This window comes from Nicotiana sylvestris, chromosome 1 (genome assembly GCF_000393655.2).
Source record: "Nicotiana sylvestris chromosome 1, ASM39365v2, whole genome shotgun sequence".
Lineage (NCBI taxonomy): Eukaryota > Viridiplantae > Streptophyta > Magnoliopsida > Solanales > Solanaceae > Nicotiana > Nicotiana sylvestris.
The window spans coordinates 139,541,858-139,686,036 of record NC_091057.1 but is presented as its reverse complement, the minus strand read 5'-3'; the positions used below and the strand labels follow the sequence as shown (position 1 = coordinate 139,686,036).

General features: G+C 38.1%; 10 protein-coding genes and 1 pseudogene across 10 annotated transcripts; 5 read left to right on the top strand and 6 right to left on the bottom strand.

Annotated features, from left to right (window-relative positions):
- Nucleotides 1-49,167: 49,167 nt before the first annotated feature.
- LOC104220248 (NADPH-dependent aldehyde reductase 1, chloroplastic) lies at nt 49,168-51,003 on the top strand. The gene is made up of 4 exons (XM_009771079.2): nt 49,168-49,465; nt 49,824-50,200; nt 50,375-50,733; nt 50,831-51,003. Exons 1-4 carry the CDS (start codon nt 49,343-49,345, stop codon nt 50,851-50,853), a joined length of 882 nt encoding a protein of 293 aa, XP_009769381.1. The 5' UTR covers nt 49,168-49,342; the 3' UTR covers nt 50,854-51,003.
- A 464-nt stretch (nt 51,004-51,467) lies between these two features.
- Nucleotides 51,468-56,324, bottom strand: LOC104220250 (mevalonate kinase-like). The gene is made up of 5 exons (NM_001302575.1): nt 56,192-56,324; nt 55,074-55,311; nt 54,727-54,980; nt 52,429-52,842; nt 51,468-51,586 (listed from the first exon to the last, which is right to left on the bottom strand). The coding sequence occupies exons 1-5, from the start codon at nt 56,322-56,324 to the stop codon at nt 51,468-51,470; spliced, it is 1,158 nt and encodes a 385-aa protein (NP_001289504.1).
- A 1,394-nt stretch (nt 56,325-57,718) lies between these two features.
- LOC104220251 (uncharacterized) lies at nt 57,719-61,445 on the bottom strand. The gene is made up of 7 exons (XM_009771081.2): nt 61,257-61,445; nt 60,869-60,963; nt 59,777-59,856; nt 59,624-59,679; nt 59,407-59,519; nt 58,375-58,433; nt 57,719-58,147 (listed from the first exon to the last, which is right to left on the bottom strand). Exons 1-7 carry the CDS (start codon nt 61,363-61,365, stop codon nt 57,850-57,852), a joined length of 810 nt encoding a protein of 269 aa, XP_009769383.1. The 5' UTR covers nt 61,366-61,445; the 3' UTR covers nt 57,719-57,849.
- Nucleotides 61,446-62,032: 587 nt separating this feature from the next.
- LOC104220252 (root phototropism protein 3-like) lies at nt 62,033-64,939 on the bottom strand. Its single transcript, XM_009771082.2, has 4 exons — nt 64,472-64,939; nt 64,308-64,377; nt 62,612-63,715; nt 62,033-62,526 (listed from the first exon to the last, which is right to left on the bottom strand). The coding sequence occupies exons 1-4, from the start codon at nt 64,591-64,593 to the stop codon at nt 62,152-62,154; spliced, it is 1,671 nt and encodes a 556-aa protein (XP_009769384.1). The 5' UTR covers nt 64,594-64,939; the 3' UTR covers nt 62,033-62,151.
- Nucleotides 64,940-66,941: 2,002 nt separating this feature from the next.
- Nucleotides 66,942-70,761, bottom strand: LOC104220253 (alpha-crystallin domain-containing protein 22.3-like). The gene is made up of 4 exons (XM_009771084.2): nt 70,570-70,761; nt 69,076-69,506; nt 67,653-67,942; nt 66,942-67,338 (listed from the first exon to the last, which is right to left on the bottom strand). Exons 1-3 carry the CDS (start codon nt 70,584-70,586, stop codon nt 67,692-67,694), a joined length of 699 nt encoding a protein of 232 aa, XP_009769386.1. The 5' UTR covers nt 70,587-70,761; the 3' UTR covers nt 66,942-67,338; nt 67,653-67,691.
- A 6,342-nt stretch (nt 70,762-77,103) lies between these two features.
- Nucleotides 77,104-83,268, top strand: LOC104220255 (cation/calcium exchanger 5). The gene is made up of 2 exons (XM_009771087.2): nt 77,104-78,054; nt 82,012-83,268. Exons 1-2 carry the CDS (start codon nt 77,194-77,196, stop codon nt 82,774-82,776), a joined length of 1,626 nt encoding a protein of 541 aa, XP_009769389.1. The 5' UTR covers nt 77,104-77,193; the 3' UTR covers nt 82,777-83,268.
- A 132-nt stretch (nt 83,269-83,400) lies between these two features.
- Nucleotides 83,401-85,306, bottom strand: LOC104220254 (increased DNA methylation 2-like). Its single transcript, XM_009771085.2, has 2 exons — nt 84,072-85,306; nt 83,401-83,823 (listed from the first exon to the last, which is right to left on the bottom strand). The coding sequence occupies exons 1-2, from the start codon at nt 85,294-85,296 to the stop codon at nt 83,579-83,581; spliced, it is 1,470 nt and encodes a 489-aa protein (XP_009769387.1). The 5' UTR covers nt 85,297-85,306; the 3' UTR covers nt 83,401-83,578.
- A 4,704-nt stretch (nt 85,307-90,010) lies between these two features.
- LOC104220257 (signal peptidase complex subunit 3B) lies at nt 90,011-93,358 on the top strand. The gene is made up of 6 exons (XM_009771088.2): nt 90,011-90,251; nt 90,395-90,442; nt 91,392-91,454; nt 92,195-92,248; nt 92,898-92,984; nt 93,066-93,358. The coding sequence occupies exons 1-6, from the start codon at nt 90,126-90,128 to the stop codon at nt 93,189-93,191; spliced, it is 504 nt and encodes a 167-aa protein (XP_009769390.1). The 5' UTR covers nt 90,011-90,125; the 3' UTR covers nt 93,192-93,358.
- Nucleotides 93,359-94,680: 1,322 nt separating this feature from the next.
- Nucleotides 94,681-96,213, top strand: LOC104220258 (gamma conglutin 1-like). Its single transcript, XM_009771089.2, has one exon. It carries the CDS (start codon nt 94,704-94,706, stop codon nt 96,021-96,023), a length of 1,320 nt encoding a protein of 439 aa, XP_009769391.1. The 5' UTR covers nt 94,681-94,703; the 3' UTR covers nt 96,024-96,213.
- A 14,748-nt stretch (nt 96,214-110,961) lies between these two features.
- LOC138875150 (uncharacterized) lies at nt 110,962-111,485 on the top strand (annotated as a pseudogene).
- Nucleotides 111,486-133,363: 21,878 nt separating this feature from the next.
- On the bottom strand, nt 133,364-136,014 carry LOC104220259 (heavy metal-associated isoprenylated plant protein 34). Its single transcript, XM_009771090.2, has 3 exons — nt 135,523-136,014; nt 134,863-134,938; nt 133,364-134,678 (listed from the first exon to the last, which is right to left on the bottom strand). Exons 1-3 carry the CDS (start codon nt 135,550-135,552, stop codon nt 133,438-133,440), a joined length of 1,347 nt encoding a protein of 448 aa, XP_009769392.1. The 5' UTR covers nt 135,553-136,014; the 3' UTR covers nt 133,364-133,437.
- Between the last annotated feature and the right edge of the window lie 8,165 nt (nt 136,015-144,179).

The following is a 144,179-nucleotide window of genomic DNA, read 5'->3' as shown; positions in this document are numbered from 1 at the left end:
GCACACCCGGTATAGCCAACGTGACTATCTTAGCATGACAGTCCAGAATAGCACGACATAGAGATAGCTAATCCATGACCAAAATGACATCAAAATCCACCATACACAATAATAAAAGATCCACACGAGTCTCTAGACCCCTAATAGTCACTACACATGACCGGTACACACGATCCACAATAACAGTATCGCCCACTAGGGTAGATACATGAATAGGTGAAGCAAGAAACTCATGGGGCGTACCCAAATAACGAGCAAAGTATGATGACACATAAGAAAAGGTGGAACCAGGATCAAATAATACAGAGGCATCTCGGTGGCATACTGAAACAATACCTGTAATAACAGTATCTGAAGCAATAGCATCGGGTCTGCTTGGAAGTGCATAAAAACGGGCCTGATCGCCACCAGATCGACCTTCCCATCTGGGGTGACCCCTAGCTGACTAACCTCCACCCCTAGCTGGGTAGGTGGTGGTGAAGTAACTGGTGCTGAAACCGATGACTGACCCCTCTGTTGAGATAAACTCGCAAGACGACAAGGGCACTGCCTCCACATATGACCCATCTCACCACACTCATAACAACTCTCAGGTGTTGGAGAAGGGGACTGAAGGGAACCCCTCACACCAGAGTGACTAGCAGATACACTCGGCATAGAAGAGCCCTGAGCTGATGGAGCATGAGACGAACTTTGAGCTGGAAGGGCACTAAGTGATGACTGGCCTTGATGAGAACTGTGAGAACCATGACGCGATGACGCCCCACGATAACCGGGGCGAGCTGGCTGAGCATACCTGAATGGGCGGCCTCTGCCGTACTAAAACTGACCTCTCAAAGGAGTACCACGATAACTACTAGATCCTCGAGGACTCTTGGCCTCCCTCTCCTATCGCTCCTGGTGACGAACAGACTCAATATCACAGGCAATATCCACAACCTCCTCGAAAGTAGCACCAATCACCCTCTCTCTGGTCATAAGAATACGAAGCTGATAAGTGGGGCCATCAACAAACCTCCTAATCCTCTCTCTATCTGTAGGAACCATCCAAATAGCATGACAAGTTAACTTGGAGAACCTCATCTCGTACTGCGTCACAATCATCTCTCCTTGATGCAAGCACTCAAACTCCCTACGCAGCTCCTCTCTGTGGGACTGCGGCACATACTTCTCCAGAAAGAGAACGGAGAACTGCTGCCAGGTAAGGGGTGCTGCACCAACAGGCCTACGCCTCTCAAAAGCCTCCTACCAAGTGAAGGCAGCTCTAGAAAACTGATAAGTAGTGAAAGTAACCCTGCTGGTCTCCAGAATACCCGCTGTACGAAGTATCCTCTAACACTTATCTAAGAAACCCTGGGCATCCTCGCCTTTTGCACCATTGAAGGTCAGAGGCTACAGTCTATAAACCTCTCCAACTTACACTGCTCATCCTCCGACATAGTAGGAACTACATAGTCTTGAGCAGCGGCAACCGGCTGAGCTGGATGTGCCCCCGGCATCTGAAGTCCCTACCCAACCTTCTCAGGTGTGCGAGCGGCGTGAGTCTGATTGCCTCCCCCGGCCTGAGAAGTAGCTACAGCTGTAGTGGCTAAAACCGCCTGAGCTAGGCTAGTGCAAACTGATAAGATCTGAGCCAAGGCCTCCTGAAGGCCCGGAATCACAATGGGCATAGCTGGTGCTGCTGGATCGACCATAACTAGGACCTGATCCTAAGCTAGGGCAGCTGGTATATCTGTAGGTGCTGCCCCTACCACGACCATGTCATCGGCCTCTAGTGGCCACGGTTGGTGGTACTGGTGGTCGTCCATCCTAATCGATAGCACGTGTCCTCACTATCTGTGAGAGAATAGAATAATAGAAGTTTAGTACTCGGGTCAACAAATTCGCACGACAAGAATTTCAAGAATATGAAGGTTTTCCTAAAGGTTCTGCAGCCTCTCAAGGATAAATACAAACGTCTCCGTACCGATCTGTGAGACTCTACTAAACCTGCTCATGACTCGTGAGACCTATGTAACCTAGGCTTTGATACCAACTTGTCACGACCCTAAACCCCAAACCCGATCGTGATGGCGCCTCTCGTAAAGACAAGGCTAGCTGACACTTCCCATTTTTCAATTATCAACAGTTAAGAATTTAGAAACAATCTGAACATGGATAAATAAATCAAACTTTAAGCAAACGATAGCATAATTCGCGAAAAATAAACAACACAACCCGAAATCGGGGTGTCACTAATCATGGGCATATATAAAACCTAATACACATCTAAAAAGTCTACAAACTATTACAAATGTCTGATATGAGATAGAAATGATAAAGAGGGAGAGACACGGGACTACGGACGTCAAGCGGCCACCTCGTGGACTCCAATATCTGCCGGGAGCTCTCAACTCGCACTGGCAAGATCCGCAACGCCTGAATCTACACACAGGGGTGCAGGGAGTAAAGTGAGTACTCCAACTCAGTGAGTAACAAATGTAAATAAAAACTGAAAGCAAGAAATCACGTAAGGCACAAAGCATTCTATAATGAAGCAGTAAAACCATTTTTAAATCAGTAAATCAGTAAGAGGTAGGTAAAATCCTTTAACTCAACGTAGTTTCATGAAAAGCCCTTTTCAATAATTAAGCAGGTAATTGACAGATAATTATGAAAAGTAAACACATAAAGGCTCGCCCCTCGAGCACAGTATCAACATCTCAGAACAGTACCAGCCCCTTGGGCAATCACAAAGAACAATACCAGCCCCTCGGGCTCAATCTCACATCACAATGGGTACCCGCGAACACTAGGGATGTACAGACTCCTAGAGGGGCCCCTTACAGCCCAAGAGCAATAACAAGACACCTCGTAGCATCATCACTAGGCCCTCGGCCTCATATTAATCAAGCCACCTCGTGGCATACATATCTCAGGCCCTCAACCTCATAATAAGTATCAAATGTTTCCTCAGAACATAGGCCATCGACCTTACTCAGTCAAAAATCTCACAAGCCCCTCGGGCAATAGTAAAATAGTGTTTCTCAGCCCAACCATCATTTAAAATGTCATTTAAGTCTTAAAACTGAGAAACATGGCTGAGTATGAAAATAGTGGAAAATACCATAACTGAGTTCAAGTATAAAGTCAAAATAGTGAGGAAATATTAATAAAAAGCCCCGAAGGGTTCAAATAGTTGGCACTAGGCCCATATATGGCATTCAACCCAAATAATGATGATAACAAATAGATTTCAGTCAAATACATGATAAAATCATCAGTCGAGATGGACCAAGTCATAATCCCCAATAGCGCACGACCACACGCTCGTCATCAAACGTGTGCCTCACCTCAATATAGCACTGTGATGTGCAAATCCGGGGTTTCAAACCCTCAGAACATCATTTACAATCATTACTCGCCTTGAACCGGTCAAATCTCTAGCTCGCGACACCTTTGCCCCTCGAATCGGCCTCTATTCGCATCGAATCTATCCAAAATCAGAACGAGGACGTCAAAATATGCCAAGGGAATGAAGCCCAAGCAAAAACAATCAATAAATGGCATAAATCCCGAAATTACCAAACCTGACCCCCCCCCCCCCCGCCCACATCTTGGAATTTGATAATTTCCACATCAACGGAATCCTTATCCTCCCACGAGTCTATACATATCAAGAACACTGAAATTGGAGTCCAAATGACCCCTCAAATCCCCATTTAGAGACCTCTTAATCTCAAGCCCTATCCCCAATTTTTCTTCTTTAATCTCTAAAACCATGATTAAATAATGGATAAATGATCTTAAACCCAAGTAATTAAGCTTAGGGAACTTACCCAACTGATATCCTTTGATTCCTCTTGAAATCCTATACTTTAGCCTCTTTCCCGTCTTCAAAAAATGATAAACTTAGCAAAATTTCGCGAAGAAGACAATTTATACCTTCTTCCCAGACCTTTTCGCATATGCGGTCCCATACCTGCTTCTGCGGTACCACAATTGCGGTTCAACGTCCGCTTCTGCGGAATCACTTAAGTTCCCAGCCATACGCATCTGCGGTTCCTCGCCCGCATCTGCGAGCCGCTTCTACGGTCCCAGTCAAACATACCTCTGGTCGCTTCTGCAGCCACTCTCTCGCATATGCGGTGTCGCACCTGCGGTCCCTAGTCCGCAGGTGCAAAAATACCAGAAGCAGCAATTCAGCAGCTGCAACAACAATCCAAACTTCCCGTTACCCTTCCGAAATCACCCCGAGGCCCCCAGGACCTTAACCAAAAGCACAAACATATCCTAATACCTTATTCAAACTTGTTCCAATCATCAAAACGCCTCAAACAACATCAAATCACCCAAAACACATCGGATTCAAGCCAAACTTTCAAAAATCTTCCGAATTTTGCTTTTGATAAAAAAACTCAACCAAACCACGTCCGAATGACCTAAAATTTTGCACACACATCTAAAATGACACAACAAAACTATTGTAACTTTCAAAATTCCATTCTGACCCCTATATCAAAATCTCGCCTATCAACCGAAAATCGCCAAATCTTAACTTCGCCAATTCAAGCCTAAATCAACTCCGAACCTCCAAAAATTATTCCGATCACACTCCTAAGTCATAAATCACCTCCCGAAGCTAACCGAACCATCAGAACTCACATCCGAGCCCTCTAACACATAAGTCAACATCCGGTTGATTTTTTAAACTTAAACTTCCTTAAAAGAGACTAAGTGTCTCAAACCTTACCAAAATCATTCCGGATTCGATCTGACTAATCTGATACCACAAAACACGGATAACGAAGCATAAAGAAACAAAAATAGGGAAAACAGAGCGGTAACTCATGAGACGACTGGCCGGGTCGTCACAATTATGTACATATATGTATATATGTATGTATGTATGTATATGTATATATGTATATATATATATATATATATATATAAATATATATGTGTGTGTGTATGTGTGAAAATATATATTAACTAACCGGGATTCAATATATCTTACATTGATTAAGTAATTGGTATAAGTTATAAGCTATATTAAATGCTATGTACATATATGTATGTATGTGTGTGTGTGTGTATATATATATATATATATACATATATATGTATATATATATATATATATATATATATATATATATATATATATATATATGTATGTGTATATATATATGTGTGTGTGTGTGTGTGAGAGAGAGAGAGAGAGAGATGACCCAAAATAGTCATCACTTGTTTTAGAAATAAATTCTGTGTTTCGAAGCCTTAAAAACCTCTTTCTGCCTCATCTCAATTTGCGTGTGCAGTCCGGACGCGTATCCGGAAAGCCATTATGTGAAAATCTGTGAAAAATAATAAATTTTGCCTTTAAAATAAATTTAAGTTGACTTTGGTCAATATTTTGGGTAAACGGACCCAAATCCGTGATTTGACGGTCCCAGAGGGTCCGTAGGAAAATATGGGACTTGAGCGTATGCCCGGAATCGAATTCCGACGTCTCAAGCCCGAGAAATGCATTTTTTAAAGAAAATTATTTTCTGGAATATATATGAGTTTTTAGAAATAGAATATGTTTGGAATTTGATAATATCGAGCTCGTATTTTGGTTCTGGAGCCCGGTACATGTCTTATATGTGATTTAAGTCGAGCCTGTAAAATTTGGTAAAAACGGAGGTCATATGACGTGATTCGGAACTTTCGTTGTAAAATTTGAAACTTTGAAAGTTCTTGAGATTTTTTTTGATTTTGATGCTAAATTCATAGTTGTTGATGTTATTTTGTTGATTTGATTGCACGAGCAAGTCCGTATGATATTTTTGGGTTAGTGTGCATATTTGGTTTGGAACCCCGAGGGCTCGGGTGAGTTTTGGATATGCCACGGAGTGAAATTTGGACTAAGAATTGTTGGTATGTTGCAGGTCTGCAGGCTTCGCAAATGCGAATAAAAGCATCACAAATGCGAAAGAAGGCATGGGCAGGCCTGATCGCAAATGCGATCATTTGGTCGCAAATGTGGAAGACCCAAGTCACAAATGCAACGTCTGCCTCGCAAATGCTAACCCCCTCAGAAATAGGGGTGGTTGCAATTGCGACATCTGCGACCTGCAAATTCATGACTTAGCCGAAAATCTTTCATTTTTCAAACTCTTCCAAACCATAAACTCTCTTGGGTGATTTTCCAAAGTAAAGTTCTTCTCCAAATTGATTGTAAGTCATTTCTAACTCGTTTTCTTCAATCTTTAACATATTTTCACATGATTTCAACTCAAAATCAAGGGTTTTCATGGGGGAAATTGGCTATTTTGGGTAGAACCTAGGTTTTTCAAATTTTGGGGATTTGGACCTCGATTTGAGGCCTGATTTCAAAATAAATTATATATTTGGATTCATGGCGGAATGGGTAATTAGGTTTTGGTTCGAACCTCGGGTTTTGAACATGTGGGCCCGGGGTTGATTTTTGACTTTTTGGGAAAAAATTTAGAAAATCTATTTTCATGTATTGGAATGGATTCATTTAGTATTTATTGATATAGTTAAGTAACTTGTGGCTAGATACAAGCGAATTGGTGGTGGAATCAAGAGGTAAAGCGATAGTTGAGGCTTGAATTGTGTTCGTAGCATCGAGGTAAATATTTGGTCTAACCTTAGCTTGAGGATTAGGAGTTGTGTCCTATTTTCTATGTGCTAGTTGTTGAGTACGACGTATAGGCATGGTTACGAGTATCTATATGTTGGTGTCAAGCATGCTCGTGAGTCTTATATTATGATTAATGTGACTCCGTTTGTATTGTTCATGCTTTATGTGATGATTTCTATAGTTGTGCAAGGCTTGTGGAAGTGATATTTGTATTTGAACATTGAAGAGCTTTGGCTCAAGTTGTAAAGTGATTTGTGGAAGTACAATTGGCAATTGAATCTTATAGAGCATTGGGTCAAATTGTGAATTGAGTTGTGAAGTAAAGGTGAAAAAGAAAAGAGGATTATGATATTGATCGAAATCCTATCAATATCATAAGAAACTCAAACTATATGATTTGTGGAAGTACAACAGCATTGGGATGTTGTTGTTTAATGTTGTCTCTCTTACCGGGATGTTATTGTTGATATTGTTCTCTTGCTGGGATATGACTGTTGTACTATTGTACCATTGTCGGGATTTAATTATAAATTTGTTGATTTCTTTGCCCTTATTGCTTTGTTATTATTGTTTGGGTGAGGAAGAGTGTTAAAGCACGAAGGGTGATGCCGTGCATTGTTTTCGTGAGAGAGTGTTAAAGCACGAAGGGTGATGTCGTGTATGATTTTGTGAGGAAGAGTGTAAAAGCACGAAGGGTGATGTCATGCCGCATGATGTACAATTCCATGCTGATTATATTGATTTTTATGGTGAGGATGAGAGTAAAAGCACGAAGGGTGATGCCGTGCAGATTATATTGATTCTTATGGTGAGAACGAGAGTAAAAGCTGTAACGACCCGATCGGTCATTTTGAGCTCTACCGCGTCATTCAGCAGTTTGAGGCCATGAGCAGCTTCATTTCAGGTAGTATGACTTGTGCGTACGGTCGGAATTGATCTGGTATCTATAATGATGCTCCGTCGAGAGGTTAGTTTCAGCACGACAGATGTTGTTCCGAGAAGTTCGGAGTTGATTTGGAAAGAGAATTCTAATTTCGGAAGCTTTAAGTTGAAGGAATTGACTAAGGTTGGATTTTTGAGTAAACGACCTCGAAATCGAGATTCAAAGGTTCTATCTGGTTCGTATGATGATTTCGGACTTGGGCGTATGTTCAGACTGGGTTTTGGAAGACCGGGGAACGTTCGGCACTTATTGTGCAAGTTAGCATTTTGGAAGAGTCTCATAAGTTTGGGTTGAAGTGCATGTTAGTGTTATCAATGTCCGTTTGGTATTTCAAGTCTGGGAATAGCTCCGTATGGTGATTCTATTATTGGGAGCGCGATCAGAAGTGAATTCGGAGGTCCATAGGTCATTTTGGAATCATTTGGCTAAAGATAGAAATTTGAAGGTTTTTGGGAAGTTTGACCGACAGTTGACTTTTTGATATCGGAGTCGGATTCCAATTTTGGAAGTTGGAATAGGTCCGTAATGTCGAATATGACTTGTGTGCAAAATTTTAAGTCAATCGGACGTGATTTGATATGTTTAAACATCGAAAATAGAAGTTGAAAATTTAAAGTTCATTAAGCTTGACTTGGAGTGCGATTCATGATTTTGATGTTGTTAGATGTGATTTAATGCTTTGATCAAGTCCGTATTATGTTTTTCGACTTGTGCGGGTGTTTGGTTTAGAGCCCCGGGGGCTCGGGTGAGATTCTGGATGGCTTCAGAGTGATTTGCTAAGAAATGGGACTGCTGGTACTGGTATGACCGCATTTGCGGTGTTTTGGTCGCAAATACGATCATCGCATTTACGAGAAGAAGCTCGCAATTGCGAACCTGGGCTACTGAGGGGAGATCACATTTGCAAGGGGGTCATCGCTTTTGCGATGCTGTCTTCTTCGTATTTGCGAGGTTTTTGTCACAAATGTAACCATGGCAGGGGGAAGCCGGGCTTCGCATTTGCGATGCCTTTGTTGTAAATGTGACCATCACAATTGCGAGCCAGAGGTCGCAAATGCGACTTCTACGTCTGTTGCAATGGCTTTTTATTCCGAGACTTAACCCATTTCCCCCATTTCCCTCATTTCCCACTTGGTCTTAGGCAATTTTTGAGAGCATTTGAGGAGGGGTTCCATTATCATCAAAGAGGTAAGTAATTTCTACACAACATGAGTTAAATACATAGATTATGGGTAGATTAACATGAGAAAATTACGGAAAATCAAGGGTTAGATGAAAAACCTAGGGTTTTGATAAAAACAAGATTTAACCACAAAAATTGTTAAAGAATTTAGTAAAAATCATATATTCTTGATCCTTAGGTTATGGGTAACAACTTTCTTCAAGAATTTCCGGAGTCTGGGCACGTGGGTCTGGGGGTGAATTTTAGGAATCCTTGCATTTAGGGTTAGGAAATTGGTTTAATAATTAAATTATGAACTTTTGACCATATATTGACTAGTTCTTACCCTATTTGAATAGTTTTGGATCGTTCGGCTCCGAATTGGAGGTTTGAGCGCGTTCTTGAATCGTAATATAGACTTCAGAGCGAGGTGAGTCTTCTTTATAACCTTGTAAGAGGGAATTGTCCCCATAGGTGAATTAATTGAATATGTGCTCCTATTTGTGGGGGCTATGTACGCACAAGGTGACTAGAGTCCATGCGTAGCTACTATTATGCATAAGTCCGGGTAGTCTAGGACCCAAAAGCATGCTCTACTTGTAATATTTGGGATCTTGTTGTCGATTTAAACATGCTTAAATCATATCGAATTGGTAAATAAATTTCTAAAGGGATTAAACATCATTTTCTTGACCGTTAAAGAGAATTTCTATTTCTTTGGGTAATTATTTTTCCCTGATGAAGTCTTGATTGACTGTTTGAAAGCGTGCTTCTATGTGTACCTGCGTCACATGTATGATTCGCGTGCGGGGTAATAGATGCATCTATGGTTTGTGTCATTCGACCCTCTGGCAGTGCACAGTTTAAATACATGTTGGATTGAGTCGTACAACCTCGGCATGATTCACGCATGCTTGTATTGCTTGTCTTGAGATCTATAGATGTTGATATTTGTTCTCCTTGGCTTGAGATAAACTGATAAGTAATAGATTATGAATTTGGAGATTTATTAATATAAAAAGGAATGTTTACTTGTTTCTTGACTTACTTGAATTTGCTGTCATTTTCAATAAATCCATGATTTTTCGCATTATTAATATATTACTATTGGACCACTAGTAAGTGTCGAAGTCGACCTCTCGTCTCTACTTTTTCGAGATTAGATGGGATACTCACTGGGTACACGTTGTTTTCGTACTTATACTACACTTGCTGTGCATTTTTGTTGTACAAGTCCATGTGTGGCTTAGTGGCATAGTGACATGGTTGATACCGAGACTTAGGTGAACTGTATTTATCGAGACGCCCCGCAGCCTGTAGTCTCTTTCAGAATATTATATTGTATTATTTCGTTTCTGTCCACTTTGCATTCCCGACAATTACTATATTTTTTTGTCATTCCCTAGTAAATGCTCAGCACTTGTGATACCGGGTTTTGGGATGATTATGTGGTATTTGTATTAATTCCAAACATTTTTATTTAATTTGAAACGATTATCTTTTACTAGTACAATTGAAGGGAAAATTATAGTTTTCAACATTATTAAAACAAGACCTAGATTAAGTATTTATGATTGGCTTGCCTGACAGCGGTGTCCGCCGCCATCACGACCCTTAGTGGGTTTTGTGTTGTGACAACATGGTTTCAGAGCACTAGGTTCTCTTAGGTCTCACGAGTCATGAGCAAGTCTAGTAAAGTCTTGCAGATCGGTACGGAGACGTCTGTACTTATCTTTGAGAGGCTACAGGGCTGTTAGGAGCACTTCCCTTCTTGATTCCTCATCGTGCGATTTAATTCATTTGAGGCTTATGCCCATGTTTCCTTCCTACTCAATCTTATGCGACGCGAAGCGCTTATTATAAATCAGGAATTGAGGAATTTTTATGGTACTACAAATGTGGTGCGGGATGTTTCTCCTTGCGTGGTTGTTTGTGCTACTGTCATCGCTTTGCAGAAGGATATTCTGTCATTTTAGCTCAGAAGTTGTACTTCTAAGAGCTCTAAAGCTAGGCACAAGTTGCCATGATGCTTATGAACAGTTGTAGCATGGTATTGATGTGATGGTAGGATGTTTGCCTATGTGTTGGGGCAGTGAATGACTCAAAGGGAGGTTTACTTAGAGCATGATTTAGAGATTTGGTATTTTATTCCCAGTGGGGGAAGGCAATCGAGCTTAGAATGTCCAGATTTGGGTTGATGGAGCAACGAGACTTGGTATTGGCGAGCGTGGTAGAATTCTTATCTTTGATGAGGTGATGTTTACCTTGTTGAAATGTGCTAAGTTGCTGGTGTTATGATCTTCTACAATTCTCCCTTGGGGCAGAGTATTGTGTGATAGCAATAGAGAAGCGGCTGTCAGAGATCACGGGGTACGGTGGTTTAGGATTTAGTCAATGTTTCCAATGTTGATGGCTCGAGAAGAGATGATCTTCGAGAAGGTTTAAAGTTAGTGGCGATCTGTTGGTTCAAATGCTGCAGAAGTAGGGTCCAAATCAAGGCAACAACGGGGCAACAAGGGAAGAAGAAGGACAAGTGGGAAGTGTCATGTGATTGTTAAATTTCCAAGGAAGCCAGGTGTAAGGAGAAAAAGTCAAATAGTCGCTTAAACAAGAGGGTTCGGCCAAAGTGGGAGAGTGGCAGAGTAGTATATGGATTCAATGGCAGGATAACTGTATCCTTAAGGAAAGTTTGGAGTGATTTGGGAGTTCTAGCGGACGGTGATTGGGTCTACTAATTTAATTTGAAGTATTGGCTATTATGCGATGGGAGATTTGATATAACGGAAATGAGCTGCTTGACATGAAGAAGGATACAACATGACTTGGGATGGAAGGATATTGTCACACATTTAATGGATGTGCACAAGGAGTGAATGGACTTGTGCAGCTAGTGAGTGAGTACGAGCTCAGGATGGGTTATTGATGTCGTAGTGATTGTACCCCATGTAGCGATGTTGGAAGATGTCAGTAGGTAAACTCCACAGGTGGGTTATCCCCAGTGAGCAGTTTAGCAGTCGTGTGGTTGGCGAAGCTTTTGTGAAGGATTTTACTCGCCATCCGATACGAGGTCGAATATGTGAATATTGATGGAGATTTAGAGTGTTCATGAAGTTCTAATGGATGGATTTTGAGGAATCTGGCGGTTTGATTGCGCAAGGTCATGTAAATAAGAGATAAAGAATCTTGGTGGGTTCTAGAGTTGTGTAATAGTGGCTTCAAGCTAAGTGGGAGAGTCCCACCGCCTACGGTTGGATTGCATGGTCGTCTACTGGTGAGATTTCTTGATTTTAGCATATTGGTATGTTGTTTCAACTAAGAAAATGGAGTATAAGTGGTAATTTGAGTAAAGAAATTGTTAACAGTGTGTTGTGGTTGGCCTTATTGACCCATGTTCAGACTTGGGGGAAGGTTCAGGATTAATGCTTTGTATAAATGCGGGTTTCAAGGGAAGTGATTCGGCTGGGTGCTTCGTCGAGAGGGTATTCATGTGCTAGAAGATTCATGGAGTTCATTATATTCGGGACCAAGTCAGAGTGGGTGCCTCTCAACAACGGTCCTAGTGAATTCAAAGGATTTAAAAATGCGGTGCCTAAAGCAAGCAGTATGGTTAAGAATAGAGCTTTTGTAACAGCTTATGATAAGAGGCTCAGAGTGTTCTATGATGTTTTTGACTTGCAGTGTAGCATTGGGGGGAAAATATAAAAAGACTTTGGATTTGTAAAAGAGTTATTAGAAAGGGTGTATCAGTTGAAGATGTGAATGTGCGTGCAAGGGGTGTATGAAACGATTCATAGGTGTGGAGACAGGGTGGTCTCGTGGAATGGAGTCAATCAAGGTGAGTGCGGATTCAGGTTGGCAGGCATGGAGCTATTATTATCTCTAAGGCAAGTTAAGGATGAACTAGAAGAAGATAGATTGGTTAGCCATGGTTGAATCGGCGTAGTGATGGCGGTGTGTGCGGGGCTCGATGACCGCCATAATTGATTATATTTGGAAGTATTCAAGTATTATGGCATGTATATGTAGGTGGATCCCAGAGTGGTTATGGTGGTTCAGACCACTACTTGAGGATTTGAATGTTCTTCAGTTATGAGAAGTTTTTCGTGTGATGCTATGGTCCTCTTGGAATGAGTTAAGTAAAAGTTTCCAGGTGAGGAAGCGTTTACCATATCAGTGGTTCATGGTGTTATGATGAAGATCTTGTGCTATCGCATATTAGCATGTTGGGTGCAGTGAGTGTTATGGAATTTGAAAGTGAGGATCAAGGTTGTGGTTCGGTATTGGCAAGGATGTCGCAAGCTCGGATGAGCAGGAAAGGAGTTTGGAAGTTTAAAGTAAGTTGGTATTGTCTTCAGCGTCACCTGAGATCAGTGCCGTGTACAATAGGCTTCGTGTATTGATTTGTGGATTCTTGATTTGCTTTATAGCATGGTATGGCCGGTGATGGGGATGTGCAGACCTGTTATCCGAAGGTTGTGGGAGCGTGTCCGATGGGAAGGTTGTATAAGTGTGGCAGGTAGTCACTTGATTGATTGGAGAATTAAACCAAGTATGAAGATTTTGGTAATAACGTGAATTTGAGAATTTATGCCTGGAGGGCACTCGGTTTATTGGGTTATGGACTCTGGAGATTTTCTCTGGTTATGATGGATGTTTTTGTGTGTTATGAGAAGAAGGGGTTATTATGGACCCATGAGAGGTTGTTGGCCTAGTTCAGTGCGATCAGGATCGGCTTGAGGTCTGTGGATGGATTTAAATATGAATATGGGCTTTATACCAGGCCAGATGTGTTCATTTTAGCATAGCACTCCTCATGGAGGGGTATCTGGACGTTGGATGCTATTTCATCGATGGCTATTTCATGTAATATTATTGTGTTGTATGAGCTATAAGACGGATTGGTACATTTCTTATATATTGAGGTTCCGCGTAGAGATGATGTTATATGAGTAGGATGGCTCTTGAGATTCAGATAGTATATCGCACCTCAGTTGTGCTTGAGTTCTATAGCGTATGGCGCTATATGTCTCTCCAGGGATGGCATTATGCACTTAGCGTGCTTGTGATTGATATTCGGTATTTTGTTATAATGAGCAATTTAGCTCGGTGTGTATCTCCTTATGTAAATTTTATGTGTGGATCGGGTGGCACGCCGTCATGGGTATGTCATTTGGATCGGGTTGTACTCCTCAACAATGTGATGTTGAGTATAGTTCCTTATACCTATTTTTGTATGTTTTGTTTCCCATTTTCTGAGGAAAGTTCATATTAGTCGCGTGAGTTGAGTAGTACCTTCCAGAGTTCCTTTTCCCTATGTATCATGTTTGAGTTGGTAACCTATTGGCACATTGTGGCGTCATATGAGACTTTTGGTCATATCTGGGGTGGCTTGTTGCCTGAACAGTTCGTACTAGGTGAGATAAGGTTATTGGATCTAGGATCAGTGCAATAAGATTGTATGAAGTACATTAAAGAGCAAAGATAATTATTTGGGTTCAGAATGAGGTATTGTTCTTGTCAGGAGCGTAGCCCCAATGATTTGTTGACTTGGCCGTTGGTTATGAATTTCTACGCAACTCTTGCATCGTGGCAGTATTGTAAGAAGTTGGAATAAGTCTTATGTATATCATGGGGTCCATTGTGAGCATCAGATTCGGGGAATATCGATTATTATGATCAGGGAATGTTATTATGGTCCTGTGAATGATGTGGTGCATGGTGAGAATTCGGTGAAGGTATGCAGTCATGTTTGTAAGCACGTGATTTTTGCCCTATATGAGAATTACTCCCAAAAAATTCAAAATCAAATGATTTTCCTTGGTGTGCAATTTTGTGAGATTTTGTGATATTTTTGGATAATTATTTGTATTTGTCTGTGTTTGCTTATTTGTTAAATTAATAAAAAAATACAAAAATATGTCGCATTTTGCATGTAGGATTTAATTCTACAATTTGTTAGTAATTAAGTTTGTTTACAAAAAATGAAAATTACAAAAATAGGCATCTTTTGCATTTTTAGCATTTAATGTCCAAATATACAATTTTATGCTTAATTATTACTTAATTGTGCGTTAATTGTTATTGGTAGTTAATTTGCGCTTTTATAACTTAATTTAGTTCTTAATAATAATTTAAGTATTTTTATAATTTAGTTTTAGAAAATAAAGGAAGAAAAGAGAACAAAAATACAAAGAAAAATCGGATTGGGCCACTTCTTCAAATTTCAACCTCAGGCCCAAATAATTGCCCAATCTTCCCCATGACCCAGTCCACTTCAGACCGGGTCGACCCGGTCCGCCCCATTAACCCATTAACCCAACACCCCTCTTCATTCAAAACACAAAAGAAAAACAAAAAGAAGAAAAACCCTAAAAAACCTAAAAATGGTCCGCCCCCCCTTCCCTTTGCTTCTTCTTCTCCAAGCTTCCTCACACCCCATCCATGGCTGCCTCCCATGGCTTTTTCTGCGTCCACCACCCATCACCTTCCCCACCGCGAAACCACCAGTCCGGACTCCCTCACGTCCAAACACCACCACCCAAACACCTGTCCGACTCCCTCACGGCCACTCCCTCCATGGCTAACCTCTTCACCTCCATAACCAGTTCGTCGTTGCTACTCCGTTCCAGCTGCTCCTGTGTCCTCGTTCCAGCTGCGTCATCCATGAAGCTCGTTCCTGCTTCTGCTTGCAACGTCCATGGCTGCTCGAGTCGGAGCTCGACGAACAGCTGCCTCTGTCATCGACGAGTTGCTGCCTCACTTCGTCTTCTTCAAAGCTCGAGCATCACCATGACCAAGCCGTCTCCGAGCTGCTGCCTCACCTTCATCTTGTTCGCCACAACCAAACGCAGCTGCTTCTGTTTCGCGGCACGCTGCTACTGTCCAACTCCTCTGTCGTCACTGTAGCAGTTGCTACGTCCAACGCCTTCTTCATCTTCTTCTCGTTGCCTTCAGTCCCAAAACAAGATCCAACCATTTCGTTTGGTCGAGTTTTAGTCGAGGTCGTCGAGCGTAGTTTTGAGTTCGTCAAGTTTACAAGGAAGGTGAGTTCGTCGTTGAGTTCGTCGTTGAGTCCGGACAGATTTATTCCCATTCGAGGTTTGTCGAAATAGTCCATACAATCGAATTCGTCGTTGTTCATCTCCGGTTAGTAGTTTTTGAGTTTTATTTTGTCTGTATTTCGTTTGGATATTTTTCGAATCTAAAATCGGCGAATGTTTGTTTTGTTCATGTCTATGGTTAGATATTTGATTTTTTGTTTTGTTCATGTTCATGTGTTTTTGTTGAATTAATTTTCAGATCTCAAATGGAAGTTAATTAGTTATTTTTCATGTTTACTTCATGTTTGTATTGTTGTTTAAGTGAATATTTGTTAGTTTAATGTTTGTTAGATTCAAATTAAAATTTAATTAATTATTTATTCAATTTGTTTCATGTGTTATGCATTTTCCAGAAAATATTAATGTTGTTTGAATCGTTTGAATCCGTCATGTTTGTTGTTTAAAAGTATATTTAGTTCATGTTCATCTTGGTTTGAAGTTCATGTTAAATCCAGTGACTTAATGTGAGTTCATGTTTTGGTTGTTGATTTAATTTGAATCATGCATATTGTTGTTTGTATTGTTGTCTCTTTGTTCATCCATTGATGGTCTAAATTAACCAGGATTGGTTCCCGATATGGTTAATTTATTTCCATTAATTTTGAGTTGTGTTGTTCATCGTGTTCATATAATTGTTGTTGAAGATTGTTGAAAAATTGGTCATCTTGATTATATTTTGGTCAAGTTATGATTAATTGAGTGTTTAGAGCTGATGGGGGTAATTTGGTAAATTGCATTGCATTCGGGGGTAGATTTGTAATTGCAATAAGGTCGGAGGGGTAGTTTGGTAATTGAACATTATTTTGATTCTTTATGTTAAGCATGGGGGACAAATATAATGGGGTGGGGTTTTTGATGTACTTGTTTAATATAATGGGGGACAAGACAAAACATAATGGGGAGGAATCTTGTACTTGTTTAATGTAGGCATGGGGGACATATTGTAATGGGTTGGTAATGTGGCATTTATTTAATGTAGGCATGGGGGACAAGGTTTAAAATAAAGAATACATTTAATAGTGGGGACAAAGCATGCCTTGGGGGAATAATTTGGGGTTGGGAATTGAAGACTTGTCTTGCTATATATATAGGGTCGTTTGACACATTAAAAGGACTTGAACATTAAGGAAGACTTAGAGATTATTGGGAGAATATTTTTGAGAGTAATACATTCTGGAAAATTTCAAGAGTGTTAGAGAGTAAAAGAGAAAGACAACTTGAACTTCTACTTGAATAAATTCCGTTTGTCTTTTCTCGAGTGTTATTGAAAATCAGTAAGCTACTGCATCTTGTATCCGTCTCTCTTCTGCTTTGACTACAATTGCACTTTGGTATTGCTGAGTTTTCAATCTGTTACTGGGTTATTCTACTGGTTGTTACTGGTTTGCGGTGTTGCTGAACCTGTTGTTGCTGTAGTATTATTGCTGCTGACTCCTACTTCTTTTGTTCTTGTACTGCTGTTTCCAGGTACACATTTGTACAATCTCGGCTTGAAGCAAAAATGAAATATTAATCAGGCTTTGTTCCTGTTGAATTCCTCCTGTTTAGATTTGTGGTTGAATATAATTTTTCTTTCTTCGTATAAAGATGTAGTTGAATGATTAATGAATAATGAGGTTGCATATGTATACTTTCTTCATCTAATAATGTTAGTTTAAATTAATCGGAGAATAATTAATCTGTTTTGATATTATGGTCAATCTCATGTTCTAGTATTATTGAATAACAGAATATAAAATGAAAGCAGTTTTTCTTTGTACAAATTCGATCGCAATTTTCCATTCGCATTAGCCGTAAACTAATAACTAATAAGTTACGTTTTTCAGCATGTAAATAATTAAGAGATTTTCTTTTTATTTTAGAGACGAACTTAATAGAAAATATAGTCATTGTAGGTTTATCCTTTAAAATAAAAATGAGACGAGCCTCGCCAAATAAAACGTATAGATTGCGGGGCCCTCACAAAATGTATGGTTTAATTAGAATTCGGAAGGACCGTTTAGCGAATTTCACGGTCTTCCCCAAAATAATAACGCGATAGTCTCTTTAGGCGCGTGTTTAATATTTTACTTTCTTAAGCCTGGGTGTGCATTTCATGCGACCCGAATCCAAATCCCAAAACATCAAATAAAACGTGTTCCGGATTGTGGGTGCATTTCATGTGACGCAGTCCAAAGACGTGTTTTAAGCGATGTTCACATTTCTTTTAAAAACAATAATAATAAAGCGGTTAAAAGATAAAATTTGCACATAAGTTCATATTTGTATAAAATCAGATAATCAAGCCGAATATAACAGTTGAGAGACCGTGCTAGAACCACGGAACTCGGGAATGCCTAACACCTTCTCCCGGGTTAACAGAATTCCTTATCCGGATTTCTGGTACGCAGACTGTAATATGGAGTCATTCTTTTCCTCGATTCGGGATTAAAATTGGTGACTTGGGACACCCTAAATCTCCCAAGTGGCGACTCTGAAATAAATAAACCAATCCCGTTTCGATTGTCCTTTAATTGGAAAAAACTCCCTTGTACCCTCGCGGGTACGGAAAAAGGAGGTGTGACAGCTCTGGCGACTCCACTGGGGATAATAACCCAGAACCACTGGTTCAGGGTTAGAAATTCGAGCTTAGATAAATTGTTATATTTGGATTTATCTGATTTTTACATGTTTTGAGCCTAATGTGCTAAATGTTGCTTTTACCGCTTTGATATTATGTGAACTGTATATAAACTGTGTCGAAACCCATCTTCTCTCTAAGTCTTCTGAATCATGAAGAAGGGTGTACTTCGTACGACTTCTTTTCTGTATAGTGTCAAGTCCCAATTTAGAACGAGGTTTGGATAAGTCGCAAAGCCGATGAAGCTTCTGTATTCCCGGACTGCCGCCTCCTCCTCAGCTCGAGCTGTCCGCTCGGGTAAGCCAGGTCTAGAACAAACATTTAGGTTTTTAAACTTAGTATAACAAAGCCTCATGCCGGATCCCTAGTAGGAACGTTTGTTTGCATCACGTGCATTTGACTTTGGAGGCTCAACACAGGGGTTGGGTCTGTCTAGGACAGGTGTACCGAAAAATGAAAATGACCATCCTGATGCATCTTACTTATTACTACTTGCGCATTAATTTGATTCGGACTTGTGTGTTGACTGACTTGTGAATATCAGGAATAATATTTTGAAACTGAAAAAAAGAAATAGCGGTTAGGGAATTGATTGTTTATTTTTGAAAAAAAAACAAATGCCCAAATACTGTCAAAACTCCGCCGAAATTTTAAGAAAATGAAAAAATGTCTTATTAGTTTGTTTTATTAAAAGCGAAAAAAAAATCGTTGTTCTGTTTTGTTTTTCAAAAAAAAAATAGAAAAAATATATAGTTTGTCTTGCCATAAAAATGAAAATGAAAAAGAGTCTTATTTTTTTTTAAAATATTTCTTTTGTTATTTATTTGTTTATGAAAATGCAAAAAAATAAAAATAAAAATATAAAAAGAGTCATTCATTATTTGTCACAAATATATATATATAAGTCCAAAATTTTTTCTTTATTTCCAAAATATATATCTATATCTTTATTAGTTGCAAAAAATATTTGTCTTGCCAAAAGGCTAGAAAAGTTTCTTTATGCCCCCAATTTTCAAAAAAAAATCCAAAAATATTTTCCATTATTGACTTCTTTAGAAAGTCTTTTTAATTATTAAAAAAAACAATAAAAAGTATATATAATAAAAAAATCCGAAAATATTTTCCTTTTTCTTTTCCATTGAAAAGAAAATTCAAAATTCAAAAAATATTTTCGTAAGCATATCTTTCATTAAAAGTAAAATTCCAAAAATATTTTCTTTCTTCTTTATAAGTCTTTCTTTCAAAAAATAAAATTAAAAAAAAAAAAGAGGGGTTAGTTTATTTACTTTATTCGGGATTACCTGAACTACGCGGGTTTGATTCTCACCGGATGTGAGATACGTAGGCAACCCTCATCGGGTCCAACCCCCCTTTTGCTAAAAAAGCCAAATACAAATAAATGACTAAAAATATATGTCAAAATTTAATGTTGTCATAAAGAAGTCAGGTGATGCTGTTTTGTCATAAATAGCCGAATGTTCCCGAAAGGGACGCCGGAAGGCTGACTTTGCATAAACAGCCACCTTTGGGGTCATTTTTTTAAGATTTGGCCCAGTTGACGCACACAGCCTTAAAAATCTTCGTCCCCGAGACGTTGAAAGGTCGTGCTTGCAATATTGAGTTTTCTAATTTGAAAAATGATAAAAATAGTCATAAAGAAGTCGGGTGACGCTGTTTTATCAAGACATAGCCGAATGTTCCCGAAAGGGACGCCGGAGGGCTGACTTTGCATAAACAACCACCTTTGGGTCTTGTGTAGTATTTTTGTCCAGTTGACCCACACAACCTTAAAAATCTTCGCCCCCGAGGCGCTGAAGGGCCGTGTTTGCAACACCAGTTTTTTTGTAATTTGAAAAAAAAGAGTCAGCGGTCAGGTGTGTACCGTTTGGGTTTTTAGTCAAAATAAGCCGAGCCAGCTTCGGCCGCATTTTAAACCGTTCTTGCCGAAATAGCCTTAGAGTATCTTTCAATTGTCAAAAGGTTATTTTCGTAAAAGAATGGACAAGTTTGTAAAGTGTCATAAAATAATCCTCCCCGGCCTCAAAATTTATATGAAATTTGGAAGGGGCCACATTTGCAAAAAATAACTGTTTGGTTGCATTTGGCAAACAGGGAAAGGAACTGGCCGTTTGTTTTGAGTTTGTAATTCTTTGATTAAAGTATGCGAGTTATTTGATTTTCGAGGCCGTTTGTTGTCTTTTGTCAAAGTCTGTTAGTATGGTTAGTTTTTAAACTTTTGCAATCCAGTTTGTTTTAATTTGAAAATTGTAAATTCCAGAAAAAAAATGTGTTTATTACTTATCTTTTATTGGGTCCGAACTACGCAAGGTCTGATTCATGCGGGGTCATGATACGTAGGCAATCTCCATAAGATTCGACCACCACTAAAATAAAAAATAAAAAATATATATATAAATAAATAAAGGAAAGTGTGGGAGATTTTCAGAGGGGCACAATTGTCTAACTGCTTAGGTGCATTGTATCTCTGATATATGATTGTCTGTCAAATGCCCTAACACTAACGTGATGGTTTCCCTTTGTTGTGTTCATATATAGAAAAGTGGTTGGTTGTGGTAACTCCTCCCTGCAAAGCAAAGTCAAAGGACAATGGCTCAGAACTGCAGAACCGAGTGGGTCGGTACTGATGACCGACAACAATTGGTCGAACGGAATAACGGGTTGGTGGAAGAAGTAAAAATGCTGATACAGCATGTGGCAGACATGTATCAGGCATGGATAACTGGAAAAGCACCACCCCCTCCACCGCCAATCCTCTTGAACTCTGTCATTACCCAAGCACCCAACACCATAACGGAAGATCCTTCATACTCTCCATCCCAACCCATTTATGGCAGCTTTCCCAGCTATCCGAGTAGCTCCATCACTCCTCAATGCTTCTCCGCTCCCCAACACCACTTCTTTCCCCGTGACCTCAAAAGCCATACCTCACTTCCCAGGTACCCGGCTCCACGAAATGCTTACCCACCCATACAAGCCTTCCAAAAGCCATCTGGATCAGGTTTCCGGCCCTGTCAACATGCAAGAATGAAAAGGTTGCTGAAACGAGGAAAGGCTCTCACCCCTATCGGGGTGTCTTATGCCAGTCTGTTTGAAAGGCTAAGGCATGCTGGCTCGATTGATCCACTCCCTGCATGTACTCCAAATCCACTTGCAAGGAACTTTGATCCGGCAGCGCGATGCGCATACCACTCCAATGTCATAGGGCACAACATTGAGAGCTGTCATAGTTGGAGAAGGAAAGTAGAGAAAATGATCCAAGAAGGGCGGATTGTGATTAATAACAGTGACATGGAGCACTCGAACCCCCTCGAGAACTTGCCGACGGAGGTTGATGATGTTAAAGCTGGTAATGGTCTTGGCAGTATTGATGCGAAGCTCAGTGGCTAAGATGCTAGTTTTTGATAAAGTGGGAAGACACTTCGTTCCTTGGTTAGCAAGAGAGAAGCTTGTGGTGGCTTATTTTGTTGTCATTTCTGTTGTTCGGATTATTAGGGTTATAAGTCGGATACTGTCTTGTGTCAGACTGTCTTAACTTTCCGTTTTGTCATAGCGGTTGTTTAAATTTTGTACAGTTTGTTTTAGGATTTTGTTCTGGATTGTTTTGTTTGTTTTGTTATTCAAACCATTTCACTGGTAGTCCAATGCAAAATCCGGTCTTTTATTATTTCCAGTCATCTTTTCATTTAGTCCTTTTGTCATTTTGTTCAGCGCCGATTCTAGTGACATGACATGCGCACACAGTTCGGGCCTAATCTTAAAAGTTAATCATAAAACCCTGGAGGGGTGATCAGAACATTTAAAGAAAATAAGGACGGTTTGAGATTATTCAGAGCCCGGGTGATATGGAACTGGGGCAAGTTAAACACAAAGAAAACCGTTAAAAAGCAAAGATTCGCCAAATTGGCATGAGGGTCGTTCATAATAATGAGAATGAGAGTGTCGCCCAACGGTGCTTTAGAAGTGACAAATGAACAAACAGATGTTGAATATAATTGTCAAGTCCAACACCATCGGAAGAGACTATAAATCTATTGTTTAATTGTGTTGTTTGCACTGGGCATGTTTTGAAGACTGGAATGACGAAGGCATTTTGTTCTGCTACCTAAACACTTTATCCTTCGTTACCTTTTTTGAGCCTTATTTATTTTCTTTCATACCCCTCGTTCGGAATCAGTAGCAACGACTAGAAAATGCAAGCATGGTAGGTAAAACAAACAAAAAAAGAAAAAAAAAAGAAAAGAAAACAACAAAACGAAAAAAAACAAAAAAAAGAAAAAGAAAAATGATAACAAAAACAAAAGAAAATCAGAAGAAAAAGAGGAATTGGGAACTACGTTTGACCTGATTCCTCAAAGAGGATACGTAGGTGCTTCACGGCTCGGTCATAGTTTTGAAAAATGAAAAAAAATAAATCAATCAAGTAAAATATCCCCAAGCAAGAAACTGGGGCAAAAGTTGCGTTTGTTGTAAATAAATCTAGTTCCGAAAGTTGTAACTAATAACCCAAAATTAATGCATTTTTGAGCCTTTAATACCCTTTTCTTTCTAGCCCTATCCAAAAACCCATATTACGGTCCAGAGAAAGACCTTCTGATCAGTCTTCAAAAGATGCCAAGTCAGACAAATGAGAGTCTTACCGGCGAACATAACATTCTGTTCCACAGCAGAAAGGACTCTAATCTCCAGCAGAAAGAGTCATACCGGCGACACTCCAAATCCCTAGCTGGAAAGTGATACAAATGAGAGAGTCTTATCGGTGAAAATCTTTACGGACACCATAAGGCGATGAAAGCTGAGAGAAAAACCAAAATGAGAGAGACTTGATAGTGAAAACCTTCGGGCACTACAAGTTGAATAAGATTGAGAATCAGATGGGGAATTGCCAATTGAAGGTCTTAAAAGACGATTGACGATGGAGGGTAGGCCACATATGCATGTCATGACCACTAGAGTCGGTATCTGCGTTTAATAGGTTTTTATTTATAGTTTCTTCTGTTAAAAGGTCATCTTTTTCCTTTGTCTTTCTACTCTATTCCTTTTTATCTTTTTCCTTTCATAGAAAAATTCCCCAATAGAGTCTGTTTGGTCAGAACAAGTGAGAATTGACTTCAAAATATGCCATCAGCTTTTCAATTATACAAAATGAGATCTGACTAGTACATCCAAATGGTATAGTCAGCAAGGAACAAGCGCGAGGCCAGTGTCAAGAAAATATCCCCAGCAAAAGGGAATTGACAAAAGGATTGACGAGTGTCAAAAGGGATATCCTTACCAAAACCAAAGTTATAAACCTCAAGGCCAAAGCCCGTGGGCAAATCAAGGAGAGCAATGAGCATGATTTGGGAAATTCATACTAGGACTAAAAGGTCGGGGAAATGCCAGCTTCCGAGCTATGTCACAAAAGAAGACGGATATCCCCAGCAGGAAGGGATTATCCCCAGCACATAATATCATCCCCAACAAGCTGTGGAACGCAGAGCAAGGAAGGAGAAAGGGAAAAGCCATCCCAGTAGGGGTATCACAACCAACCACCATGTTTTAAACTAACAAATTTTGTTTGATTTGAAACAGGTAAAGGAAATGGCATTGATGCCAGAAATGCATGCCGCAAGGGATATTATCAAACTGGGGCAGAAAATTTTCCTTCCGCTTAGAAAATTTTCTGGAAGTCAGGTACCCATGCGGGAAAGAATAAAGATAACGCCAGTCTCAAGGGAAGTGGTCTTAGAACCAGTGTTGCCCCCAACATAATAAGTTCTATGGAGGAAGTTGTTCCCCAGCAAAGGGATGAAACTTGAGCTCAGTGAAGCACTAGTTCTGAAAGAATCAGAATCCCCCAACAGTGTTATCCTCGACAGCGTTATCCCCAAGCAGTGTTATCCACGACAGCGTTATCCCCAGCTGATAGCATTTTACCCCCAACAGGTAAGTAAATAATTCCCCAACAGTGTTATCCCTAACAGTTTCGAGGAGTCCAACACAAGTTTGGTGAAAATCGGTATCCTCAGCGGTTCCTTTCGGGGAAAGGCAAAACGAGTCTCAAAGGAGTTAGTCTTCAAAGGAAGAAGCTAATAATAATAAAAAAAAAAAAAAGGAAGTAGTTTGCAAGGGAATGAAACATCCTACTCAAAAGGAAGTAGTTCTAGAAGGAGTAAGATAACATATTTACTCAGCGGAGTTATCTTCAAGCAGAGTTATCCCCAGCGGATCATCGAGATGTAGAAGTATCTTCGGCAGATTTTCGACCAAGTTTCAAGAGGGTCATAATGGGGAAGGTAGAAAGGGAAAATTCATCCCAAGCAAAATAATCCCCAGCAAGTATTCAAGGTAAGACATTTTCAAGTCTTAAGGATATTTTGGGTTCATCCGCCCTCGAATAGGATATTTTGGGTTCATCCGCCCTCGAATAGGATAATTTTGGGTTCATCCGCCCTTGAATAGGATATTTTGGGTTCATCCGCCCTCGAATAGGATATTTTGGGTTCATCCGCCCTCGAATAGGATATTTTGGGTTCATCCGCCCTCGAATAGGATATTTTGGGTTCATCCGCCCTCGAATAGGATATTTTTGGGTTCATCCGCCCTCGAATAGGATATTTTGGGTTCATCCGCCCTCGAATAGGATATTTTGGGTTCATCCGCCCTCGAATAGGATATTTTGGGTTCATCCGCCCTCGAATAGGATATTTTGGGTTCATCCGCCCTCGAATAGGATATTTTGGGTTCATCCGCCCTCGAATAGGATATTTTGGGTTCATCCGCCCTCGAATAGGATATTTTGGGTTCATCCGCCCTCGAATAGGATATTTTGGGTTCATCCGCCCTCGAATAGGATATTTTGGGTTCATCCGCCCTCGAATAGGATATTTTTGGGTTCATCCGCCCTCGAATAGGATATTTTGGGTTCATCCGCCCTCGAATAGGATATTTTGGGTTCATCCGCCCTCGAATAGGATATTTTGGGTTCATCCGCCCTCGAATAGGATATTTTGGGTTCATCCGCCCTCGAATAGGATATTTTGGGTTCATCCGCCCTCGAATAGGATATTTTGGGTTCATCCGCCCTCGAATAGGATATTTTGGGTTCATCCGCCCTCGAATAGGATATTTTTGGGTTCATCCGCCCTCGAATAGGATATTTTGGGTTCATCCGCCCTCGAATAGGATATTTTGGGTTCATCCGCCCTCGAATAGGATTTTATTTTCTAAATTGTTGTTGAAGACAGGCGCCCACCTGTATAACAAGAGGAATACTTTTTTGTCTGTCCATTTCATATTTTAGGCGCCCACCTGTATAACAAGGAAATACATTCCACGCCTTTACCAATAGGAGACGCACTTCCTAGGTCTAGTTTTGCCAATAGGAGACGCACTTCCTAAGTTTTACCCATAGGAGACGCATTTCCTCCTAAGTTTACTTTTACCTATAGGAGACGCATTTCTTCCTAAGTTTATGTTTAACCATAGGAGAGGCATTTCCTCCTAAGTTTAGTTTTACCTATAGGAGACGCATTTCCTCCTAAGTTTATGTTTTTAACCATAGGAGAGACATTTCCTCCTAAGTTTAGTTTTACCAGTAGGAGACGCACTTCCTAAGTTCATTTTTACCCATAGGAGACGCATTTCCTCCTAAGTCTAGTTTTACCCATAGGAGACGCATTTCCTCCTACGTTTACTTTTACCCATAGGAGACGCATTTCCTCCTAAGTTTACTTTTACCCATAGGAGACACATTTCCTCCTAAGTTTATTTTACCCATAGGAGAGGCATTTCCTCCTTAAGTTCATTTTACCCATAGGAGACGTATTTCCTCCTAAGTTTAGTTTTTACCCATAGGAGAGGCATTTCCTCCTAAGTTGTTGTTGAAATTAGGAGCCCGCCTGAAGAGAGGAATGGCGTTTATTTTCAAAGTTGTTGTTGAAGTTGGGAGCCCGCCCATAATAACAGAGGAATACATTCAGTTTTTACATTTCAAGCGTTGAAGTTGGGAGCCTGCCCATATAACAGAGGAATACATTTCAGTCTTTACTTTCAAGTGTTGAAGTTGGGAGTCCGCCCATAATAACAGAGGAATACATTCAGTCTTTACTTTTCAAGCGTTGAAGTTGGGAGCCCACCCATAATAACAGAGGAATACATTCCAGTCTTTACTTTTTAAGTGTTGAAGTTGGGAGCCCGCCCATAATAACAGAGGAATACATTCCAGTCTTTACTTTTCAAGTGTTGAAGTTGGGAGCCCGCCCATAATAACAGAGGAATACATTCCAGTCTTTACTTTTCAAGCGTTGAAGTTGGGAGCCCGCCCATAATAACAGAGGAATACATTCAGTCTTTTCATTTCAAGCGTTGAAGTTGGGAGCCCGCCCATAATAACAGAGGAATACATTCAGTCTTTACTTTTCAAGTGTTGAAGTTGGGAGCCCGCCCATAATAACAGAGGCATACATTCAGTCTTTTCATTTCAAGCGTTGAAGTTGGGAGCCCGCCCATAATAACAGAGGAATACATTCCAGTCTTTAGTTTTCAAGTGTTGAAGTTGGGAGCCCGCCCATATAACAGAGGCATACATTCAGTCTTTTCATTACAAGTGTTGAAGTTGGGAGCCCGCCCATACAACAGAGGCATACATTCAGTCTTTTCATTTCAAGTGTTGAAGTTGGGAGCCCGCCCATATAACAGAGGCATACATTCAGTCTTTTCATTACAAGTGTTGAAGTTGGGAGCCCGCCCATATAACAGAGGCATACATTCAGTCTTTTCATTACAAGTGTTGAAGTTGGGAGCCCGCCCATATAACAGAGGCATACATTCAGTCTTTTCATTTCAAGTGTTGAAGTTGGGAGCCCGCCCATATAACAGAGGCATACATTCAATCTTTTCATTTCAAGTGTTGAAGTTGGGAGCCCGCCCATAGAACAGAGGCATACATTTCGAGATCAAGTCAGAAGACAATAAAACAGAGGATTACAACAGGAATCCCCAGCAGTAAACAATAAAACCCCAGCACCGGGAAGCAAAAGGTTGCAACAAGAGGTCCCAGCACAAACTCAAGTGCATGTGTCAAAAGGAAGAAAAGCATCGGAAGAAAAGCACCAGAGGAAGCACAAGCCGACAAGAAAGCAAGGCAACAAGAACAAATTTTAGTCTAGCCTAGTTTCTTGTTTTCTTTTAAATACGGTGTAACAAGAAGATCGGTAAGCAGTGATAACAGCATGCAACAGCAGTAACATTGCAGTCCCATGGTAGTCCAAGCTACCAAAACTTCCCGAACTACATTAACCTGATTCCCCTTTAGCCAGGGATATGTAGGAAACCTTTGAAGCAAAGGTTCGGTTAAATCTTTTTCAAAAAATGCTTCACACGGAGTACTCGGATGGGCAAAAATCGCTCGCTTTATCTTTGCACGAAAACCCTTCGTGTCTCCGGGCAAAGAGGGGCAGCTGTAAAGCACGTGATTTTTGCCCTATATGAGAATTACTCCCAAAAAATTCAAAATCAAATGATTTTCCTTGGTGTGCAATTTTGTGAGATTTTGTGATATTTTTGGATAATTATTTGTATTTGTCTGTGTTTGCTTATTTGTTAAATTAATAAAAAATACAAAAATATGTCGCATTTTTGCATGTAGGATTTAATTCTACAATTTGTTAGTAATTAAGTTTGTTTACAAAAAATGAAAATTACAAAAATAGGCATCTTTTGCATTTTTAGCATTTAATGTCCAAATATACAATTTTATGCTTAATTATTACTTAATTGTGCGTTAATTGTTATTGGTAGTTAATTTGCGCTTTTATAACTTAATTTAGTTCTTAATAATAATTTAAGTATTTTTATAATTTAGTTTTAGAAAATAAAGGAAGAAAAGAGAACAAAAATACAAAGAAAAATCGGATTGGGCCACTTCTTCAAATTTCAACCTCAGGCCCAAATAATTGCTCAATCTTCCCCATGACCCAGTCCACTTCAGACCGGGTCGACCCGTTCTGCCCCATTAACCCATTAACCCAACACCCCTCTTCATTCAAAACACAAAAGAAAAACAAAAAGAAGAAAAAACCTAAAAATGGTCCGCCCCCCTTCCCTTTGCTTCTTCTTCTCCAAGCTTCCTCACACCCCATCCATGGCTGCCTCCCATGGCTTCTTCTGCGTCCACCACCCATCACCTTCCCTACCGCGAAACCACCAGTCCGGACTCCCTCACGTCCAAACACCACCACCCAAACACCTGTCCAACTCCCTCACGGCCACTCCCTCCATGGCTAACCTCTTCACCTCCATAACCAGTTCGTCGTTGCTACTCCATTCCAGCTGCTCCTGTGTCCTCGTTCCAGCTGCGTCATCCATGAAGCTCGTTCCTGCTTCTACTTGCAACGTCCATGGATGCTCGAGTCGGAGCTCGACGAACAGCTGCCTCTGTCATCGACGAGTTGCTGCCTCACTTCGTCTTCTTCAAAGCTCGACCATCACCATGACCAAGCCGTCTCCGAGCTGCTGCCTCACCTTCATCTTGTTCGCCACAACCAACGCAGCTGCTTCTGTTTCGCGGCACGCTGCTACTGTCCAACTCCTCCGTCGTCACTGTAGCAGTTGCTACGTCCAACGCCTTCTTCATCTTCTTCTCGTTGCCTTCAGTCCCAAAACAAGATCCAACCATTTCGTTTGGTCGAGTTTTAGTCAAGGTCGTCGAGCGTAGTTTTGAGTTCGTCAAGTTTACAAGGAAGGTGAGTTCGTCGTTGAGTTCGTCGTTGAGTCCGGACAGATTTATTCCCATTCGAGGTTTGTCGAAACAGTCCATACAATCGAATTCGTCGTTGTTCATCTCCGGTTAGTAGTTTTTGAGTTTTATTTTGTCTGTATTTCGTTTGGATATTTTTCGAATCTAAAATCGGCGAATGTTTGTTTTGTTCATGTCTATGGTTAGATATTTGATTTTTGTTTTGTTCATGTTCATGTGTTTTTGTTGAATTAATTTTCAGATCTCAAATGGAAGTTAATTAGTTATTTTTCATGTTTACTTCATGTATGTATTGTTGTTTAAGTGAATATTTGTTAGTTTAATGTTTGTTAGATTCAAATTAAATTTAATTAATTATTTCTTCAATTTGTTTCATGTGTTATGCATTTTCCAGAAAATATTAATATTGTTTGAATCGTTTGAATCCGTCATGTTTGTTGTTTAAAAGTATATTTAGTTCATGTTCATCTTGGTTTGAAGTTCATGTTAAATCCAGTGACTTAATGTGAGTTCATGTTTTGGTTGTTGATTTAATTTGAATCATGCATATTGTTGTTTGTATTGTTGTCTCTTTGTTCATCCATTGATGGTCTAAATTAACCAGGATTGGTTCCCGATATGGTTAATTTATTTCCATTAATTTTGAGTTGTGTTGTTCATCGTGTTCATATAATTGTTGTTGAAGATTGTTGAAAAATTGGTCATCTTGATTATATTTTGGTCAAGTTATGATTAATTGAGTGTTTAGAGCTGATGGGGGTAATTTGGTAAATTGCATTGCATTCGGGGGTAGATTTGTAATTGCAATAAGGTCGGAGGGGTAGTTTGGTAATTGAACATTATTTTGATTCTTTATGTTAAGCATGAGGGACAAAATATAATGGGGTGGGGTTTTTGATGTACTTGTTTAATATAATGGGGGACAAGACAAAATATAATGGGAGGGAATATTGTACTTATTTAATGTAAGCATGGGGGACAAATTATAATGGGTTGGGAATGTGGTATTTATTTAATGTAGGCATGGGGAACAAGGTTTAAAATAAAGAAGACATTTAATAGTGGGGACAAAGCATGCCTTGGGGGAATAATTTTGGGTTGGGAATTGAAGACTTGTCTTGCTATATATATAGGGTCATTTGACACATTAAAAGGACTTGAACATTAAGGAAGACTTAGAGATTATTGGGAGAATATTTTTGAGAGTAATACATTCTGGAAAATTTCAAGAGTGTTAGAGAGTAAAAGAGAAAGACAACTTGAACTTCTACTTGAATAAATTCCGTTTGTCTTTTCTCGAGTGTTATTGAAAATCAGTAAGCTACTGCATCTTGTATCCGTCTCTCTTCTGCTTTGACTACAATTGCACTTTGGTATTACTGAGTTTTCAATCTGTTACTGGGTTATTCTACTGGTTGTTACTGGTTTGCGGTGTTGCTGAACCTGCTGTTGCTGTAGTATTATTGCTGCTGACTCCTACTTCTTTTGTTCTTGTACTGCTGTTTCCAGGTACACATTTGTACAATCTCGGCTTGAAGCAAAAATGAAATATTAATCAGGCTTTGTTCCTGTTGAATTCCTCCTGTTTAGATTTGTGGTTGAATATAATTTTTCTTTCTTCGTATAAAGATGTAGTTGAATGATTAATGAATAATGAGGTTGCATATGTATACTTTCTTCATCTAATAATGTTAGTTTAAATTAATCGGAGAATAATTAATCTGTTTTGATATTATGGTCAATCTCATGTTCTAGTATTATTGAATAACAGAATATAAAATGAAAGCAGTTTTTCTTTGTACAAATTCGATCGCAATTTTCCATTCGCATTAGCCGTAAACTAATAACTAATAAGTTACGTTTTTCAGCATGTAAATAATTAAGAGATTTTCTTTTTATTTTAGAGACGAACTTAATAGAAAATATAGTCATTGTAGGTTTATCCTTTAAAATAAAAATGAGACGAGCCTCGCCAAATAAAACGTATAGATTGCGGGGCCCTCACAAAATGTATGGTTTAATTAGAATTCGGAAGGACCGTTTAGCGAATTTCACGGTCTTCCCAAAATAATAACGCGATAGTCTCTTTAGGCGCGTGTTTAATATTTTACTTTCTTAAGCCTGGGTGTGCATTTCATGCGACCCGTATCCAAATCCCAAAACATCAAATAAAACGTGTTCCGGATTGTGGGTGCATTTCATGTGACGCAGTCCAAAGACGTGTTTTAAGCGATGTTCACATTTCTTTTAAAAACAATAATAATAAAGCGGTTAAAAGATAAAATTTGCACATAAGTTCATATTTGTATAAAATCAGATAATCAAGCCGAATATAACAGTTGAGCGACCGTGCTAGAACCACGGAACTCGGGAATGCCTAACACCTTCTCCCGGGTTAACAGAATTCCTTATCCGGATTTCTGGTACGCAAACTGTAATATGGAGTCATTCTTTTCCTCGATTCGGGATTAAAATTGGTGACTTGGGACACCCTAAATCTCCCAAGTGGCGACTCTGAAATAAATAAACCAATCCCGTTTCGATTGTCCTTTAATTGGAAAAACTCCCTTGTACCCTCGCGGGTACGGAAAAAGGAGGTGTGACAATGTTCTGCCATTTCATGTAGTGATTGACACGGTGTTCATATTTTGGAAGCAGGCATGGGGAAGAATCTCGGGTGTTGGAATTGGGTTCTAAGCTTAATTGTTTGAGTAAAAGAGAATATCTTAAGATTTGATAGAATTATTGTTCTCAACTGAGTTGTGGTAGAACGAGTAGGTGCTCAAGGTGTTAAATAGTGATTTTGGATCACTCCGGTGCAGTTCTCAGCACGTTCGAGGACGAACGTATGTTTAAGTGGGAGAGAATGTAATGACCCGACCGGTCGTTTTGAGCTCTAGCGTGTCATTCAGCAGTTTGAGGCCACGAGCAGATTCATTTCAGGTAGTATGACTTGTGCGCAAGGTCGAAATTGAATTCCGATAAGTTCGGAGTTGATTTGGAAAGAGAATTCTCATTTTGGAAGCTTTAAGTTGAAGGAATTGACTAAGGTTGGATTTTTGAGTAAATAACCTCGGAATCGGGATTCGAAGGTTCTAGCTAGTTCGTATGCTGATTTCGGACTTTGGCGTATGTCCGGATTGGGTTTTGGAAGACCCGGGAATGTTTCGCCGCCTATTGTGGAAGTTAGCATTTTGGAAGAGTCTCATAAGTTTGGGTTGAAGTGCATGTCAGTATTATCAATGTCCGTTGGGATTCTGAGTCTGGGAATAACTTCGTATGGTGATTCTGCTATTAGGAGAGCGATAGGAAGTGAATTCGGAGGTCCGTAGATCATTTTGGAGTCATTTGGCTAAAGATAGAAATTTGAAGGTTTTTGGGAAGTTTGACCGATAGTTGACTTTTTGATATCGGTGTCAAATTCCGATTTCGGAAGTTGGAGTAGGTCCGTAATGTCGAATATGACTTGTGTGCAAAATTTGAGGTCAATCGAACGTGATTTGATAAGTTTAAACATCAAAAGTAGAAGTTGAAAATTTAAAGTTCATTAAGCTTGAATTGGAGTGCGATTCATGATTTTGATATTATTTGATGTGATTTGAGGCTTCGAGCAAGTCCGTATTATGTTTTTGGACTTGTGCGGGTGTTTGGTTTAGAGCCCTAGGGGCTCGGGTGAGATTCGGGATGGCTTCATAGTGATTTGCTAAGAAATGGGACTGCTGGTACTGGTATGACCGCATTTGCGGTGTTTTGGTCGCAAATGCGGTCATCGCATTTGTGAGAGGGAGCTCGCATTTGCGAACCTGGGGCTGTTGAGGGGAGATCGCATTTGCGAGGGGGTCATCGCTTTTGCGATGCTGTCCTCTTCGCATTTGCGAGGTTTTTGTCGCAAATGCGACCATGGCAGGGGAAGCTGGGCTTCGCATTTGCGATGCCTTTGTCGCAAATGTGACCCTCGCAATTGCGAGCCAGAGGTCGCAAATGCGACTTTTTCATCTGGTGCAATGGATTTTTATTCTGAAACTTAGCCCATTTCCCTCACTTCCCACTTGGTCTTAGGTGATTTTTGAGAGCATTTGAGGAGGGGTTCCATCATCATCAAAGAGGTAAGTAATTTCTACACAACATGAGTTTAATACATAGATTATGGGTAGATTAACATGTGAAAATTAGGGAAAATCAAGGGTTAGATGAAAAACCTAGGGTTTTGATAAAAACAAGATTTAACCACAAAAATTGTTATAGAATTTAGTAAAAATCATATTCTTGATCCTTAGGTTATGGGTAACAACTTTCTTCAAGAATTTCCGAAATCCGGGCACGTGGGCCCGGGGTGAAATTTAGGAATCCTTGCATTCAGGGTTGGGAAATTGGTTTAATAATTAAATTGTGGACTTTTGAGCATGTATTGACTAGTTCTTACCCCATTTGAATAGTTTTGGATCGTTCGATTCCGAATTGGAGGTTTGAGCGTGTTCCTGAATAAGAATATAGACTTCGGAGCAAGGTGAGTCTTCTTTCTAACCTTGTAAGAGTGAATTGTCCCCATAGGTGAATTAATTAGATATGTGCTCCTATTTGTGGGGGCTACGTACGCACAAGGTGACGAGAGTCCGTGCGTAGCTACTATTATGCATAAGTCCGGGTAGTCTAGGACCCAAAAGCATGCTCTACTTGTAATATTTGGAATCTTGTTGTCGATTTAAACATGCTTAAATCATATCGAATTGGTAAATGAATTAAACATTATTTTCTTGACCGTTAAAGAGAATTGCTATTTCTTTGGGTAATTATTTTTCCCTGATGAAGTCTTGATTGACTCTTTGAATGTGTGATTCTATGTGTACCTGCGTCGCATGTATGATTCGCGAGCGGGGTAATAGATGCATTTATGGTTCACGCCATTCGACCCTCTGGCAATGCACAATTTAAATACCTATTGGATCAAGTCGTACGACCTCGGCATGATTTGCGCATGCTTGTATTGCTTGTCTTTAGATTTATAGATGTTGATATTTGCTCTCCCTAGCTTGAGATAAATTAATAAGTAATAGATTATGAATTTGGATACTTCTTTATATAAAAAGGAATGTTTACTTGTTTCTTGACTTACTTGATTTTGATGTCGTTTTCAACAAATCCATGATTATTCGCATTATTAATATATTACTATTGGATCACTAGTAAGTGTCGAAGTCGACCTCTCGTCTCTACTTCTACAAGATTAGACGAGATACTCACTGGGTACACGTTGTTTTCGTACCCATACTACACTTGCTGTGCATTTTTGTTGCACAGGTCCATGTGTGGCTTAGTGGCATGGTTGATATGGAGATTTAGGTGAGCTGCATTTATCGAGACGCCCCGCAGCCAGCAGAATCTCCTTCAGAATATTGTATTGTATTATTTCATTTCTGTCCACTTTGTATTCCGGATAGTTACTGTATTTTTTATGTCATTCCTTATAAAGGCTCATGCACTTATGACATCAGGTTCTGGGATGATTATGGGGTATTTGTATTAATTCCAAACATTTTTATTTAATTTGAAACGGTTATCTTTTACTAGTACAAATTGAAGGGAAAATCATAGTTTTCAACATTATTAAAACAAGGCCTAGATTAAGTATTTATGATTGGCTTTCCCGACAACGGTGTCCGGCACCATCACAACCCTTAGTGAATTTTGGGTCATGACAAAAGCACGAAGGGTGATGTTGTGCACTTGTTTGATTTATGATTCTTGTTGATCATTGAGTCATGGTTTTCCTTATATTTACCTGTTGCCCTTCTGTTATCATTTGATGTTTCCCCGCAACATGTTTCCCCCTCCCATCCTTAACTGTACATTCCTGCTTTTATTTTCTGTGGTATATGATTTAACTGCACGAGTTTATTTGGTAGTCTGGTCCAAGCCTCGTCACTACTTCGCCGAGGTTAGGCTAGGCATTTTCCAGCACATGGGGTCGGTTGTGATGATACTACACTTTGCACTATGTGCAGATCCCGGTACATGGAGCATACAGACTGTAGCTTTGGATTGCTTCCTTCACTCCATTCGGAGATCCGAGGTAGTCCTGCAGGTGTCCGCAGGCCTTGGCGTCTACTTCTATCCTTTTACTCTGTTTCTTTTATGTATTTCAGAGACAGTGTTGTAATAACTCTTTCAGACCTTTATTTATAGCATTCCTAGACATTCCAGAAATCGTGACACTAGTCTTGGGTAGTTTACATGCGGATTGGTATTGGCATCTTTATTAATATATTAGGTTTCAGTCTTCCGCTTTTAATTTCCGATGTTTATATGATGTTGGCTCTTAATTATTAAAGGATTAAAAATGGAAAAAAGGTAAATAATTCAAGTAGTTGGGTTTCCTAGCTTTCACTAATAGGCGTCATCACGACTCCCGAGGGTAGGAAATCTGGGTCGTAACAATATAAAAAAATATATAAATAGGATATACAGGGGCGACTCAACATTGTTGGTGTCCTAAAGCAAAATTTTGATGAGAGGCCCTTATATATATATATATTTGAAGTTTATTTTTCCAACTTTTTTAGATGCAAAATTGTTAATAATTTTCTTATAATTGAGTTATTCTAATAATTCATTTTCAACTGATAATATCGCTAATCCGATCCATTTAGCTTCTCGTGAGACATTGTTGATCCTATACAAGATTTTATCAATTTTAATTTGAAAAACTTCTTTTCTGCGATGCAACTGTTATAGTGATATTATTCTATAAAGAATGTAGATATTTGGGTAAAAAATAAAGTCTCGTTATCTTATTAAGTATATCGATTAGACTCTTATCTTCTATTGTAATACTTCCTTTAACACTATATAATTTGAAAAATAAGTCTAAGCTATCATGTCAAAGTGACTAGTATGTTTTAATCGAGACTAAGTCAACATTTTTTTAGATATAGTGTCCATATAAAAGTAATTTTAAACACACACACACACACACACACACACACACACACACACACACACACATATATATATATATATATATATATATATATATATATATATATATATCAATTAAGTATTAAATATTATTTATTTAAAAGCTATTTATATAAAGGTTGACAAAAACCGACCTACTTCGGTCGGTAATTTCATAAAATTTATATTTTATTATTTTAAAAATGTATTTCCGACCGAACTCGGTCGGAAAAATTTAATTAAAACTTATTCCGATTGGTAAGTTTTTAATTTAATTAAAGCTTTCCGCCCAAGGCAATTAATTTTAATATAACAAATATATATATATATATATATATATATATATATATATAATTGTTATATTAAAAACTAATTGCCTTGGGCGGGAAAGCATAATGTCACGACCCGGATTTCCCACCCTTGAGAGTCGTGATAACGCCTACTAGTGAAAGCTAGGCAAGCCAACTATTCCGATTAATTTACCCTTTTCATTTTTATCCTCTTAACAATTGCAAGTTAACATATTATAAACAACGGAAATAATAATGTGGAAGAACGAAAGTTAACAATTAAGCTAATACCAATACGAGTCCATAAACATAAACCACCCAAAACTGGTGTCACAATCTCCCGGATTATCTAAGAAAAACTACAAATAGGTTCTGAACAAGAAAGTACATGTCTGTCTCTAAAATAGAAAAGAACAGAAAGAAACTAAATGGGAAGGGGATGTCAAGGCCTGCGGACACCTGCAGGACTACCTTAGGTCTCCGATGGACTGAAGGCAGCAACCCCTAGCTAAGGTCCGTATACTGCAGCATCGGAATCTACACAAAGAGTGCAGAGTGTAGTATCAGTACAACCGACCCCATGTACTGAGTAAGTGTCGAGCCTAACCTCGACAAAGTAGTGACGAGGCTAGGACACAACAAACAAATAACCTGCAGTTAGACAATATCTAGCAGAATAACAGTAATAAAAGTAATTTAAGAGTAGGGAAATACCAATATAAAGAATCACAGTAATAGTGGAATAAGACAATTAAGGCACTTAAATCGATAACAACAAGAAATAATAACAAACAGGCAATAAGTGCACGGCATCACCCTTCGTGCTTTTACTCTCAATCCTCACCAATGCAATCAAATAATGAAAATGTGTACGGCATCACCCTTCGTGCTTTATCTCTCCTCCTCACCATATAAATATTAGAAATGTGCACGGCATCGCCCTTCGTGCTTTATCTCTCTTCCTCACCATATGCATCAATATCAATGTAAATGTACATGGCATCACCCTTCATGCTTTATCACTTTTTCCTCACCATATGCATAAGTATGAATGTGCACGGCATCACCCTTCGTGTTTATCTCTCTTTCCTCACCTAAACAATAGCAACAAAAACATCTCGGTAAGGGAATCAACAACAAGAATAAACACATCCCGACAAGGGAATCAACAATAAGAATTAAATACATCCCGGCAAGGGAATCAGCTATAACCAAACTTTTACCAATAATTAACTTCACAAATGAACCTCACCTGGAGCCAATGCTCAATAATAAACCAAAACCAAGAAGATAATCGTAAGTCTTTCTCAACATGGATAATGAACAATTTAGGCAATTGTAGTACTTATTAAGAAACACAATCATCACAATTTAAAACTCACGGGCATCCTTGACACCAACGTAAAGATACTCGTCACCACACCTATACGTCGTACACAACACTAGCACATAGCAAATAAAAGCACAATACCTATTCCCTCAAGCTAAGGTTAGACCAAACACTTACCTCGAACTTTTACGGCCAACTCAAGCCTCAAACACCGCTTTTCCTTTAGAATTCGCCTCTAATTTACTTGTATCTAACTCAAATTAATTTAACAACATCAATAAATACTAAAGAATTCATACCCAATGCTTAATTATAGGTTTTCTATCATTTTTCCCCAAAAGTCAAAAATCGACCCCGGGCCCGCTTGGTCAAAACTCGAGGTTCGGACCAAAACCCGATCACCCATTCACCCAGCCCAAATATGCAATTAATTTCGGAATCCGACCCCAAATCGAGGTCTAAATCCCCAAATTTGTAAAACCCCCAATTCTCCTAAAATCCCTAATTTCTACCCTTAAAGAACAAGATTTAGGCCTAAAAATCTAATGAGTGTTGATGGAAAGTGAAGGAATTGAGTTCAAAAACACATACCTATGATTTGGGGTTGAATTTGTTCTTCAAAAATTTCCTAGGGTCTCATTTTGGAGAAGAAGATATGAAAATATGGCTAAATTCCTATTCTAGTTCTGTTTTAAATCGCTGGATAGACCTTCTTCGTGGTCGCGAGGGGTCTATCACGTTCGCGAAGCTTATGGCCAAAAGGGCCTACACGTTCGTGATGAGCTGCTCGCGTTCGCGATGGTCTATCCCCCCTGACCATCGCGTTCGCGGGCCTGGGACCGCGTTTATGAAGAACAGCTCAAAGTTTTCCTCCAGCCACCTCCATTGCACTATGTGTTCGCGTGTGGCTAGTCGTGTTCACGAAGAACAAACCCCCCAGTGCTCTGCGTTCGCGACCAAGGCCTCGCATTCGCGTAGAAGAAATTCCTCCCCAGCCCAACTTGTGCTTCGCGTTTGCGTGAGCTACATCGCGAACGCGAAGAACAAAATATTAAGACACCAGAAGCAGCAAAATAGCAGAATTCCTTAAGTTCAAAACATCCCGAAACACATCCGAAACTCACCCGAGCCCTCGGGGATCCAAACCAAACATGCATACTAACCCAAAAATATCATAGGGACTTACTCGCGCGATCAAATCTCCAAAATAACATCTTTAACAATGAATTTAGCATCAAAATCAAAGAAAAACTTCAAGAACTCTTAAAGTTCCACTTTCACAACCGAGGGTCCGATTCACATCATATGAATTCTGTTTCTTACCAAATTTTACAGGCTCAACTTAAATAACATATAAAACCTGTATTGGGCTCCGGAACCAAAATACAAGCCCGGTACCATCAAATTCATACACATTAAAATTTCCAAAAACTCTTATAATTTCAGTTAAATAATTTTCTTCAAAAATTTATTTCTCGGGCTTGGGACCTCGGAACTCAATTTCGGGCATACGCCCAAGTCCCATATTTTTCTATAGACCTTCCGAGACTGTCAAATCACGGGTCCAGGTTCGTTTGCCCAAAATGTTGACTGAAGTCAACTTAAATTCAATTTTAATGGCAAAATTAGCATTTTTATCAAGTTTTCACATAAAAGAATTCCGGATATATATCCGGACCGCGCAGACAAATCGAGGTGAGATAAAAGGAGGTTTTTAAGGCCTCGAAACACAGAATTGACTTGTAAATTAAGTGATGACCTTTTGGGTCATCATATCCTCCACCTCTAAAACAATTGTTCGTCCTCGAATAGACATAGAAAAGAAGTACCTCAGTCGGGGAAAAGATGGGGATATCGGATCCGCATATCGGACTCGGACTCCTAGGTAGCTTCCTCGGTAGGCTGATCGCTCCACTAAAAACGAACAGAAGGGTAACTCTTCGATCTCAACTAACGAACCTGCCGGTTCAGAATGGCCACCGGATCCTCCTCATAGGTCAAATCCTTGTCCAAATGGATAATGCTAAAGTCTAACACATGGGATGGATCGCCGTGATACTTCCGAAGCAAGGGCACATGAAATGCTAGGTGCATAGCTGATAAACTCGGCGGCAACGCAAGTCTGTAAGCCACCTCTCCCACTCAATCCAGAATCTCAAAAGGACTAATGAACCTAGGGCTTAGCTTTCCCTTCTTACAAAATCTCATCACGCCCTTCATGGGCGACACCCGAAGCAACACTCGCTCTCCGACCATGAATGCCACATCACGAACCTTGCGGTCGACATAACTCTTCTACATGGACTAAGTTGTACGAAGCCTATCCTGAATGATCTTCACCTTATCCAAGGCATCCTGAACTAAATATGTACCCAACAACTGAGCCTCTCCCAGCTCAAACCACCTAACCGGCGACCGACACCGCCTACCATATAATGCCTCATAAGGAGCAATCTGAATGCTCGACTAGTAGCTATTGTTATAGGCAAACTCTACTAATGGCAAGAACTGATTCCAAGAACCTCCAAAGTCAATAACACATGCTCGGAGCATATCCTCCAAAATCTTAATAGTACGCTCGGACTGTCCATCTGTCTGAAGATGAAATATTGTGCTCAACTCGACCCGCGTACACAACTCACATTGTACTACCCTCCAGAAATGTGAGGTAAACTATGTACCCGGATCAGAAATGATAGACACAAGCATACCATGAAGACGAACGATCTCCCGAATATAAATCTCTGCCAACCGCTCAGAAGAATAGGAAACCACCACAAGAATAAAATGTGCTGACTTGGTCAGCCTATCCACAATAACCCACACTGCATCGAACTTCCTATGAGCCCGTGGGAGTCCAACAACGAAGTCCATAGTGATACGCTCCCACTTCCACTCAAGAATCTCAATCTTTTGAAACAAACCACCAAGTCTCTAATGCTCGTACTTTACCTGCTAACAATTCAAACACCGAGCTACATAGGCAACAATGTTCTTCTTCATTCTCCTCCACCAATAATGCTGCCGCAAGTCCTGATACATCTTAGTGGTTCTCGGATGAATAGAGTACCGGGAACTATGGGCCTCCTCTAGAATCAACTCACGAAGTCCATCCACATTAGGCATACAAAGATGACCCTGCATCCTCAAAACTCAATCATCTCCAACTGTAACCTGCGTGGCACCCTCATACCGCACTGTGTCTCTAATAATGAAGAACGAGTGACTATGCAAGCTAGAACACAGCTGGGCTCAGAAACATCCAACCTCATGAACTGATTGGCTAAAGCCTGAACATCCAAAGCAAGTGGTCTCTCCCCGACCGGAATATACGCAAGGCTGTCCATACTGGCTGACTTCCTACTCAAAGCACCGGCCACTACATTGGCCTTCCCGGATGTTACAAGATGGTGATATCATAGTCTTTCAACAGCTCCAACCACCTCCTCTGCCTCAAATTTAGCTCCTTCTGCTTGAATAAATATTGTAAACTCTTGTGTTTTGTGAACACCTTACATGACATGCCGTATAAATAATGCCTCCAAATCTTCAACGCGTGAACAATGGCTGCTAATTCCAAAGTATGAACTGGATAATTCTTCTCATGGATCTTCAACTGTCACGAAGCATATGCAATAACCTTGCCATTCTACATCAATATCGTACCAAGTCCAATACGCGATGCATCACAATACAATATATATGGCCCTGAACCTGTGGGCAAAACCAACACTAGCGTTGTAGTCAAAGATGTCTTGAGCTTCTGAAAGCTCGCCTCACACTCGTCCGACCACCTGAAATGGGCACCCTTCTGGGTAAACCTGGTCATCGGGGCTGCAATAGATGAAAACCCCTCCATAAACTGATGGCAATAACCAGCCAAACCCAAGAAACTCCGGATCTCTATAGCTGATGTGGGTCTAGACCAGTCCTTGACGGCCGCAATCTTCTTAAGATCCACTTGAATACCCTCTGCTGATACAACATGACCCAAGAATGCAACCGAACACAACCAAAACTCACACTTCAAAAACTTATCATACAAATTACTATCCCTCAAAGTGTGAAGAACAACTTTAAGATGTTGCTCGTGCTCCTCCCGGCTGCGGGAATAAATCAAAATATCATCAATGAAGACAATTACGAAGGAATCCAAATAAGGCTTGAACACTCGGTTCATCAAATCCATGAAAGTTGTTGGGCATTTATCAACCCGAATGAAATCACTAAGAACTCATAATGCCTGTACCGAGTGCGAAAAGCTATCTTAGGGACATCATATGCCCTAATACTCAACTGATGGTAGCCAGATCTCAAATCAATCTTCGAAAATACATTGGCACCCTGAAGCTGATCAAACAAATCATCAATCCTTGGCAATGGATATTTGTTCTTGATGGTGACTTTGTTCAACTGCCGATAATCTATACACATCCCCATCGACCCATCCTTCTTCTTGACAAACAACACTGGCGCACCCAAGGCGAGACACTCGGTCTAATAAAGCCTTTATCCAGCAAGTCCTGCAACCGTTCTTTTAATTCTTTCAACTCTAGCAGGGCCATACGATATGGCGGAATGGAAATAGGCTGAGTGCCCGGAGCCAAATCAATGCAAAAGTCAATGTCCCTATCGGGTGGCATCCCTTACAGGTCTAAAGGAAATACCTTTGGAAACTCACGAACAACGGGCACAGAATCCATAGAAGGAACCTCAGCACTAGAATCACGAACATATGCTAAATAGGCCAAACATACCTTATCAACCACACGTCGAGCCTTCATATATGAGATAACCTTATTGGTAGAATGATCAGGAGTCCCTCTCCACTCCAAATGAGGAAACCCCGGTAGTGCTAAGGTCACGGTCTCGGTATGACAATCCAATATAGCATGATAAAGGGATAACCAATCCAACCCCAGAATGACATTGAAATCCAACATATCGGGAAGTAGGAGATCTACATGGGTCTCAAGACCCCCAATAACGACCACGCAAGCACGATAAACGCAATCTACCACAATAGGATCACCCATTGGCATAGACACATACACAGGAGCACTCAAAGAATAACGAGGAATAACCAGATAAGGGGCAAGATAAGATGATACATAAGAATATGTGGACCCTGAATCAAATAGAACTGAGGCATCTCTATTGCACACTGAAACCATACCGGTGATAACTGTGTCGGAGGCCTCAGCCTTAGGTCTCACTAGAATAGCATAACATTGGGGTTGGGGCCCACCACTCTAAATTGCATCCCTAGGAGAGCCTCCTGTTGGTTGGCCTCCACCTCTAGCTTCCTAGACTCCACCTCTAGTGGCCTGACCTCCACCTCTAACACCTCTATCCCTACCTCTAGCTGGCTGAGAGGGCGGTGGAATACCTGGTGCTGGAACCATAACACAAGAACCCTGGTGCTGAGAGCTGCTCGAGGCTCGATGGGAAAACCTAGCAATGTGCCTCGTATCACAGCAAGTATAGCAAGACTTCGACTTCTGAGACTGTTGATCCTAAAACTGACTTGACGGCCAGGATAACCACCCTGAAAACTCTAGATGGAGGTGCACTGATAGGAGCTGGTGGTGCACTATAGGGAAACTGATCAGAATGTTGCATATGAGAACCATGGCCACCTGGAACACCGTGAAAAGTCTGAAGTACTGACCGAAAGGGCATAAGAGGATGGCCTCTACCAAAAGAATCCCTACCTCCAAACGAGGCACCGCTGAATCTGCCAGAATAACGAGGCCTCTTATCATATTCCTGATCGCTCCCTTGAGCTAAAACCATCTCAACCCGTCTGGCCACATTGATCGCACCCTGGAAAGAAATCTCGCTACCTGCCTCCTTAGCCATATGCAGTCTAATAGGCTGAGCGAGTCCCTCAATAAACCTCATCACCCTCTCTCTCTCTCTCGGCGAGGAGTATCAGAAGAGCATGACGAGCCAAATCAATAAACCTCGTCTCATACTGAGTGACAGTCATAGAACTTTCTTGGAGATGCTCAAACCGCCTGCGGTACACCTCTCTCTAAGTGACGGGAAGAAACTTCTCGAGAAATAACTGTGAGAACTGGTCCCAAGTGAGAGCTGGTGATCCAGCTGGTCTGGCCAAACAATAATCTCTCCACCATTTCTTGGCGGAACCTGACAGACGGAAAGCAGCAAAGTCGGCCCTATGGGTCTCCATTATCCCCATGTTCCGAAGAACCTAATGACATCTGTCTAAATAATCCTAGGGATCCTCTGAAGATGTACCACCATAAGTAGTAGTACATAGCTTGGTGAACCTGTCCAATCTCCACAAAGCATCGGCAGACATAGCTGCTCCATCACCGGTCTGAGCTACTGCACCCGGCTGAACCGCTCCAACTGGTTGAGCTGCTGGAGTCTGAAACTGGGGAGTCATCTACTCCGGAGTGCGGGTAGCGGGAGTCTGTGCTCCTCCCCCAGCCTGAGAGACGGCTGGTACTACAGGAAGTAAGCTTGCCTGGGTGACACTCTCCATAAGGCCCACTAGATGGACCAGAGCATCCTGGAGTACTGGGGCAGCAATGAACCCCTCTAGGACCTGAGCTGGGCCTACCAGAACTGTCTAGGCCGGAACCTCATCATCAAACTCTACCTGAGGCTCCGCCGCTGGTGCTGCTGCTCTAGGCTAAGCTCTGCCCTTACCTCGGCCCATAGCACGACCTCGGCCTCGTCTTCTGCCCCTTGTGAGAGCTCCTGCTGGGGGCTCGGGCTACTGATCAGCAGATGAAGAAGCACGTGTTTTGCCATCTGCGAAAGAACAGAGTAGAAGTTCAATTAGCATTGAGAAACCAAACCGCATGATAAAGATGAATAGAAGTGAAATTGTTCCTAACTTTGTAGCCTCTGGGGGATAAGCATAGACGTCTCTGTACTGATCCCTCAGACTCTACCAAGTTTGTCTGTGAATTATAAGACCTAAGCAACCTAGAGCTCTAATACCAACTTGTCACGACCCGAATTTCCCACCCTCGGAAGTTGTGATGACGCCTACTAGTGAAAGTTAGGCAAGCCAACTATTCCGATTAATTTACCCTTTTCATTTTTAACCTCTTAACAATTACAAGTTAACATATTATAAATAGCGGAAATAATAATACGGAAGAACGAAAGTTAACAATTAAGCTAATACCAATACAAGTCCATAAACATAAACCACCCAGAACTGGTGTCACAATCTCCCAGACTATCTAAGAAAAACTACAAATAGGATCTGAACAAGAAAGTACATGTCTGTCTCTGAAGTAGAAAAGAACAAAAAAACTAGATGGGAAGGAGACGCCAAGGCCTGCGGACTCCTGCAGGACTACCTCGGGTCTCCGATGGACTGAAGGCAGCAACCCCTAGCTAAGGTCCGTATGCTCTAATACCGGGATTTGTACAAAAAAGTGCAGAGCGTAGTATCAATAAAACTGACCCCATGTACTGAGTAAGTGTCGAGCCTAACCTCTGCGAAGTAGTGACGAGGCTAGGACACAACAAACAAATAACCCGCAGTTAAACAGTATCTAGCAGAATAACAATAATAGAAGTAATTAAGAGTAGCGGGGGAGAGGTAATATGCTATGAGGGAAATACCAACATAAAGAATCACAATAATAGTGGAGTAAGACAATTAAGGCACTTGAACCGATAACAACAAGAAATCATAACAAACAAGCAATAAATGCACGACATCACCCTTCGTGCTTTTACTCTCAATCCTCACCAATGCAATTAAATAATGAAAATGTACACGACATCACCCTTCATGCTTTACTCTTCCTCACCATATAAATATTAGAAATGTTCACGGCATCACCCTTCATGCTTTATCTCTCTTCCTCACCATATGCATCAATATCAATGTAAATGTATACGGCATCACCCTTCGTGCTTTATCACCCTTTCCTCACAATATGCATAAGTATGAATGTGCACGGCATCACCCTTCGTGCTTTATCTCTCTTTCCTCACCCAAACAATAGCAACAACAACATCCCGGCAAGGGAATCAACAATAAGAATTAAATACGTCCCAGCAAGGGAATCAACTATAACCAAACTTGTACCAACAAATAACTTCACAAATGAACCTCAACTGGAGCCAATGGTCAATAATAAACCAATACCAAGAAGATAATCGTAAGTCTTGCTCAACATGGATAATCAATAATTTAGGCAATTGTGGTACTTATTAAGAAACACGACGATCACAATTTGAGACACACGGGCATACTTGACACCAACGTATAGATACTCGTCACCACACCTATACGTCGTACACAACACTAGCGCATAGCAAATAAAGTACAATACATATTCCCTCAAGCTAAGGTTAGACCAAACACTTACCTCGAACTTCCACGGTCAACTCAAGCCTCAAACACCGCTTTCCCTTTAGAATTCGCCTCCAATTTACTTGTATCTAACCCAAATTACTTTAACAACATCAATAAATGCTAAAAAGTTCATACTCAGTGCTTAATTATAGGTTTTCTATCATTTTTCCCAAAAAGTCAAAAATCGACCCCGGACCCGCTTGGTCAAAACTCGAGGTTCGGACCAAAATCCGATCACCCATTCACCCCACGAGCCCAAATATGCAATTAGTTTCGAAATCCGACCCCAAATCGAGGTCTAAATCCCCAAATTTGTAAAACCCTCAATTCTCCTAAAATCCCTAATTTCTACTCTTGAAGAACAAGATTTAGGCCTAAAAATCTAATAGGTGTTGATGGAAAGTGAAGGAATTGAGTTCAAGAACACATACCTATAATTTGGGGTTGAATTTGCTCTTCAAAAATCGCCTAGGCTCTGATTTTGGGGAAGAAGATATAAAAATATGGCTAAATTCCCGTTCTGGTTCTGTTTTAAATCGCTGGACAGACCTTCTTCGCGTTCGCGAAGCTTATGGCCAGAAGGGACTACGCGTTCGCGATGAGCTGCTCGCATTTGCGATGGTCTGTCCCCCCTGACCATCGCGTTCGCAGGCCTGGGACCGCGTTAGCGAAGAACAGCTCAAAGTTTTCCCCTAGCCACCTCCATTGCACTACGCGTTCGCGTGTGGCTAGTCGCGTTCACGAAGAGCAAACCCCCCCCCCCAGTGCTCCGCGTTCGCGACTAGGCCTCGCGTTTGCGTAGAAGAAATTCCTCCCCAGCCAGCTTGTGCTTCGCGTGAGCTGCACCGCGAACGGGAAGAACAAAATATTAAGACACTAGAAGCAGCAAAACAACAGAATTCCTTAAGTTCAAAACATCCTGAAACCTATCTGAAACTCACCCGAGCCCTCGGGGCTCCAAACCAAACATGCATACTAACCCAAAAACATCATAGGGACTTACTCCTGCGATCAAATCGCCAAAATAATATCTTTAACAATGAATTTAGCATCAAAATCAAAGAAAAACTTAAAGAACTCTTAAAGTTTCACTTTCACAACCGAGGGTCCGATTCACATCATATGAATTCCGTTTCTTACGAAAATTTACATGCTCAACTTAAATACCATATAAGACCTGTACCGGGCTCCGAAACTAAAATACGGGTCCGCTACCATCAAATTCAAGCACATTTAAATTTCCAAAAACTCTTATAATTTCAGTTAAACAATTTTCTTCAAAAATTCATTTCTCGGGCTTGGGACCTCAGAATTCAATTCTGGGCATACGCCCAAGTCCCATATTTTTCTATGGACCTTCCAAGACCATCAAATCACGGGTCCGGGTCCGTTTACCCAAAATGTTGAACGAAGTCAACTTAAATTCAATTTTAATGGCAAAATTAGCATTTTTATCAAATTTTCACATAAAAACGTTCCGGATATACGTCCGGATCGCGCACGCAAATCGAGGTTAGATAAAAGGAGATTTTTAAGGTCTCGAAACACATAATTGACTTGTAAATCAAAAGGTCATCACACATAATTTCAAATTTACCGACCGAAATCGATCGGTATATTCAAAAAAATTTAATTAAAAATTATTTTTGTAGATAATTTACAAGTATGACCAGGTCTTGGTCAAATGTTAACCAATTTTCGATCGAAATCAGTCGGAATTGTTATATATTCGATGTGAGACCATTATTTCCCTTGTCAGAAATATTTTCTTTATTTAATTTCCGACCGATTTCGGTCGGGTTTTTTTTCGAACCGATTTCGGTCTGTATTCTTTGGACGAATTTTGACAGTTTTCTAGTAGTGCTAGATCTAAGAATTATTATGCTTGACTAGTATTCGTTTTTCACCTTATTTATCTTTTGATTAGTTTAACAAAGAGTACTATATATTTGGTCAAACACTTACTCCAATGATGATTTGAAGATAAACCTATACTCGATCGGATTCTAGATCCCGAATTAGATTATCTATATTGGATTTCTGTCGCGTACTCATGACCGATTGGATGTAATTAAAGAGAATCTTCTGATAATTATATTGTTTGGAAGAAATTAATCTTCAATATCTGTTGGCTGTGTATTTCTATTTTATGAAAACACTAAAACAAACGCAAGTGAAGCAACCAGATATGCCATACTATGATGATCCTCAAGAAGGAAACTGATAATACCTCGCCTAGAATATAATCGAAGACTTGAAAGCAGTAAACGAGAAGAAAAACGTGATTCTTCAAGCATCAATTGCACAAACAAAGGATCATATTACTCCGTCAAACGTTAACCATGGTCAAAGAGATTCTAGTAAAATGCTTAATTTTTATTCACTAGTAGTACAAATTATTTACGTCAAAACTTTGTGAGCCAGTGATTATTATATATTCTAGCATGCAATCTAGAGTTCTTTCTATTTAACAATTAACCATTGCACCATTCTTTGGTGTGCACGTTAATTTTTACTTTTTTGTCATTCAATCTCTTTATTAATCCTTATTTTCTAAGATGATCGCCTACGTTAATCCTTCTTTTCAGACGAATGGATACTATTTTACCATAAGGATGACATTTCTTTAATTCTACAAGACAACTTCTAATTAATGAATATCCCCGCAATTCGCAAACGCTTATCATGCTCCAATCGCAGCTAAAAAATTCAAAAGTAATCAAGAAAAACGTTAATTAATGCTTGAATGCTCTTTATTTTATTTTATTTTATCTTTCTTTACTTCTAACAACAATAATGGAACAACAATTATCCCACAAGACAATTTCCTCCTAGCGAAGAAGACGGTAGAATAAGAGGCGATCAAGTTCTTGGTGCTCCAAATTAAGCCCATATGTCTACAGACGTGTCCGCTGCATGCGGCTGAACAAGACACGTATACACATACTACTCTTCCACCTTTTTCCTACCATACATATAAAATTCCCCAAATATTCTTCTTCTTCTTCACTCACAACTTTGATTTACTTTACGACGTATGAGCTCTCGTTTTCTAATTCCTATTTCGGCTCGAGCTTTATCTTCCACTTTCACCACTCACCTTAACAGCACTCAGGTTTCTCCCTCTTTTCTTTTTCGCTACTCGAAATAACACCACTAAGAGAAGAAGATTTCCCTCAGTGATAGTGAGGAGATCAATGGCGTCTGGTGGCCAAACATTCCCACCCCAGAAACAGGAAACTCAGCCTGGCAAAGAACATGCCATGGACCCCACTCCTCGTCATTCTAGCCAGGATTATAAGCCTGCCAACAAGCTTCGAGTAATTCATTAGATCTCTTCTACCCTTTATTTTCTTCATTTTCTTAATTTCCTCCAAATGTAACTACTACTTTTGCCTTATTTTCAAAATTAGCAGGATTTAACATATTACAAATAACTAGTAGTTTTATTTTATTTAGGTTATTAATCTCACACAGCTTTTTTATGGAAGACCATCTTGTATAAACGAACAAAAGATAAAGAAGCTAAGGCATAATATCAAACCATAATTTGAATATTTAATTTTGGAGGTGTTGATAGAGCATTGCATGCATGTAGGAGAATGCTAGTTTAGTGAATACGTAGTCCTCTTACTTTATTTTGTTAATATGAAAAATAATCTATGATCATTTATGAAGGGCAAGGTAGCGCTGGTGACAGGAGGCGATTCTGGCATTGGACGAGCAGTCTGCCATTGCTTTGCCTTGGAGGGCGCAACCGTGGCCTTTACTTACGTCAAGTCTCAAGAAGAGAAAGATGCGCAAGAGACACTTGGATTGTTAAGGCAAGCCAAAGCTGCTGATGCGAAGGATCCAATGGCGGTGCCGACCGATTTAGGATTTGATGACAACTGCAAGAAGGTGGTTGATGAGGTTGTGAATTCCTATGGGAGAATTGATATTCTGGTGAACAATGCTGCAGAGCAGTACGAGGCTACCTCTATCGAGGAGATCAATGAGGAGAGGCTTGAGAGAGTCTTTAGAACCAACATCTTTTCTTACTTCTTTGTCACTAGGTTGGTATTATTCTAAAATAGTCTTTAGAACCAATACTACAAACCTACCTATCCACCTATAACATCCTCGTTTGTTCCATGTTATATAGGGATGACTCGTTTGTTCCATGTTATATAGGGATGATGTTAAATTGAGTTTAATAACGCTTTGACAGAATTCAAATGATGTTGCAGGCATGCTTTGAAACACATGAAGGAAGGTAGCAGCATAATAAACACAACATCAGTGAATGCATACAAGGGGAATGCCAAGCTTCTTGATTACACAGCTACAAAGGGTGCAATAGTTGCATTTACTAGAGGACTTGCTCTTCAGCTTGTTGAGAGGGGAATACGTGTTAATGGCGTTGCTCCTGGTCCAATTTGGACACCACTGATTCCAGCTTCGTTTACTGAAGAGGAATGTGCGAATTTTGGGAAACAAGTGCCAATGAAGAGGGCTGGTCAGCCTATAGAGGTGGCCCCTTCGTATGTTTTCCTGGCTTCTAGCCCTGAATCCTCCTATATAACTGGCCAAGTCATACACCCTAATGGTAGGTTGAACCTTTACATAGCCAAGCTCTGCATTTTCACGTTTAATACGTTCCATTAGATTATTAGGGTCTAAAATTTGTTTTGTTGGCTTTCCAGGTGGGACCATTGTCAATGCTTAAAGCCTCTTTGGGAGTCTTTTTGTCTGTTTCATGGAAAGCTGCGATCCGTTTTGTGCTAGTTCTAAATAGTGTACGAAGTATGTGTTTGTATGTTTTGTACCATGGTTCTAGAGTGGCATCAATAAAATAATTCTCCACTTCTCTCTTCAAGATCTCTCTTTTGCCTCTATCTGTGTCTGCGTTGTGGGTTTGCTCAAGGTTCTGCTACTGTTAAATATGGTCTGGACGAAACTGATAGCAATCATAGTAGATAAAGGAGATGAGAAATAGGAAGATTCAGCATCTATATAAATATTAAATGGGAGGAACGTCCAAGAACTAAAAAACTCCGGAATTAAAATTAGTGTTACCGTGTCCTTCGAACCATCAAAACCAGGAATCTTCTTATTACCATTGATCTTTATGACAAAAGAAGGAAAAAAGAACAAGAAATGAGGGAGAATAAAAATGTTTTCTACAATTGCTCCAAGTTCTAAGACCAGAACTGTAACAAGTCGATGGCACGGTTTTGATGTTTCTTACATTGCGAATGGTCACAAGCTAGCACCTCCATATCCATATTCAAGAATGCAGAGATAGATCTTATAGCAAACTGCTGCATCTGGGTATTACAATCAGGAAGTGCCACTGAATGAAATCTCCACGCCATTTCCACCAATTCCAGCAAGTAGGCATTGGAATCCGCACGCTTCTAACTCAGCTATTACTTTATCAACAACTGTTCCTGACAGTACTGGAAATTGTTGTCAAGGAAAGTTAAAAGAGACTAAGATCAAATGTGGGGAACTCGGCAGCAAGTCTCATATAAAGCACATGATATATGCCTATCTATAGGGAAGACTATTATGTGTCTAGTTGGTTTTTCAGCGAGGTCAAAGACCAAGTATATCAGCAAAACAGATATGGATATAAAACGCACAAAAAGTCTGCAGAAAACGAACTATTTGACAAACAGTTGGACATAAAGGATGTGAGAACGTTGAGTAGGTGTAGACGCAAATATCCTATATTCCTGACCTTCCTTAGGTCAAGGCAAGGATCACATTTCTACTTTCAAGGCAAGGATTGCAATTCTACTTTCAGATAAGATATTGTTCCACAAGCTTTTGCTTATGCCACCATGTAAAGCAATGGCGCTAGTGCTAAAGAATGTTGTCCATCTCTGCCTCAGTACAAACAAAGCTGACTCATCGTATCAAGTTCAGAGACACTTAAACACAGGTCAAATTTTCTAAGTATATAGAGATCAGTCCTAGTGAATAACTGTTTTACCCATTCAGAGTAATGTTCAGGGACCAAAACTTTATGTGTATGCATGAACTTAATGAAAAACAGTATGACGAAGTAGACATTAATCAATGTATCAGATATCCAGTACCCCATCAGCCAATGCAGAGCATTTATGCAGCCAGATAAAGCAGATGGAGTGTAAAGGTAGAATGAAAATGATGAAAAGCCACATCCTGGAGCAATTAAGTCTAACGCCAAAAATATCAATAATGAATGAAGATACCATATAAATAGCACATTCTGAATAGAAAGCATTTATCAGAAGGAAGATAAATGAAAGGATACGGGTTGGTAATAATGTCAAAACACAGCCTCCACCACCAGCTCCAGTTAACTTGGAAGATAGTTTGTACTTTAGAGTTGTTCGAAGAACAGTTTCTATAGAAGCATGGCTAACACCCATGCACTGAAGCAATCCTTGGTTCATCTCCATCAACTCTTCCAGTTTCTCTTCTTTCTCAGTTATGGCTAGATCATCCGGGACAGGTGATTGAATAATTGCAGCCACTTCACTACTGATAGAATCCACTGCAGTAAAAACAGAAGCCATTGCAGTCGGATGCCTCAAGGTCCTTTCTGAGACGCTAGCTACCAATGCCTTTGTATTTCTCCCGACCTTTGTGTTAGTGATCAGCATTTTAAGTGGCATGTTTGTTTTGAGGCGTGTCAAATGGCCTGACTTAAACTTGATCATGTTTCCTGTAAGTAACATTTATAGGTTGTGAAGTTATTAGAATCCTGACATATCCTTCCATAGAGATCTGAAAATTATAAGTATTCTATATTTCTTAACAATACAAGAAAAATCTACCATGGAAAATAATTTAGGAACATTAATTTACAGATACCTTGGTGTTAGAAGGAGGAACATGAAGGGCAAGTGACTATCCAAACCACGTCTCCCAAAGAAAAAACACATAAAAGGAGAAGAATGTTAAAAAACTGCCAATGATGAGAGAGATTAACATTGTGACTCAGGAGCTTCCCTAAGAATAGATCTTCCATTGCCATGCAGGAGTCAATTCTACAATAGCTCGTCTGTTCTAATTAGATTTCATTTATCTTCATGAATAGCAAATTCAGATTCTCTAATGGATCTAAGACCTCATTGTATGTTTTGTAACACCGAATATAAACAGGACATATATGTAAAGTTTAATTGGTAGAATTGCAAAAGAAGAAGAGAGAACGATTCTCTTCTCCCTGAAAACAAAAAGTTTTAATAATTGAGCAATATAGAATATGCCAGGTGAAGAAAAAAAGAAATGTAAGTAATGATATGTTAATATTCGCTATTAGCATCTGAAAAAATATCTGCATATGTTTTAGATTGTGACTGCTAGGATCTTTTCCATGCTGACTGTGCCCACTTCTCCTGAAAATGAAAATTTGCTGCCTCGACCACCTCCATCATGTCTAAATAGCTGAAGACTCAAACAAGTGGAAAACTAACATAACCTAACTACTGGTAAGACAAGGTTTCTTTTATATATTGCGCCATGCAATATAAGTCCAAATCAAAAGTTAATTCACTGTCAACAGTAGTAAGACCTATTTTCGGTGGACATCAGTCTTGCTTCAAGTTACTTTCTCTGTTAATACGGGAAGGAGCTTATTGTTTACATAGTCCACTGTTCTTGTTTGATTCTGGTCTGATGAGGACAAACTTCTCTCATTTCTGGCACTATAACAGATATAGCATTCAAGCGAACACTGAAGATAACATTTATCATACGACAAATATCTGAGACACCTAAAGAAATTTAGAGTTACTTATATAGAAGATAATATAAGTGTTGCTAACATAGTTAAAATACATAATTAATCTCACTAATTCCTCATAGATCACTAATGATACTTCTTTATGTTGCTCGGGCTCTTCAGAAATTTCGCCGGATGCGTGCAGGATCCTCCAAACGTAGTGCATTTTTGGAGGATACGACATGGGTACAGCAGCATTTTGGAGAGGTGTGCAACACATTCATATCATGGTTCCAAAAGCATAATTAGTTTCACAGTGCAACTGTTTGAAGTAGATGTTCTAGATGAATATAGCAAGCAAATTTTACAAAAAGGTAGGAGAACACAGAAAACTATCTGCTGGTCTAACATGGGGAAGGAATGTTTTTAACAAGCCTAATGGATTCTTTTTGTGAAATTTCTGAAAAATGCAATTCCCCTTAGATTAAACTGTTATTCTGGAGTCATTTTAAGGTGACTAAACAGATATAAACTGAAAAATCTTATAGTGGACTATGGTTCTACTATTCATAATCTAAAAAGTAATGTTTAATTTTGGGAAGCTTTCAAGTTAATCATGTGCCTTTTCTTCTTACTGGCATCCACACATTCTTTAAGATATCTTCTTTATGTTGCTAAATGCTTATTAACTCCAAATTTATACCTATTTCTCACTTCTCAATCACAAATTAGCATATATGCATTTTACCCGATTAAGCAAAAAGTTGAGATATTTCCCTGCATTAATGCCCCTTTTCAGCTTGACTGTTTTCTTTGTTCTGTGATTGCTTAACATATCATAAAAGGAAAGAAGATATAGTAACTATGGCTATCGTCACATACCATACGTGCTCACTGTGTTGTCAATACCAGATGGCTTCCCGTGAATTATTTTCTCTCCCTCGAAAGCCCATTTATTCACCAATTCCAGCTCATTCTCTCCAAATACTTGCCAACCTTGGTGGCTGAATTCCATAGTTACTGAATCTGACAACGCAAGAATGGCCGCAGAGAGTGCAACACAGAAAGCTGCAGACGAACCCAAGCCTGATCCCAGTGGAAGCTCAGAAGAGACCACTGCTTTTGCTGGTTTGCATCTAATTAGGCAATTACAGCAAAAGACAATGTGATAATATGAAGTCTGTTTCAAGAATATCAACAGGTCAAGTAAAGGGAATTGAAGTTAATACCCATGGATTGAGGTGAACAGCCAAAGAAAAGCTGTGACACCAGCAGCGAGCCCTATCTTTGCCTCAGGAATGTTGTGCTCATCAACTAGAGAAGCAATTAATTTAAGAGTCTCTAGTGAGCACGAGGAAGGTGGAATCTGAGTTTCCGAGTTTGGAAAAGCCTCTTTAATTCTTGCAACTGGCCAGGAAAATTCTAGTGACACATCCTTAAGCTGGAGGGTTAATGTTTCGTCATTATCTATTCCCAAAGAAATTAAGAAGAAAAGAAACGCATTAGTGAAAAACTAAATGAAGAAACCAGTAAGGATTATCATGAAAAGGAAACAACAGTTTGAGTAAAGCAATTTTTTCTTTTTGGTCTTACAAAGAAAAATAATCTGCTTAGACTAGTAAATGTTGAATTTTAACAAATTTATCATATTTCTCAGACTGTTATCTTGGTTCATCCATTTTTAAGATAGATATAGCATACTCAACAAATCCTAGAGGTCAGTTTGAACTCCAGAAAGATCTCATCTCAATGTCAAAGCAGGGCAGGCAACAATGAGCATAACACAATACATTAACCATTCAGCCGGTCCCATTAGTAACCAAAGGCCTAAAATTCAACGATAATTATACATACACAGACACTTTATTATATAATTATACATTTTTATGAAACTCACTGTCTCTTTCAAAAAATCATTTTCTGGATCATCTTCCAGTATTTGGTCAGATATAAAAGTTGGCAAATGGAGTACAAGATAACCATACAAGATGTAGGATAAAGTACGAGGATAATGTTCTAAGGGTATTTCTTATCATTGAAGGACAATAACCATGTCTTAAGTATTAATGAACTAAGTGATACGAAGTAAGGGCCGGATATTTTTAAAAAGGAAATAGAACAGAACTGGAAAGGGTAGAATTGAAGAGTGTTACTCTCAAATGTCAACTAGCAGGGCGGAATACTCTACCAGCACACTGAGCTCAATAAAAGCCTCAAAGACATTACTATTTGTTTCGGAATTATGAAATTAAGCAACCTAATACGGAATTAAAGGCAGCAAATTCGATTCAGAAATCATAATTACAGTTAATAATAAATCAACTGAGGAATTGAATAGAATGTATACCAGCAGGAGTAGGGAAGCGAAGGGAGACGTATGTATAGAGATCGATAGAGGCGGCGACGGCAGCTGATCCGTGAACCACAGCATGTTCTCCAGCCAATATTATTTTCCCAGGGGCTCTTGCTCTCACCTCCATTTTCTCTCTCTCTTTTTCTGTAAGTCCAGATACGAAACTGTGCCTATATAGGTCTACCTGTGTGTGATGGTTAGAGTCAGAAGAAGACTGCGGTTGGTCGAGAGTGGCTGCTGCAGCTGAATGCTGACTGCTGGACTGCTCGAGTGTTGCCGGTTAGTTATTAGAAAGGTTGATTTATGCACAAATTTCCTTCTGATTCCTCCTTTTGGTGTTAAAAAAATATTCCTCCTTTTGTTTGTTTCTGACACCCCTTACCAAATCACTCTCATCATGGACGGGTGGTTGGCGTCACTAAATTATATTTATCATATGGAGAATATTAATAATAATAAGTTAAATATTTATAAGTATTTAGTAAATTTTTTAATATATTTATACGATTTAATAAAAAATTATTGGGTTCACATGTAACTTTAGATTTGCCTTAGTGCACGGGACAGTTTTTTTTCTTAAAAAATCCCGATCAACTAGTCATATTACAAATCATGGTGCGCTCTGATTATTGTTTCTGTTGCTAAACTTGGCCGACTAAGTGGAATATTGATTGATTCTTCGCATAACGCCATCTATTTGGACTGTTGCCGCCTGCCATATAGGGCTATCAAAGTCATGTTACATGTAGCATATTGAAGCCTGCCAATCATGTAGCATACTGAAAAAGATTCAGTATTTCTTCTGCTAAGTAAGTGAAGTTATTATTATCTAGGCTGAGTTTAAGTTCTTCGCACTGATTATGTACTTATTTTTATATAAATTGATCATTTGAAAGCTAGTTATATATAACAATTTATAATTATGTATTTAAGTTATATACACCAATAATATAAAGAATTCTTACACTGTCAATATTATATATTGTCAATGGACATAAAACTTAAACCTAAAATTATATTAATTTTTGACCAAGACAAAACGATTATTTAATTGATATAGTAGGTTAAACTATACTAAGAATGCAAAAGATATTTACATTGTCAATATATAAAACTTAAATTTATTAGACGTAATTAGTGAACCCACCAAAAGTTCTTAAAACTATCAATTGAAAATTAAATGTCTTTAGAAAACCTGCTTCTTACAGTGCAAAAAAGGTATTCATCTTTCACATCTTTAACCTTTTATGTATCTCTTGCTTTAACACATAAAAATTATGCGAATGTTTAGTAACATGAAAATGATGGAAATGTAATCAGAATCGATTGAAAAATTGTTGTAGTGGAACTTAAACAACTCAAAGAAGAACTACATGTGAGCTATACGTGCCTTGCACTAATTTAAATTGATTTCTGTAGTTGTATGATAGAGGCAAAATTTTGAACTAAACAATTTTAAGCAAGCTAATCTCGGAAGTAAATCTGGAACTGTTGTAATTTGAAAACATGGATGATCAAGCATGCGTGCGAGAGTTTAAAACCATGGATTTGAGAAATAATAAAACACATTATCCAGGGTTGACAAACCGCGCACCAGCTAAAATCTGGCAAGTGAGGTGAACTTATTATCCTTGACATATAAGGACAGTATTCTATTCATTTCCATCAGAATCCTCATCAAAGAAGTACAAATAGGGAACTAAAGGGCCTTGTTCAACTGGTTCTCCTACCCCACCCTCCTCGATCTTTTCAGGAATTTTCCAACCCAAATGTTGGATATAAACACTATCAAAAGCATCAATAGTCAAAGATGAAGCTAGAAACAGTTCTAACTCGTTCACAAATCGATCAGTTCGACCAGTTATGAAAGGTCTTGCTGCTTCAGATACCATGATCTTGAACTCTTCTTGCTTTGCTTGTGGAGTATCTTTTATTTGCTTTGGCTCGTTTCTGCAACATTAACAACTGTCTAAGCATTCATGTAACACTGAAAATGTATAATGAAGATTAATTAAGTGAACATGAGAACAATAACACAATATTATTAGGTAACTGATTTTCAAGAACGTGTCATTTGGTTTTCCCAAAGAGGTGAAAGCAAACAAAGAGGTTAGCTTGACATTGGCGAGTTCAATGCATGGAAACGATCAATAATTTACTTTTATTTTTTACATTACCTTCTAAATGAATCAATCACACCAAGTATATGATGTACGATAATATCTACATCTTCTTCCTGCATGACACGGAAAAGAATTACTTAGCAGAAATGTCATAAAATAACGTTTTGTGATGTTACAAGGATGAGCGAATTATTGAATTATCAATTTAATATTAGTATGTACCTAGTCATACTTTAATGTATTGTTGCAATGAGAATGACATAATCAAGTAATCAGCAAGGTTCTCCATGATTCCCATTTTACAATTTTTATTCACAATCAAGGAAAGAAGGTTAGAATAAGTCGTATTTTAGCCAATTCGTAATGTTTACATATCATTTTATGAGAAATTGGGACCAAAATGACATCAATTTATGTTGAATTTTTACTATTTGTGGAGGGAAATAGGCATATAGGATGTCAGTTGCCTAAGATGAGAAACAAGTTGTTGGTGATAGCTAACAAGAAGCTTTTCCATGGATCAGACTAGGGATTGTAGGCAGATGTACCCCTACATTGCAGAGATTATTAAACATTGTCCAGTTACACCAAGATTCACTTCAACTTAGGCAGATGTACCCCAACATTGTAGAGATTATTAAATCCCATCCGACTCTTAGTGGAAAAATTGTCCAGTTATACCAAGATTCCCTTCAACTTAAGACTAACTAAAGATTGACTAAGAAATACCCACGGACATGCAAATTGGGTTTTGTGGACAGTTTCCTATTGGTTGCAAATTGGCACTCTTTCAACCTTACAGAGAACCCAAAAAACATGTTCATTCTGGAAATAAAAGAGTTTTCACCTCCATACTTCACTATAAACACAGACAAAGAACGTAAGAAACAGGTTAGCACACAATAATAATCAGTAAGTTGTTTTCTCTCGGAATCATTAAATATACTTCTCATTTTTGTTATCCAAAGGATCATTGTCTTTATTGACCATCATAATCAAAAGCTATTAAGAGATTGGGTTAGAAGTGCATCTATAAAGAAGATTACAACATTTAAACAATGAATGAAAATCACAAGTTTGAAGGACCTGCGTCACAGCCTGAATTTCTCTTCTCAACCAACTTATAAGCCAAGGATTAGGCTGCAGATACTTGTGCAACTTCCAATAACGTGGCACATTGAATTTGTCAAATAAGCCCCCTGCAGAACTACCAATTTTATGTTCTTGGAAGCAAGGTGATATCTCATAAAAGATATCCACTAGAAATGGAGAATATGTAAATCAGTGATGGAAAGCACTCTACCTTCATTAGTATAGTAGCACTGCAATCTATACTTGTGAGCTTTTGTGAAGAACACGCTGGAATACAAATGTCAAACGATAAGTTAATTTAGAATAGTAAAAAAAAAAAAGGGGAGAACATACAAAGCAGAAGAAGTATAGAGGACTTTGCTACCTATTGTCCAAGTTTTCATTCACATAATGTTGTTGAAAAAACCTTCCACCATAGCTCTTTATAATAGAAAAATTCTCTGTCTGCATAAACAAGAGAGTTGAGTTGAAAGAAACAAAATCCAGCATAATTTTAAATTAATAATAGAAGAATGAGAAATTTTTGTAAGTTATTAGAAGAGTCAGAAATATAGAGTGATTTAAATTTACATCAAAAGCACAAGTATAATAAATATAGAATTCTCCAGCAAAGCAACAAGAAAATGTATCACTTTGCTAATATATCTTTTGTATAGTGCTTGCCTCTTAATGAGAAAGTTACTGGTTGACGAGATGCATGCCTAGCACGTTAGCTCAGAGAAAGGCAAGGCACGTAACTTGAGCTTTATCGAGCTTTTAACAACATTACTGCTTGTAATGGTCAATTTTGTGTCTTTTTGTGCCTCCTTTTTGTTTTGGACAAAATGTTGATACAGTACATCAAAGATCAGATAAAAGAAAAAAGAATCCATGTCAATTTCATTTCAATTCCCAGATACATAACATTTTCCCCACCAATAAAATTTACACAAGCTACTCCAAAACATTCAAGAGGCAAACAAAAGTCAACACAGAGTTCTAAAGAGACCAATATCTGATTAAGTTCAGAAAAACATTTACAAACAAATTGCATATATTCACACATCTATGATCTATCCGCTTTGGTATATCCATACTGTGTTCAAGGCTCCGTGACGACTCTTCAGATCAAGCAAAAAGTTTGTAAGACCAAATATGTAATACCATGGTCTTGACCTCACAAGTGTGACACACTATTAAAGTACTGGAATCCTCTCAAATCCATCTTAGCAGAAAATGTTTCATTTTTCTAGAAGTAACTGCAAAGTTAAAGCGCTCTCTCTCGTGAGAGGCGTGATCTAGGGGGAATCATATCATTGCTAATAATAGTTCATCAATCAATCCCCCAAAAAATTAGTTCTACCAATTACAATTAACTGCTACTAATTCTTGAGAGGATCTATTTTACTAATGCTCATGAAACTAAGAACACTTAGAAGAAATAGGAACCAACAAAATAATTAAAACAAGTTCGGACCTTACATAAAGGACACTTTACTGAAGCAGGTGCACGAGACTGATTGCTTGTAACCACTTTGGTCCAACGCAGAATGCAATTGTAGCAAAATTTGTCTGTAGAAATAACATGATGGCTTAAGCACTTGATAACTGATTTATTCAGAAACAATCCGTACATAGCTTTCTTCCACAGCTTATACACTTTACAATTACTTAGCAAAAGCTTATACACTTTACAATTACTTAGCAAAATGCCACTTATTTATAATTATGCAAAAAGGGCCAAAGTATATGAAAGGTACTCCTTAAATTAGAGCTTAAAACTTATGAAATTGCATCTTAACAATGACTGCTTGCTTATAAACTACAGGAAGATATGTGTAAAACTAAAAAGAAAGGAAGCGTACGGAAACATTGATCCAAGTAAGACTCTTCAGTAACTGGGGCAAGACAAATAGGGCACGGGTTTGGGTCGGAGGCCGGTTGCTCCGCCGCGTTTCCTCCGTCTTCAGCCATGGACAACTGCCAAAATCTATTCGGAAAAGAACTCCAATTTTATTCCTTTTTTATTATTTTCCTTTGTCAAGTTTTGTTGAATGTGCCAATTTTAAGTTACATGTGTTCCAACAAATATCACATCACTTGTTAGAAAGAAAAATAAAATTTAAGATTCATTGTGAGGTCATGATTTTTTTTTTTAAAAAAAAGATTAACTTTGAAGCTAGTGATTTTAAATATGATAGTGGTTAAATAATAATTTAACTCTAAAATCATGTCAGGGTAAAAGTTTACGAATTAAATTATTTTTAAATAAAGAAATATGTTATTCTTTTGCGAACAAATAAACAAGAAAAAATGGCATATAAAATGAAATAAACAGAGTACTTTGTACATTTTAGTTGGTAATTATATAGTGTCCCACTAACTTACAAATAGATGACATTGTTAGCTCCCAATTAAAATTATATTCTAAAATTTACTTGAAAATGGTATATTTTGACGAGGGAAAAGGCCGGCCTATATTAAGAGTTTCTTTGGTAGAATATGGTAACATTGTCGATCCGTTGATCTATTACAAGTTTTTTTACGATATACGTAAATATTGCATATTTGATTTTAAAATTTTCGATGCACCCAATCATAAAAATAAAAAAAATAAAAAAATTATTTACTAACCCCAAAGTTTGAAAATAACTCAGCACCTTAAGGTTGATTGACCAAAAACACATCGAAATTACAAGAGAAGATTACAATAGTCAGAATCAAGGAACCAGATATGTAGCAGACATGAAACATAACGAACTAACAAAAAACAGATTTCTTGGTTTGCCTTTGAAGTTCCATCCTACATTGCTTCAGTTCACCAACTTGAGCGTTTAACATCTCAACCTCTTGTTTCATCATTTCCATTTCATTTTGGGAGGAATTCATCCAACTCTTGCCTACACCTTTGCTGACTTTCATTATTGTCTGTGACTTAGTCCGTTGGTAACTTGAACCAGCTGAAGTCAGTAACCTTGTCATATTGATCTGTTCAACAAGTATAAATTGTGTCCTGATATTATCCGGCAGCCTATCATTCTTCATGGCATGTGTTCGCGCTTCCTGTGATAGTTTATGGTACTCCAGTTTTCTGCATATACTGCTTCTTTCTTCTTCTGTTAGGTCAGGATGTTCCTGAAAGAAAACCATTTAATTTCCATGAATCATACTCTGAAACAATTTTGAGTTTGGAGGAAAAGAGAGAATACATTATGCATACCTTGAGGTACATGTCTATTGACCTATATAGGTTGTCATCACAAGATCGTGCTTCTTTTGGCAATGCATTTACAAGAGAGTAAAAGCATCTTGCTACAAGGTTCTCGTCCCTTGATACAAGGGCGAGGTAATCATCCACTAGCCTCCCGACAACAGACATTTTTGAGTTGGGCTTATTTGATGCTAGCGAGACATAAGCTTCCACCACTTGAACAACAATATCCACGTCGAAAAGAGTTGTGCTGTTCCTGACTAGAAGGTCTTTAGTACTACAGCTTTCCAACAAGAAAGCTACTCTTGTTTTGAGTTGATCTTGTAATCTGGGATCAATATTCATAATAAGCCCAATCTTGAAAAGATGAAGCAGAAAATTGCAGGGAACTGAGTTTTCTTCAACAGGAAGTACCCTTATCAAACATTCAGTTGTCACTCTGTGTAGTTGGATGGACAATTCTTGATCTTTAGATTTCTGTTTTGAAACTGTGATTTGAGAAATCCATTTCTTTGTCCAGTGAGCTATACATGACCCTATAAGCTCTGGCTTAATGTTTCTCTTTTTGATCGATGTAATTACTTCGATAAAATGATCTATTCTTAGGGATGCAACGTCCTTGAAAAACCAATTTCCGCTCAACTTTTTGACATTTAACTTGGTCGTATCATCAGTCATAACATTCACCAAAACTTCATTGTCTTCTATACTACTCGCGCTAGTTTCTGAGCAGGCTTTCCAAGAAATGGCTTCCGAGCAACGCTTGACAATGTGCAAGTCTTTAGACCAAGAAGAAACTGATTCACAGCTTTTCAAGATCCTAAATGTGTCTTTCCACGACGAAAGGATTACATAACTTAGGAATGCCTCAGTTTTAGAAATTAAATTTCCAGGCTGAAGATCATCATGCATTTCCAAGAAATGAGCAGCACAATACAGTGGCGCGACATTTGAAGCTGTAGCTTTGATCTTCAGTCCATAGCAAAATTTCACTATTAATTCAAAGATATTAGCCCCACCTGGGATTGCATCAATCTGAATTGTAGTAATGTTGTCCCCATTCCTATGAAATACCAATCTGCTAATGTATCCACTTCTTGAAACCATGGAGAGCTGCACAATGAAAAGATTAATGAAAAAAAGTTCCACAGAAAGCATATTTATACTTTGCACAACAAATATACCTCTAAGAATGCCTGTTCCATCTAGTTTACCAAATATTGGTTTAAAAAAAAAAAAATATGGGAAACATCAGCCAAAAAACATGTACTTGGGATCAACCAGTCCAGAGATACTCTTAAGATGGTATAATATTGTTCATATAGGGCCAAGCCCGCATGGTTTTACCCCAAAGGCCTCAGCTCGTAAGGATAAGTAAACGGAGCCCCGCATGCAACCCTTATATATAGATCCCAAGTAGTCCCAAACCAATATGAGAAAGGATTTTGTGTTATTCTTCTCATTCATAGTGGAAAATTCTCTCTGCTTCTGCCCCGAGGACTACACTTAGCCAAATCTCGTTAAATCGTTGTGTTATGTTTTTCTTCTTCATTTTCTTGTGATTGTGCACTAGCTAACCTACCATCTTCTTCGACAAAACAAGCAGAAAGCTAAAAGATGGTTTGATGTTGAGATTTATCTAATATGCAGTTCGGACATTGGGATTTTTCCTCTCAATTAGAGAAATGGATAGTGTAGCTGTTACCTTATGCAAGTGGAAGCTTTTGTCTTTAATTTGTACTATCAAATCACTTGGAATTTTTGTCTGGACAAACCTGCACTAGTGTTGTTACATTCATTAGCCACTGCAGAGGATTAAAATTAAAATCAGTATCACTTTGAGACAAACAAAGAGAATATGTACTTTACCAGTTCTTGTTTCTTCTTTCCACAGACTGCGCCACCATACTGCCATTGGCTGGATAAATGACACAGTGATTTCTCTTCTCCACAAATATTGATCCACCAGTTAGTAGATTTTCTTTCACCATATTTTCAGCACCTATACTGCTTACTAGCCCTTTAATTTTCTGTATTCTGAACTATGCACTTTTTTTTTCTTTTGCAATATATTATATAGTTCTATCACCAAGACAAAGGCGTAGTTAGTCTAAAAAGACAGCATGTCCCTTTCGCGCAGTGAATTAAATTAAGTACAAAATTGGTTTAGGAACCACTCTTACTTTTAGTCCTTTAGAAACCAATTAATCATTTCTTCCCAAAACCATGATTAGTACTACACTACTGACACGAAACAAAATTTTACATACCAAATAATGTTAACACTCATACAGGATCAACAGTACTTGTGGGTGTCGTTTTCTCTATTTCTGTAATGATCTTTTTCCATCCATTGTTATTTGATTTATAGTCATTTTAGCGTTTGTGTTAGTACCTTCGGCGGGTCTATTGGAAGCAGCCTCTCTGCCTCCAATAGGTAGGGGTAAGGTCTGCATACACACTATACTGACCAGGCCCCAGTTGTAATAATATACTTGGTTCGTTGTTATTGTTAGTACCTTCGGCATGACACTTGGTTATTTCGAACATAACACTTCCAGATTTCATCAAAATATCTAACTTGGTAGGATAGATGAGATATAAAAGTTCAAGTTGTTAGGTTTAAAGGTCCATGAACATTATATTCCACATCACTTTGTACCAAACCCATGAGTGGCAGTGACGTAGAAAGGTGATGAAGTGTCCAGACTCAAGTGGATGAGCTCGAATTGAAGCATTCATGGGCCTTAAAATGACTGTAGATAGCAAAACACAACTACTCATTTTAATTGCCCCAACTACTCTTACTCTCATAATACTGACCAACCACAAAAGGTGCGGGACAAAGAAGTTATGACTACATATCTCGCACCGTACGAAAGAAACTGAATCGTGGCATTTTTTCTTGTCTTGTCGGTTTGTGGAATTTATCGTAGATTAACCATTCTTGTTTCAGAATTAAGTCCAAAAATCTAGCTTCTCACATGGAGTTAGGGTACCTTGTATCTACACTGCCACCTTAAGAGAGATTAGCTAGATCATAGGTAATCTGAAGTAACTATATTTAGCAGTAACACCACGCAATTCTTTAGTTTATTTCACTTAAAGTTGCTCAACAGGGACAAGTCCTGCTGAAATCAGGGACAGAGTTAGAGCTTCGGATGCGGGTTTGACCAAATCTAGTAGCTTTGAATTCCATATTTATCTTTAAAAATTTATTGAATTTGTACAAATTATTAAATTAAAACTCAGTAACTTAGAAGGAATAAATTTTCGAACCCATTGGCTTCAAATTCTGGCTTCGCTATGGCTGAAATTCAAAGGGAGTAGCAGCTTTCCCACTCCCTTTGATTATCATATACAAAAAGGTCTCTTCTGCCACAATATAAGTTGCTTACGTGAATACTCCAGTATAGGATCTTACATGCATACATGACATTAGAATTAGTAGAAAATATAATTGCACTTTTGAGTAGGTTTGCTCATTTTTAATAGTTTGTCATCTTATTTTACATACTTGCGGAATGAGACTCGATTTGTGTGGAAGAACCTTCTAGACATGTGTGGAAGAACCTATAGTAGTTCGAGGTCATAGTCATGATTTAGGAATTGTCCTTGCCAAATATCAATTTGTGCCTTTCAATCTTCAGAATGCTCTACAGTATGAATATGTATTTCAACGGTATGCACTGTTGATGCATTTGTGCAATTATATATTAATGATGTAGCATTTATATTTATTAGGATGTAGACCTTGAGTCGACACTACTATTTGTAAATGAATTAAAGAAGAAAAATACTACTCCTACAAAGAATCAGATTATCACTTCGAAAGGCCTTGATTACTTTCTTTAGACAACGAATGATTCTACGACTTTGAGAAATATATGGTAAATACTACTCCACGCAATCAAGTCTTATTAAGTTCTTTGTTTCCCTTCATTAATGAGGTTTGATATTTTTGGAGAGAAAAAAAGATGAGGTTTGATATTTGTGTACACGAGCATTACGTGTCATATTCATATTAAAATATAAGAAAACATGTTGTATCAAAATGGAAAAAGTACTTTACAATGATCCCCAACTCATGTTCAATCTCACTACTGCGAACTGTTATCAATCTATAGTATCCAAATATGTCACGAAACATTATTCTTTATTCAATACCTGTAAGATCGCCCGGAGTCGTATACTTTTATACCTACCCAAACACTGAAATGATTTGAAAAATGATTTCATAAGGTAAAACATTTTTCACGAAAAATATTTTCCATGAAAACATTTTCCTCCGTACCAAAAACCAATATTTGAACAATTTTCATGAAGTATGGGCTCCCTGTGAGGAGAGAATGGAAATTTTTTCAATTTGTTGCAAACTGCTAGACATAAGAGTACCATAGCAAACCAATTAATCAAGGACAACACACTTGGTCTTTGAATACCAAAACAAAATCCATTTTTTTGGAGGGGTAATGTGGTAGAGTGCTGACGCAAAGCTGAAAGCGCGTATATAGCCCAGATTCTGGGCACACAATCTTTCCCTACTGGTTACTGTAGAAGCGGCCTAGTTCGGTTAGCCCTGACCTTAGTAAGTCTTAACAAGGGAAAGAACAAGAAGACGTACAGACAAGAACTAAAGCATGATGCAAAATAAGGCTTAAAGCTGCACAGAGGTCCTGGAATCAACTGCAGCATTGTTCCTGGTCTTCTCAAATTTAGCTTTTCTCTCCTACCATCTACAAGCAAAACAGAGAAGTAATTTCAGGAAAAGAGACATTTATGTAATAGTGATTAATGATGTAGAATAATTATTTCAAATTACGAAGCAATGTAAAGCTCAACATTAAACAATATGCTTACAGACCAAAAATTATGCAGAATGATTGTTCATAGATCAAGAAGCTAATTATCGAAATTATATAATCGGTTCTGATATAGTAATGGTCAATATGATAGTTAGTATTTGACTTATATGAAAGTGGGGAAGGGCAGAGACACAACTTTCACATGCAACTCCAAACAAAGTAATTTGGACTGAAGAGGTACTTACCAAGCTGAAGGATTATGATCTAAATATGCCACAGCCCCCTTAAAGGAACTGTTGTCTTTTTTTCTTCACAACTCCTTCAAATATTCCATCAGATCCAAAAACACAAGTTAAGTTTTGATGATCAATTGGTCCTGGTAGCTGGAATGAAATGGAAAATTCTCCTGGTGGGCATAGGTTCAGAGTTTGCATCTTAAAAACCATGTTGTCCCTGCAAACCATGTCCTCTCCGGTCACGCTCACCCCTTTTATGACAATTTTCCCACTAGGTCCGACATCACAGCGAAAGACCTCTGTAACCACATGAACAGGAAATCTCTTATCATCAATTGGATTCATATAGATGCAGTTCGACATACAGATTCAACTTGGTATAAGATCACTTAGAGGAAAAATAGAAAACCCTTTTGTGAAGCAAAAACAAGAGCATCCCAGTGTTATAAAAAAAACTTGCATTAAAAGACACAAAATAATCTTGATGTTCATAGGTGAAATATAACACATCCACATAAGCTAAACATAAATGTGACGCTGATGTATCAGAGAAGTATATAGATCAAAGATATGATAAGCTGGAGAGAAAACACATCCCTAAAGTAATCTCATTCGCAGACCCTGCTGATCAGATGATAGCTTCTGTGGAGTAACAAAACTCCAGTAGGGAGGCATTTCAAGGAGAGAGCCAGTTTATCAAGGTAGGCGAACTGAAACATTGCTTGAAACAGCAGAATGACAAAAAAGATAAGGTTCTATAGCTCATTGCACAGCTGGGAAGAAGGCATATGCAAGTAATATGTGGTCCTAGAAAGAAAGCATTTTTCCATCAGCGAAAGGAAATGATGGAAAAGAACACTAATCTACATAGAAAAGAAGAAAAAGAAAGCGTACAGATATTCTTTGACTAATGTCAAGAACAAAGCCTTTGACCTTCGTATTCATTCGCCAAATTTCAGTTATGCTCAAACTCGGTTTTGTTAGACTCTTCATGGAAGAAGAAATGAAACTCTTGATGATGAGGCTTATATGTCTGAACCTCTTGGTTTTCTGGATACCGCTCCAGGAAAATGTTTGCCAACTTCACAAAGCTCTTTATGGACTGATGGCGCTGTTTCTCACTACATGGTTATGATGTGCTCAAAAATAAATATTTTGATAGACTTCATACATTGATTTCATATCCAATTTTTAGTGAATTAAAGGGCTAACATTTTGAGAAAAAGTAAACTACAAAGTTTATCCGAGTACAGTGGAGAATGAAGCATATTTTTCAGCATGGTATTTCTGCATTGCATCAACCAGTTATACTCATATAGAGAACATATGGTCACAGATAAGAGGGATATTTGATGCATTAAAATATCAAACGTTCTGATGTAAGAGTTATAAGAAGATTTGGTGATTCGCTACTTAAGAATATATAACTTACTTTCATCCCTTGCGACACCAGGGAGTGAAACACGAAATACATAGTCATCCTCAGATTCACCAATATCAACTGATCCAATAAGTGGTCCAATCTTTCCCAACAAAGCTGACCCAGTAAGTGCAACCCCACCATTGGCATAAATTATGAGATTATCCCACTCCTCTTTGGCTGGACAAGCAGAGAAAAAAACCATTGCAGGCTGACTCCCAGAAGGCTGCTGAGAGTTGATATGCTTGGACGCTGAAGTTGTATCAGCTTCAACTGAAACTGGACCCGCATTAATATCTGGTGACGATGAAGCAGGATAACCGTATGGTATAGGAGGGCCAGTATATGGCACACAACTAATGGGGGCCACATTAAGCGGCTCCGGATGCAGCGGAATTGAACCATTATTTTCACCATAATTCGGCAAAGAAGTGTGAGATGCTCTGGAGTGCACAAGTAAAAAACAACATTGATTTCCATAATGATAATCACTAGTATTAAAAATTATCTAACTTTTCATAAAAAGATTTAATTCACCATAGGACCCAAACCCAATGTAATAAGAGCTTCACCGGAGTAATCAAGTGAAAGTTCATATGATGCACCAGTAGGAAATGATTTCTTTAACAATTATGAAAGAAAATCATTTCCTACATGTGTATTATATGATTTCGCAAAGCACAAGAAAATCACAACCACACATTAAATGGTCACAAAATTGTTCATACATATTTCAGATAAGAAAAGCTTCAGCATCCACAGAGTAAAGAAGTTATTTGCGTTTGTATGCTTGATTGTCTACCAGTTTGATCCCCCCTTAGATGTTTTCTATTGAAATTTTTTGCTCTCTATCAAAAGCAAAGACCCAATGTTTTGTAAATAAATGCTAAATTTTACGAAGTGCGCCCCTTTCACTGGCAGTGCCATGTAGGTTTAAGAAATTTATTTAGAAAATATGCGCCTTCCATCCTTGGCAATTCATTAGGAACAATTGTTTCCGGGTAATCAAAGTGTTCATTTCGGCACTATTTCCTAAGCAACAAAATACACAGAACCCACAGCCAGAAAGGCCCAACCAACATTGAACTAGCCGTAACAATTTTTGACAGTCTTTGCCAGTAAAATGTCATCTCAAGGAAACTCTTCTATAAATGTACGCCTCAATAGCATAGATATTCCACCTTTAGCATATAACCAATAACAAGATTTGATCTTTTCAGCATATCCTTTTAACTAAACTGAGCTGTGAAAAACAGCTGCGTATCTGCATTTACAAGATTTTCACCAGAAAATGTTACTTTCTACACTACGAACTAATGAAAGTATCCAGAAACACTCAAAAACATGAACACCAACACCTGACTTTGGAGTTTGGTCTACTCAGAAAACAGCTAGTAAATTTTATATAGGGTTTCTATTTTTTATTCCCTCTTGTGTAAAACGAGAGCTAAAATCAGTAGTTTTGCAGTATATGAGTGAAAATGTAAGATGTGATCGTTCAAGTACCTCCAATGAGAATCCATCAAATAGCTGCTGGAGAAAAGATGGGAAATTCAACTGTCAGTTATATTTCGGCAACACCCAGATTCAGAAAAGTTTATAATTCTGAAAATCAAGAGAAATATGGTAATAATCAGCGAGCGGCAAAAATCTGAAAATGGAATTCATTTGAATTTTCTTTCCTGAAGTGTTGGGTGAGCTCTGTGTTTTAGGCTTTTAGCCTTTTAGGGATTTCGAGTGTTGAAGGCCTCTGCTGACTTGATTATGACTTTCCTTTTTCTTTTTCAGTTCTTCAAAATTACTAAAATGGTCACTACGATTATTTAGGATGTATAATGATTTTTTATTTTTTTATATATTTATTTTCTTTATCAAATGACTAAAATGTCTTCTTGGTGAAATCAAAGATATATCACTCTCTTCCTTGGATAAAATTAGAAACTAAAGATAAAAAGACACACTCATCTTGTATGGTCTAGTCCCAATTTTGCAGTCATATGAAAATTGTCAAATTTTATGATTGAATATTTTTGGAAAGTATTAAATAATTACTAAACATTATGTAACACGATCTGTTTGAAACTTAATGATTAAATCAGAAACTCAAATAATATGCACTAATTTGATTTGTACTTTGTAATTACTTTAGGTTGTCTTCCAACTTATCATATAGGGACAAGAATAATACTCATATTACACAAAGAAAATCTATTTCTGGTATAAGGTTATTTGTTTTACATATTTATGATGAATTATAAAATTTCCCGTTGAGATATGTCTTTATAATAATTAACCATTTTCATGTTTCAAATATAAAATTATTTGTATAAGAAGCCTTTAAAAGTAAATGTCCGTTTTGCCCATAACAAGAAATTCTCCCTAATTAGGTTCTCAATTTTGCTGTTTTTTAAGCAAAGCTCTTTGAAGTTTCTCAAACCATCTTTTAAAAATGAGGACATGATCAATCTTGTTATAAAATAAAGACTATAAAGTAAAGACAAGTATGGAGAGAAATTGATATATTATTCGAATTCAAACTGATGTACATAATGAACTGAAATCTCTTCTATTTATAGAAGAAAGGAAGTTGTTGTGTAAGCTGCTACGCAAGCTGTTGTGTAAGCTGCTACTGCAAGTTACTGTGTAAGCTGTTACTGCAAGCTGCTGTGTAAGCTGCTACTATACCAGATGTGGATAATATTCTACTGAGAGCAATGTTTATCCATAACGGAATACTGAATGGATAAGTTTATTATACTCGGTATGGATAATCTTCTACCTAGGGTAATGTTTATCCATAATCGGGTACCGAAGTGATAAGCTTCTTCAGGAAGCTTATTTCCAATAGAGTACTAAATAGATAAACATATTTACGGTGGAGTCTCATATGGATAAGCTTCTTCAGGAAGATTATTTACAACGAAGTACTAAATGAACATCCATAATATAATATATTTATAACACTCCCCTTGGATGTTCATTAAAAGATAATGTGTCTCATTAAAACCTTACTAGGAAAAACCACGTGAAAAAAATTCCTAGTAAAGGAAAAAGAGTACACATATTTAGTAATACGCATTGCTAAGTGCCTCATTAAAAACCTTATAAGGAAAACCCCATGGGAAAAAACTTTAGTAAGGGAAAAAGAGTGCATCGCGTATTTTACTCCCCTGATGAAAACCTTGTTTCAAATATTTGAGTCTCCGCATTCCAATCTTGTATACCATCTTCTCAAAAGTTGAAGTTGGCAAAGATTTAGTGAATAAATCTGCTGGATTATCACTTGAACGGATTTGTTGCACATCAATGTCACCATTTTTCTGAAGATCGTGTGTGTAGAATAATTTTGGTGAAATGTGCTTCGTTCTATCTCCTTTTATAAATCCTCCCTTCAATTGGGCTATGCATGCAGCATTGTCTTCGTATAAAATTGTGGGTCTTTTCTCACATTCCAAACCACATTTTTCTCGAATAAAATGACTGATCTCAATCATATGCACTTTCTGCTTGCCGGTTTGAAATCGAGCTTTATGGGTATCGGATAAATAACCTGCATCTGCATTACCAATACGATCTGCACCACTTTTGTTAGCATTAGCAAGATAAATAAGTGCACCATCTACACCGAGATAGAGTATTTCAGGACCAAGGAGCTCCTCATCCTCTTCTAGAGGTTGGAACGGATCCTTATTCACTTCAAGTGATTGAATATTCATTGGTGTACTTAATGGGTACACTTTGTCCATGTAAAAGTATTTTTAAGACCCTCTTGGAGCTCTTCCGGAGTTCCAATAAGATTTATGTCACCAACATAAACAGCAAGTGTAACAAATTTTGATGACATTTTCTTTATAAAAATACATGGACAAATAACATAATTTATGTAACTTTCTTTCAGCAAATATTTACTGAGGCGATTATACCACACGCGCACAGATTGCTTTAAACCGTACAAAGATCTTTATAATTTGATCGAGTACATTTCTCAAGACTTTGAATTATATGCTTCGGACATTTTCAATCCTTCAAGGATCTTCATATAGATTTGGTCAAATAAGTCATATAGGTTAAGACTTGTATCTAAATGGTATGACATTTTCACGTGTCTGGACTGCTGGTCCGATCCTCACAATCTTTTATAATATTGTGCACTATATTGTATCAAATATATCGTCGACGATCATTTTGTGTCAGTTCCGAAGTGACATAACTTGTGGAGATCTCATCACTTTCTTTATTTTCAGGTACCTGAACTTTTTCGGGAGTTTCATGAAATGTTATGTCGTGGGCTCTTCTATAGCATATTTCCTCCTCATTATGATCATTTTGATCATTAGCTCCTACTATTTTTCAAGGATTGTTACCTTTGGAACCGATTGGTCTACCGCGCTTCATGTGTATAGTAAACTCTATCCTTCAGGGACTTTAATTTTAATAGGAGCATTTGTAGCTGAAATATGATATTTAATTTTGGATCAACAAATGCTTCTGGCATTCGACTTGAATTATCTTCTAAGTAAGGATCATATTAATGATAATTCGATTCATATAGCATATTTTTCAACTGTTTATTCCATCCCCCAAATGTTAGAAAAACTAACATATATCCCCAATCATCTTTGGGAAACATATCTTTGTGTATTATGGTAGAGAAATTAATCATATACCACACAACAAAAGATAGTAAAAATATTTGGTTTCCGATCCTAAACCAATTGTGAAGGGATGAGTTATCATATATTATTGATCTGATGCATACAAGTGTTGCTATATGCAATTTAGAAATATCTTAGACCAACACATGAAGCTTTGTTCTCAAAAGCAATGGTTTAGCCATTAACAGGAGGTATTCAATGCTAAACCAGCTTGGATATAAACCAGCATTATCAAGATGAACTGTCTTGATTTCATAATCTGAAAATTATGCTCTTAATCGAGAAAAACAATTCCAAATGCCAAACTGCAGGTTGACAATAATTACACATGTAACCATCTCATATATGCACCTATAAGTGGTTTACATGATAGATGAACGAGTCCATATTCACCTTTTATATATTTCAGAATCAGGGGTCTTAGTCCCAACTTTAGCTGGTATAATCAATTCATTATGAGAGCAAGCAACACATGAGAATTCCTGAAGAATCTTCTAGTTCTTTAGTATATGCTTATCTGAATTCTCAAATAGCTCATTTAAAAATGGCAAATGAAAACTTCAAGTTTATCATGTCATGTGCTATCTCTTAGTAAACTTCTGGTTTACTATGGCATAAACTTTTGCTTTAGTAAACTTCTGGTTTACTGTGATACATGATATAGTACAAATTAAAGAATAAGACGGGTAACTTCTCACATACATATTATTTTACCCCTATGATTGTGGAAACATGAAGATTATCAATCTTCCAATCATTTGTAGTCTCAATATGATAGTCATTTGTATTAGTAAACTTCAGGTTTACTACAACATATGTTTTGACCATAATCATATAATATGAATGACATATTTGTATATAAGCTCTTCGAGAGCCTTCATTTATTATCCACAATCTAATATTTATCGGGCACTACTGGTGTCATGTATCCTTTAGGCAAACTGTTAGCTCTTCAGGAGTTGTTGATACATTTTGTACTATCAAATATTTCTCATACACTTTTGGTATCATGAGGGAAAATCACAATCAAATAAACAATGTAAAACAATTGTTTAAGTACAAGAAAACTCTTCTTCATAATATTTTCCTACTTCATGAGGCAATTTCAATTGTGTTACTTCTTCGGGAGCAAATTTAAAATACGAAATATTGAGTATATATTCTCTCAATTATATTACCTCTTCAGAAGGTGAATTGTGATATATTCACATCAAGAGTGCGTTCATATTTACCCGATTTATTAATATTGTCACACTCACTTCAGGGAATAGATTAATATTATCCAAAGTTCTCATCCTTCAGGAAATCGAACATAATTATCTGAATGCGCATTAATCACATCAAATTGTGATGCCTCAATCTCTTTTAAAATATTTACTACTTCAGGAGCAAATCGAGGCGTACATTTAATATAGAGAATATTTATGTAGCTTATCTTCAATTGTAACCATAGAAAGCCTAAATTATCACTTCTGGTGATCATAGACATATACCACTTCTGGTGGTTAACAAAATATAATTACAATGAGATATATGAAATATAACTACTTCTGGTGGTTGTATATTTCTTGCAAACTCTGCTAGAGTTTAAGTTGATCTAATAATATTATCCATATTCTTTAAAATGACATAAATAAGATATATTATAGTAAACATCATTATCAAATCATAATTTTTCTTTATGTACAACAATTACATAACCATACTATCTATTACAAATAACAAAAATTAAAATATTTACATTTCTACAGATTCACCACCGATTACATGACTTGTTTCTCCTTCTGGGAGTGGAAGGTAATCAGTTACATCCAAATGCATGAAGTCTAAATTATCTTCGGAAATAAAATTTGCTTCATCATTTTTCTCTGTCTTCTTTAGGGAGGCTTGATAAAGCTCAACCAGGTGCTTTGGCGTACGACAAGTACGTGACCAGTGCCCTTTTTCTCCACATTTATAGCATGCATTTTCTGCATTTGGTGCTTGCACCGCTTCATGCTTTTGTTCCTTCCTTTTCCACTGCTGGTGGTGAGGAGTGTTCTTTGGTGCATTATTATTACCATGATTAGAGTTTCTTTCCCGACCACGACCATGACCACGACTGGGGCCACGACCTTTTCCACGTTTAGCCTGGTGGAAGTTCGTCTCATTCACTTCAGGGAATGGACAAGAACCAGTAGGTCGACTTTCGTGATTTTTCATTAGTAGCCCATTATGTTGCTCGGCTATAAGAAGATGTGAGATAAGTTCAGAATACTTTTTAAATCCCATCTCTCGATATTGCTGCTGCAGGAGCATATTCGAGGCATGAAAAGTGGTGAAAGTTTTCTCCAACATATCATGATCAGTAATATTATCACCACATAACTTCAATTGGGAAATAATTCTGAACATAGCAGAATTATACTCACTGATAGATTTAAAATCTTGTAGCCTTAGATGAGTCCAATCATATCGTGCCTGTGGAAGAACGACCATCTTCAGGTGGTCATATCTATCTTTCAAATTATTCCACAGTATGACTGGATCTTTAACAGTAAGATATTCCATTTTCAAGCCCTCATCAAGGTGATGGCGTAGGAATATCATTGCTTTGGCACGGTCTTGGTTTGATGCCTGATTTTTGTCTTTGATGGTGTCTGCCAGACCCATCGCATCAAGATGAATTTCAGCATCAAGCACCCAAGACATGTAGCTTTTGCCCGATATATCCAGGGCTACAAATTCAAGTTTAGAAAGATTTGACATTATTTAGGAAAAGAAAGTTCTTACCTCAGATACTTTCAAAATATTTGCTCGAGATGGCAGAGTCTCGTGCTGATAACGTGTTATAAAATAAAGACTATAAAGTAAAGACAAGTATAGAGAGAAACTGATATATTATTCGAATTCAAACTGATGTACATAATGAACTGAAATCTCTTCTATTTATAGAAGAAAGGAAGTTGCTGTGTAAGCTGCTACTACAAGCTGCTACTGCAAGTTGCTATGTAAGCTGCTACTGCAAGCTGCTGTGTAAGCTGCTACTATACCAAATGTGGATAATCTTCTACTGAGAGCACTGTTTATCCATAACGGAATACTGAATGGATAAGCTTATTATACCCGATATGGATAATCTTCTACCTAGGGTAATGTTTATCCATAATCGGGTACCGAAGTGATTTTCAATAGAGTACTAAATAGATAAATATATTTACGGTGGAGTCCCATATGGATAAGCTTCTTCCGTAAGATTATTTACAATGGAGTACTAAATGAACATCCACAATATAATATATTTATAACAAATCTATATTTTTAGTAATTTATCTACTAATTTTTTAGTAATTTCGAGCTTAATCGGATCTAGTTGATCTCAATTATTCTCACAGGCAGTGAAGTTATACTCCATTCCATAAACACGAAAACGCGTTAATACTTCTCATCAAAAAGCGAGTCTTGATCTTCAACTCCAATAATAATCTGGAATGGCATGGCCTTCAATTTCTCCTACTTCAACACCACTCTAACCTCACTGTTCCTCCTCACCATTCTCCTCTTCTTCTTCATCGTCCAATATTCCCCAAATCCTATTCCCAAATCTCCCCACAGGTCCCTCTTCAATGTCCAAAAATCAAATCCTTCTCCCTGCAATTTCACTGACTCCAATGGAATCTTTAACTACTTTTCCTTCCACTATTGTCTCTTCCAAGAAAACCCATTTTTATCCATCCCTTTTTTCACCTTTTGTGTATTTCTACAGTTCTACATCCTCATTAAAACTGCTCAAGATTACTTTTCTGTTGTGGTTACTAAGCTTTCTTCCCATCTTAGGTTGTCACCTTCAATGGGTGCAGTGACCCTTTTGGCTTTAGGAAATGGTGCCCCTGATGTTTTTGCATCTGTGGCTGCAGTTAGGGGAGGCCAAGCAAGAACTGGTTTTGGTGCTATTCTTTCAGCAGGGACTTTTGTCTCTGCTTTTGTGGTTGGGTTTGTGGCGATTTACGCAGCGCCTTTTCCTGTTGATCCTGCTCCTTTTGTGAGGGATGTGATGTTTTATTTAACTGCTGCTTTGTTCCTTTTTTATGTGTACTTAAGTGCTGAGATTTTCCTATGGCAAGCTATTGGGTTTGTTGGGTTTTATCTATTTTTTGTTGGGTTTGTGTTTTATATGGACTTTGGGATGGGTGGTGAGAAAGGGAAGGGTGCTAAGTCTGGAGGTGAGGTTGGTTTGGTTAGAAATGATGAAGTTCATGTAGGGGTTATTGAGTTGGATTCTGAAAAAGGCAAAGTTTTGGGAACTTTAGAAGATGGAAAGAAGCAAACTACTGGGTCTTGGCAAGTTATCGAAAAGGTATATTCTAAATTTTGCCAGCTTACACATATGGCGATTTCATGTTTTAGTGAATTATTCATTTTACCTGGCAACTGTATTGGCATTTGATAGATGATATATTGAGCATTTTGAACCATCTTAGGGTGTAAAATTGCTTAACTTCCTGTTGTTTGTGGTCTTGCTTGTATGCTTTAATTATGAAGACACCAATTGGTATGCAATTGTTTAAGAAGGAGAAGATTGAACATTTGCTGGACCAAAAAGATACTATAAACAATAAAATAAGGAGCTGATGAGAGGGATTGGGGTCTAATAGGATTGTCGGCATTCCTCTTGTGTAGGGAACGATTTGGTTCTGTTGTGCATTGCTGTGAAATATGATTAAATCCGATTAAAGTATTGAGATCAAACTACGACCTTGTACTAGCTCCATAGGCTTGAAAGAGGATATGTTTGGTGGGTTGGAGACGAGTCTAGTGTTAATGAAAAATCCATCTTGTAGCAATGAGAAAAAAATTGGTACTCAACGATGTTTTTATGTTACTTAGTAACGTTATGATTATATGTGCTGTCTGCTAGAATTTTGAGGTTGCATTTGTGACATAGTGAAGATGATTACTGAAAATTTGCCCCACATTCTGTGCCAAAAGTCACGTTTGTCTAGATTACCTTTGTCTGAACATCATGATCTTGACAAATGATGCTGCAAAGCTAAGTTGTTGTGTCCTTCTATCTCGGCCTCAAAAGTAAACCATCTGCAAATGCTAGCATTTTCAGGTTCTGAGATTTGAGTGGGGAAATTCAGCAACGACTGTAGTCTAGAGAGTGGCAAGTTGTTGGAATTAGGGAGTTAATCTAAGTAATATGCGAGCTTCATTGCTTAATGGAAAACTTATATGAAACGCAATCAACTCTGGCTATTGATCTTGGATTTCTACCAGGCTAGGATGTAAAAACTTAGTGGATAGCGTAATAGAGCCATGATGGAATGGCTATTGGTCATTATACTAGAAATAATCAGCTAGCATTCTAATTTCCAGTTAGTCTTTATCTCCCTGCTTTTTATGATCGGCAGGTATAGATGATTTTCCTTCTCTATGTGTTTCTGGAACTTCCACTATGCATGTAAACAAGCAAACTCTTACTAGATACTTGAATGGTACTTAGAGGTTTTTGGAGTGTGTAAAGTTCCCTTTTTAGTAATTCATGCAGAGGATATATAAAGGTTGTTATTTGTTTGTTGATGCATGCTACAAGATATGCTGTGAAGAGTTAGGCATCGGGTGCTCAAATTTCCTTTGAGATTCTTTGCTTTGTTGAGTTGACAATAGATTGGCTCTTTTTAAGTTTACTTATGAGGAAGTGAAAGCAGGACTGAATGATACTTACCTTTTGAGTTATCGATAGCGAGCGCAAAGCAAAGGATTGAGTGTTTGACATCGATCTATTTGGAGTGTACTAAACCCTCCTCAGTTAGAATTGATTACTGAAAAAGATACAAGATAGACATAGTTATATTTAATGACAAAAATGAGCATATAGGCTTATCAATGACTTAACCACTCTTTTTTTTTTTTTTTTTGAAGACTTGACCACTCTTTTTTTTTTTTTGAGAAGGTAACATATTAGTATATATATAATAAATTTAGGTTACACAAAGCAGTGTAGTCCTGTATAATTACAAGGGGAGTTGAAGCCTGAGATCCTAAGTCTTAACCTATCATAAGTAATCTAAAATTTCGTAAATAGATTCAGCTTCTTGTAAGTACTCCTGTTTACACCAAAAATAAAATAGGACTAAACAATTCATCTTCAGTTTCTGAATGGAACTTCTGTTATCTTCAAAACATCTCTGGTTTCTCTCTTTCCAGATTGTCCACCAGATGCAAGCTGGGACAATCTTCCATCTCTCTTTGTGCCCTGAAAGGTTAACATCTCTGTTCCAACAAGCTAGGACTTCCTGGATTCTCCTTGGCATGGTCCACCTGATTCCCCTCAAATTAATGAATATCTTCCATAATTGATCTGTCATTCTACAATGTAAAAAGAGATGATTGATTGTCTCGGCCTCTTCACCACATAAATAACATCTGGAACATAACTGAAAACCCCTCTTAATGAGATTGTCGTGAGTCAAAACTGCCTCTTTTGCCAATAACCATGTGAAGCATGCTACCTTGTATGGGATTTTAACTTTCCATATCATCTTCCTAGGCCAACAATCAATCTGATTGTTTGACAGGTTAAACTCCTTATATGCTGAGTTCACAAAAAAAATTCCGTGTGCATTCCTATTCCAAGACATACTATCCGCTCTGGTTGAAAGCTTCCTGAATTGTTCCAGGGTGTTATAGAACTCTGTTAGTCTGTCCACCTCCCAGTCATTCAATAGTCTTCGGAAGCTAAGATTCCATCCTGGATTGCCCCATTCTTCTCTCACGCATGCTCCCTGGTGCTGATTCAGGTTGTAAATATCTAGAAAGAGTTGTTTCAATGTCCTTTGCCCTAGCCATTTGTCATCCCAAAAGGATGTTTTCATACCATCTCCTACTTTGAAACTGGACTTATTGATGAGCATTGGCCATAAGTTTCTTATGGATTTCCATAGACTGACTCCATAGGTGCTATTCACAGCTTTAGTGGTCCATTTACCATCCATCCCATATTTTATCTTGATAGTATCCCTCCACAAGGACTGTTCTTCAGCAGCAAATCTCCATAGCCATTTCATCATCAGGCTTTGGTTTTGGATTCTCAAATTCTTGATTCCCAGACCACCTTCCTTCTTACTGGTTGTAAGAGTACTCCATTTTGCCAAGTGCATTTTCTTTATGTCACTATTCCCTTGCCAAAGGAAATTTCTTCTGATAGCATCCGGTTTCTTCACAACACTAATAGGAATGGGAAACAGAGACATCATATAGGTAGGCAAAGCATCAAGAACACTATTTATCAAAATCAATCTTCCACCTAGAGAGAGATATTGGTTCTTCCAATTGACTAGCTTTTTTCACACTTCTCAATCACTCCATTCCATATCCCTTTTGATTTACTCCTCGCCCCCAGTGGCATACCCAAGTAGATTGTTGGCAATACTCCTACTTTACCCCCTAAAATTGCAGCCAAATGGTGGATCTCATTGACTTCATTAACTGGATAAATGTTACTTTTACTCCAATTAATGTGTAATCCTGAAGTGGCTTCAAAGAGGATGAAACCACTCTTATACTACTACTTACCTCTCTCTTCTTCTTCTTCTTTTTCTTCTTTCTTTTTATATGTAACAGTGGGATCCAAACCACTCAAGACTCAACTATTCCACTAGGTACCGGCTAGCTCCCGCCAACACGGGTATCGAGTGATTCTGTGAGTGATTCTGTCTGCCAAGGTTTAGGTAGATGAGAAAACTCACCTAGTGGCATTTTTGTATCTGCTGGGATTTAAGCCTCGATCTCCCATGATTTTCAACCCCTTTATGGAACAGTTGCCCGTACCCTTGGGTCTTTTTAGGGTTAAGTCTCTAATGTGACACTGACCTCTACATAGGGAGATCCATATACATAAGCCAAAATGTGGAATGAACTCCATGCTTGTGCTTTTCGAGTGAAAGAAAAGGATGGAATAAGGGGCAAGCAATTGACAAATAGAAACGCATGCCTAAGAAGTTGGTACGCTATATTAAGCTATACGAATTGTGATCACTATAACATTTCTTATGATTCATATGTGATAAATGTAATATCCCACATAGAAAGGAAATTTTGATAAATGTGCTTAATGTGAAAATACGTTCTCAGCTTTCGACTTCTACGCCATGGTAGTCCAGTGTTGTTGTGTTGTGAAGTCTTTTAGGTTCTTCTTAAGATCCATGTAAATACAGACCAATTTATTTGCAAGTGTGCCATTTTTCGGTACACAAAAAATTTGTATTCCAATTTTATGAATTGTGACATTTTAACTTTTCTTTATTGACAGGTCACAGTAATCTGGAAACTTCCTGTCTCAATGCTCCTTAAACTCACTATACCACAGACTGCACCTTCTGAATGGAGTAGATTCTATCTATCTGCCAATATTGCTCTTTGTCCCCTCCTACTTCTCTTTTCCTGCAAATCTTTCGTGCCTTTAAATCATCCGATCTCTTTTCTACTCTCAGACACCCATTTTCCTCTATGGTTCATTGTATTTTGTGCTAGTTGTTCTTTGGCTATTCTTCATTTCATTGTTGAAAAGGAGGCCCCTAAAACAGAGCAAATGCCTGCAGTTGTTATAGCATTTGTGATGAGTGTATTTTGGATCTCCACTGTTGCTGGGGAGCTCCTCAACTGTCTTGCAGTTCTAGGAGTGCTCCTGAAACTGCCTGCTGCATTTCTTGGTTTAACAGTACTTGCATGGGGTAACTCAGTTGGTGATCTTGTTGCAGACGTGGCTGTTGCAAAGGCTGGCCAGCCGGCCATGGCCATGGCTGGATGTTTTGCCGGACCTATGTTCAACATGCTTTTCGGGCTTGGAACAGCTTTGGTTATACAGACAGCAGATGTATATCCAGAAGCTTATGAACTTCATTTTCACGTCAGTATCGTGGTTGCTTTTGTTTTCTTGCTGTTAAGCTTGATGGGATCTCTGCTGTTAGTAACTTGGAATAGGTTCCGGGTGCCAAGATTCTGGGGATTCTGTCTAGTAGGACTTTACATTGTTTTCATGCTAATAAGCATGGTCATTGCCAAGTTCTCTGCGTGAGTTTCAGAGAGAAAGAAGTGCTGAAAAGAGGTATAACACGTCGAGCAAGAACAGTCGATTCATCCATCACTTGTACAGAACCATGTGGGAGCTGCTAAACTCTTGAATGAGTAACTAGATTGAATATGAAGCGCCTGGCACTTATTAGCAGTGCACCTTATGTCAAAATCTGGAGAACTGGTTCTGCTTCGGTAACCTCGTTCACAAAACCAGTTAGACATCCTATTGGTTTCCATGCAAGAATATATCATTTCATTTTTTCAACGCATTGTTGAGTGGCTAATTGAGTTGGATTATGTATCCATTCATATAATGGTATACAATAGAAATTATCTGGTCAACACAAGTTTCATGTAGGCCAGTTCTTTCCTTATTCTTTTCATATGAAATTGATGTTGAATTTTGGAGAAGAATGTTTAGCTAGGACAGAAGGAACGTTTACTCTCTTGTACTTTCATTTCATCCTCGATATGTTTAACCCTTAGTCATGCAGATTGCAGAACAACATCAATAGTTTCGTATTCTTCAAAGCTTTTGCTTGTTGGAGACTGAAATTGAATAAATGAATGGTCCTTAAACCGCTATGTTGGGTTGTGTTGAGTAGCCCTCCAGTTGAGGACAAGTAACAAAATTTGCAAAATGAATGTGCTTTTGATTGAAACTGTAAGGTGGTTACATTCCATCATGTTACGAATCACAGGACAATACATCATATTAACAATACTATGGACATAAGCTAAGAGAATATGTACAGGTACTAGCCTAATAATGAACAAAGCAAAAATATACCCTATTCCATCTGTCATTTTCTTTCTGTTTTCATTACAATTCCCTCAAAAATTCCGTCAGTGCCGAAATTACCAGAAAATTGTTGAGGATCAACTGGACCTGGGAGCTTGAAAGAGATGGAGAATTGTCCTGTTGGACAAAGGTTCTGAGTTTGCATCTCGAATACTTGGGAGTACTTGCGGACAGTCCTGTCACCAGCTGTTGTCATTCCCTTGATAAATACCTTACCATCACTCTCCACTTCACTAGTAAAATCTCCTGCATTTAACCATAAATTTTGAATTAATTAGTGATGAAAAATCGCTGATGTGACCTGTGATAGCGAAACCAGAAGCATCAGTATGCAATGCAATGAAGTACTGAGAGAATCAACCAACAGAACTGTGATGAGAATGACTGCAATTTATAAGAGGATTTTGCGAATCAAATATGTTGAAGAAACCAGAAAATTGGACTTGTCACAAATTCAGGTGTCATTTATATCTGATATGATATTTATAACTTACTTTCATCTCTTTTTACTCCAGGGAGTGACACACGGAACAAGTAAGAGTCCTCGCTCTCTCCAACATCCAAGAGTCCTAGAACTGGTCCTATTTTACCCTTTGCTGCACTGCCAGTCACCGCAAATCCACTTTTAGTGGCAGCAACAATGTGACTTAGCTCCTCCTTAGAAGGGCGAGAAGGAAGGAAGACAATACTAAGCTCAAAGTCCTTAGAGCTGGTGTGCACCGATGATGGACCCGTATAACTGTCCGTCAGAGGACGGACATCTTTAAAGAGACTACCAAACGGAGTACCATTTAATTTCGTAGAGGTGTCTGGTGGTGCATCAGTAAACTGACCATCACCAGCATTCTTCCAGAGACTACTAAAAGGTGTATTATCAAACTGTCCGTTGCTATCAGGTCGAGTACTGTTGAATTGTCCGCCACAAACTTCCTTTAAGAGACTACTAAAAGATGTAGTGTCAAACTGTCCATTATTATCTGGTGGCATACCATTAAATGGTTCATCACAAGCAGCCTTCAAAAGACTAGTAAAGGAAGTATGTTCAAATTGTTCATTATCAAGTGGTATATCATTAAAAGGTTCACCACAACTAGGCGTATCCTTATATGGTAGGCTACTAGAAGCTACTGATGGATAGTGGAGGATATCTCCCGGCTTGGATACCTCCTGTTTTCCAACATTACTTAGAGCTTCATAATCAACACCGGCTTGTGACTTTGTGCAATCTTTATCCATAACAAGATGTGCTAGACCAGTGAGCTTCTTGAACCTCTTAACATCGTCTGGGTCCATATAACTGGTATCAGGGTCATTGAGGAATACAATGTTTGCAATAACATTATACACATGACAACATAAATGGGGATGCAGGCTGGGAGGAAATAGATCACAAAACCGAGGATAAGCTGCAGCTTGGCCGTGGTATAGTGTAGGAAGCATTCCGTGAAAGAACTGGTGCAACCATGGTTGTGACAGGACAACAGACCGATCTGCCTTTCTTAATGCATGATAGTAAACCCTTTCTACTTCTATGGTTCTTAGGCATGAACCAGCTAGTTCATTGGAGATGTACGGAGGTAAGCCCAGATATTTTCTTTGTAGAACAGATTTTTTGCGATATTCTCCCTGGAGATCTGGTCCAAAGTAGGCTCCAGTGATGAAGTAAAGGAGGAAAAACTGATCATCCGTCGGAACCAATCCCCAGAAGTTCTTGTCCATGCTTGATCAAAACAGTAAGAACTATGTGAATCTATACAACGGCAACTAATCTGTTTCAGATGAAATGAAGCAGAGAAAATAGTGCATTTTAGCCAACCTTTAGTTTAAAACACGATTGATAGATATGACAAATGAGGACAGTAGTTGACAGCTCATGGAATGGAATCCTCAATGAGAAGTGTAGAACCAATTCTACAGAACATTATGGGATTTCAGAAGTCTAAGTCATAGAGAACTATGTCTTACAAGCATAGGCATAGAAACAAGAGGCGAGGAGAAGTTCTCTTAGAACTGAAAAGTAAGAAACAGGTGAGCCTTTTAAGAATATATCACCAAAGCATACTTGCATTTTTTTCAAATATAGATTTACGCATCACTATTTTTTACATTCTAAATAAACCTCTTCAGAGGAATTTCATGAGCGATGAAAAAATTTAGGCTGCCTTCTTTAGTTAGTCAGTTTCCATTAACCTTCTAAATAAACTATAGAATTATTGGCTTGTCAACCTTCAGAAGCATCTCTCAATTTACCAGTGATAGAAGCTGGAAATCTTTTGCTTAGAAGAAAAATTATCATTAAATATGAAATACAGTCATTAAAGTGACAGCATCAAAGAAAAAATGAAATAGGTCAGTAATTCCAATGCAAGCACAATACTGGGTGATTACAGCTGCTGGTTTTGTGAGCTATCAACAAATATTAAATAGTTTGAGAACATCTTCCTTTACTATCTTATACTAATACTTTAAACGTGAGATAGGATTTATTAAGTAATAAATATAAACTAATGATCCATAATCAAACATGATTACTTCCATTAGTTTGATACCAGAGCAAGAGAATGAACAGAAATAACTTAAAATTGGTTGGATTTAAGCAGGTACAAACGCAAATTAAAAACAATTTTGACATTAGCAACAAATTGGCAAGTGAGAGTAGAGGTATACTATTCAAAACCCACATGCAAAAGAAAAAAGTACTGAGGTTCAGATTATGTGAATTACCAAGTATTATCTCCAGTAATTTCCACCTAGAATATAATTCCATCAAAAACTTCATCTGTCATCAATAAATGCAGTCAAATTAACAACATTACATTGATGAATCTTACATGCAAGAATGCTAAATCCATGATAGTACACACTCAAACAATCAGAGAAATTGACAAAACAAAACACCTATTCAGCTGTATACATATTTAGACAAAGACACATGACTTCATTATGTGCAGTTTGCATATACTATATGCAAAAACTACAATTCTGTTTTTTCTTGGTCTACAAAAATGAATTGATTCCATGATTTTGAGACAAGTTAAAGTGTAGAATAAAGCGTACCAATGGCTTCTCCAGTTGAGCTGCTATTTTGAATGTCTCTTTGCTAGTAATTAGGTAGAGAGCCATGAACAATTTGGCCAGCAGTCATTCCATGCAGTGCCACGCGTCAACTTAAATGGACTATTTTTCATTTTTCCATTTAGATGTTACTACATAGTCCTAACAAGTGTTGCACCCAACATTAACTATTTTGTAAGGGAACTATATATAGAAACTCACCTTCAGCAATAAAATTCTTTAGGAGTTCATGTAAAGAATAGCTTTCACAGTTCCTTGGTCTACGATTTAGTTACTCAAAAATGGTGTACAGTAACTAATAATAGATATATGGTTACATGGTAAATAATAATAATATGAGAATTAATATGTAAAAGTTATTTACTCATTTTGTCTTTTAGATATTTTCACGCACATAAAATTTATATATATATATTCTCTTATTTCACATTATATCCCATATATAGACTCTCATATAATTTATACTAACACTAGCACGATATTTGATTTCCACCAAAATAGTAAACTCTAAAAGTAATAGATAGTACCAAATCAAACGTCATATATGCTATGTGGACAGTATATTAATATTGCAAATTTTTATGTTGAAAATAAAAATATGTGTCAACAATACACTAATACCAGTTTAATATTAGGTTCTTAGCCAAAAAAAAATTATATTGGAATTGGGGTTGAATACCTTTATTAATTTTGCATGTCTAAGTTTTCACACATTACCAGTTTAAATCCAGAATGAAAGAGAAAGATTATGGTAAGTTAAGCGTTATCAATATTAATTAATCGGAAAAGGGCCTAAAATGCCCCTCTACTATATGAAATTAGACATCAAAGTCCTCCGTTAAAAGTTGGTCCCTTATCTGCCCTTGCCGTCTAAAAAAGGCTCAAAAATGTCCTTCTCCACTAACGGGAGACTCTAAAATCCACGTGGAATTACATTTGCCTATTTAAAAATTTCAATCCTAATTTAAAATGCCACATGGGTTGGAGTATTTAAATCCATGTGGCATTTTAAATTACGATTGGATTTTTTATATAGGGAAATGTAATTCCACGTGGATTTTAGAGTCTCTCGTTAGTGGAGAAGGACATTTTTTAGCCCATTTTTAGACGGCAAGGGCAGATAAGGGGCCAACTTTTAACGGAGGGCTTTGATGTCCTATTTCATATAGTAGAGGGGTATTTTAGGCCCTTTTCCGTTAATTAATTAAGGATAAATCTTACAACATGAATACTGAGAAACTTGCTTATCTATATCTATATTTATCTATATCTATATCTATACTATATTAAAAGCACGAAAGCTCTTAGCGAAATGTCGGTTCGCCTTTTTTTACCCTTTAAGTAATAAATTTTACATTAGACAAAATCGTAATTTAGTTATTTTTCTAATATTTAGAACTTTAAAACTAACTAAAATTTTAAATATTAAGTCTTTCCTTATTTGAATTATGTTAGAAGTCCTAATTTTAAGGACTTTAAAGTAGATATAGAATCATTATATTTCTTTTCCTTATATATCAACACGGCAACTTCCATGAAAATATGTTCATGTTCATTCTTCTTATCAAGGAACTTATAATTCTAACTAGATGTTTCCATATATTGTTACTATTAAAAGTAAGAGATTTTCTACCTAATTAAATATTTATTCTAATTATTAAATGTGTTTAAATATTACACAAATTTAGGGATGTACATAGGTTGGGTTGGTTCGGAATTTACAATTACCAAATCAAACTAATTGTGTCGGATTATTAAATCTAAAGATCAAACCAAACCAATAAAATTCGGGGTTTTCACTCTCGAGTTTTCTCGTTATTCGGGTTTTTTCCGGTAAAATCTTCGTAGAACAAAACATATAAATTATGCTCAAAATATTTCTTTAGTCCTAGTAAGATATAACTATATAAAGTATTTTCCAAGAAAATAATACAAAATATGAGATATGTAATGGCATTATCCTAAAATATTCAACAATAAAATTATGTAATATAAATATTGCTAGTTAAAAAACCATAATAAAAATAAATATAATCTAAGAGTACTAAGTCATGCTAAAATAAGTAGACTAATAAGGAAGTATTAAATACATGACTAAACACTAAAAATAGGTTATGCATTTTATCTAAATTATTGCAAAACAAAAAATAGATATTCAATACATTCTCATACGTAGTATTGAATTAAATGTCTTTTGTTAGCATTAGTATTGATTTAATGTTAGTTTGGGCTTTTGTTAGCACTATTTAATTTACTAATGTTAATGGCTATAAAACTTATTGGAACATACAAAAGTTCTAAGTCCAACCTTGAAATAATACCTCAAAAAATAAAATAATGAAATCTTTTAAGAAATATTTATAAATTACATCACAATAAGTATATTTATATATTAAATATATTTAAATTTCTATATATGTAATGTCGGGTTGGTTTGGTTTCGGTTTGACTTTCTTTAGTTGAAACCAAACCATACAAATTATGGTTGGATTTTTTTTTCCAATATCAAACCAACCCATAGTCGGATTTTTTTTCTCGGTTTGACTCGGATTATCGGGTTGGTGCGATTTGTCGGTTTTCTTTGTACAGACAAATTGATAACAGAATAATATATGATTTGAGTAGGAGAAAACTTTGAAATAATTTGCATCTTTTAGGAACTTATACTTTTTAGCGTGTTTCCCATCTTAATGAGTAATATTTTATAAGAAACTTACATGTCTTTTAAAAAATTGCGTTTGAGTAATAAAATAAATTGTGTCTGAAATTGTTGAATATTGATCCCATATAGCTAACTCAATAAAAGAAAAAAGTTTGTTCATGAAAGTCAGTCATTATTCAATATATACATCTTAAATTATATTCTAATCTATAATTTTATCAGTTCAATTTCACAAGTTATCATACTTTCTTTTTATTTTCAGTAAAAACACATAGTCCCGGAAGATTTAAAAAAAAATAATTTTTTTTCAAAAACTATTCTCAAATTCATTTGAGAAGACATAAACACGGTATAGACTAAATATATATTTTGATTTTATATACAACTACTTTTTGTATTCAATTATTAAAAGACAGTGCTCTATTGAATAGACTATGTTAATATTCATCATTTTTAGGAACTTACGTTTTTTTCTTTGATAAAGTTTAATAACTCAAACACATTATTTAAAAATATTTGTATAATTTTAAAAATTATATTCTTAGTGATACTAATAATTATTAAATATCCTTATTATGCTAGAACTAAAATACTAAATCACCCCAAAATGGGATTCATTTTCGTCCCAAAAAGGATTAAAAAAAAAAAACTATTGCAGTATGGTACAAAAGAAAAAGAAAATTAAATGCACAAGTCAGCACAAGCAGGTAAAAAAGTGATTTAACTGGAGCAGGCCCTCAAGTCTTAAAATCAGAAGACCCGAATTGTAGAAAGCCAGTTACGCCGAGGAGACGAAAATAAGGCAGCAACGATGCATTCCTTTGGATACAGAGCCAATGCTCTGTTAACACTGGCAATCACCATACTTGCTTTTATGTGTGGCATCGCTTCTCTCTCTGACAATTTCAATTCTCCGGCTCCTACTGCTCAAGTTCAAGTACAACCGAAAACCCTACTCGAATTCAATTTTTTTATTTTTTGGTACCGTTGTTTATTATTATTATTATTATTAGATCTGTTGTTTTTATAAAAGACCCATGTGTTTGATCACTTGATTCTTTTGTTTACATTTTTTTCTAGGTTTTGAATATTAATTGGTTCCAGAAGAAACCTGATGGTGACGACGAGGTATTTTTCTTTGCTGAAACATATGTTTTCTGATGATTTTGATAGGGGTTTTGGGGTTTTTTTGGGGCGTTATAGTTTCTGGTTAATTTTTGCTGAATCTGGCAAAGATTTAGGCGTTTAACTCTAAACTTGGTGTTTAAGATTGGTAATTGGGGCAAAGTTTTATGCTTTTAACTTTAAATTTGGTGTCTGGGATTGGGAATTGGGAATTGGGAATTGGGGCAAATACTTGTTGAAGTGTGTTTGGTTGACTTTTTCTTTTTCTAGTTCCTATTTCGAATCCATTGTATCCTTGCGTCATGATTATGGGCACTGCTGGATTCTTTGTGTAATCAGATGAAATTATATGTGACCTATATGCATTCTTGGCTAAATTAGTTGGCAATGGAAAAAACTTGAGATTTTCTGTTTTGAGGTATAAAATTGTTCAATTTATATAAATAAATAGTAACACATATAATTGTGTAAACTGCATATATTTTTCCATTATTCTAATTGTTTGCCATTCCTGTGATAACCGCACAGATATTACATCTATACTTTGTGGCTCAACCTTATTTGTCTATGTCACCTTCTTCAAACAAGCATATACCTATTCGACTTAATCTTGTCTCAGCACTAAATTTCTGATATTACCCTTATCCATTCCCAGCAGAGAGCCTAGGATGTTAATTTGAGTGCATTATCCATTTCTTGACTGGACAATCTTATGTGTTTTAGATCTGTTATAATTGAAATATCATTAAAAAACATGCTAGCATATGACATTTTATGTATTTGAAGGTATCTTCTCCTTTTATTTTTTTTGCTTTTTCTTATCGATCTAAATGAAACTGGTTGCTGCTCTCATGTTAATTCCTAGTTAACATCGTTGATTAAGTGGTTCTATGAACTTCTTAATGTTTGAAAGAAGTTTGACTTTATCATGTATACTTCTCTTTTTATGCAGATCAGTTTGACCTTAAACATATCAGCAGATTTACAATCATTGTTCACGTGGAATACTAAGCAGGTTTTTCTCTCTACCTTATTTGCACCATAATTTGGATTTTACTCTTTCATCCCTATTACTTGGGTCTGATTTTCTTATCTTCTATGTGGAGTACATATGAATGTCTGGATGTTTGGGTATGTATGCGTCTTATGTTCCACTAAGCTAATCTCTTGGACATTATATATGTACACTTTTCGTCCCTGGTCTAATATCATTGGAGTTCACTAGAGTGTAGAGGAGAGGTGGTCATTTAGTTGTTGATGCCACAGCTAACACTTGGAATTTTAGGATGTGAAATTGGAAAGTAGAATGTAATACAGAAATTTACCAGGCTATTGGTTACCTATAGCAATGTCAGATAGTAAAATCTATGCCTGTGAGAATGCTGGTTTTATTCACTTTCTTCCTTTTCCATTTTCTTTGGGACCAAATTTACAGTTGGAGGACATGATTTAGAGTGTCTTACAGCTTCACTATACCATTTATTGAAATTCTGTCAAGCATGAACCTAGCATGTGTAACAAGAGACGGGAATAATTCAAAAAGAACAAGACTCGCGTGCTCTGGGGTTCTGGTGTATGACAAGGTTTTTTTATATGACTGCAATAAGCTTACCAGATGTTCGAATTCAAATTTTATGGTTTTTAACTTCGGCCTCTTAAGATATATTTTGTATTGATCGGTCAGATTGCCTGTAAGTAGAGATTTCCTTTACACTTTGAGCGAGTATACAACTCTAATTATGCCAAAATTTGCAGGTATTTGTATTTTTGGCAGCTGAGTATGAAACTCCAAAGAATGCTCTAAATCAGGTCTATCTTTCATTGGTTTAGAACTGCATATATGTTTAATAGCTTCCTTGTATTATATTTATTGTTTGATAGTTATTTGAGGTTTGTGTCATTGTTTAATAAATGTACTGCAACTGAAAGTAAGTCTTAGCAGTAATTCAGTATGTATCAACGTGTCAGTCCTTTGCTTCTCCTTGTGAAAAAGGAATACAGTCCTGTACTTCTTTGTCAGTGATGGGATTTTCCTGTAAGTATGAGTATATGCTTAGCGAACCTAAGAGTGTGGCCTAATGTGGGTTAAGAATTATGAGGTCTCGGGTTCAAATCCAACGGGGCAAAAAATACTTGGCAAATTCTTCCCATCTGTCCAAAGTCTTGGTGGACAGAGTTACCTGGTACCTGTGCTGGTGGAAAGTAGCAGTAGGTATTAGTCGAGGTATGGACAAGCTGGACTGGATACCACGGTTAATAAAAAAGAGAGTATCTGCTTAGTGATACCTCTTGGGACTGTCTTCTCCTACTTGGGTGAGCAGGCTGTAGAAGCCCCAACAATACTGCAATCCCGAAATCTTTTAGGGACCTGCTTGAGAATTTGTTTTGTATCTTGTTTACCTACCAGATTAGAGTTTAGTTTAAATTCCTTCAACTGATCTGATAGCTTTACAAACAGATATCTCTGTGGGATGGTATTATCCCCAGTAAGGAGCATGCAAAATTTTTGATTCACACCACAAACAAGTATCGCTTCGTTGATCAGGTTAGTTTCAGAAGTATTTTGCTTTATTCTGTTTTCTTGGTCTTCTCATGGTATTCATAAGTACCTTATTCCTTGTTATAGGGAAGCAACCTCCGTGGTAAAGATTTTAATCTAACGCTTCATTGGCACGTTATGCCAAAGACCGGAAAAATGTCTGCAAACAAACTTGTGATGACTGGTTACCGCTTGCCAGAGACATACAGATGATGGAAGTTTTTTCTTTGTGCAATTTATCTGTAACTTTAGCCTCCACTGACAGAAAGGGAAAAAGGTGCTTAAACGAGATGAATTGGATAATTTTGTAGCGGATAATGTCACAGAGCTATTTATTGGCTTCAAATTCATTCACATATTGGAACTCTAGACCTTTAATATCGGCCGTTCTTTTATGATTGTTTTGATCGACTAAAACCTCAATTATTGCCTTTCCTCTGCTGGTCGGAGAACCTTAATAGGTATTTGGACAATATTAAAAGAAAAGGTGCTTGAAGTTAAAACTGAAAAGAAGTTGGTGGAAGAAGATAGCTTTTAGTGAAGTTTCCAACTGCAGGTAATTTTATGTGGGGAGGCTTCAGCAGTAAAAAGTATAGTAAACACTGAAAAGGTTTTCACTTCGCGAAAATGGAAAGGGATAAATCAAACAAATGGAATTTTATTGTTGTTATCGGAGTATTTCCCCACTGACGCCCTTTTCCCCAATTCTTTAAAACAGTATCTTAAGGATTACTTTCAATGTCTACATTTGCTATTTATTTGTCATCGATGAATACAGCTGTTTTTTAGCAAGCTTGTTCTTATTATGAATCAACTACATCAAAAATTAACTATTGTTTCGTTTTGATGTAGATTTAAGTGGATGTAAAATCTACCTACTCATGCATATGTGCTTACTATCAGAATGCAGAAGATAATAATTGTATTGCAAAAATTTAAGTTAGCCTTTTGCACTTCTTATTGAGCTATCTGCATCTTTAAGTTGCACTGTGTGAATAAGAATATTTAAAGACAAATATACCATTATTAAGCCAGCGGTCTTTATTAGATCGAAGAACAAAACCATTACTGGAAGATTTGTGAAGGAAGGGACCAATTTGGTCGTTGTGTGGCGATGTGGAGCTGACCAGGAAGGCAGTGGCAGATCCAGAGTGGAAGATACTTGTTCATTCAAATATAAACTTTAAATCCTGGATCTTCATTCAAAGATTTGTGTGGCGATTTTGTGATAAGTTATGATCAATCAAATGGAGGTCATTGAGCTAGCTACTACTAGATAATTGAAGCCACAAACAAATAGACAATGACAACACTTTGCGGGATATGTGGAAATCCTTGTAAAACGACTGACAAACTGAAGTTTATCATCAATACCATGTGTCTTAAAACCTCGAACACACAGAAATTGTCTTGTTCTCTTTAAATACGACAGTCCAAAGAGAGCATGATCATGTTAAAAACCTACATGCCAAACTGAGTTTGTTGACAGGAAAACCATGTTTAACGTCATTGAAATAGCTCTCAAACAAGAAAGAAAGACAACAGTCTGGCGTGCATCATCACATGAAAAATGACAAAACAGCTCAAATATTGTCTCTATCCTTAACTATAGATAAAGCCCTAGCTAAACTACAGACCTTTCCCACACTATAAATGTGTGTACTCGCTCTTGTTCATCAATACTAAAAGGTAGTAACAAAAAGTTCTCTTCTATTCTATCTAAGTATGGCCTCATCAATCTTTCACTTTCTTCTTACTTTCTTAGCTCTCTCAAATCTTGTTTTTCTATCACAATCAGAAGTTACTAGTACTAGAGCCCCCTTCAAACCTAATGGTCTTGTTTTGCCAGTGTATAAGGATTCTGCCACAGGTCTTCACATAGCTAACATCACTAAAAGAATTCCTCAGCGATCACTCCCATTTCTCATTGACTTGAATGGCAGGTTCTTGTGGGTAAATTGTGAAACAAACTATCTTTCGAACACCTATTTTGCTCCCTTTTGTCGCTCAACTCAATGTTCTCGCGCTGGTGTTCATACTTGCAACAAATGTTTCTCTCCTTCACCTAGACCTGGTTGTCATAACAACACTTGTGCTGTTACAACAACAAACCCTTTAACTCTCCAAACTGCCATTAGCGAAATCGCTCAAGATTCTCTCTCAATTCAGTCTATTAGTACTACTCAAGGTTCAAATACTGGTCCTTTAGTTACTATCCGTCATTTTCTCTTTGCTTGCTCGCCTTCATCTTTGTTACAAGGTCCTTTACCTAGAAATGTTCAAGGAGTAGCTGGATTAGGCCATGATTCAGTCTCTCTCCCAATTCAACTTGCTTCTCATTTCGGACTACCTCGTCAATTTGCCTTGTGCTTACCCTCTTCCTCACAGAAAAATGGTGCAATATTTTTCGGGACTAGTGGATCATATGAAACGCAACCAGGACTAGATGTGTCACGAAATTTAACCTACACACCGCTAATCATTGGTGCACAAGGCGAATATTTCATCCCAGTGAGATCGATAAAGGTAAATAACAAGCTTGTACCAATGAACCGTTCATCTTTAATTACAACGAGGAGTCGAAATTTTGGTGGTGCAAAGATTAGTACTATAAGGCCATACACAGTTCTTGAGCACAACATTTTCGCTGTTTTCACTCAATTTTTCGCCAACCAACTCTCAGGGGTTTCTCGAGTGAATCCAATATCACCATTCGGACTGTGTTTCAATTCAAACAACTTAACAAGCACCAATGTTCCAAACATTGATTTTGTCATGCAAAATAGGAATGTTACGTGGACGATTACTAGGGCAAATTCAATGGTACAAGCACGACCTGGTGTGTCTTGCTTGGCTTTTGTTGATGGAGGAGAAAACCCAAAGAATCCAATAGTGATAGGGGTACATCAATTAGAAGATAACTTTGTTCAGTTTGATCTTGTGAGGTCCAGATTGGGTTTTAGTTCTTCCTTACTGTCACGTAACACTAGTTGTTCTAACTTCAACTTCACGACATCCACCTCCTTCGTTGATGATATGGAGTGAATTATGATCTGAAGATTTTCCTATTAAGGGTTTCAAATATATGTATGAGTCTGTATGTTTTTTTTTTCCCCCTAATGTTCATGTACTAGTTATTTCTCCTTTTTCTGTACTTTCTCCAAACCAAGCATAGGGTAGTTAAGGTCTATGTAATATATGTACGTACTTTTAGTTTAAGTAAATTAATATCTTTTGTTGTTGTTCCCTCTTAAGATGCAAGTGTGGTTTTGATGCAAGGAGCGTTTGATTTCAATTTCTTTCGCTAACTAATTAACTCATTAATTAGAATCCTCTCTTATTGATGAAATCCAAGATCTAATCTGAGTTGGTGAGCTGAAAATGAAGAAGAAGCGGTTACACTTATGGAGAAGAAAAGAGTTCCTTCATTTTCTATTAATCTGGTTACAAACACTGTACACTACCCGTGTACATATACTAACAAGTTAGCTACTAACTACCTACTTAACGAACTAACCTTCTACTAACTTAACTTAGCTGACATCCAGCTGTATATTCCACTAACTATAAACCTAACACTTCAACATCCTCCCTCAAGCTGAATGTTGAAACAGGTCTTTTAACTTCAGCTTGGACGGTAGATAGTCGTGTTGCACTTTCCTAAGTCTTTTAGTCAGTAAATCATCTTGTTGTTCCTTGGTAGGTACGTGATGAGGCTTAATCAGTCCTTGTACATTTTTTCCCTCACAAGGTGACAATTGATATCAATATGTTTGATCTTTCATGGAATATAGGATTAGCTGCAATCTGAATTGCAGCTTTGCTATCACAGTGTAAGTCTATAGGCAAGGACAACTTAACTCCTAGTTCTGAAAACAATCCTGTAAGCCAAGTTAGCTCTGCAATTGTTGAAGCCATACTCTTACATTCTACTTCTTCTGAGCTCCTGACCACTGTCTCCTGTTTCTTGAATTTCCAGGATATTAGTACATCACCAAATATGACCACATATCCTGTAACAAATCTTCTAGTTTGTAAATTTCCACCCCAATCCGAGCCACAATAGGCTTCAAGTCTTCCTGAGTCTTCTGAGGGCATCAACAGACCAAGACCTGGAGCAGTCTTGATGTATCTAACTACACTTAAAGCAACATCTATATGAGGCTACTTTGGTTTGTGCATAAATTGGTTGAGCACCTGCACTACATATGAGATATCAATTCTAGCCATAGTGAGATATAAAAGCCTGGCAATCAATCTCTAATAAGGTCCAGCATTTTCTAATTCGTTATCCTTTTGCATTAGCTGCATTAGAAGAGTCTTTTTTCATAAAAGTGTCAAACTCAGCAGAAGTAATCCTTGAACTGGTCTCCAAGGGTGTACCAACAGGTTTGGCACCACCAAGCCCTGACTCTGCAATCAACTCCAAAACATACTTTCTTTGACTCATAAATATCTCTTGCTTTGATCTGGAAAACTCTATCCCCAGAAAGAACTTAAGTTCACCTAGATCCTTAAAACACAGCTGGAACAGCTCTAGGAACAAACTTGTCTAATCTTCTCACATCAGTAACATAGCCTAGACAGCCAAACACTCTCATATAGTCCAAAGAAGGAACATGACCAATTAAAGCTTCAAAGGAGACTTGTCTTGAAGGACTGTCGAGGTTAGCCTATTGATGATAGATACAACAGTGGTGACTCATTCACCCTAGAATTTGAGAGGTACAGAAGCTTGAAACCTTAGTGATCTAGCCAATTCCAGAATATAACTGTGCTTTTTCTCAGTTACTCTATTCTGTTGTAGAGTATATATACAAGAACTCTGGTGAATGATTCCTTTAGTCTGCAGCAACTCAGCTACTTGAGAGTTGAGAATTCACTAACATTATCTGATGTAAAGACTTTCACAAAAGCTGAATAAACATTTTGAATCATAGAAATAAAGGATCTAAGAATAACAACCACTTCTGACTTGGTAGGCAACATAAATAACCAAGTATGTCAAGAGTAGTCATCTACAAAAGTTAAAAAATAATTATTCCCATTATAACTAGGAACTTGTTTACCGTGAAAATGGTAATAACAATTAAATTTAATTTAGTGGTTCTAAAAATACATAATCTATTTTTATGCTAGTTGTTAGGCAGTTGATGCTATGTGAAAGACTTAGAAATGAAATAAGAGCTTAAAAACGAGATATTGATCAAACCGAATCGCTATCAATTGGGGCCTCGAGCTTGCCAATTCGAGGGCCTCGAGGTCGAGTCCGAATCTCAGTTGGGAGCTATCGAGGATGGGGAATAACAATTATAAACAAAGAAATGACGGCTCTGTATGGCTAGTAATAAGCAATAAATGAAGAACAATAGATAGAACACAATAAATATGATCATTAAAAGAGATAACGAGACCAAGAGAATGTGTTAGAGAGCATAGAGAATGTTCTAGTATTTTTGGTATGAAGCAACAAATGTTTACAAAATGATAAAGATCCCCTTTATATAAGAGGGGGAATCCTAAATAGTACAAGTGCATTTATTATAAAGATATGGAGATGAGACACCTAGTTAATGCCACGATATGGGCTCAGACTAGCCTGACAGATTTTGTCGGCTCTAGTTTCGCCTTAGGAACTCCCCACTTTCTTCCCGTAACCGTCGGTCTCATACTGTCCCGAGGTCGAGCATCGATAGCCCTCGAGGGATGAAACTTCTATCGTGATTTCGGGCCTTCGAGGTGTCATAATGATAGAAAATTGGACCCTCCGATTTTACCGTATACAGATAGTCCCCGCGTTTCTTAGAGTAAAACGACAAGAAACGACCTTAATAACCATCTTTTCGAATTTCCCGCGATAATGTTATGCTGATGACATTATACTCATGATATAGGCTTTTGTGGAAACCGAATCGTCTTGCTGACTTGTCTTTTAGCGTCTTTCAATGCACAATCTATCCTTGTCCTTCTAAGCGATAATATCACCACCGATTCAGTTTCCAAAATGTATTAATTGCGCCTGCCGATACGTCTTTGAAGGACATTGATGGCGCCATCGGTTGCATTTTTCAAAAGAGTATTGATTGTGCCCGCCAGTTACTATAAGGCACCGTGAAAATTTTTGCTCAAAAACCCGAGATCTCGTAGCATCAAGTTAGGAATATGTGTTAGAAATTTATAAAATTCTTGGTTCGGACCCTTTGGATTGATCTGTGCGTTAAAGAGTTAAGGAATAATGTTTTTTCAGAAGCACGTGTTTTTGTGGTCCATTATGAGGTCACATAATAGCTATGCAGACCGCATAGTCGCCGCAGAGTAAGGCAGTTTGATGGTTAATTTTGAGGTCAACTATGTGGCCAATTATGCAATCGCATAATCAATATACGGGCCGCATAGTCATCGCATATTCTCCTTGTAATTTTGCGAGGGGCAGTTCTGCGGTGCATTATGTGACCGCTGAACGGGTATGCGGACCGTATTCTTGTCGCATACCCGGGCAGTTTGATCATGTTTTGGGGGCCATTTTGCATTCCCTTTTGCGGGCCGCATGTCAATTATACGATCGCAGATTGTGTCGGGGCTCCTATTTTCTAACTTTTAAAACCCGACCCCATCCCATTAAAAACACCTCATTAGACCCCTTTTTATGCTATTCTACTGCAAATAGAGTTCTAGAGGGAGTTCTAGAGGGAAAAACTAACTCTCACCAAGTCACTACAATCCTTGCCCAAATCTTTGAAGGCTTTCAAGTAAAATTTGCTAGACCTTCATCCTAAAAAGTAAGAACTTGTGCCCTAATCTATGATTTCGAAATTTCTATTAAAATAAGTGATTAACAAGTGGGTTCATGGGTATAAGGATTTATATCTTACATGCATAAATGATAATAGGTTATGGGGAGATTGTGAGTTAAAAAGATAGCAATTGAGGTGTAAGATGATAAAAATCTCTCACAAAAGGGTCCTAAAATCACAATGCATACTTAGTGCTTGATAATATACTCAAATGAGCTAGAATCTTAATCATGACACTAATTTTTGGTTCAACTTGTAATTCTTATAAAATAGATTAAAGTTGCTAAGAGTTCCAGAATTTTGTAAGAATTTAAGGAAAGCTCTATTGAGGTAGGTATGGCTAAACCTCCCTCTTTTTAGAAATTGAGCTCCGTTGGTGTATATGTAACTGTTGAAAGACTGAAATCGGATTGATGCATTGATTGTTATTTCACATGAATTGGTTTTGCAATTATATATACGTGAAAGGTGTGCCTCAATGTTTTCAATATACTAATCTTGATAATTTAAAGATGTGTGAAGAATATGAACCATGTGTTGAAATGCCTAGACTTCAAGTCAAGATTAAAATTGAGATTGTCATGCCAACTATGTGAAATCTTGCCTATGCTTACAACTTAAATTGCTCTTGTATGTGCCTATTATCCTATATTGCAAAGGTTAACATTGAAAGTGGAAATGATGTGAAACGTGGCCTAGTGCCAAGTATGACGGGATAATTGTGGCCCCAAGTGCCATGAATTGATATATGTGTGATAAATATTAGGATGAGAAAATTAATGAAAAAGGAACAACATCTTGGGAAGACGGCCTAGCCGATCGGGCCGTGATCGTACGCCATGCCGAACACATGGTGGTATTGTGCTGATATTGAATATAGAAAATGAGAATGAGATGGTGATTGAGATACATGTCTCAAATGAGGCAACCTAGCCGATCGGGTCGTGATCAGATTCCGCACAAGAAAGCGGTGGTATTATGAATGATGATGAATGGTATTAAATGCCCCAACCTAAAGCTATGGAAATTATGTGATAGTTATATGATTATTTTATTTGATGATGTGGTGATCGTTTAAAGCTTTTGATTGATACTTGTGAATTCCTTGTTCCTGTATGATAGTTCTTGCATATGTACCTTTTTTGATTCTTTGTTTGTGTGTAAGGACCCCTCATGGGCTTTTGTAATCATATGTAAGGACCCCTTGTGGGCTTTTGTAATCGAATGTGTATGAATAAAAATTGTTTCTTTAATTCGTCTCTAATGTATACTATTTTCCCTTTATCTATGCTTGTGTAGAATCTAAGTGCATGACCCCATCGGTTGGTGCAAATATTGAGCCCGGGTTGGACTGATAAACTCGAGTCATCGGGACCCTGAATTTGAGTTGAATGCGAGTAGGGCTTCGAACCCCCAAATCGACACTTAGCCTTTAGACCCTATGATAATACTTGAGGGGGGATTCGCTCGGAAACTCGAGAATGGAGACTGCCTTTAGGCTTTCGAGAACAGTCCCCAAGTTGGGGTTTACTCGGGCCGTCTGAAAACTTGTCTTGAACTTAGTGTAGATAGCCTTAAGGCATTTTAGATAGATCTCGGATGAGGGACTGCCCAGATTTAGATAGTACCTTGAGGCCAAGCCCATATGAGTAGAGTTTTAAGTGCTTATTTTCTCCTTTAGAGGAGCCTTCGAAACCGGGTACCATCTGAGTCTTGCAATGACATCGATGGACCCTTGGAGAGATCCTCGAGATCGGGTACCATCTCGGGACTGTTGATGATGCTAATGGCTTTCTAGAGCCTAACTTCTTTTTGATAGAGGTCCTCGAGATCGGTTACCATCTCGGGACTTGCGATGTTTCCAAAGGCTTCCTGAAGCCTAACTTCTTTTTGATGGAGGCCCACAAGATCGGGTACCATCTCGGGACTTGCGATGATGTCCAAGGCTTCCTGGAGCCTAACTTCTTTTTGATGGAGGTCCTCGAGATCATGTACCATCTCGAGACTTGCAATAATGCCCAAGGCTTCCTGAAGCCTAACTTATTTTTTATGGAGGTCCTCGAGATCGGGTACCATCTCGAGACTTATTTAGTGCGGGGGTATCTGACCCCAAAACATCATACGATGTTTGTTAAATGGACAACATGGCTGCAAAGTGACCAAGGCGATCCCACCGGCACATCTTCCCAAAGTTATTTCGGCCAGCATTTTAATCGGCCTCTGAGGCAGGCCAATTGTCGCCATTTTTCCATATATAGGGTTGTTTCTACTTTTTTGGAGATTCCACCATTCTGAGTAGTTACCCTTCTCTTTCCTGCGCTAGGCCTTTTGCTATTTCAACATTAACGCTCTTGCCTAAATTCCTGCTCCAGTTCTATAATTTTGCTGTAGTCATGACTGCTACATCAGGATCCTTTCGGAGGGGAGGAGAGAGTTCCGTCTCCGGTTCTCGCCTTGTTGGCTTGGGTCATTTTGCTTCGAGAGGGGACTTTTCAGCGGAAAAGTGCCCTAATGCTCAAGACCAATGGGAGCATACCTTGAAGTTTACTTCTTTGATAGGAGAGGGGCACCTTGAGTTGGTGAGGAAAGACTATGGATGGGGGGGGGGGGGGGGAAGGTAGTACTACAGGTACCTTCCTTGGATGAGAATATTACGGGCCGTGCCGAGGGGTTTCTGAATGTGTTTACGTATCCTTTCATGCTGGGCCCCCTTGATAGGGTTGTGCTTGACCAAGTATCAGGTTACCTTGGCCTAGATTCACCCGTCATTTTGGTGGATAGTGTTGATGGCGAGGTTCTTTGCGTAGAAAGTAGGGTTTGAATTTACGCTCAGCCATCTTATCATGCTATACCATCCCTTTCATCATCGAGTTCTGTTAACCTTACTATGCCGGTCGACCATGCCTTTTGTTGATGATGATGAAGAAGACGAGAATCGAGAGTGGATGAGCCGATCCGTCCGAGCACGAACTGTTGATATTATCCCCGTGGAGTTTATGCTATTCCTTGAGGAATGGAATTATACACGTAAGTGGTACACTTGTGCCTTCACAGTTTTTCAATTATGGAGAGGGGGTGTTCAATTATGCCGGGCGAGGTTCCCGATCTGTCGGATTGGGTTCGGACGTTGGCGGCCCACTTGACTTACGATGAGCGTAAGTGGCGAGCTTTATCTCAGGATAGGTGAGGGGCAAAATACCACGGTATGTCGATATGTTCCCTTCCCTTCTTTTAGTTGGAAAAACACTTCCTCTTTTTGCATACTAACCCTGTTATTGTAGGCATCGGGGAGCCTTCCAAGACGAGGGCGTGCCCCCTTGGGGGAGAAGAAGGATCGCTAGTTTCTGTGCTAAAGAATGATACCAATAAGCAAGAGATACCTTTTTAGGGAGATGCTGCTCGAAGTAAGGCGAGCTTGGGCCGGGGGACCGGAGTGAAAGTATTGACTGAGCCTGTCACGCCCGTGATTTTTGGTTTTGGAGAGGCGGATTATCCTCCGCTGTCGTCTTATTTTTGAGGTACTTCGAGGGATACTCGAAACCCAGGATCATATGCACCGAGTGACTGTGCCTCGGTCGGGGCCGATTCATTCTGTGGTGAGTTTTTGGCACAGGCCTTTCGAGTTTCACACCTTCCCTTCCTTACAGAGTTTTTTTTATCGGATTTCGACAAGCTTAAGTCCGAGCTGCTTCGTCGTGAGGCCAGGCTGGGAAAGCTCTGGATGAGGAGAAATCCCTGAGTCCCCTTTGAAATGAAAGAGAAGTCGAGCTGGCATACTTACGGTATGGGGCGAGTCGGAGCTCGAATTATGAGAGCTACTTGAAGGAGCAGGTAGTTTTTGTTTTGAGCGAGTGTGTGTTCCTCCTTCTAGCTCCTGAGGCTAATGTTTCATTTATTTTAGTTGCAAAAAAAGGCGGAGGGCTTGGAGTGCCTTCGGGACGAGGTTGATCGAGCCAAGTGCAAGTATGATAAGTTAAATGCTCAGAAGGACGCTCATGTTTCGACGGACAAGGGTGATCTGGCTAAAGCTTCTGCCCTTGAGGTTCAACTTCTCTTAGCTCGTGATAATAGCTAGGTTCAAACATATATGATTACAAATTTCGAGACTAAGCTCTTGAAGATAAAGGCCGAGGTTGTGGGTGTCCGAGCTGAAGCTTTAATGAGCCGAAATAAGGCTGACCAGAAAGTGGTGGTCTATTTGAAGGACGTTGCCGATGCTCAAGCTAAGCTGAGAAAGATCATTGACCATGAATATAGGAGCAAAGAATACGCTCGGTGTAAGTCTCGGAGGAAAACCCTTGAGGAGATCTGTGCTAGGGGATTTGACCTCTCGGAAGAGTTGACACGGGCGAGGGCGGACGAACGTAGTGCTCGGTTACTTCTGTCCGATGCTGATGATAGCGAAGATGAGGCTGATGGGCCATAGCCTGCAGGGGGGATGTAGATTTTGCTTTCCGATTCTGTTTTTAAAGTATGTTTGTAAATGAAGCTTGTATTTTTCTGCATGTATGTGTAAAGAGGAAACCTCGCGGTTTTGTTTCTTTTGCATTTCTTTTTGCCTTTATTTTAGCCAGATGAACTAGTCTTTGAGTTTAGGGGAATCCTTAGATTCATGGTATGGCCTTTAGGCTCGTTGGGCTGGCCCGTAGGTCCTTACGCGTTTGGTCGATGCGACCTTTATGCTTTTGTTCTTAGGCATATTTAGGTCAACTGTTTTGGGCTCAGTCCCAGAGTCGGGCATCGACTCGAGCTCATTTAACCCTCAAGTTGTTGGATTTTAGGCTGGCGATAGTGGCTCTTACGCTTTTGGTCGATGTGACCTTTTAGTATAAGTCGGCGTTTGGGCTCTTACACTTTTGTTCTTAGGCATATTCAGTTAACTGTTTTGGGTTCAGTCTCCTAATTGGGTTTCAACTCGAGCTCATTCGACCTCAAGTTTTTGAATTGCAAGCTGGCCCTTAGGCTCTTACGCATTGGGTCGGTACGACCTTTTATATATGTGGGCTGGCGACAATGGCTCTAACGCCTTACGTCGATGTAACCGTTTATATATGTGGGCTGGCGGTAGTGGATCGTATGCCTTGGGTCGATGCGACCTCTAATATAGGCTTTAATTTTCCCTCGTTAAGGACTTTTTGAAATAATGTTTGGCCGACTCTTTGACGGTTTAACAAAAAACCTCGATTGTGAGTCATTATATGGCGATGATCGAGCACCTTGAGAGGTTTGGCTCGGAGGCTGAGTATCTCGAAGCCAGTGTTTAGGAGCTGACATGGCCAAAACTCTTTTTCCTATATCGAGGGTAGCCTGTTTAATCGGTTCTTTCCGAAATATATTCGAAGTAGTTAAAGGCATGTGATTTATTGCGATGGTCAGGCATCCCCGAGTCGCGTTAGTTTATGCCTTTAGTAAGGTCTTACAAGTTTTACATGCCTTTGAGGTCTTACACTTTTGGATACTTGGTACAAGTATGGTTCATGCCCTGCTTGAGGTCTTACAGATATTGTTGTTGCCTTATATAGGTCTTACGAGACCGAGGTTGCACGCATGTGGCCTTACGACTTAGGGTTTTGATAAGTCGATGGAGATGGTGATTAACGGCAATCCCCAAGTCATCGAAGGTTTCTTGGCTCGGGAGCCATTACTTGTGAACTTGGTGTTGCCTCATTGAGGGCTTATGATTTTGGAGTTTCCGACCCGGAGGTCGTGTAGCCTTGAGTTTTCGATGCCAGTCCCCGAGTGTTCGGGACGTTTTTGGCTCTGGAGTTATTTTGTGATCTCATTGTTGCCTCATTGAGGGCTTGCGAGTTAGGAGCTCTGACCCGCGGGTCGCATTATTTCAAGTTGTTGACGCCAGTCCCCGAGTATTCGGGGTGCCTTTTGGTTTTGGAGCCATTTTTTGCAAAAATATCGAGCTTCCTTGAAATGTAAAATGCTTTTGGGAAGTATTATTTGATTACTTGGTACAAGTATACATGTTTTTGCTGTTGCGGGCTCGGTTGTTCTATGTGAACACAGTTCGTTTGACCGTTTGGCCTGGTACATTACTTTCCTATTGAGCCCCTGTTTGGCGTATCTTGGCTTCTCCGAATAGGTGACCATCCGGGGGAATGGCCCCCAGTATTTGAGGCTAGTTGCAAAAGAATCCTTGAATACTTGTTGGATCTTCCTTAGATGGCATATAGATGTTGCCTTGCTAAAAACCTTGCCGGTAAAGCCCTTTTTGGGATAAAAACCTGGCCGAAGGAAAAGAGTGTAACACATGCTTTTTGAAACCTAAGGCATTCGAGTTGGAGAGTGCTTTGGCCATTCTGATCGGATACCTGCACTCAGATCAGTGTAGAATATAATTGAAAGAGAGAGGATATGGTCATACCTTAGCGTAGAGTGTGCCGGCGATGTTTCGGGCCCTGAAACATTTCAGTCGCCTATGATGAGAATGTGGTACGGTCCCCCGCTTTGCTTAGTCAGGGATAGCTGGGAGTGTAGTTTGTTATTGCTATTTTACTGTTTGTTTATACTTTGGCTCCTTCGAAGGTGGAGGTATCGGTGTCGGGGCCACATCGTGTACAACGAACATTTCTTTCGCCGCATGTTGTTCCTTGTAGACGGTCTTAATCCCATCTTTTGTGGGAAATTTCATCATTTGATAGAGGGTGGATGGCACTGCTCTCATGCAGTGTATCCATGGACTTCCGAGCAAGGCGTTGTACCTCATATCTCCCTCGATGACATGAAATTTGGCATTTTGGGTCGTGCCAGCCACGTTGACTGGAAGGGTGATTTCCCCTTCTGTTTTTTTACTTGCCATGTTGTTTTCATTGAGGACTCGAGTGGGGGGCATGATTTGGTCAAGCAATCCGAGTTGCTCTACCACCCTCGACCTGATAATGTTGGCCGAGCAACCTAGATCCACAAGTACACATTTAATTTGAAATGTATTTACGAGAAAAGAGATTACCAGTGCATCATTGTGAGACTGAGACAAGTTGTCGATGTCCTCATCGCTGAAAGTAAGGGCATCCTCGGGTATGTAATCCCGATATCGCGTTTCTCTGGTGATGGATATTTTTGTTCTTTTCATCATGGGATCTTGTGGAGCATCGATGCCTCCCAAAATCATATGGATGACATGTTGTGGCTCATTCGTTTCATTCTTCTTAGCCGCCTCTCTTTCCCGGAACTGGTTTTTGGCCTAATCGCTGGGGAATTCACGGAGGTGACCTTTACTGAGTAGTCTGGCTACTTCCTCTCGGAGCTGGTGGTAAGCCTCGATCCTGTGGCCGTGAATGTTGTGAAACTCACAAACTAAGTAATGATTTCTTTGCGAAGGATCTAATTGCATAGGCCTAGGCCACCTAGCATCTCTGATTTTACTGATGGCGAACACGATGTCTGATATATCTACGTTGAAGTTGTACTCCGACAAGCAAGGTGCCTCCTTTGGCCCTGTGTTCCTGTCGAATCCGGCTCTATTGACGAATCCCTGAAGGTTTTGGTCTCGGTCCATCCTTCGGTCATTGCGGGTTCTGTTATGCCTCGGGGCATTTCTCTTGTCGTCGGTGTATGGCTGGTACCTTTCCTTATTTGGCTTTGGCTCCTTCTCTAGAAGCCTGCTTGGGTATACCGAGCCCGATGGGGCTTCTAGTTGGTCGTCCTTGGCCCTGATTTTTTATTATTATCGGTTGTGAACGTCCGACCAGGTCATGGCGGGATATTCGACCAGGTTCTGTTTTAGTTGCTTCGAAGCCACCGAGCTTCTCTCATTCAGACCTTGAGTGAAGGCTTGTACTACCCAGTCGTCGAAGACTGGTGGTAGTTCTATACGTTCCATTTGAAAGTGAGATACGAACTCTCGCAGCATCTCGTTCTCCCCCTGCTTGATTTTGAAGACGTCAGACTTATTTGTTGCTACTTTGATAGCACCGACATGTACCTTTATGAAGGAATCTTCCCGCATGGCAAATGAGTCTATGGAGTTAGGAGCTAGGTTGTGATACCACATCATGACCCCCTTCGAAAGTGTTACCCCGAACTTCTTTAGTAAGGCAGACTCGATCTCATCGTCCTTTATGTCGTTTCCCTTCACTGCGCAAGTGTAAGCAATAACGTGCTCATTGGGGTCTGAGGTACCGTTGTATTTTGGAAGGTCTGGCATTCTGAACTTCTTTGGAATGGGTTTTGGAGTTGCTTCCTCTGTGAACAACATTTGTATTAACTTCTTCGAATCTACACCTTTCAGGATCGGGGGTGCGCCCAGGATTTGGTTGACCCTGGAGTTGTAGGTCTCGACCTTTTTGTCGTTGGCTTCTATCTTCTTCTCACCCAATTCGATCTTCTTTGTGAGGTCCTTGATCATCTTTACGATGGCGGGGTCAGCTACCGACCCGTTGTTGCTTGACCTCTCCGGTACCTGCTCAGCCGGGGGAGCCGTCCCCGGTGCTACTGTGCTGGCAGTTTTCTGGTGACTTTGCAGCTGAGAAATCGCTAGCTGTTATGCCTGCAACATTTCAAAAATAACGTGAAGGCTAACCTCTCGTTCTTCCCTAGCCGGGGTTTCCTGAGCTTTTTGTTGGTCTCTTTGGTTCACGCTCTTGTTAGTGTTGGAGCTTACATCGATGTGTTGAGAATCGCGTAAGACCGTGTCTACGGGAATCGGTTAGGGTGCGCTCTCAAGGTTTCGTAGTGTACTCCAACACCTGAAACATCCACACCATTTTCTTCGTGGTTCTCAAGATTGTTGTTCACCGAGTCAGACATTTTGATCTCAAATCAAAGATCTTGGGCAAGAAAAAGCATGAAAGATAACTTGTGTTATGTAGTTAAACCAGCAAAAAAATAATCACCATTATTTTTAGCCCACGGTCGGCGCCAAACTGTTTGAAAATGGTAATAACAATTAAATTTGATTTAGTGGTTCTAAAAATACATGATCTATTTTTATGGTAGTTGTTAGGTAGTTGATGCTATGTGAAAGACTTAGAAATGAAATAAGAGCTTAAAAACGAGATGTTGATCAAACCGAATCGCTATCAATTGGGGCCTCGAGCTTGCCAATTCGAGGGCCTCGGGGTCGAGTCCGAATCTCGGTTGGGAGCTATCGAGGATGGGGAATAACAATTATAAACAAAGCAATGACGGCTCTTTATGGCTAGTAATAAGCAATAAATGAAGAACAATAGATAGAACACAATAAATATGATCATTCAAAGAGATAACGAGACCAAGAGAATGTGTTAGAGAGCAGAGATAATGTTCTAGTATATTTAGTATAGAGCAACATATGTTTACAAAATGATAAGAATCCCTTTTATATAAGAGGGGGAATCCCAACATAATGTAAGTGCATTTATTACAAAGATATGGAGATGGGACACCTAGTTAATGCTTTGATATGGGCTCAAACTAGTTTGACAGATTTTGTCGGTTCTAGCTTCGCCTTGGGAACTCCCCACTTTCTTCCCGTAACCATCGGTCTCATACTATCCCGAGGTCGAGCGTCGATAGCCCTCGAGGGATGAAACTTCAACCGTGATTTCGAGCCTTCGAGGCGTCAAAACGATGGAAAATTAGCCCCTCCGATTTTACCGTATACAGAACTCCACACATCACCATGCGATGTATGAAAACAAGCATTAGTAGTAGTATTATTTAAAGGAAAGGGTAGCCTGGTCTGCCTTGCCAAGGGGCATACAATTCAAGTGTCATCAGAGTTCTTATGATAGTGATTCTGGAATCCAACCATGTTTTTCAAAGTCCTTATAGGCACATGTCCTAAGCTCTTATGACATAAGGCTACATTCATTATTCTATTCTTTGTGATCATATTTAGAGTAGGTGGGTTTTTTGGAATTATTAGCCTAGGAATTGTACTGGAAACTTGAGCTTGAATATCAGTTGTGTTGAACCCTGCAGGGTAGAAAATATAAAGTCCATCATCTTATCTACCAATCCCCTTCACCTGTCCACTAGAGAGGTCCTGAAAAATGCAGAATTCAGGAAAGAATATCACTGCCCATCTCATCTCTTTTGTTAGCTTTGAGACAGATAACAGATTGTACTTGAAGTCAAGTATATGAAGTACATTGCTAATTGTTTGGCCCTGAACAATATAAGATGATCCTATGTGACTAATGGGAGCAACATTTCTTTTAGGAAGTTGGATTGTACCCATTTTGCTATTAGTCAATATCTTAGGATTAACTAATAAGATAGACTGTGCACCATATGACTTGAGGCACCTGAGTCTACTATCCACTTACCCAACACTTCTGGATTCACTATATAAGATGACATACCTGCTGACAGTGGTGTAGTTGAGTTGTTGCCCTCATGTCCTTTTCCCAGTAGTTGAATTATTTGCTGGTATTATTTTTGAGTGAACTGTGGAACACTGAGCATCAAATTTTTTGTCCATATCCAGACATTGCACCATGTTGCACTTGTGAGGTACCTACAAAATTAGATGTTGTAAAAGTTTGATTGTTCCCTATAACACATGTTTCTTCCTGAGAAAAATGAGCTACATTTCTTGAGTCAGCTTTTTTCTTAGTCTCAAAGTCTGGAGGATATCCACTCAACTTATAACATGTCTCCCTCGTGTGCCCTTTAAAATTGCAATAGTCACAGTATAGAGTATTCTTCTTGCTTTGTAGTTGCTTCCTCCAGTATAACTATGTCCACTCGGGTAATTGTTGTTGAGTCTTCCAGTATAAGTATATTTCCCTGGGACATTATTATACCGTTTTCCACTGAACTGACCAGTACTATTGTTTGGAATGCCTTTTTTATTGCTAAAGAAGGCAGTGCCTTTAGTAACTTCAGATATATGTGAGGAAATGACACATAGATCTTCTGCTCTCCTCAGAAATGATCATAACATAGGCTTTATTGATGGAAGGAATATGCACCACGTTCAAAATCTGATTGTTGGACTAAGAGTATGATTCATTTAGCCCCATAAGTAAATTGTAGTAACCTTTGATACTGAAAATGTTCAACATACTTTTTTGATTCATCACAACCACAGCCAGGGTAGGGCATAAGAGAATCAACTTCTGCCCAAAATTCTTTCAACTTAAAGAAGTAAGTAGACACAAATTATATACCCTGAGTTAGTGTAGCAATTTGCTTGTGGATATATAACACACTAGAGCCATTTACTTTATCAAATCTCTTCTTGAGATCTCATGACTGAATTTATCATCTCTTTCCTCAAACGAAGGATTCCCCTTAGCTTTGAGCCCTCTGTCCCACACATCTATCTAGAAGCAAGTGTAGTTCACGGGTTCCATCGAATGCTCCTATTTCTCGACAAAGATCATGTGAGTGTGCATTTATGCTTCGGATGCTTCACCATAGAATAGATTGATCCAGTTCCCGTTCTTTTCCGGTGCACTCGCTTTATATCTTTGACACACAAGGAAGGACGCGGTGGGAAGGAAGCAGCCTTAGCCTCTGTCTGGCTGATTATTCCGCTGGCATCTCGCATTCACGCCCCTATTTGACTGTCGCTCGGGGATGTAGTTGTAGATAGGTTAGTCTTAGTGGGTCGTTGGCTCCACCTGTTATCTCCTTCTACGACATGTTGTTGTCGTCGCCATATTCCATATGTCACTTAGTCATCTCTGCCTTGCTGCGAGTCAACACCTCCGAAAGAAACGAAGGACTTCATTCAATGACCCCGTGATTGCCCTCTGAACAATCAGAATAAGGCAAAGCTTGAAGATAAGTTTTGTACTCAATTAATTTCTCAGTCCATCTAGTCGGGTAGGCGCCAGCCGGTTTTTCGATCAGATCTCCCTAAAAACCGTACGTGCGGGTCCAAACCACTCGAGGCATATACCATACCACTTAGTAATTCAGCACTTACTAAGTTCATAGTCCAAGAGAGTACTATTGCATTGCATTTTTCTTACAATTCATAAAGAGACACATCGAATTTCTCCTTAGGATATCTACAATCCACAAACCTTAACCTACTTTTTCCTAGTAAACTAACACTCATTGCACTAATCCATATTGTATAGTTTTCAGGTTCAGTTAATTTGACTGAAATCAAAGAACTACCTGGAGTATCACATGACTGAAAAAATAATAGATGATGTTGATCAATTGAAGTTGAGCGTCCACCAGCAGATGTTATGCCTGCATCAGTTTCATCCCTATTGAACGCTATTGTTAATGAGACACTCGAGCTCAGATGAAGAAGCAAAAAAATTCTAATTGTTCGAATTAGCCCTAACTTCGAAGATATCGAAAAACTTACCAGATCACAAACACTGAAATCAACTTAGATCTAGGAAATTGATAATGAAGCGTGAACCATAGATACGGGATCTGATACCATGATGAAATTCTAGATCTAATCTGAGTTGCTGAGCTAAAAATAAAGAAGAAACGGTTACACTAATGGAGAAGAAAAGAGTTCCTTCATTTTCTATTAATTTGGTTACAAACGTTGTACATTACCCGTGTATATGTACTAACAAGTTATCTTCTAACTACCTACTTAACAAACTAATCTTCTACTACCTTAGCTTAGCTGGCATCCAGCTATACATTTCACTAACTATACACCTAACACTTTAACACTTATCCAAAAAAAAATTAATGCAACTTGAATCTTGAATCCTAGTATCATATATGCGATTAGATCACACAGAGTTAGATTGAGCTGCATTTGAAACTTTCTTCTAAATATTTATCATAATTCATACTCGAACTTCTTCTCTTAACTTGTATTGGTTCATTCGGGTGTTATCTCTCTACTTTATAGAATCTTAGGTTTTTGTTCTGTTCCATTTAAAATAATATTTTATTATCTTTTTTGTGTTCATTGGTGAATGAATCTAATTGTTTAACTATTAAGCCTAAATAAGTAATGACGGCAGAGGGGAAATTAAAGGGGAGGGATTCTATGTTACAGATGAGGTTAGAACTTTCTACCTCAATAAAAAGCTCACCAAGTGAGCTAGCTCGCAATCCCAAGCGCTTAATAGTGAAGTCGTGCTATATATCCAAGTCTCTTTTTTTAGGATTAGAACTTACTTTTTCATTTATCTATAATTACATCCTAACTAGATTGTGAAAGGAGCAATGTTTTAAATTATCACACTAAAAAGTGTCTTGATTAGTTGTAATTTTGAGGTGCGATAGGTAGTTTGACATGTTGTACAACTATAATTTTCTCCCTTTTATTATCTAGACTAGACTAGATGGTTGATATACTTTACCTTGATTTTTATCTCATAATTATTGTATTGTATTGGTTGGATTTTTTTTCTATGTTAGATACTTTGTTTAAAAAATTATAATTTTTTATTATATTTCTAATACTTTACATACTTTTCTCTTTATTTTTGTCACGACCCAAAAATCACTAGTCGTGATGGTACCTAACTCGATCCGTTTGGAAAGACGACTAACAGTCAATAAAATCCAAATGAGAGTATAAGAAAATAGAGAAAATTTATCTGAACATTTATAAATTAACCCAAGAACTGCTAGTACGAATCATAAGCTTCTAAGACTTGGAATTTACAAAGCTGATACAAATAATTACACTATCTGTTTGAAAGTTACATAAACATATTAGCAAAATCTAAAGCTACCAAGGACAAGTGGCAGCTATATCCGGAATGCACGAACATCTTTAGAGTCAGCTCTCGACATCACCAGTAGCTTCGCTCCAAAAATCTGCACGCAAGATATAGAAGTGTATTATAAGTACAACTAACTCCATGTACCCAGTAAGTATCTTGTCTAACCTCGTCGAAATAGTGACGAGGTTTTTTAGTTAAAAGATACTCACTGATAAAACATGCACTGTAAACCGGCAATAGAACTATACTACGATATAATAGAAAGGATTACATGAAACGAATATGCAAAACAATAACTGAGTGCTAGCAAAGATCACAATTTTGCAACTTCCAATACCTCGACCAATCTTTCCCTTAGAGCGAAAACCACTAAACCACGACAATCACTCCATAACTTTCATAGCATGAGAAATGTACTCAGATATCAAGTCAATTATACGCCAACACCCTTTGTGCTTTTATTTCATCCTCATCCAATATAAACATATAACAGTACCAACCGGATGATAGAAATACCGATAACAGGATATGCAAAGTAGGAAATATGCAAGAAGCAATAATAAACGAGGATATACATGTGGGCAACAGTAATGGACTAGGTAGAAGGCGTATGAGTAATGACAGCAATTGGAAGACACGAAATATCAACTTCAACTAACTAGCATGATGGATGCCTAGATATAGGCATAATAAATAAGAAGAGAACACATGATTTTACAAGTTAACAAGTAGAGGCATGAATGGCTAGCATGGTAGAGGGCTTATCTAAAGTGCAATAGAATAGATACGACATGAGTATAATTATAACAACAGGAAATAGGCATGGTATTTGCAAGTTAAGCAAGTAGAAGATATGAGCAACACACCAACAATTGAGATAGAGCTCAAAGACAGGACAATCACAACAAGTCACATCAGATCTATAATTATGACAATAACAGCTCAAGGTAAAGGCATGAACGTATATACGGGGAACAAATATCACAACATAATACATGTCCCTAATTCTCGCCTGCACGGAAACACACATTGTACCATGAACTCACGATAATATAAAATCATGACAATATAAATGAAATGGCACGGCATCACCCTTCGTGCTTTACACTCACATAACATGGCACGACATCACCCTTCATGCTTTACACTCTCAGCATCACCCTTCGTGTTTTTACTCTCAAATGATATGGCACGACATCACCCTTCGTGATTTATACTCACATAACATGGCACAACATCACCCTTCATGTTTTACACTCTCATAACATGGTATGGCATCACCCTTCGTGCATTACACTCTTCTTTACCAAGCATATGTATATCAATGACACATAATGTAGGAAGCATAAATAACATCAAGGAGAGTGTTTAAACGAATATTCTAAACGAGTTACAATCACAACTTTCCAAACCTATAATATTTTAATAGACCCTCAAGAAACGTATTATTCAAGTGTTTCAACAAATCTCATGAATGATCTACAACACGAGGATAAAATCTAGTATCTCAAGAATATTGGCCGTAGCAATGTATTAATGATTACGCATAATAATTTCCGAATGAGACATATCAATATATTCTCAGACTTCCATCAAATTTGATTATGTTATAATAAGCTAAGTCTTGGTTTTTAACACTTAATACTATGTTCTTAGTATCTAGGAATCAAGTAAGACATGAAGTAAGAAGGTTAAGTAATTCTACAAGATACATTTGTAATATAATTTATCCCCGAGCATGGCTAACCCTGGCACATGCATTGTCACAACCCCGGTTCGCCCTCCGTGAACCATCATGACGGCATCTAGTCTCTACGACTAGGTAAGCCTAAATTGCGGAAGATAACCAAAACTTGTGAAAGTAAACAATTTAAAAATAGAAATAACACAATAACAATGTTTAAATGTACCACTCGGCATACACCATATATAAATCTCAAAACCAATATCCAAATCCAAGACCCGAAAGCCCAAGAATCACAAGCTGAGATCAATACTACATAGATCTAACTCCGGAATGTCTAATAAGAACAGAAAAAATATAGAAGGGCTAAATACTAAAAGCAGAAATAGAAAGGGACTTCTCGGTCTGCGGACGTGGCAGATGTACCTCGAAGTCTCTAGAGCAGTCGCCTCCTCAAAGATGATAGGCCCAAGTAGTGGTACCTGGATCTGCACATGAAAAACATGCGCAGAAGAGGCATGAGTACACCACAGCAGTACTCAGTAAGTGCCAAGTCTAACCTCGGTTGGGTAGTGACAAGGAAGGTCAGGGCCCTGCTGAGATTAAATAAATATAAAGATGACATGATAAGATAAGCAGTACCATTAACAATCTACACAGGATAATTAGAGTAAAATAACGGAAACAGAGATGAAGGCAAACCACAAGGAAGTACCACTCATAACAAGGATGATAACCGAGGATCTCTTGGTATCTTGAGGAACTCTTGGTATCCTCAATATGTGCTAGAGATCTCTTGGTATCCCGAAGATCTCTTGGTATCCTCAATATATGCTAGGGATCTCTCGGTATCCCGAGAATCTCTTGGTATCCTCAATATATGCTAGGGATCTCTCGGTGTCCCGGAGATCTCTTGGTATCCTTAATATATGCTATGGATCTCTTAGTATCCCGAATATCTCTTAGTATCCTCAATATACGTTCCACGGATCTCTTGGTATCCCGCACCTCAGTTAAGATCATAAATACATACAGGGGATCTCCCGGGATGTCATCCCATAGTCCTAAAGTTAAAACACACAGCAGCAACACAAGAATACCCAATTAAGCTAAATTTTGTACCAAGTAAACAATTAATTCTAGCCTAACATGCTTCACGTAATGCAATTAAGGCAGTTTAAGCAAATAGGCAATTAAGTCAACTAAACATGCTTTTCTAAACTAGCAACATGCTAAATTCACAATTAGAATAATACAGGAAAAAAGAACTCAATTGAAATACTTAAGGAAACGCCGGATTTTCAACAATTAGCTCAAGTACGCGCTCGTCACCTCACGTACAAGGTATTTCAATTATCAAATATATCATATCCTAAGGGGAAGGTCCCCCACACGAGGTTAGACAAGTCACTTACCTCGAACCGACTCAAAGCCAACCCGAAACCACGCTCTTGCCACGAGTACTCGACTCCAAATGGCCCAAATCTTTTCAATTCAATCATATAATGTAAATAACACTTCAAGTAACTGATTCTACAATTAAATTCTAAGCTAATACGCGAAATTATATAAAATGACCAAAACGACCCTCGGGTCCACATCTCCGAATCGGGTGAAATTTATATTTTCAGAAACCTCGTACTCTCACGAGTCTATACATAACAAGAAAACTGAAATCGAAGTCCAAATGACCCCTCAAATTCTCATTCAAATGTCTCTAAAACTCAAGCCCTTATTACCCATTTTCCCCAAATATTTCACCACTAATTAGGTCTTTAATCACATAAAACGAGTTATGAAGTCAAGGATATTACCTCCAAGTGATTCCCCTTTGTTTTCCTCAAAAATCTCTCTTAAAAGTTTCAAACCCGAATGAAAATGGTGAAAGAATCCCTCAAATTCGCGAAGGCAACTATTTATATGTTCTGCCCAGCGATTTCTGCATTTGCGGCCCTAAGACCGCATATGCGGAAACTATGTCGCATCTGCGACTTTCGTTAAATGACCAGAAACCGCATCTGTGATCACCCTTTCGCAGATGCGCTACCGCTTCTGCGGTATTCCTTCTGCATCTGCGGAGCCTGAAGAAAGGACCAAAATTCGCTTTTGTGATCTCCTTAGCTGCTTCTGCGGTCTCCAAACCGCAGATGCGAAAATACCAGAAGCAGCAAAAATACAACAACTGCAACATTTCCTTAACTTCTCGTTAACCATCCGAAATCACCCGAGGCCCCCGGGACCTCAACCAAAGGCATCAACATATCCTAAAACCTTATTGAAACTTGTACCAATCCTTAAAACACCTAAAACAACATCGAAACCTCGAATTAACCATGGATTTAAGCCTAAGAACTCCAAATTTCTCAAAATACGCTTTCGATCAAAAAGTCTGTCAAACCTCGTCTGAATGACCTGAAATTTTGCACACACATCCCGAATGACACAACGGAACTGCTGTAACTCTCGGAATTCAATTCTGACCCTCGGATCAAAATCTCACTATCGGACCGAAAACTTCAAAAAAAATTCAACTTTCGACATTTCAAGCCTAATTAGCTACGGACCTCCAAAACACCATCCGAACCCGCTCTTAGGCCCAAAATCACCTAACAGAGCTAACGGAACCATCATATTTCCATTCCGAGGCCGTCTTCACACTGATCTGACTACGGTCAACTTTCCAACACTTAAGCTCTCATTTAGGGACTAAGTGTCCCAAAACTCGCCGAAACTCAAAACCGAACATCCCGGCAAATCAAAATAGCAAAAATAAACTTGGGAAAAGCAGTTAATAGGGGATCGGAGCTTTAATTCTTAAGACGACCGGTCGGGTCGTCGCATCCTCCTACACTTAAACATTCGTTCGTCCTCAAACGAGCATAGAGACATACCTGAAGTAGTGAAAAGATGCGGGTCACGTCTGCGCATATCCTGCTCGATCTCCCAGGTCGTCTCCTCAACCAGCTGACCCCGCCACTGAACCTTCACTGATGCAATGTTCTTTGACCTCAACTTTTCGACCTGCCTGTCCAATATTGCCACTAGATCCTCAACATAAGATAGATCCTTGTCCAATTGGACTGAACTGAAATCCAACACGTGCGATGGATCACCGTGATACCTCCGGAGCATCGAAACATAAAATACCAGATGAACTCCTGCCAAGCTGGGAGGTAAGGAAAGCTCATAAACAACCTCCCTAACATGCCTCAATATCTCAAAAGGGCCAATAAACCTCGGACTCAACTTCCCTTTCTTCCCAAATCTCATAACGCCCTTCATAGGCAAAACCCGAAACAGAACCCGCTCTCCAACCATATAGGAAACATCACGAACCTTCCTGTCCGCATAACTCTTCTGTCTGGACTGAGCTGTACAGAGTCTATCCTGAATCACCTTAACCTTCTCCAAAGCATCCTGAACTAAATCTGTGCCCAATAATCTAGCCTCACCCGGCTCAAACCAACCCACCGGAGATCTACACCGCCTACCATATAAGGCCTCATACGGCGCCATCTGAATGTTGGACTGATAACTGTTGTTGTAAGCAAACTCTGCCAATGGCAGGAACTGATCCTAAGACCCTCCAAACTCAATCACACTCGCACGGAGCATATCCTCAAGAATTTGAATAATGCGCTCGGACTGTCCGTCCGTCTGAGGGTGAAATGATGTACTCAAATCTACCCGAGTACCCAACTTACGCTGAATGGCCCTCCAAAACCATGATGTAAACTGAGTACCTCTATCTGAAATAATGGAAACTGGAATACCATGCAGACGAACAATCTCCCAGATATAAATCTCCACAAACCGCTCCAAAGAATAAGTAATACACACAGGAATGAAATGAGTGGACTTGGTCAGCCGATCCACAATCACCCAAATAGCATCAAACTTCCTCAAAGTCCATGGGAACCCAACTACAAAGTCCATGGTGATTCGCTCCCACTTCCACTTCAGAATCTCTATCTGCTGAAGCAATCTACCCGGTCTTTGGTGCTCATACTTCACCTGCTGACAGTTGAGGCACCGAGCTACAAATCCAACTATATCCTTCTTCATCCACCTACACCAATAGTGATGTCTCAAATCCTGATACATATTCACGGCACCCAGATGGATGGAATACCGCGAACTATGGGCCTCCTCTAGAACCAACTCTCGCAGCCCATCAACATTGGGTACACAAATCTGACCTTGCATCCTCAATACCCTATAATTACCAATATTCACGCCTCTTGCATCACCGCGCTGAACCTTGACCTTGAGGGTAAGCAAATGAGGGTCATCATATTGCCGCTCCCTAATACGATCAAATAAGGAAGACCGAGAAACCACGCAAGCTAGAACCCGACTGGGCTCTAAAAGATCTAATCTCACAAACTGGCTGGCTAAGGCCTGGATATCCATCGTCATAGGCCTTTTCGATGCTGGTAAATAAGCCAAACTCCCCAAACTCTCTGCTCAGCGACTCAAAGCATCGGCCACCATATTGGCCTTGCCCGGGTGATACAAAATAGTGATATCATAGTCCTTTAGAAACTCTAACCACCTCCTATGGCACAAATTTAGATCCTTTTGCTTGAACAAATGCTGCAAGCTCTGATGGTCAGTATAAATCTCACAGGGAACATCGTATAAGTAATGGCGCCAAATCTTCAGGGCGTGAACAATGGCAGCTAACTTAAAATCGTGAACAGGGTAGTTCTTGTCATGTATCTTGAATTGTCTAGATATGTAGGCAATCGCCCTATCGTCCTACATCAACACCGCTCTGAGGCCAACCCTCGAAGCATCACAATAGACCGTATAAGACCCCGGACCTGTAGGCAGTATCAAAATTGGGGTTGTGGTCAAAGCTATCTTGAGCTTCTGAAAGCTCGCCTCACACTCCTCCCTCCACTAAAATGGAGCACCTTTTTGGGTCAACTTGGTCATAGGGGCTGCAATCGATGAAAACCCCTCCACAAAATGACAGTAGTAGCCCGCTAAACCAAGGAAACTACAAATCTCGGTAGTTGAGGATGGTCTGGGCCAACTCTGCACGGCCTCTATCTCCTTCGGTTCCACCTGAATACCCTCACTCGATACCACGTAGACTAGGAATGCCACTGAATCCAACCAAAACTCACATTATGAGAATTTAGCATAAAACTTCTTCTTTCTCAAAGTTTGAAGCACAGTCCTCAGGTGCTGCTCATGATCTTCCCGATTTCGGGAATACACCAAAATATCATCAATAAAGACAATGACGAACGAGTCAAGATATGGCCGGAACACACTGTACATCAAGTGCATAAAGGCTGCTGGGGCATTGGTCAGCCCAAATTACATGACAAGGAACTCATAATAACTATACCGAGTTCGCAAAGCAGTATTCGGGATATCTGGCTCCCGAATCTTCAATCGATGGTAACCTGAGCGCAAATCAATCTTAGAAAATACTCGTGCGCACTGAAGCTAGTCAAACAGATCATCAATACGAGGCAAAGGATAACGGTTCTTCACTATAACCTTGTTCAACTGGCGATAATCAATACACATACGCATAGAACCATTTTTTTTCTTTACAAACAAGACAGGAGCACCCCAAGGTGATACACTGGGCCGAATAAAACCCTTATCAAGCAATTCCTATAACTGATCGTTCTACTCAAGAGGAGCCATACGATACAGGAGAATAGAAATGGGCTGAGTGCCCGGCAATAGATCAATGCCAAAATCATTATCTTTATCAAGCGGCATGCTTGGGAGATCAGCTGGAAACACATTAGCAAAAATCCCGTACTACTGGGACTGAATCAACTGAAGGGGTATCACTACTGACATCTCTCACATAAGCTAAATATATGTCACACCCCTTCTCAACCATACGCTGAGCTTTAAGAAAAGAAATAAATATACTAGGAGTGTGGTCTAAAGTACCCATCCACTCAACACGCGGTACACCTGGCACAACTAGCGTCACGGTCTTGGCGTGATAATCAAGAATAGCATAATGGGGTGACAACCAGTCCATGCCCAAGATAATATCAAAATCTACCATGCTGAATAACAACAAATCGGCTCTGATCTCAAAACCATGAAGAGTAACCAAACACGACCGATAAACGCGGTCCACAACAAGTGAATCTCCCACAGGAGTAGAAACATAAACAGGGGAACTCAAAGAATCCCGAGGTACACCCAAATGCGGAGCAAAATAAGAAGACACATAAGAGTAAGTAGAGCCTGGATCGAATAGAACCGATGCATCTCTGTGGCAAACCAATATAATACTTGTGATGACAGAATCAGAGGCAACAACTTCGGTACGGGCAGGAAGGGCATAGTATCTGGCCTGGCCTTCCCTTCTAGGGCGACCTCTACCTCCCCGACCTCCACCTCTAGCTGGCTGAGCAGGTGGGGTAGCAACTAGAGCTATAATCATAGCCTGTGAACTCTGTGGGGCACGCTATGGCTGAGAAGTCTATGGAGGTGCACTCTCCTAAGTCTCGGGCAATCCCTCACTATATGGCGTATGTCACCACACTCAAAACAAGCTCTGAGAGGACATGTAGGTTGTGACTGTCTAGGTCCAGGTCTGCTGGACTGACCTCTGAAAGCACCCCGCGCAAGAGGCGCGCTAGAAATCGGAGGTGCATAATAAGGCTCCTGAGATCTAGGAGGAGCTGGAGCACTACTGGCTACTGGAAGAGCTGAATGAACAAGGCGACTCATATAACCCCTAACATGGCGACCTGCAGCTGGGGCACGGGCACCAAAGAAGTGGCCTGACTCTCGATACCTCTTGGCCTCCCTCTCTTCTCTCTCCCTAGCATACATACCCTAAATCCTCCTAGCAATGCTCACTACCTGCTGATAAGAAATATTCATCTCCAACTCATGAGCCATTCTAGATCTGATGTTGGGAATAAGGCCCTCAATAAACCGACGAACCCTCTCGCGAACAGTAGAAACCAAGGCTGGTGCATGCCTAGCCAAACTGGTGTAATAGACAGCATAATCTGAGACAGTCATAGTACCCTGGCGCAAATGCTCAAACTCTGTGCGCCATGCGTCCCTGAGGCTCTAAGGAACATACTCTCTCAGGAACAGATCTGAAAACTGAGTCCAAGTCAGTGAAGCAGCCTCATCCGGTTTGTTTAACTCATAGGTGCGCCACCACTCATAGGTGGCTCCACGAAGCTGGAAGGTAGTGAAAGAAACCCCGCTCGATCCTGAGATACCCATGGTACGGAGAATGTAGTAACACTCATCAAGAAATCCCAGGGAATCCTCCAACGCTAGACCACTAAATGCAGGGGGCTTGTACTTCTTGAACCTCTTAAACCTCAACTGCTCATCCTCGAAAGTCGTTGCCCTGTCCTCGGGCTGAACTAGCACTGTAGGCGGTACAGGAATAATCTCAGGGTCTTGTTCAATATGCACTCACTGCTCAGGAGTGTGGGCGGCGGGAGTCTGTGCTCATCCCCTGGTCTGAGATGTAGCTGCAACAAAGGGAAACAACCCTGCCTGAGCCAGAGTGGTGTACATGCTCATGAACTCTGCCAGAGTCTCCTGAAGAGCTAGAGTAGTGGTAGCGGTAGGCGTGTCAGGTGCCTGGACTCTGGCTGGAACTGCTGGTGGTACCTCGGCGGTAGCTCATGCAGGTGCTCTGGCTACACCACGTGCGCGCCCTTGGCCTCTACCCCAGCCCCGGCCTCAGACGGTTGTAGTAAGGGGCAAGGGTGCCTGATCATCTCGAGTAGCACGTGTCCTTACCATCTGTAAGAGAATAGAAGACAGAAGTTTAGAATTGTGATGTCAAAATATCGCACGACAAGGAAATCAAATGAAGTGGAATTTTCCTAACAGTTACATAGTCTCTCGTAGATAAGTACAGACGTCTCCGTACCGATCAACGAGACTCTAATAAATCGGCTTATGATCCATGACTCCTATGAACCTATAGCTCTGATACCAACTTGTCACGACCCCAGTTCGCCCTCCGTAAACCATCGTGATGGCACCTAGTCTTTACGACTAGGTAAGCCTAAATTGCGGAAGATAACCAAAACTTGCGGAAGTAAACAATTTAAAAACGAAAATAAGAAAATAACAGTGTTTAAATGTGCCGCTCGGCATACACCATATATAAATCTCAAAACCAATATCCAAATCCAAGATCCGGAAACCCATGAATCACAAGATAAGATCAATACTACATAGCTCTAACTCCGGAATGTCTAATAGGAACAAAAAAAGTATAGAAGGGCTAAATACTAAAAGTAGGAATAGAAAGGGACTTCTCAATCTGCAGACGTGGCAGATGTACCTTGAAATATGTAGAGCAGTTGCCTCCTCAAAGATGATAGGCCCGAGTAGCGATACTTGGATCTGCACATGAAAAACATGCCTAAAAGAGGCATGAGTACACCACAACGGTACTCAGTAAGTGCCAAGCCTAACCTCGGTTGGGTAGTGACGAGGAAGGTCAGGGCCCTACTGATATTAAGTAAATATAAATATGACAGGATAAGATAAGCAGTACAATTGAGAATCTACACAGGATAATAAGAGTACAATAACGGAAATAGAGATGAAGGCAAACCACAAGGAAGTACCACTCATAACAAGGATGATAACCGGGGATCTCTTGGTATCCCGAGGATCTCTTGGTATCCTCAATATATGCTAGGGATCTCTCGATATCCCGAGGATATCTTGGTATCCTCAATATATGCTAGGGATCGGTATCCCGAGGATCTCTTAGTATCCTCAATATATGTGCCAGGGATCTCTTGGTATCCCGCACTTCAGTTCAGATCATAAATACGTATAGGGGATCTCCCGGGATGCCGTCCCGTATTCCCAAAGTAAAAACACATAGCAACAACACAAGAATACCTAATTAAGCTAAATTTTGTACCAAGTAAATAGTTAATTCTAGCCTAACATGCTTCACATAATGCAATTAAGGCAGTTTAAGCAAATAGGCAATTAAGTCACCTAAACATGCTTTTCTAAACTAGCAACATGCTAAATTCACAAGTAGAATAATACAGGAAAAAAGAACGCAATTGAAATACTTAAGGAAGAGCCAGATTTTCAATAATTAGCTCAAGTATGCGCTCGTCACCGCACATACAAGGCATTTCAATTATCAAATATATCATATTCTAAGGGAAAGGTCCCCCACACAAGGTTAGACAAGCCACTTACCTCGAACAGGCTCAAAGTCAACCCGAAACCACGCTCTCGCCACGAGTACTCGACACCAAATAGCCCAAATCTATTCAATTCAATCGTATGATGTAAATAACACTTTAAGTAACTGATTCTACAATTAAATTCTAAGCTAATACGCAAAATTATATAAAATGACCAAAACGCCCCTCGGGCCCACGTCTCAGAATTAAGTAAAATTTATATCAGAAACCTCGTACTCTCATGAGTCTATACATAACAAGAACACTGAAATCGGAGTCCAAATGACCCCTCAAATCCTCATTCAAAGGTCACTTAAACTCAAGCCCTAATTACTCATTTTTCCCAAATTTTTCACCACTAATTAGGTCTTTAATCACATAAAAACGAGTTATGAAGTCAAGGATATTACCTCCAAGTGATTCCTCTTTGTTTTCCTCAATAGGCTCTCTTAAAAGCTTCAAACCTAGATGAAAATGGTGAAAGAATCCCTCAAATTCGCGAAGGCAACTATTTATATGTTCTGCCCAACGATTTCCGCATTTGTGTGCGGTCCCGCTTCTGCGAAAACTACGTCGCATCTACGACTTTCATTAAATGACCAGAAACCGCATCTGCGATCACCCTTTCGCAAATGCGCCACCGCTTCTGCGGTATTCCTTCCGCATCTGCGGAACCTGAAGAAAGGACCAAAATTCGCTTCTGCGATCTCCTTATCCGCTTCTGCGGTCCCCAAACCGCAGATGCAAAAATACTAAAAGCAGCAAAAATACAGCAGCTGCAACATTTCCTCAACTTCTCATTAACCATCCAAAATCACCCCGAGGCCCTCGGGACCTCAACCAAAGGCATCAACATATCCTAAAACCTTATTGAAACTTGCACCAATCCTTAAAACACCTAAAACAATATCAAAACCTCGAATTAACCATGGATTTAAGTCTAAGAACTCCAAATTTCTCAAAATACGGTTTCGATCAAAAAGTCTATCAAACCTTGTCCGAATGACCTGAAATTTCGCACACATATCCCGAATGATACAACGAAACTACTGTAACTATCGGAATTCCATTCCGACCCTCGGATCAAATCTCACTATCGGACCGAAAACTTCAAAAAAATTCAACTTTCGGCATTTCAAGCCTAAATTAGCTATGGACCTCCAAAACACCATCTGAACCAGCTCCTAAGCCCAAAATCACCTAACGAAGCTAACGAAACCATCGGATTTCCATTCCGAGGAAGTCTTCACATTGTTCCAACTACGGTCAACTTCCCAACACTTAAGCTCTCATTTAGGGACTAAGTGTCCCAAAACTCTCCGAAACTCAAAACCGAACATCCCGGCAAATCAAAAAAGCAGAAATAAACTTAGGGAAAGCAGTTAATAGGAGATCGAGGCATTAATTCTTAAGACAATCGGCCCGGTCGTCACATGCACATATGCTCTTCACCTCATATATGTATCACCCCTGCATGTACCAAACAATGTTAAATAGTAGGAAAAATTCCCTCAATAAAGTTAGGCAAGATACTTGTCTCAATTCGGCTAACTCAATACTCAATTTAGCTTTTTTCTTTACAAATTCATCTCCGCTCGGCTCAATATAGCCAAAGACGACTTAAATACATCACACAATGCAAGAGAAAATAATTTCAATTAATAAAGCTGTAATTTTTATATATTTTCTAAAAAGTCAACCCCCGGGCCTGCTCGGTCAAAACTCAGGTCCAAGGGTAGGTCTTGAATACTCATAGCCTCAAGAGTTAGAATACATATTTTGTTTCCAAATTCGAGTCCTATTCGACTTTCAAATCCCAAATTTTTATTTTTCAAAACTTTAACAAAAATCCCTAAAATTTTTCATAGATTCTCATGGATTTGATGTTAAATCTTATGTATAATCATGAAATATAATTGAGAAATAATTAGAGGTACTTACCTAATGATTTAGTATGAAAATCCCTTCACAAAATCGCCTCTCATCGAAGCTGGGGTTCAAAATATAACAAAATAAAGCTAAGTCTCGGGATTCTCAGCTATATGTAGGCTGCAGATGTCACATTAATGCGAACAACTAATCACAAAAACGAACCAGAAGATTTCCTACTGAAGTCACATTTGCGACCAAAGTATCGCAAATGCAAACAGCCTACACTCGCAAATACAAAGTCTGCTTCAATAGCCAGCTTCACAAATGCGAAACGGCTTCGCAATTACGATAGTCACATTTGCGACAAAAACATCGCAAATGCGATGACACCAGTACCAGCACTCAAAAATCATAAAAATCATTCTTAAACCAATCTAAAACTCACCCGAGTTCCCGAGGTTCTAAACCAACCATGCACCCAGTCCATAAGCACAACACGAACTCGCTCGCACGATCAATCATCAAAATAACCTCTAAAAGCATGAATTGGACACCAAAACGCATGAAGATCAAAGTAAACTTCAAGAACTTCTAGAATAGCAACCAAGAGTCCGAGCAATATCAAATCAACTCCAAATGGACCCAAATTTTGCAGACTAGTTCTATATGACGAAACGAACCTACTCGAGGCTTCAAATCACGTATATCAACCTCAAAATTTGAGGTGAATCGCACCTCAAGTCAAAATCAATGAACTTTAAAACTTCAATTTCTACAACGGATGCCGAAACCTATCAAATCACGTCCAATTGACCTAAAATTTTGCACACAAGCCATATTTGCACATTACAAACCTACTCCAACTTCCGAAATTAGAATCCGACCACGATCTCAAAAAGTCCGCTCCCGCTCAAACTTTCCAAAAATTCAACTTTCGCCATTTCAAGACTAATTCGACTACGGACCTTAAATTACAATCCGGATGCACTCCTAAGTCCAAAATTACTCAACTGAGCTAATAGAACCGACGAAACTCCATTTCGAGGTCCAATGCTAAAAAGTCAAACTTGATAAACTCTTCCAACTTAGAGCTTAAATATTGAAGTTCATTCTTCCAAATCGATTCCGGATAACTTGAAAATCAACACCAACAATTCACGCAAGTCATAATACATCATGCGAAGATACTCGAGCCGTCAAACTACCGAGAAAAGTGCACATGCTCAAAACGACCAGTCGACCTTTACATTTTTAATAACTACGTCATTCTATTAATTTGTAAAAACAAATCCGAGGTAGGTTCGTATTAAATAAAACACCTTGTTTCACGACTCCACTTTTTAAAATAATACTTTGAATTTGTTTCAACTTCTCTCAATTACTCGGTGAAATTTTTGAAAATATTAGTTTGCATTTATCATAAGTTGTGTTATCGTTTAGGAGAGTCATATATGTTTTATTAATTTTACATTATGAATGTATAGAAGCTAAATTCATTGTCATAGATGCTGCCGAAGTACACAAATTGTTACATCTCGCGTTTTTTCGTACGTTAAAGTTTCGTCTTCAGTAAATTGACGTAAATTCGGGGATGATATTATCTGGAGGTTAGCATATTTATGCTATTTGTAACAAGCGATAAATAAGTATCATGAAGGATAAATGATGCACGAATTAGAGAAAACGAGTTTTGTTGAAAGTGGCCAATTTGAAATAAAATACGGTTCGAGCGATAATACCCGATAATTATGAATTGGTACCATGCAAGGTACCATATGACCACGGTATATAATATATAAAGTATATATGAAGTATTTTAAAAATAAATAGAATTTTCAATAATTTATGGTAATTTTTAAATTATGCGGATAATTAATTAATTACCGGGTAATGGGATATTACCCAGTTAACTAATAAGTGGATAAAAATTAACTAAAATACACCACTCTCCATGTGGCACAAGGCCACCAATTTAAAGATATGACTCATAAACAATTATAAAGAGGTGTCTAAACCTTATCACCTTGTAGGAATCTGATAAACTTTAAAAAATGTGATATTAACACAATTTAGTACCAAATCCATTCAAAGGCTAGAACCAGAAACGTTTTCCACCAAAACCAAATGAATTCAATATAATTCTTTCAAAATTTATGAAGAATCAGAAACATTTCCCTCAACAACGTTTGTGTCTTTGTTCAAGAACCAAGTTTTAGTTGGAACAAATTTTAGTCAAAAACCAAAAAAAACATTGGAACAAGTTTTAGTTAAGTCCATTTCTGTCATTGTTCAAAAACGTTATAGAAGCAAAGTAGAACAAGTTCACTCAAGTGTAATTTCGTTCATATTTTGTAGAAACAGGTATATTAAGGCTAAGTTTTTCCTTCATTTTAACATGATATCGTAATTACACAAGTTGGATAACGAGGCATAAAGAAAAATTCGTATCCCAGAATTTGCGTATATTTTGCTAGTCGCGCAAATTACATATATTTTTCTAGTTTTGTAAATTACCATATTCTTCATATCGGGACTGCATATTCAGTTCAGTATTTCCTTCTTCCGGTCAAAAGAGCAGAGAGTTTACATATATACAGTATTAAAAGTATTTTCATTACCATCGAGCTATAATCAATGGGCAGACCTCTATTGGGCAACCTCTGATCAGATGGTAAGTTATATACCGAGTCTGCTATGGCCGAGCGCCTACGAGCGAGCCCAGTTGGTCAAAATACAGAGCCTAGTATGGCTGAGCGCCTATGAGCGGGGCCTACTACGGCAGAGCAGTTATATATATAAACCGAGCCTTATAGAGTCGAACAACTATTTTACTAACTATATCGAGAGAGTTGAGTGAGTATCAGCAGATGAGCATATCTTCAGATTTTCTTTAACCCCCAGTTGTTTTCAGTTATTATATTATAGTTCAGTTTCAGCTTCAGTATATTGCCTTACATACTCGGTACATTATTTCGTACCGACATCCCTTTCTGGAGGCGCTGCATTTCATGCGTGTAGGTTCAGACAAACAAACGGGTAGACCTCTTCAGTAGGTGTAATCCGAGTTCAGCTTTATCGGTAAGCTCCCCTTCTTTCGGAGTTGTCGAGTCTAGCAGTGTGATGTATATCTTGTGTATATATGTAGATAGGTTATGGGTAGGTCGGGGCCCTGTTTCGATCATAGTACATCTATCGGTAGAGGCTTGTAGACATATCATGTCGGTTAGTGCAGTATGTTGGGCTTGTAGGCCATATACGTATATTTTGTTGGCTTGTCAGTTGTAGTAATTATGATGACCTTGCCGGTCCAGCTTTATGTTGACGTTAGTCAGCGTTAGTCTCCATTTAGTTTTATATTTTGTATCGCACATTATCTTGTAATGTGGCCCATTGCCAAAGTATGACATTACATGTTCAGAATCTCTTAGTCGCAAGTGGTACGCAAGGATAGATGAGGCACTAGGTGTCGGTCTCTCCCCCGGGCTCGGGGTGTGACACAAATAGCGTTCAAAGTAAATGGTTTTGAATTTTTGTCCCCGCCTGCCCTATGGCAGAACATCAAATTTAACAAGTGTTGCTCATAGCCTGCCCATAGACAACACTTTTAATTTTTGGCCTTGAAACTTTGACCATGGGGCAAGCGGGGTCAAAAGTTAAAGACCGTGCTAAAAAGTAGAGAAATTTTCATAAACCACTATGTTTAGTGATTATTAGCTTGTTATAGCTAATGTTTACTAAATTACTTCCTATAGCTATGTATTCAGTTGTTATAGGCTGTATTCGATGTATTTTTACTACTGTATTCATGAATACAGTAGCAAAACTCGACGGAAAATAGAGGAGTCCAGCTGAGCAGTGTATTCGACTGTATTCACGAGCTGTATTCGTGAATACAGTAACAGAATTTGCGAAAAAAATATCTTCAGCTGTTTAAAAACGGTAAGCGAATCAATTAACGCGATAGACTCCTAATATAACTCAACAAACTCAATTATAACACACAAAATTTGTATTTTCAGTTATAAAAAAGATTCTCAACCGAAAAACACCCCAAAAACAGAGCAATCTTCAGAGATTAAATCCATCCTTTCTTTTTTTAGTGGTATCTTTACTCAAATATTTTTTAGTGGTATCTTTACAAATAGATTTATATATTAAAATTATATAATTACATTGATTACAATTAAATACATAAAAATATATACATTTGAATACATAAATTATATTAATTAAAAAAATATATGAATACATTGAATACATACTGCTGAATATATACTACTGGACAAAACGGTGAAAGAAAGTGAAGCTTTGAAATTATATAATTACATTGAATAAAGTTAAATAAGTGCATATATTGAAAAAGTAGAAAAAATTTAAGACAGTGAATACAGTAAAATACATGGAATACGGCGAGATACATTGAAATACAATGAAAAAAAGGTAACAGACTCTTCAAGTTCCTCAGCCCCAAACTCCGTCCCCAATCCACCGATATCCAGATCGTCGCCATGTGGGGTGTCACTGCCGGTTAAATGAAGATAGTTGTTGAAGAAGCACCAATTTAAAGGATCAAACGGAAACTAGAGACAGAACTTCTTCAAATATCACAAGGCAAACATGAACAATCAATGCAAAATCTAAGAAAAATTTAGAATGTGTAATACAACTGTGTGAAAGAAAAGCCGGTCGGATGAGGGGGTTAGGGGTGACACAACAAGGAAGGGGGGAAGTGGTCGTCAGCCGGATCTATCGTTGGCGGAACACAACCCCTGCTAGGGTTTCTAAAAGCAGGGGAGGAAAAAATCGGGGGAAAAGAGAAGAAAGAGGAAAGAGAGGGGGGAGAGAAAAATAATATCTAGCGTATTTAATGGCTTAAAGGTAGGAAGTTGCTATAAATAGATATTTTGCTATAAAATTAAAAGATAGCTATGAGAGATAATTTTTTAAAAGGGTATTTATTTATAATAAATAAGGTATCAGCATTTGCTATATGAGGTAAAATTTCCTAAAAAGTATCATATTTCCGCAATTTTTTGGATGCTGCCGATGCACAATTCTAGAAGTTGGCCCACAGATAATAGTATCCTAATGGGAGAAATTCAAAAATAGCCAGATTTACAATTGGTTGTTCAAAAATAGCCCCGTTTCAAAAGTAATCGAAATTTAGCTACTTTTCATGTAAAGATAAATCTGAACGAAAACAATGTTCAAAACCCGAAAAATACGTCAGTATATTATACTGGATTTCCAGCATAAGTATGCTTGAACTCCATCATATTATACTGGAGTTCCAGGATAAGTATGCTGGAACTCCAACATAATATGATGGAGTTCCAACATAAGTACACTAGAACTACAGCATAATATACTGGAGTTCCAGCAAGTATAATTGTCTAGTATAATATACTGGAGTTTGGAGCACCGGTGCTACAGTCTCCAGTATATTATACTGGAGTCAGCAAAGTATACTAGTCCAGCATAATATGCTGGAGTTCATACACAGGTGCACCGAACTCCAGTATATTATGTTGGTCCGCTCTCTGTTGCAGCAAAATAGTGACTATTTTTCATTGACTTCGTAAATGCTGACTATTTTTAAATGATCAGTCCGAAAACTGGCTATACCAAGCTATTTTTTCATGAAAAATGGACCTCACATGCTATTCTACCGAACCCAGCCATAAGCAACCTCACTACCCCAGTCCTCGGTGAAATTTGGAAGACTACAGCTTTAGATAAACTGCATTTTTCACAGCGTTCAATCCCTCAATTTCTGACAAATTTTAATTTTAATTAATAAATTCAGAAATTTTACTATTATGTTTGTTTCTGGCTTTTTCCACTAAAAGCTCTTATGCATCTAACAGGTTGTTATATCATGTGAGGCTCATCTTTAATGCTTCTACTCTATGTTTTCCAAGGAAATTTCACTAACAATAGAAAATTTCAGACCCTAACTGCACATATTTATTAGCGAAGGTTAAATGTATTTTATTAATTAGTATATTAAATAGACAATAGTACAGTTTTTCATTTCTTTAAAAACCAAATTGCAAACTTTCCTTTATAATATTTTCCAAAGACCTAAATATACTATCTACCCTTCTTTGTTTAATATTCAGAACTCGGAATTCAAGAACTCACGTGCTTGGTCAAGATTTATATAGATCGTGAATTTGATTAATTAGTTTGACCTAACCCAAGAATTTTGGCATGATTTTAATATGTATAGGTGCACATGAATGCAATTAAAGCCCTTGCCAGACCTGTTAGTACATCTTCAGTTTTATCTGCCCCAAAAATATCAATGTGATATTTATTCTAGTCAATACTACTACTAACTTAAAAATATCCTAGAGATACATACTCTCTCAGTCTCAGATTATATGTTATTGTTTCTAAAAATAATTGTCTCAAATTATTTATTATTTTAAAAGTTCAAGAGTAAATTAATTAATTTTTTTCTTATTCTACCCTTAATATTAATTGTTCTTGAAGATTACAAATACCTTAATTATGAGTAAGTATTAAATGAAGAGAGATTATATCTTACGACGTAAATAAGAAAAAAATAGTGAAAAATCTTTCCTATTTAATATTTTTAAGGGCCGAGTGAAAGAAAAACACTGACAAATAATTTACAAATAATTTGGGGAGTATTGGAATTCTCTTTTTTAAACCCCTCCTTTGTTCTTCCCTGGCTTTCTTTTGATCTATTTTTCTCTTTATTATTTTTCTTTCCTCTCATTTCTTGGAAACCATGTGCTTATCTATAATGTGATTTCTAGGAAAAGCTTTGGCAGAAGCTTCCTACTTACTATACTTGAACGTACTGTAACTTTGCCAAAAGCAAAAGATCCATTGCCTGAGCTTTAAGTTTCAACTAGTGTTGGAAAAAACTATCTTGTTTCCCAAGTGATTCCTTTCCAAGTTCCAACACATTTCATTTAGTAAATATGTGTGTAATTGCAAGTTTGTAACTTTCAAGATTATTTTACTAGGAAAGTTACATTAGCGTGTGCTTTGTGTATTGTTCTTTTTTTCCTCATAAATAAACTTAAATCAATTTCCCTCTACCCCAACACCCTTGAGCACTGCAGACTGGAACATAATTAGCATGTTAAATTAAACTGAACTAATCATTATTTGAACCAAGTTGGTTTTTGAGATACGAAATAGCAGGACTACTTGGTAAAAATTATAATAGATAGAGCAGAATATTCTAACAATTGCTGTCTAAAAACAAAAGCATACTCGCTCTTCATTTCATAAGTAGACCAAAACAAAGTTCAGCACAAACTTCTTAACAATTTACATGATACTACAACTGCCTGTATTCTCATCACTAAACATATGAGTAAAATTATCATGCACCGGAGCTCCCATAGGCGGCCCGTAACTCACGGCTGGATGCGGCCGGGCGTACATCATCGGATGGGCGCCGTACATATCATATCCGGCTGGCCGCTGTTGTTGCTGCTGGTTCATCATCATTTGTGCCATGTACTGTTGTTGTTGTTGGCCATAAGGGTTGCCCTGTCCCATCCCGGGGTAATACCCGGCCCCACCGGGGGCAGGTAGTCCTTGAGCTGCCGGCATATTCCCCATTTGGCCCATCGGATAGTTACCCATCTGGCCCATTGGGCCCATACTCATCGGGCCTCCGCCTTTTTGGCCCATACTCATCCCATGAGATCCTTGTTGCATACTATTCATCATTAAGCCTCCATCCATCTTCCCTCCCCCACCATTCTTTCCTCCAAAACTTCCATTATTGTTACCTTTACCATTTACCCCTCCATTTTTACCATCTAGTAGACCCCCACCACCTCCATTTTTGCCACCATTTTTACCACCACTTTGATTCTGATTCCCTCCCTTACCCTGTTTTCCTCCATTATTGTTCTTACCATCATGATGATTTCCAACCATTCCCTTCATTTGTACAGGGATTTCAACCCCACCACCACCACCTTTCTTGCCATTTCCACCATTATTATTCATAGCCCCACCCTTTAAATTTGCATTCATCATTGCATTTATCCCTTGGGGTCCATGACCACCCCCCATAGCAGGCATCATTTTGCCGACCGGTCGGCCATCGAAACCATCATCAGAATCAGAATCAAACTCATCTTCATCATCGTCAAAATCATCATCGAACTCATCATCAAAATCATCCTCAGGCAAATTGAACTTAACAGATTTTTGGTCCTTTGCATTAGGCATCTTGAAATTATCCTTAGAACCTTTGAGGTTTTGCATCATCTGAAGAAACTGTTGTGCACCCCCACCCCCCTTTGGCTGTTCCTTATTTCCGCCGCCACCACCCTTTTGAGATTTGTTGTCTTTTCCACCTTTGAAATTGTCCATTTGCATGTTCATGAACTGATTGTTCATCATATTGAAATTAGAACCTCCTCCTTTTTGTCCTCCCCATATCTCTGCATGTTTTCCTGATTTCACTAGTTTCTTTACCAGTGTGTTTGGATCAACATTTCCTGTCACTGTTACTTTACTTTGGTCTGCATCTATCTTCACAGTGTAAACTCCTGTTAAAAAATATAAATAATTCAGAAAAAACAGATCACAGATGCAAATTCTTAGGCCCCAAAGTATGCGAATATTTCATAGTATATTTCTTTATTAGCATGTTGACTGCTAAATAATTCTAGTTTTAACATATGGGGAAGTGTTACAGAACATGTTTGACCAAGTGAAAATGAAGTAAGTTACCTTCAATCTTCTGCAGTTTTTTCTTCACTTTCTGTTTGCAGCCATCACAGTGTATATTCACTTTAAGAACACAAGTCTGCAATAACATAGATATCATAAGGTTCAATAACCAAAACAAGAAATGGCTAGTTAAGGTGGTTACAAGGATTCAAACATCAAATTAAGGTGGTACCACATGTTATAAAGTAAGATAACAAGAAATTTCAGAAAAATAGGAACACATGCTCTACTTCTAAAAAAAATAGCTCGGAGCACAAAATATCTGGCGATCACGCAGGTCCCGAGAAAGATGGGTGTTTTCACAGCTCGATAGAAAATAACCGCACCTCAAAGGATATGATTTAGATAGACTATCCTAATGCAAGCGTCAGTGAGGTGAGTGTTGTCACGGCTCGAATATGTGAGCTATAGATCACACCAAGACAACTATAGAGCAACATAGCCATAGAAATGAGTCTTGAGAACAATTCCAAAGGAATACCAAGACAGACTTTAATTTCTACTATATTGTATCACCTAAAAGATAACTAGGCAAAGGAACTTAGTAGCCTGAAAAATAACTCTAACCAGCTTGCTACACAAGCTAAATTTACACTAGTATAAATTAGTAGTAAATCCAAAGAAATACAAGAGAGAGTGCAAGAAATTAGCTAGTCATACCTGAGTCTTCAACATTTCTTGTTTATTCATTCTGACAATATCAAGAAAACACCTTCAAAGGTTTGACACAGTAGCTCAAACCAAATAATGTAAACAGCTCAAACAACACACAAAGGAAACAAAGATTTAAGGAGTAGAAGGCGCTCAAGTAGGAGCTTTAAATGTTTGTTAAAACTTCAGAAACTGTATATATGAAAAAGGAGTAGGCTGAGATTTGAAGAGGAAATGGGAGAGAAACAAGGGAAGAAAGGCGGTCGGAAGAGTAAAAAGAGAGTAAAATATTTGTTTGTTAAAAACAAGTCGGTCTGATGGATGGGGTTGTGTGCTGTATTTGAAGGAAAAGAAAAAGGGAGAAAATATTGGCATGAGCTGTCACACTAAAGAGTTATGTCGGCTTCATGTCAAAGAAGAAGAAGAGATACACATTGCTGATTGCACTCATAGCTACTGTTCTTATTACAACTTGGCCCCCTGCTTTATATGATTAAGTGCACTCTTGAGTGTTGAGTTCAGAATTCTTTTTATAAGTATTATTTTATTTTATTTTATTGTTTTGTTTATTGGGTTTCGATTTTTTTAATGAGTTTTACTTTTCTTTTGCTTTTTCTTTCTGCTAGATATGTGAACTGAATTAGAAGATTTGACCACTGACAGACTTGGATAGCAACATTGGACTTGGACTTGCACCTTCTGTGTTCATGAACCTTGCCTAGCTCAATGTATATAGTTTATACTATATACTATAACAAAAACATCTCTGAACAATGTTATAGCACCATGCAAATATGTACGACGAAGAATAGCAAAGCAAACAAAGTATGCCCAAAAGTGAATCAACCCTTTAGACTGCTAGGAAAAAAATTATCCAATTTTAAAGTAGCACGATCTAATTCAAAAAATTTACCCAATTGAGCACGTCTAGCATTTTTTTTTTACAGTAGCGCTAACATCATTGAGTTTACCAGAACTCAATAGTTACAACTTGTTCAACACTATACTTTCATTATACCCTTCTAAAAGAAACATCGGCTCTAACAATTGCATCACTGTCTTCCAATACGATCGAAAATATATTTAAAAAGTCGACTTATGTGTATGAACTTTTATATATATAAAAATAAGTTTAAATGAACTCATAACTAACCAAATGGCAAGATCTGCCTATAACTCTTTTATAATTTCACACATATATATATATATATATATATATATATATATATATATATATATATATATATAACGTAATCTAATGTAATGTTGTCAATTTTATTTTTCGGTTAACAAATTTATGATAATTAAGTACAATTAGTTTCTATGTGATCTAGTAGTGTAACTATTGAAAATTAAAGTCAAAATACCTTAAATCACCCCTAAACTTGGCTCAGATTATTAATATTCTCCTCGAACTATGTCCGGTCTTAATTACCCCCATCAACTTGGCCTTTTGAGGGCCATTACCCCCTAGACGTTGATGTGGCAAAAAGTGTGGGTGCACTCGCCTGCCACGTAGATTTTTCTGTCTATGTGGCATTTTTTTGAAAAATAAATTTTTTTTTTTACCTTTTTAAGAATATTCCTTTTTTGGATAATTTTTTTTCGAATAAAATTTATAATAAAACTTGGATATAACTACATTATTTATGCTAAACATTTTTATTTGGCCAAAAATAATAAAGGTTTAGGTAATCTTTTTTGAATTTGACCTGAAAATAAAGACTTATACAATTAAAATAAATAGTCAAGGCATCCAAAAAGTTATAAAAAATACATAGTTAAAATAAATAGTCATTGCATCAAAAGAAGAAATAAAAAGAGTGTACAACTGCACTTGTAATTTCTTGCATTGTACACTCTTTTTATTTCTTCTTTTGATGCAATGACTATTTATTTCAACTGTGTATTTTACCTTTTTAGGTAAAATCTGTAAAAAAAATAAAAAAAAAATAGAGCACCATAATTTAGAGCTATATAAAAAATTATAGCCAAAATAATTAATTTCAAATTATGTATTTTTTATAACTTTTTAGATGTATTGATTATTTATTTCAATTGTATAAATCTTTATTTTCAGGTCAAATTCAAAAAAAGATTAACTAAGACTTCATTATTTTTGGCCAAATAAAAATATTTAGTTTAAATAATGTAGTTATATCCAAGTTTTATTATAAATTGTATTCGAAAAAATTATCTAAAAAGTAATATTCTTAAAAAGATAAAAAAAATGTCACATAGACAGAAAAATTCACGTGGCAGGTGAGTGCACCCATATTTTTTGTCACATCAGCATTTAAGGGGGTAATGGCTCTCAAAAGGCCAAGTTGAGAGGAATAATTAAGACCGGACATAGTTCAAGGAGGATACTAATAATCTGAACCAAATTTAGGGGTTTAAGGAAACATTCATGATCTTACTTGCGTACAATAACCACTTATCGTGAAGGCCAAATTCTTTATATACCAATTCCGATTTAAACTATAACTGGTTATGAGAATTTACTATCTTTATATTTCTTTTATTTCTCCGTCCAACCAACTATAATTGCCCCGATTGACTAACTTTATCAATCAAAGATTTGATATCATTTGTAGCCACTTGTTAACTATCGAATGATTAAGTTAAATACCTAATTTAGAATAGTTTGACAGTGAAATTTCGTGATTTTGACACACAAATCAACTTAGTACAATTAATTTAAGCAGGAAAGAGTGCAACTCCGTGTCATTGAATTACTTGCAGTTTTTAAAATTGCTCTCATATCATTCGTTCTCTCTTTTTTTTTTCCTCGACAATAAAAGGTTGAAAAAAAAGTTTTTTACAAAGTGCGTAATGAGTCTAATGTTTCCTTTTCTTCCCTGTTTCACTCGGGAAACATAACTTTCAAATAGTAGTAATGTTTCTTCTTCATGGAAATAGGGTAAAACTATTGAAAGAGAGATTTTTCAGCTTCGCTCCAATAGGGACACTACGAACCATTGAAATTAAGTGTTAGTACATTTTTTTTCCTCCCTGAAAGTTTTACACTAAACCTGCATGATACACGTTCATTTCAATCTACTCTCAAAATCATTGATGTGTCAATAATTCCAAAACAAAAGATGGAATCTATTAGAATGTTGAATTCCTACGAATTTGTGCAAAATCTAGTACATGCAATGATCATTTACAGAGTATGAGCTAGAGAGAGAAACTAGAGAGAAGGAAGAGAAAGCTTCATTTCTTTTCTATGTAACTCACACATTGAATATACATAAGGGGAGAGGTGCACTGATATAACTAACTCACGTGCACCCCTCAACCAATTAATATTTTCTACCCCTAAAGTTTAGACAATTACACTTAGGTCCCCTTTACTCTTCTAATCTCAGTAGAATCGTTTTCTACTAATATAATAACTTAGATTGACATATAATCCTCGTTAATGGATATGTTTGGTAGCTAGTTAAGTTATTCATGTATTAGAAGTAACATAACTAATAGATGTTTGGTAGCCTTTAGTATTTTGTACAAAAGTCAGCATAACTAATATTATATTTTGTTGCTTTTTCCACTGAGAGTATAAGTAACACATATATAAGTTATACAACAAATCTATTAAGTTTCACCATTGAAGAGTGAAGAAAGCTCAGATGAGGAATCGAAGAAGAAGAAGCAGCAGAAGGAAATTCAGTTATAACTACTTTTCCAAATTGGATAGTAACTATTTAACCTATTGTACATATATATAGGCTAGCTTCCTTTAACTAACTTCTAGCAAATTAACTAGACAATTGTACACCAATAAATAATCACATATTTATTTCAACACCCCCTTCAAGCTAGGTGTGGTAAAGATATTAGAACACCTAGCTTGGACATCAAATGATAATGTTGAGCACTCCCAAGACCCTTAGTGAGCAAGAATGCTTCATGTTTATCAATTCGAACATATGTATGATGTATCAGTCCTTGTTATACCTTCTCCCTTAAGAAATGGCAATCGATTTCTATATGTTAGGTTCTCTTGTGGAACATTGGATTGATGGAAATCTGCATCGCTGCTTTGCTGTCTGTATATAGCTGAATTGGACTCAAAACTTCTACTCTCAATTCCCTGAACATTCCTATCAACCAAATTAGTTCAGACACAGTCAAGACCATACTTTTATATTCTGATTCTGCTAAACTTCTTGCCACTGTGGTACTTTTCTTAGACTTCCAAGATATCTGTGATCCATCAAACTTCACTAGGTATCTAGTCAGTGACTTCCTTGAATTTAGACATCTTGCTTAGTCTGCATCACAGTATGTATTGAGTGTCATGTTACTAATTGCATTCATAAGGATCTCAAGTCCTGTCTCATATTTAACATATTTCACTACCTGTTGTGCAGTGTGTAGACATGTTTACTAATTGCATTCATAAGGATCTCAAGTCCTAGCTATAGTTTAAGATACACAATTCCAGCTACCAATTCTGGTGATACTGAGTTCATAATCCATGTTAGAACTATAACATTCATTCGCTCCCATCCTTCTCCCAAATCGGAATTGAATTGTGCCTTGTTACAACTCCCATCGACGAAACCTAGTTTGCGCTTTGCTCGCAATGCAATCACTATCGCCTTGCTTCAAACTGAATAATTTTTAATTCCTTTCAGTTGAATCAATATGATGACATTGACAGGATTATCTGATGGTTGCAAATATAGAGAATGACGAGGATTATCAATGTCAAAATTCGACATGGCTGATCTCTAGAAAATAGAGCCAGATTTGTATCAACAGTTTCAGAAGACGAATTAACTGATTAATCCCTAGCTTCGATCGATCTACTCGAGCTCTGATACCATGTTAAGTTTCATCATTGAAGAGTGAAGAAAGCTCATACGAGGAATCAAAGAAGAAGAAGAAGCAGTAGAGGGAAATTTAGTTATAACTACTTTTCTAAATGAATTGTAACTATTCAACATACTGTACATATATATATATAGAATTAGTTTCCTCTAACTAACTTTTAGCAAATTAACTAGACAGTTGTACACTAACAAATAATCACGTGTTTATTTCAACAAAATTCATGTATTATTTATACTAGGTAGAATATGGAATAACTAATACATGTATTTGTAATACATGGACTAAACAATGAAATACCCAATAAACCCTCATATTTTAGTTTAAATGTCACGATGTATAATTAAAATAAAGTAAACATTAGACAAGACATAATCTCTAAATTACAATCCATAAATCACTAACTCATACGTTCCTAATTCTTACATAATTAATTTTTTTCATAATTAAACCACGCATAATAAAATCTTACATAACTAAATCTTGCATAACTAATCCTTACATAACTAATTCCTACATTACTAAACTTGCATAACTATAACCAACAACTAAGTTATCAAAATTTTAGTATATCACAATAGTAACGCTGTGATTTTTTTTCCTAACTTAAATTGCATGATTTTCTCTTCATAATAACAACTATCCAGTATAATCCCACCAAAACTTCTCTTTATTACGACGGATGGGCTCTTTGTTTAAGTTACAGGATTTCGCCAAATTATAATTTGTGCTCGTTGTCAAAAATATTCACCTGACAGGACAAGATTAGCTAGAATGTTCAGGGTGTTAATTATAAAATTTGGGGTGTGTTTGGTACCAAGGAAAATGTTTTCTAGAAAATATTTTTATGGAAAATGAGTGGTTTTATCACTTATTTTTCCTTGTTTTGTTGATGAATTGAAAATCTTTTTCGGAAAATTTTTTCTAGTATTTAGTTAGAGTGTAGAATTTTTTTTTTTAGAAAAATAAATTTTTATGCTACTCTCTTCACCCCTCATTCCCCCAAGTCCCCATGTTTCCTTGCTCACCCCCTCCCCCAAATCGAAATCCCCAACGTTTTCAATACTTTATTTTCTTCAAGAATTTAAACCCAAAGGAATTAATGTATTGCTTTACTTTATTACGCAAAAATAACGTTAAAATTTATGCTCCATAACTAAAAAGAAAATATTTCTTTTTTTGGTTGAAAAAGAATGTACTATTTCTACAACATGAAAATAAAGTACTCATTTTGTTGAAATGAAAGAAAATATTTTTTCTACGAAAAAAACGTACTTTTTTGTTGAAATGAAAAAAATACCTTTTCAAAAAAATACTCAATTCTTAAAATGCAAAAACAAATCTATCTTTTTAGTTAGGGTGGGGGTGGGGTGAGGGTGGGTGAGCTTGGAAACTAAGTAAAGACTAATGGCGCCGCTGGTTGAAGGCAAAGTGTAGGCTCCACGTGGTATTTTAGGGTGAGAAAGGTTGAGAAGGAATTGTGGAAAATATTTTTTTCCAATTGAAGGAAAATATTTTTCAAAACATTTAAACCAACCAAACATGACAAAATTGAAAAATATTTTTCTTCGTACCAAACACACCCTTGAAGTCCAAATATTTAGACTTTTACCTAGCAGGCTAGTATATACTCGAAGAAAACACAATACTAATATTAAGTATTCTGCTTCTTTTTTTCTCTTCGTATTATTAAAATCAGAGTATGGAGCACATAAATTATTATTGAGTTTTGTCGCTATTATTCGAGAATTCTGGTCTATAGTGACTAGTGAGTGATTTTGATAGAAAGCTAGAGGACCGAGGCAGAAAGAGATAAGGTTGGTCGATAAATGCAGTGAAGTGAAATAAATTTTGTCCACAGAGAGGAATATACAAAAAAATATTTTTTGTCCCGTATTATTTCTGTCAGTGACAGTGCTAAGAATTTCATTCCTATATTAATGGTCTTGACTAGTGATTGTCTAAAGGGTGCACACTTATTAGGGTTACAATTGCTGTTTAATTTGTAAACTGTATTTTGTACAAATAAATTAAAGAAGCCATATAGCTGAAAGGCAGATACTGCAGTCAATTGATTGAAAATAGGAAAATATCACTTTTAATTCACGGCCGAAATTATTTATATTACATAGTCGCAAAACTGTATAAAATTTATATAATTTTTTTATATAATATACAGAAATATAATTATTTACAAAAAATATATTTTTTCGAATACTATTTTCAGAGTATCTGTACTATATCATTTTTCCATCGAAAATTGGTTCACATATATTGATGAGCCTGCATTTTGCAATTTTTGAAATTTAACCTGTGTTTGCTCTTAAAAAAAGAAAGAACAAATGAATACAAATAGAATGATTATCGAGTCATCGCAGGTTTGTGGGACATAAAGCCACCAGATTATTAGACATTATTACTTGAATTCACATATATTAGAGAAAGTTTATCTATCTCTTAGATTAAAAAAAAAGTCACTTGTTGGGCATATAATGCAAATATAAGAAGTTTCCTATAAAGACTGTACACATTATGTAACTTGAGTGGAAGATAAATTTATAAAATAGGAAAACGAAAAAGGTCGATAGACCACAATAGAAATATCTTGTAAAATTTTTAGACAGATAAAATGGGGCACCAAATCCTAAAATTAATCTCCATACCTTGTCTGATATAGACAAGCACTATGAGTCTAGACATAAAAAGAGTTTAATTAGGGTTAGTTTAACAACAATAAAATTATTTCCGTGTGATTTATAGATCACATGCTTAAACTGTGAAAATAGCAATTAATGCTGACATTAAAATAGGCTATTTATATCACACCTATAAGGATACGATCATTCCCCGATCTTACATTATACTTTATGTACCGAGCTGTCCTTCGTCAATAATACATTTTTCTTTAAGTTTGGACCTCCTTTTCTTTATTTACCAAAAATAATTGTCCTTCATTCCTTGAAAGCGTAACCCCGTGAAGAAATTTTTGTCCTCCTTATATTTCTTTTTGCCAAATTGTCCCCTTTTGAAAACGCCACTTTATCTGTCAAAATAAAGAAGGTTTGAATGGTGCCAAAAAAGAACTACCCACTCACTTGGACACTTCACCCAAAACCCTAAAATCTTTCTTTATTGAATATGTGCTTTTTAAAACTATTGGTTGGTTTGGAAGACGGTTTTCGTCGTAACCTAAAATCGTGATTTTGGAAATCTTATTGATAGGTTTCTAATTGAGATGTAGGGCACTAAGTTTGGGAGAAAATAGTACTATCTTATGTCTGGAATGGCTAATGGAGTCTGTGCTTTTGTTGTTTATTAGTGACATCCTTTTCTATTCTTAAATTGGCTCCATTATTTTCTAGACCTAAAATGAGAAAAAAAATATTGGTAGGCAAATTGGAAATGAAAAGGAATAATATTTCTTTGATATATTCAAACTTCTTTTTACTATTTCGTGACTGACTATATAGTTTGTATAAGAATTTTAGCCTATAGACAAACAAAAAAGTATGTCACAACGAATGGAATCAGAATCTATTGTATACATCAGAATACTAACCCAATTTCGTTAAAAGAAAATAATTAATCACTCATATTATCCATTAAATAATGGGTAGGATAATAAACTTTTTAAAAAACGGGTCAAATATGGGTAAAAATCATATTATCCATTTAAAAAATGAATAATCAATGGATAACTAATGAGTTTAACTTTTACATTTGCAAAGCCTCAAATTGGGGGTTCGTCAAGTTTGAAAGACTAGAAATTCTCCAAAAAGTGATTATATTCAAGAAGCCATGAATAATATGACACTTATATTATC

What these genes read in the sequence shown, in the direction of transcription:
- LOC104220248 (XM_009771079.2), top strand. Translation starts at nt 49,343, where the DNA reads ATGGCGTCTGGTGGCCAAACATTCCCACCCCAGAAACAGGAAACTCAG. An exon ending in AGCCTGCCAACAAGCTTCGA is followed by an intron (nt 49,466 to 49,823) that starts GTAATTCATTAG and finishes TCATTTATGAAG; the next exon opens with GGCAAGGTAGCGCTGGTGAC. An exon ending in CCAAGTCATACACCCTAATG is followed by an intron (nt 50,734 to 50,830) that starts GTAGGTTGAACC and finishes TTGGCTTTCCAG; the next exon opens with GTGGGACCATTGTCAATGCT.
- LOC104220250 (NM_001302575.1), bottom strand. Translation starts at nt 56,324, where the DNA reads ATGGAGGTGAGAGCAAGAGCCCCTGGGAAAATAATATTGGCTGGAGAA. An exon ending in TCGCTTCCCTACTCCTGCTG is followed by an intron (nt 55,312 to 56,191) that starts GTATACATTCTA and finishes CTTTGGGAATAG; the next exon opens with ATAATGACGAAACATTAACC. An exon ending in CAACACAGTGAGCACGTATG is followed by an intron (nt 52,843 to 54,726) that starts GTATGTGACGAT and finishes TGTTACTTACAG; the next exon opens with GAAACATGATCAAGTTTAAG.
- LOC104220251 (XM_009771081.2), bottom strand. Translation starts at nt 61,365, where the DNA reads ATGGCTGAAGACGGAGGAAACGCGGCGGAGCAACCGGCCTCCGACCCA. An exon ending in TAAAGTGTCCTTTATGTAAG is followed by an intron (nt 59,857 to 60,868) that starts GTCCGAACTTGT and finishes TTGTTTATGCAG; the next exon opens with ACAGAGAATTTTTCTATTAT. An exon ending in AAATTCAGGCTGTGACGCAG is followed by an intron (nt 58,434 to 59,406) that starts GTCCTTCAAACT and finishes CGTGTCATGCAG; the next exon opens with GAAGAAGATGTAGATATTAT.
- LOC104220252 (XM_009771082.2), bottom strand. Translation starts at nt 64,593, where the DNA reads ATGGTGAAAGAAAATCTACTAACTGGTGGATCAATATTTGTGGAGAAG. An exon ending in GAAAGAAGAAACAAGAACTG is followed by an intron (nt 64,378 to 64,471) that starts GTAAAGTACATA and finishes ACACTAGTGCAG; the next exon opens with GTTTGTCCAGACAAAAATTC. An exon ending in CAATAGACATGTACCTCAAG is followed by an intron (nt 62,527 to 62,611) that starts GTATGCATAATG and finishes GTTTTCTTTCAG; the next exon opens with GAACATCCTGACCTAACAGA.
- LOC104220253 (XM_009771084.2), bottom strand. An exon ending in TGGTGTCGCAAGGGATGAAA is followed by an intron (nt 67,943 to 69,075) that starts GTAAGTTATATA and finishes ATGTGGTTACAG; the next exon opens with AGGTCTTTCGCTGTGATGTC.
- LOC104220255 (XM_009771087.2), top strand. Translation starts at nt 77,194, where the DNA reads ATGGCCTTCAATTTCTCCTACTTCAACACCACTCTAACCTCACTGTTC. An exon ending in CTTGGCAAGTTATCGAAAAG is followed by an intron (nt 78,055 to 82,011) that starts GTATATTCTAAA and finishes CTTTATTGACAG; the next exon opens with GTCACAGTAATCTGGAAACT.
- LOC104220254 (XM_009771085.2), bottom strand. Translation starts at nt 85,296, where the DNA reads ATGGACAAGAACTTCTGGGGATTGGTTCCGACGGATGATCAGTTTTTC. An exon ending in TGGAGTAAAAAGAGATGAAA is followed by an intron (nt 83,824 to 84,071) that starts GTAAGTTATAAA and finishes GGTTAAATGCAG; the next exon opens with GAGATTTTACTAGTGAAGTG.
- LOC104220257 (XM_009771088.2), top strand. Translation starts at nt 90,126, where the DNA reads ATGCATTCCTTTGGATACAGAGCCAATGCTCTGTTAACACTGGCAATC. An exon ending in CTCCTACTGCTCAAGTTCAA is followed by an intron (nt 90,252 to 90,394) that starts GTACAACCGAAA and finishes ATTTTTTTCTAG; the next exon opens with GTTTTGAATATTAATTGGTT. An exon ending in CAAAGAATGCTCTAAATCAG is followed by an intron (nt 92,249 to 92,897) that starts GTCTATCTTTCA and finishes CTTTACAAACAG; the next exon opens with ATATCTCTGTGGGATGGTAT.
- LOC104220258 (XM_009771089.2), top strand. Translation starts at nt 94,704, where the DNA reads ATGGCCTCATCAATCTTTCACTTTCTTCTTACTTTCTTAGCTCTCTCA.
- LOC104220259 (XM_009771090.2), bottom strand. Translation starts at nt 135,552, where the DNA reads ATGAATAAACAAGAAATGTTGAAGACTCAG. An exon ending in AAGAAATGTTGAAGACTCAG is followed by an intron (nt 134,939 to 135,522) that starts GTATGACTAGCT and finishes ATGTTATTGCAG; the next exon opens with ACTTGTGTTCTTAAAGTGAA. An exon ending in AAAACTGCAGAAGATTGAAG is followed by an intron (nt 134,679 to 134,862) that starts GTAACTTACTTC and finishes ATTTTTTAACAG; the next exon opens with GAGTTTACACTGTGAAGATA.